Source organism: Lissotriton helveticus, chromosome 1_1 (genome assembly GCF_964261635.1).
Source record: "Lissotriton helveticus chromosome 1_1, aLisHel1.1, whole genome shotgun sequence".
NCBI classification, from domain to species: domain Eukaryota; kingdom Metazoa; phylum Chordata; class Amphibia; order Caudata; family Salamandridae; genus Lissotriton; species Lissotriton helveticus.
This window is the reverse complement of record NC_136057.1, coordinates 235,035,943-235,180,121: the sequence shown is the minus strand read 5'-3', so window position 1 is coordinate 235,180,121 and position 144,179 is coordinate 235,035,943. Positions and strand designations below refer to the sequence as shown.

The following is a 144,179-nucleotide window of genomic DNA, read 5'->3' as shown; positions in this document are numbered from 1 at the left end:
TTTTAAAAGCATTTCCAGACCTACCCCAGTCAAAGTGCCCAAGTCATTTCCTCCACAGTGCACAATTAACAGGTTAGGTTTTGGCAAATGCAAAAAGGTTTTCACCAATGGTATCAATTGGTGACATCTTAATCCTCTGTTGCCAATCCACTTGATTTCCACGTTTTGTAAATTGAGGTTAGGTAAATTTCTGTTATCAGCATACCTTTGAGCCCAGTGAATGTAACTATGTCCAACAATCCAGACAGAAAACATGGTGAGAGGAGGTTCTGCTGCAGTCAGATGAAGTGTGGTAATGAAATGGCAGTTCAAACAGTAGGAGTTTGTAATGAACAAAACTGTGGAGTTTCTGTGCTAATGATTCAGTAGCAGTGATTGGTGGATTTTGATTGCTGAAAACAGAAAGTTAGGGTGCATGGATGAGTTCTTTGAAAGATGTAATTTGAATGGTGAAGAAAAAATCATTTTATGAAAGATTGCACTGGATACGCAGGTGTACTGAGAGTTCAGAGTTCAATTGAAACATTGTTGTGTGAACTTGCAAACATCAGAGGTCTTTCAGGAGGTGGTTGCTATGGAAAAAGGCAGAAAGGGCAGAAGGGGGAAGGGTGTTGATTTGAAAAAAGTGAGGGAAGAGTTTTGATTGGGTGACATTAGAGATATGTGTGATGAATTACAGCATTTCTGTGCTTTTTTTGGCTGCAGCCTCTGGAGTGCATACCCTTTGTTCTGCTGAAGACAAATCGGTGTGTGTCTGAGACTGTTTTCAAACTCAAAAAGTATTTGCTAAGGTGAGAAAAGATTCATTTAATTTAAATAGAGAATAGTATGCTTTAGGGAGAAAATTAATAAGAAAGTTGTGTATTTAAAATGTTGCTTTGTGTCAAGTGTTTTACAAATAGATTTGGTTTCTTTGAGTTACATAGCCATGTTAAAAGTGACGCAAAAGTGGTGGAAGGGCCTTAAAAATACGCTTTCATGTGTGTTAGGGCATTTTAAGTCACTTCCCCATGAATGTGGGTAAATAAGTGATTTACTTGATGTGTTTAAAAACGTTTTTTGAAATCAATTAGGTTTCTTGATATGTACTGCTAGAGTTTGATAGGTTGCTTGGGGCATATTTACAAGGTCTTTGAGTCCCTTTGATGTTATTTTTCCCATTTTAATTTTAGACATTTCCCCGTGGTGCAAGGTCCTTGTAAATACGCCCCCATGTGTGCTTGGCAAATTTAGATTTTGATTGTTTGAGTTACATAGCCATGTTAAAAGTGATGGAAAAAAAGGTGCAAGGGCCTTAAAAAAACGCTTTCTTGTGTGTTAGGGAATTTTAAGTCACGTCCCCATGAATGTAGGTATATAATTGTTTTACATGATAGGTTTAAAAACGTTTTTTGAAATCAATTAGGTTTCTTGATATGTACTGCTAGAGTTTGATAGGTTGCTTGGGGCATATTTACAAGGTCTTTGAGTCCCTTTGATGTTATTTTTCCCATTTTAATTTTAGACATTTCCCCGTGGTGCAAGGTCCTTGTAAATACGCCCCCATGTGTGCTTGGCTAATTTAGATTTTGATTCTTTGAGTTACATAGCCATGTTAAAAGTGATGGAAAAAAGGTGCAAGGGCCTTAAAAAAAGCTTTCATGTGTGTTATGGCATTTTAAGTCACTTCCCCATGCATGTAGGTATATAATTGTTTTTCAATTATATCACCTGTGTTTCCTAACATTACGAATCACATTGTGCAGATGAGGTTTAGGCGTGTTCAGGGAGATAGAGGAGGTCTGGCCTTTGTTCAAGAGTGCAGTGGACATGATTCACTTCATTGGTAGGCCTGCACATGTATTATCTCCTATGTACTCTTCAACAAGCCTAAATTTCATCTGCAACCCTGAGTAGGCCTCACCTCAAACAAACCTCTAGATAGTCCACAGCTTATCGTCATCCTGAATCAATCATTTAAAGTGTTAGGGGCAGATTTATGATGGCCGTGCGCCTCTTTTGTGCTGCTGGTACGTCACTTTTATAATGCAGCAGTGATTTACAAGATGTACCGTGTTGCAAGATAGGCCTCACTTCATTGGTAGGCCTGCACATGTATTATATCCTCTATATTCTTCAACAAGCCTAAATATCATCAGCAACCCTGAATAGACCTCACCTCAAACTTTTGTGACGCAGCGGCGGAGCAAAAGATGCGCTATGTTGTGACATATTTACAACTTGAAGCATCAAGGAAGATGTGTCATGCTGTAAAGTCCTGCCCCACATGAAACGTGCGTCAGGTTTCATGTGGGCGTTTTGTTGCAGGGTGGGCAGTCATTTGCATGAAAGCCCTGTAAAACTAACACAGTAAAATTAAGAAGATTTCACTGAGTCAATTTTATGGCATTGCTGAATCAAATCCTTACGCCTGTTTGAAACAGGCATAAGGAGAGATGCACCATGCAATGTGTGGCTTGCCCCTGTGCATTGCAGTAGATATGTCGCGTTTATGACGTGATTCCTGCAATGCGCCATTTTTGTGGAACAGATGCGTGATGCATCTGTGCTGTTTTTGCTCAATGGTGCTCTGCATTGTAAATGCGGCACATCATGGGTGGCAGAGCAGTGGCGCACGTTAACTGGTGCATCCCTGGGGATGCGCCAGTTAACATAAATCTGCTCCTTTAAATTTAAGTATTAGCAGGGGACACAGTGTTGGTGAGGTTATCCAAGGTTAAGAAGAGATGAGTCCTGTTCACTGAAAAGTTGGATATAGGCCTCACCTCCTCAGCATCGCTGGACATGGTTAAATAATATCTGCAAAATGTTACTCTTGTTAAACAATTTTACTATTATAGTCTCTGAGATTTGTCTCTTACTCTGCAACATCTCATTGTTGTTCTCTTTCTTTAAAGATAACGAGAACATCAACCATGAGTGATAATGAGCAATCTGTTGATCTCGATCTTATCATTGAACTTGTCATTGAAACGTCAGTGGAAGTAGATCCCTTGGATGATTTATATCCTGTGGATGATGAAGTAGTTGATGAGGATGCTGATTTGTCAGAATTGTATGACATAGGGTGGGCATCTGACCTGCTCGAGCCTATTAACCTATAAAGACTTTTAAAAATAAATTTAAGTTACTCGAAATGAAAAGTAACCATGTAAACCGTTTTATTTAAAATTAAATACAACTTCAAAAACAAATTGTGTGAAGTGTCTTTAATGAAATAGTAAAATATACTAATAAAATTAGTTCAGATTCACATATAAAAGAGCACAGGTCAAATGTAGAAGCATTCCATTTCTTTGCAACTATTTGTGAGTTTTAAATTTCATAATGCACTAAAAATTATTGTATGTAGATTGACAACTAGTATGTTAATTTTTTGTTGACTGTTATTGATTTATTGTTTGGTAATAGTGGTTAATAACATTTTTTATTATATTTTACCACAGATTCAACTGCAGATCATTTCGCAATTAGAGAATGCCGTCTAAGGATAGAATCCGAAAGGCTACAAAACGTCAAATACAGCAGATTAATAAATGCTTGCAGCAGTCCTCTACAATAAAATCTCGTCAAGTCACCAAGAAAGCTCCGGGTAAGAGAACGAAATCATTCCTTAGAAACATTTGTAGAAACAAAAGTATAACTACAGAACAAGTTTTAGTCCAGAAAAAGAGAGCCAATTTAAACGGAAAGGAAAGGCCAATCAAAAATGTTACTGGTAGAGCAGGAGATAACTCTGTGCATGGTAGTAGAAGGAAAAGTCAGTTTAGGGACATTCGTAGACGAATGTTCCGCAACAGGATAATTGGTAATTTGTTAAAAAATATTAAGAAAGGTCAACAGAAAGTGGTTTTTTATAAGAGAAAAAAAAAGTTGAGAAAATTATTGATCAGGCATTCAAAATTAAGCGAAAGTTATTTATTTTGATAATCAAAAGAATTAGGAAACTAAACAAGTTAATTTATGATTTCAAAACAAATAGTAGATGGAAGAGAACAGTTAATCGTAGTAATTTTTGTGAAGTTTTTTCAGGAGAATGGATGCATAGTTCAAGTTCTGAGGCATTTTTTAATGAGGAGAGTTACTTTCAGGATAATGATTTGGTGCATGCAGTTGACACCAGTGGTCGAGCATATGAGGTGAAAGATGGATGTGTGGTTGAAAAAGAAAAACTTGTGACAACAGAGGCAGAAGAGGTGTTAGGTAATGAGGTTTTAGGAAGACGTCCTAAGGGACCTGTGTACACCTGGAAGCGTAGCAGTATTTGCAGTGTGCGACAGGATTCCATCAATTTGCTTTGTGATTTTGTACGGACATTTAATAAGAAAAGTTTGAAGCAGAAAATGATGTTGTTGCAAGAATTAGATCCTTGCAGAGTGAGAGAAGTGACAGGTTTGCATGGTCATTCACTGGCTTGTCTTTCCAGGAGAGTATACAATACAATAAGAAGACCCACTCCAATGGCGTACGTCTGTATCAGTGACTCAAGGGGGGGTGTTCAGAAGTCCCACTCCCCCACACTCTCTTATCCACTTTATAAGAAAAACGATGCACTGTCCTCCGCCAACGTTTAAAAACCCGTTCTCCCGGGCAACACCCCAGAACACCCACTTACGGTGCACCAGAATATCAATGGTCACACACAAGTCCACACCCAACGTTGGACACTGCTCTTAGTAGAGCAAAAAATGTGAGAGACGCAAATGACACCTCACGGAAACACCACCATCGGGGTAACTGGTATATAATTTCCAGACAGGCCCCTGTCTCATCATCGGTAGTCACTTGCGTCTCAAAGAAAAATAAGTGGAAAGGAAAGAGGTGTCCAAAACAAACAACATATAAAGTGACGAATTGGTGAAGGTGCAGAAATATCTGCTAGTGACCAACACATACACAAATAATAACGGAGTGCATAAAAACACACAAGGATCCGTCCCTTACCCAATTTTATTCATAGGGCGGTGATTGTGTGCCGTTTAAAAAGGCTGGTAGTTATTCATGCCTACCACAACCTGCTGCCAGTGCCGACATGTTTCACTGCTATGTTGCATTAAAGAAGTTTCATCAGGGCTGCACTCGAGAGCTGCCACTTCACTATTTTGGACACTAGTTCTATAGCATTCTGCCAAGAGAGAACAGGTAAAGGAACAAATTAAAACCATGTAGACCTGCGAACGACAAGAAACGTATACTAGGTGCACTGAGTGAGGTAAACTGTGAGATGTAAAGTATTACCAGGGGGCAGCCAAGCCACTCGTACCGGCCGCTCCTGTTTCTTCAAAGGCAACAGACACTTCCAACGTAAGTATGTCACTTGTTGCTTCAGTAAAGAATCAATATCTGCAAAGAGCGATGGAGTACATGGATTTGTATAATGTGCTGACTAGGGCATTATTTTACTGCCTTTCAGTTTGCCCCGAATCACACCACTACTCGCTGCACTGGTGCCCTATCCAGGGCAAGCCTTTGTCTGATGTTACAGCTCCGCCATCACATATATATAGAATCCCTCGTGTGGCAATCTGAAAACGCTATCCCCTGTATAGGTGAAAAAGCCCTCACGCTGTAAATTCAAGAAACCACTGCACCAACGCTACATACCGTGCCCTCTGTTTCCTTGAAGATGACAACAGCGCATTGCTACCACTCTAGAATCTGCTGTCACACGCACCGCTTCAAAACAATGTGATAATTCACAGCGTTAGCGTCATCTATGACCCACACACCACGCACTCCTCATAGCCATGTTACTTCCCTGTCGGGTTCGCTCGCGGGCCTCCTCTCACCGTGACGTGCCAGGAAGACGCCTTTCCTCAGCCGTCCGGAAGGTCCAACCATAGAGCCTACAAATACACGGTGCCGGCGGGACCCCGCCCCTAAGGACGTACCATGTAAACCCAGCATTAAGTGCGGCGGCCATCTTAGCCTAGTCAACACTAGCGGACTTAACTGTGTACCTGCATGTATTAGGATCGGCTGCGCCCTCACAGGAATTTCAAAGTGCCCCATCATTGATAGCTCAATATACAAAACCCCTAGAAGGTAGATGCAGTAAAATCCAATGTTTAGAAAAATATTCAAAAAGAATTATGGTTCCATAATCAGTTCAGCAATTGTAACTCCACACAAGTTGTATATAGGTTAACATGCCAGTGTGGTTTACAATATATCGGTCTCACCTCTCGCAAAATTAAAGTGCGTATACAAGAACATTTGAGTACCATCAGGGCTGGCAAACTAACAACGAGATTGGCCGAACACTGTTCTTCTATGAAACACACTTTCCAGTGGACAGTTCTTGAGAAGATTAGGGGTTCCCCTCAAAATATCGAGGAGATTCTATTAGCCAAGGAAGCACGCTGGATTTATAATGAGAAAACAGATAGGATGGGCCTCAACGAGATTATATAATGGAACCGCATCAAACTGTAAGCTAGACTTTAGCCTTCAGAGTTTTTTGATCTGTATAACACAATACATGTTATATCTATTGATAACCGGTGAGGTTGAGTATAGTGGTAGGATGACACCAGATAAGCTCTGTCTTACATCCCCTATCGGACGCATGGTAGCCACTAGGTTCATGGTGAGATGGGGGGTGGCATTCCTCTCCTTACAGTGTTGAGACATGGAGGGTAGCGCATGCGCCTGGACATGGCTGAGCAGGGAACATTGTCCCCTGAAATATTATTTAAATCCATTCATTTAGAATTTTCTTCGCAAGGATTCTTTTTAAATAATTCTTTTTGAATATTTTTCTAAACATTGGATTTTACTGCATCTACCTTCTAGGGGTTTTGTATATTGAGCTATCAATGATGGGGCACTTTGAAATTCCTGTGAGGGTGCAGCCGATCCTAATACATGCAGGTACACAGTTAAGTCCGCTAGTGTTGACTAGGCTAAGATGGCCGCCGCACTTAATGCTGGGTTTACATGGTACGTCCTTAGGGGCGGGGTCCCGCCGGCACCGTGTATTTGTAGGCTCTATGGTTGGACCTTCCGGACGGCTGAGGAAAGGCGTCTTCCTGGCACGTCACGGTGAGAGGAGGCCCGCGAGCGAACCCGACAGGGAAGTAACATGGCTATGAGGAGTGCGTGGTGTGTGGGTCATAGATGACGCTAACGCTGTGAATTATCACATTGTTTTGAAGCGGTGCGTGTGACAGCAGATTCTAGAGTGGTAGCAATGCGCTGTTGTCATCTTCAAGGAAACAGAGGGCACGGTATGTAGCGTTGGTGCAGTGGTTTCTTGTATTTACAGCGTGAGGGCTTTTTCACCTATACAGGGGATAGCGTTATCAGATTGCCACACGAGGGATTCTATATATATGTGATGGCGGAGCTGTAACATCAGACAAAGGCTTGCCCTGGATAGGGCACCAGTGCAGCGAGTAAATGTAAATGTAAATGTAGGTGTACTTATATAGCGCAAACCTGTCACCCAAAGGGCATCCTGGCGCTTGCTTAGGGAACCCGTCCTGGTATTCCCCTGTGAGAAACCGCGGCAGGGTGTCCACAAGGTGAAAGTCAGGCATCCCGCTGCGAGGGGGCGTTGTGGAGATTAAGCAAGCTATTGCCCAGAGTCGCAGAGTGTGAACCCGTGAGTCGAGGAGGCACCGGGGCTAGAATTATCGAGTCCGTGGAATTTTTAGCCCAAGACCCGCCGAGGCGGGGAATTGAACCCTGGTCCAGGACCGATCTCAGCTTCCGGGTCTGCTGCCTCTAACCCCTGAGCCACACTTCTCCTGGTGTGATTCGGGGCAAACTGAAAGGCAGTAAAATAATGCCCTAGTCAGCACATTATACAAATCCATGTACTCCATCGCTCTTTGCAGATATCGATTCTTTACTGAAGCAACAAGTGACATACTTACGTTGGAAGTGTCTGTTGCCTTTGAAGAAACAGGAGCGGCCGGTACGAGTGGCTTGGCTGCCCCCTGGTAATACTTTACATCTCACAGTTTACCTCACTCAGTGCACCTAGTATACGTTTCTTGTCGTTCGCAGGTCTACATGGTTTTAATTTGTTCCTTTACCTGTTCTCTCTTGGCAGCACGCTATAGAACTAGTGTCCAAAATAGTGAAGTGGCAGCTCTCGAGTGCAGCCCTGATGAAACTGCTTTAATGCAACATAGCAGTGAAACATGTCGGCACTGGCAGCAGGTTGTGGTAGGCATGAATAACTACCAGCCTTTTTAAACGGCACACAATCACCGCCCTATGAATAAAATTGGGTAAGGGACGGATCCTTGTGTGTTTTTATGCACTCTGTTATTATTTGTGTATGTGTTGGTCACTAGCAGATATTTCTGCACCTTCACCAATTCGTCACTTTATATGTTGTTTGTTTTGGACACCTCTTTCCTTTCCACTTATTTTTCTTTGAGACGCAAGTGACTACCGATGATGAGACAGGGGCCTGTCTGGAAATTATATACCAGTTACCCCGATGGTGGTGTTTCCGTGAGGTGTCATTTGCGTCTCTCACATTTTTTGCTCTACTAAGAGCAGTGTCCAACGTTGGGTGTGGACTTGTGTGTGACCATTGATAATCTGGTGCACCGTAAGTGGGTGTTCTGGGGTGTTGCCCGGGAGAACAGGTTTTTAAACGTTGGCGGAGGACAGTGCATCGTTTTTCTTATAAAGTGGATAAGAGAGTGTGGGGGAGTGGGACTTCTGAACACCCCCCTTGAGTCACTGATATAGACGTACGCCATTGGAGTGGGTCTTCTTATTGTATTGTATATTTTGAGTGGAGGGCGACCCTCTCCGTAATCCCTCTATGCTCCTATATTGTTTGAATTTCCAGGAGAGTATGCCAGAGTGTTTTTCATCATTTCAGGATGCTAGCAGTGCATCATAATAAAGTGAGGAAATTAGTTAGAATGTTGTATTATGCTAAGAGTCCAGCAATGATGCTTAAACAATTATGCACTGCTCTTTGCATGGTTCTGAAGTAGATGTGAAGAATATTTGTGAAGAAATTGAGTTTTGTTACTTTGCAAGTAAAGAGGAGAATGTTGAAATTGACCCAGAAGAAGAGGGTAATGTGGAAGACAGTGTACAGGTTTCCAGTACAGATAATTTTCAGAAGGAAATTGCCACGTTTCAGGTGAAATCAAGTGAGAGGCCTAATTTCACTCGTGTGTGTTGTCGACGTACTTATTATAAGAATCAGACTAAGTTAGTGGATTTATATGCGAAAAGTGAAAGGGAAAATATTAGTGAATGGAAGGATTTTGCAACATACTTGATGGTAGAAAATTGTTTTGATTTGGGATTGGATCAACGTGTGTGTACTTATTGTTGCAACAAATTAAATCAAAACCGGATGCCTGCTAGAGCGGTTCATAATAATCTGGAATTGGTTGAGATTCCTTCTGAATTGAAGGATTTAAATACTTATGAATCTATTTTGATTCAAAGTATTCATCCCTTTCAGGCTATTGTAAGAATGGAGCCAAAGACAGGGAAATTGCCTCCATCAGATTTACAGAGAGGATTAAAGGGAAGAGTTGTTTATTTGCCTCTAGATTTGAAGAAAAACATTCATACAATTGGAGTAGAGAAAGTGGAAGAGGAACCTCTGGTTATCTTAGTTAATGGGGTTCCGACAAAGAGTAAGAAAATATGGCAAGATTTAGTGGATGTTAGGAAAGTCAAAAAGGCAACATTGTATTTGAAGAACAACAATAAGTACTACAAGAATGTATATGTTGCAGAAGAGGAAGTAAGTGAAGAAGAGGATAGCGATTTGTGTGCTGGTCAAATTGAGAAAGTAGAACCCTCTAAAAATGAAGAAATATATGAACATTATAGTGTTCATCCTTTGCATTCCAAGGAAGTCATGGGGAATGCTATTGAGTTGTTTCAAATGAAACAAGCCAAAGGAAGTCCCATTAGTGTTTGGGAGGAAAGTTTGGAAGCTCGGTGTTTCCCACAGCTATTTCCAACAGGTCAAGGAGGAAGATATGATGAGCGACCTGATCAAATTCCTGCTTCTGAATACCGGACTTTACGATTGTATGCAGAAGATCCTAGGTTTCGTCAATGCATTCCCTATTTGTTTCATCTACTGTTTGAAAGCGATCTGTCTGGACTGTCATATGCAGTGAACCACATCTTGAAAAGTGGTGTACAGATGCAAAACATCTCGGCAAGTGACTTTATGGATAAAGTCAATGTGCAAGACAGTATTTTGGATTCTCACCTGATTAATCTCATGGCGTGTCAGCGTGGTACTAATGTGTACTGGTACCGTCGTCTTAGTGATTTAAAATGTATGCTGAGGAACTTAGGAACTCCCTCATGGTTCCTCACTCTCAGCTGTGCCGAGTATGGCTGGGAAGACTTGCTTGAATTTCTACGAGAGGCAAATGGAAACATTGAAAATATCGAATTCAAGACACCCGGAGAACTGTGCTCTTTGGATCCAGTGAATGTATGCAGGTACTTCAATCATAGATTTGAAGCTATGATGTCTTTCATCATGAACAAGAAAAAATCCACCTCTTGGAGAGGTGTTGGATTTCTTCTGGAGAAAGGAGTACCAAGCAAGAGGTGCTCCTCATATACATATGCTGCTGTGGATCAAGGATGCACCTAAATTTGGAACAGATCCAGATGACTTAGTGATGAGTTTCATAGAACAGTATTCTACATGTGCTGTTCCAAACGCAAAGGAAGACAAAAGCCTAAGAGAACAAGTTTTACGCTTCCAAAGCCATCGTTGTGGAAAGTACTGTCGTCGTAAATTCAGAAACAAGGACAAGTTCTACACCAAATGTCGTTTCGCCTTTCCACGACCGGTGATTTCTGAAGGAAGAGTGAACAGTTTGATGTCTTCGCTACGACATAATGTGATGAAGAAATCACCTAAAAACACATACAATTTGAAAAGGAACGAAGAGTCCAAGTACATCAACGACTACAACCCAGTGATTTTGTCCATGTGGAATGCTAACATGGATATACAGTTTGTGGCTGATAACTGTATGGCTGTGGCTCGGTATTTGACATCTTACATCACCAAAAAAGAAAAGACAGAATTGAAGGATATGTGGGAGGACATTTCCCATGAAAAGAGCCTCAGTAAGAAGTTGTACAGTTTCAGTCTGAAGATGTTGTCACATCGAGAAATCGGAGCTTACGAATGTTCTGACCGGTTGTCTTCAGCAAGTCTCTATGCCAAATCCAGGAGTATCGTTTGGGCGAGTCTTGGTCTTGCTGCAACGCGTAATCGAGTTCTGAAACCTGTGCGGGAAATTGAGTATTTGGCGGAAAAGGAGCCAAACAGTACCGATATTTTGAAGACCAACATGTTGGATACATATTATCCAAATAGAAGCAGTCACCTCGAAAATGTTTGTCTGTATGAGGTTCTACAAAATTACATATTCAAGAGGAACATCAAAGAAGATATTGATAAAGGAGTGTATGCTGTAATTGGAAGTGAGGGATGTCTGGTCAAGCAAAGAAAATGCCACTTGGTAAACCAGCGAAAATTGAGTGGCGAATCTCCTGAAAGAAAAGAGTTTTTCTATTTAGCACTTTTGCAACTTTTCAAGCCTTGGCGTGCAGAAGAGGAACTGCTTGGAGATTTCCTCTGTTACAAAGACTCTTTCAATGCCGCCAAGGAGACCATAGAATGTCCTGTTTTTCCCAAATATCTAGAAATGTTGAATGCGGAAATCGAGCAGGAAGCAACGATTGCAGCCGAGATTGCTAGAGACAGTTCTCAGGACAGTCAGAGTTCTGTTTCATTGAGTCAGGATCCACTAGGAGGACCAGTTATCGAAAATGAAGCTGCCACTGCTATGCTTGAAGTGGAAAGAGCCATGGCACATGCTCAAGAGGATGCGGTTAACTTAGAAGACTTGGAAAGACAACTCAACGTTGAGCAGAGGAAAATATATGACGAAGTTACCAACCAAATTGATCATGGATTAAGTCATGAGAAGAAAGAGTGCTCATGTACGTCGTTGAAGCCTGTCCGACTGTACGTGAGTGGAGAAGCGGGAACTGGAAAAAGTTTCCTCATTAAAGCAATTTCATGTTATTTGCAGAAAAGAACTGAGTCATCGCTGTCTTGTGTTGTCACCGCTCCAACTGGACTGGCAGCCATAACATTAAAGGTATTACTTTGCATCGTCTACTGATGCTGCCAGTGGAGCATGATAACAAATTACAATACCACAAGTTATCTGGAGATGCTTGTTGTGAAGTTTCAAGAGTCTTGAGGAAAATGAAACTTCTTATCATTGACGAAGTAAGCATGGTTTCCAATGTCATGCTTGCCTTTGTGCATTTGACAATGCAAGAAGTTCTCAACACAGAGTATGATGTGTTATTTGGTGGCAAACACATCATTGTTTTCGGTGATCTTCTGCAGCTGACACCAGTGAAAGGACAACCTGTGTTCAAAATGCTCACGCATGAAGAAACCAGGAAGTGCCTAGGGAGCATTGGCAACGTCAATATATGGTTAAACTTCAATTATGCTGAACTGCGTGAAAATATGCGTCAGGCGAAGGATGAAGATTACAAGAATGTTCTACAAGATGTTAGAATCGGAAAAGTGACCGAGCATGGGAAAGAAGCTTTACATGCACGATTACTGTCAAATTTGTATCCAGAACAAGACGTTGTGCCTGAGAATATTTTTCAGAAAATTACTGAGAAGAAATCTGGAATATGTTTGATGCCAACTCTTGCAGAATGGGCCATCTTCAACAAGAAAATGTTGCATTTAGAAAACCAAGAGATTGTGAAACTGGAAGCTATTGACAGAGTAGAGCATATGGGATCAACAATTATTTTGTCTGAGAATTTGAAGTCAAAATTGGATTCATTAGAGAAGACTATATCTAAAACTGCAGGTTTTGAAAAGACTCTGAATGTGTGCTTAAATTGCCGTATAATTTTAAGAAGGAATTTACATGTTGAAAGAGGTCTGGTAAATGGATCAATGGGTAATGTTGTTGATTTTGTGAAATACAGAAATAGAGATGGAATTGAATTTTTAAAAATTAAATTTGATGGTATTGAGGAAGTTCAGCTAATTGGTCGTTGCTCTGCTAGGTTTTTGCTTGTAAAAGACTTATATGTTCGCCGTAAGCAGTTTCCTGTTTGCTTGGCATATGCGGTGACAATCCATAAATCGCAAGGTTTAAGTGTAGACAGTGCATTGGTGAATATTGGCAGTTCTGTGTTCAAGGAGGGTATGGCATATGTGGCATTGTCACGAGTCAGAACTTTATCGGGATTGTACTTGATTGAGTGTGATGTCACAAACATTTGTGCGGACCTAGATTGTGTTAAGGAATACAATAGGTTAAGAAGAGAGTATGCGCCACATTTGCCTCAATATCCTTTGTTTGAGAAACGTGTGGTAGGCCGGAAACGAAGAAATGTGACCAATAGTAGGGAGGTTGTAGCAAAAAGACGAAAAGTCGATGAACCTGAAATTATAAGCAGAAAGAAAAAGGATTCTGTTGAAGATGTTGTTGGTTTTCAATTTGAAAATAGTTCTGGTGTCAACTGCTTTGCTAATGTAGTGGTTAATGTTGTCTTTTCTCTAGAAACTTTAAAACAACAGATTGTGATCAATTCGGATCAAAGTTTTTGCTGCTTGCTGAATTCTGTGTTAGAGAAATGTAGCACTGATAGAACAAAAATAGAAAGTGTGTCTGAAATTCGAAATCTGTTAGACAAGTGTTCAGGTCAAACGCAATTCTCTCAAAATATTCAGCAAGATTGTCAGGAGTTTTTAATGTATATGTTTGATGTATTGCAAGATGAAGGTGTAGATGTAGATTACCTGTTTGGCCTTTCTTATCAATGGCAGCATGACTGCGAGAACTGTAGGGTATCAAGTACTACTAGTGTAGACTCAGAAAGATTTATATATTTAACTTTGCAGACAGTAAATCAGTGTCCTTTAATAAGCAAGTAAAATCAGCCGATCACAACATGGAGTGTAGCCAATGTAAGTCAGCAATGCTGTCCACATTATTTATACGAACATATGGCCAGTATGTCATTTTAATGTTCCAACGATGTAGGCCTGATGGAACAAAATTGACAACTTTAATTAAAAATGTTGTGGCTTCGCAGTTGTCAGTATCAGGAAGGACGTTTTTATCTGCAGCAATTATATATCATGACGGTCCTTCAACAACATCAGGACATTACACAGCTTATTTAAAGTCTAGAAACGGCTGGTCATTCTGCAATGATTCTGTTTTAACTTAAAAAAAAAATTGCATTTTGACCTTAAAAATTCTTACCTGGTGTTTTTAAAACCAAAATTTTAGGGAAAGAATCTCGGGATCTGCTCTGAGGAATTTCAAGAGGTTCTAATGGCTCCTACACTATTTGGCCTTGAGGATAAGTGTGGTACAGAGTCAAAAGTTACATGTGGAAATGTGGAACATGAGTGAGCAAGAAGGGTGAGATATTACTAGTACAGGATTGTGCAAGTGATCTTGAACGTTTTCTTTCTGAAAGTTGCGGAAAAAGAAAATGACGGGATTTGCATAGAAGAATTTGAAGAGTTAGAAATGGCTCTTACACGATGTGGCCTTGAGGAAATGTGCGGTAGAGAGTGAGAAGTCATTTATTGTATGTAACATATTTGTCAAAACGATGGAGCTTTTCTTTCAGAAAGTGGCGGGCTGAAAATAATAGCAGCACAACAGAGTATAAGCTGTTCATAGGACATCCTTTGACGTCATGGAAAGTAAGTTACTTTTAAGGAGTTCTGATTTCTGATTGGTTATGTTATATGGGTTTTTTAAACACAATCATTTTGATTGTGGTTTTTTTCCCCGCTGTTATATGATGAATACCTTCAACTCACTGTTTTTAGTGAAATTTGATACATTCTGAGAACAGCAAAAATAAACCATTTAACATGTTTAATTAATTCTGTACTTTTTGTATTTATGATATACATTGAGAACTGTGCAGGAGGCATGGAGAAACTGAGGCTTCTGTAAGTGTCCACGTAGGTGAGTAATGTACATTGCTCTGTTGCATACAGTCCTCACCTTCTCCGTACTCTTGGATATGCTAGACTACATCTGCAAAATGAGATACCTAAGCTGAGGGAATACAGGTGATGTGATTGTGGAATGAGCAAAAAAAATTGCACGTTTTTCAATTACACTACCTGTGTTTCCTAACATTACGAATCACATTGTGCAGATGAGGTTTAGGCTTGTCCAGGGACACAGAAGAGGTCTGGCCTTTGTTCAAGAGTGCAGTGGACATGACTCACTTCATTGGTAGGTCTGCACATGTATTATCTCCTCTGTACTCTTCAACAAGCCTAAATTTCATCTGCAACCCTGAGTAGGCCTCACCTCAAAAAAACTTCTGGATAAGCCACACCTTATCATCATCCTGAATCAATCATTTAAAATGTTAGGAGCAGATTTATGATGGCCGTGCACCTCTTTTGCGCCACCGTTGCGTCACTTTTGTGACGTAGCAGCAGTGCAAAAGATGCATCATGTTGCACCATGGGCTTCACATCATCTGCAACAAGATACCGTCAGTTTAAAATGTATATATTTAGGACTGTGTAGGGGGCATGGAGAAGCTGAGGCTTCTGTAAGTGTCAAAGTTGTTGCATATAGTGCTCACCTTTTGCGTAGACTACATCTCTACAATGACATACCTAAGCAAAGGAAACACAAGTGATGTGATTGTGGAATGAGCAAAATAAATTGCACGTTTTTCAATTACGTTACCTGTGTTTCATAACATTACGAATCACATTGTGTAGATGAGGTTTAGGCCTGTTCAAGGAGATAGAGGAGGTCTGACGTTTGTCCAAGAGTGCAGTGGACATGACTCACTTCGTTGGTAGGCCTGCTCATGCATTATCTCCTCTGTACTCTTCAATAACTTAAATTTCATCTGTAACTCTGAGTAGGACTCACCTGAAACAAATCTGTGGATAGGCCACACCTTATCAGATCTAGAAACAATCATTTAAAATGTTAGGGTTAGATTTATGATGGCCGTGCGCCTCTTTTGCGCCGCTGTTCCATCACTTTTGTGACGCAGCAGCAGTGCAAAAGATGCATCATGTTGCAAGATAGGCCTCACTTCATCTTCAACAAGATACCGTCAGTTTAAAATGTATATATTTAGGACTGTGTAGGGGGCATGGAGAAGCAGAGGCCTCTAACTTTATTTCTTTGTAAAATTGGATGATTGTCAATCTTTTCCCTTGTCTTTTCTAACTTTTAAATACATGTTTTAATATTTTACAAATTTTTGTTCTTTCTTTCACAGATTGAAAGTATAAAAATAACAAGTGACTAAGTTAACGACAATTATAAGGTAAATGTTTTGTACTCTTTTCGTTACATTTCTATCACATTTAACTTCTATTAGTTTCACTGCTTCATTTCTTTAACCCTCAGTTTCCTGCCTTTGCTACTTCCCTCATTCCTTTTTCTATTACTTACTTACTCTACTCCTTCCACTCCTTTTCTCAGTCCCTCTATTCTCATAGTTCCTCACTCCTGTTCACTCACTCCGTCTCTATTACTCTCACTATCTCTGACTCATCACTCTTTCACTACTTGTTCATTATGCTTTCTCCCTGTAGTTCAAACACACTAAGGGGCATATTATCAACACAGGTGATAAAATTGTTGCTGCTTTTATCGGCAGAAAACTGCTGCAAAAGCGGCTTTAGCGGCAGTATCCTGCCGCAAAAGCGGCTTTATCGGTAGTTTTCTGCCGATAAAAGCAGCGATAATTTTATCGCCTGTGTTGATAATATGCCCCTATGTTATTTACATTTCTTTGCTGTTTCAATCATTCCTTTTCTGTCACTTCTTCTTTTCTGCTTTCTGTTTTTTCTCTCTGTTATTCCACATGTTTTAACCTTAGTCACTATCATACATCTTGTTTTATTCCTATTTACTTTTGCTCACTTTTTTCTTAACACTTTCCCTCAGGATTGTTCTTTTAGTCCGGTTCTACCCCTACCTCTCTTTCCACATCCTTTACTGTTTTTCTTCTTAATTTGAACATTCACTCACATTCTCTAAGAAACTCTTGTTTATTATTCTTCTACTCTCCTTTTTTTCTTTCACTTCCTTATCTATTTTGTTTTTCACAATTATACCCACTTACATCTTTTCTTCGGTAAATAGATCTATTAAACAGTATCTCTGTGTTACTCCCTCTAGCTGTCTTTCTTTTAACATTACTCTCTGTTACCTTCTCTTATACTTTCTTTTTAAATTTTTTTCTGGTTCGCTTCCGGTTCGCGTACCGGCACGCTAACCGGGAAGCGAACCAAAAGAAATAGAGGTTGCTAGAGTGCTAAACATTCTAGCAATTTTTTATAAAGGGGAGGTAGTTCTGAAAAGAACTTTTTTTTATTGTTTTTGTTGTTTTATATTTTTTTTTATTTTTCTGAACATTTTAGTTACTTTTTTTGAATTTTTTGAATGGTTTTATATTTTTTTGTTTTTTTGGGGGGGGAGAAACGAAAATGATTCATTGTAAAGGGCTCAACAGGAGCAACAAAAAAAAAAGATAATTTAATTTCTGGGACGTTTTGAACAATTATGATTCTCAATAGCTAAATTGATTAAATTAATGCTACTTTCTCTGTAGCAAATTATTTGGCCGCAATATACACACACTTGCTTTATTTCCCCAAAGTTCATCTGTATATTTGGGACCGTCTCCCTCGCCTCTGGTCCCGTCACTGCCTGTACATTTGATCTTCTGGCCACAGGAGGAGGGTTATCGTGTAGGTCACGTACTTGCGCAGCACTGTAGTTGATAGGGTGCTTCCTCTCCATATGGCGATGCATCGTATAATTTCCATAACTATACTTTTTATCTGTCCCTCTGGACAGATCATTTTTACATATCAGGCAAGTTACGTACCAGGCATTCACTTTTTTTTGGCCCCGGGGATATTTTAAAAATTGCCAAATAAAATTCTCTTTCACTCGGGACCTCCTAGGTTCTTCTGGCAAAAAGTGCCTCTCTTCTTCCTCTTCCTCTTGTTCCTCTTCTTCCACCTCTTGCTCAACCACCACCTGAGGAGGTGGTCCTCTCTTCCTAGGAGGTGGTGGTGGTGGGGATGCACCAGCTGCAGCTACTAATGAAGCCATTTCTTATTAAGTAAAATAGGTCTTCCTCTCACAAAGTTGAAAGTCAGAGTGAGAAAAAAGGAAGGGGGCTTTCATCATTTGGGAAAAAAAATTGTTCTAAACCAATGAAAAGTGTTATTTTTAGGTCACATGACCTAGCCTTACATCATTAGGAAACCAAAAGTGAAATGAACCAATGAAAAGTTTTATTAACAAGTCACATGACCTGTTATGCTTACGTTACGCGCTCCGCGCCGCGCCCCGGATCGCTTCCGGGAAGCTGCGCTTCGCGCCTCGCTTCGCGCACCGGAGCACTTCCGGGTGCGCTAACGCGGCGCGTCATATGACGCATTACGCGACAACGCGATACGTCGCGGTTACGCGACGCGTCACGATGTTGTTTTCTAACACGGCAGTTGCGCAAACAGAACGTTTACTGGTTCGCGGAGCGAGTCGCGGCACCAAATTGAGGTAACGGGAAGCTACCCGGTTCGCGGACCGGGAGCCAAACAATAAAAAATACATAAAAAAATTCTATTGAAAACATATAAAATTTCGATTAAAAGAAGAATACATTTTAAAGCTTTTGATATTTGCTATTAAAAAACCATTGAAATTCACTGAAAAAACCATAGGTTATAGACCATATATAGTTAGGAATTAGCATTTACAAAACCTTGAAAATTCACTGAAAAAACCATAGGTTATAGACCATATATAGTTAGGAATTAGCATTTACAAAACCTTGAAAATTCACTGAAAAAACCATAGGTTATAGACCATATATAGTTAGGAATTAGCATTTAAAAAACCTATTTTTACTCACACAAAACCATTGAAATTCCATATATAGTTAGTTGCACTAACTATATATCGCGCACCCGCAATCCACTGCTGATCATGTCACATATTACATCATTCATGACATGGTCAGTGACATCACTGATGACATCACTGATGACATCTCAAATGACATCACTGATGACATCACTGATGACATCTCAAATGACATCACTGATGACATCACTGATGACATCTCAGTTGACATTACTGATCACATTACTGATGACATCATTCATGTGATAATACGATGAACCTCTTCAGACTCTAATATAACCTTAGATACACTCAGTGTAAACAGACACTCACAGACTGTCACTCATCCATGAAGTTACACACACCTACTCAGTCATGCAAAGAATCAATCACACCTCCATTTTCTCAACTATACAACTATACACACCTTACTTATTCAAACATATACTAACACATATTTACTCTCTTATACAATCCCGGATACAAGTTCACAATGATCCATACAGCCACTCACACATTCACTGGCTCTTATGCATAGTTATTTATATATGTCAACTCTCACATGTACTGTGTTTTACATATGTACTTACTTTGACATGTAGCACTGAGATATCCATTCACTCACCAATACACTCATGCACACAGTCAACCGCCCATACAGCTGTTTCCACATGCACTTTTGAACCAATACATCTAGTGAATCAACTGCTCACACATCTATGCACAGAGTCATACACCTCCCAGCCACCCACACACACACTCAGTCTCCCATACAAATACTTGAGCAACCAATCAATAACCCATATAGTTACTCATATAGCTACTGATCAACACATGCAGCAGTTTACAGAACAACAGACATAATGATGCACAAATTAAGACAGTTTAGTCGCTAACCCATGCACTCAGTGAGACACATTTAATCACTCACTCATACAGTCAGTCACGCACCTACTAAATCCTTCGTCCAGACACTTATACAACCACTCATTCTTCAATATGTAAGACATATTTTAACTTTACAGAAACATACAGTCACTGGATGTTGTCATCAGTGATGTCATCAGTGATGTCATTTGAGATGTCATCAGTGATGTCATCAGTGATGTCATTTGAGATGTCATCAGTGATGTCACTGACCATGTCATGAATGATGTAATATGTGACATGATCAGCAGTGGATTGCGGGTGCGCGATATATAGTTAGTGCAACTAACTATATATGGAATTTCAATGGTTTTGTGTGAGTAAAAATAGGTTTTTAAAATGCTAATTGCTAACTATATATGGTCTATAACCTATGGTTTTTTCAGTGAATTTTCAAGGTTTTGTAAATGCTAATTCCTAACTATATATGGTCTATAACCTATGGTTTTTTCAGTGAATTTTCAAGGTTTTGTAAATGCTAATTCCTAACTATATATGGTCTATAACCTATGGTTTTTTCAGTGAATATATATATATATATATATATATATATATATATATATATATATTACCTACTGGCGGTCGCCAGTAGGTAGTTATAGTTAGGATTGTTTTCCATAGGGAAATCGCAACATTCTATTGGGAATAACTTTGGCGCCAGTTGAGGAATCTGCCTGAAGTTTTCCTCAAATTTGCCTCGCGGCGCTCCGCTCCTTCCCTGAAAGTTTGGGGGGTATTCGTCAAGCGGGGGCGGAGATAAAAGGGGGGTCCCAAAATGTGTTTTCCCCATGTTAATTTCCATAGTGCGGTTGGACTCACTTTTAGCTCGAACGGCTGAATGGATTTTCACCAAACTTGGCAAAATTGTAGGGACTGGTAGCCCGATGTGCCTTTGCTATGTCTCAAGATATGTGCTCCAGTGGATTTTGAGTAATTTAGGTTAAAAAAAATATATATATCTATAAGCGCGCCCCGGTACGCGCACCAGGCGTGTACCGCGAGTTCGCGCGCAGAAAGCTGATTGGCACTCGGGTGTCTGTCAACATTCCAAACAGTCCGGAGCGGCCACCATCTTGTGTCTCGGTAGGATCGAGACACAAGAGGTGGCAAAAACAAAGGTGGAAATGACCATAAGGGGGCAGGGTAGACCCCTCCTGACCCCCTAGGTTTGATGTGGGGGCCATAAAAGGTCCCCGCGAAGCAAAAAATAATAAATCGATTTTCGCGGGGGGAGCGCCCGGTAGGCGCACCGGGGAGCGTACCAGGGAGCGTACTTTGGTGAAAAATAGTGAAAAAAGTTAGTGTAAAATAATCGTTTTGAGTGATCAGAGGTAGGTAGGGTAGCTGAGAAAAGAGCTTTTGGGTTCTGTGGCTGATTTAGGTACCTACAAGTACTTCCCACACACATTCACACGCACACACCCCACACACACACCCACACACACCTCACACACCCACACCTCCACCCACACCCAAACACCCCACACACCCACACCCACACACACACCTTACACACCCACACCCCCACCCACACCCACACACCCCACACACCCACACCCACACACACACCTCACCCCCCCACACACAAACACACACAACTCACAGACACAGCCCACACATCCCCCACACACACCTCCCCCCCCACACATGGGGAAAACTCAGTGAAACAGTAAAATAATAATTTAAAGTGCTTAGAGGTAGGGTAGCTCTGAATAGAGTTCTTGTCTTGTGTGGGTGATTTAAGTACCAGCATGTAGGTACCAATACGGAGTCTTAAATTCAATGTACACCGTCTCCTCTGTAGATATCTTGCATGTTGTTACAGAAGTTATTGTGGTATATGTAATCTATACCATAGTCTCTCAGGAAAGCAGAAACAACATGGAGGCAGGAGATGAAAAAGAGATGTCAAAAACACATTGGAGATAATATAGTGGGAGAAAGGAAGTAACTATGAGCAAAATTACTATGTAACACAAAAAAGTTGCACAGTATACTATAAGTCTCACTTTATATTATATTCATTTTGGTACTATTTAATGAATTACATATAAAAAAGAATAATGTCTGGAACAATTTTTAATTATTAAATAAAAATGTATTGGTCTGATTTTTCAAAATTTAATAACACTTCGAACATTACATCGTCAGGAATGTCCTCATTTGGATTCCCTGATTCAATTTCTTCCACACATTTAAGAAACTCTTGATCAAGAGACTGATCCAAAAAGTCTAAATCATCAATCTCTTCCTCTGGGTTGTTCTGGAGAACAATTTCGAATGAAATATTAAATTTCTTTTGTTCTTCCATTTTCTTGCTGTAAATTGCATAAAAAATAAATATATCAGTAGAGATAGGGCACTGTTAGGTTTAAGTTCAGACAGGTACTTCTGAGTTTTTAACAGTGAAGTTATCTTTGGGCAGTGTATGGTATCAGGCAGGAAGTAGAACTATTAAAAAGTGCATGTGATGAAGCCTAAGTAAAATCATAATTATACTAGAGAAGCTTAACTTAATCCATAAATATAATAGAGAAGCGTATCTCAAGCTATAACTATAACAGAGGGACAATAAATAACTATTCCAACAAAGTGATCAGGTGAGTGAGGGTAATTTGCGCTGAGAGGAATTATCAATTAGTAGGATCCAATATTAGATAAGCTCAAAGGATAAGATTTCGGACACCCAACCAAAATCAGACACTGGGACTCAGTCGAGCCACAATTGTACAATTATAAAACACACGTTATATCCTGAGCTAAACAAAGCAACAAAATTAGAGTCCAAATATCATATTCCAAAGTCTCAATGTTTTCTCAAAATCCTTCATTTAATTTCATATGTGATGGAGTCCAATCTTCACCCAAGTAGATAGAAGCTAACCACTGCCAACACGTGTTTCGTCTAGGTCGACAAGACCAAAGACTTCATCAGGGCTGTAAATATCACAATACACAAAGTCATAATTCCATTCCATTATAAAGGTGGGTATCTCAACTTAGTGACTGTTGAAACAATCCTAACATAGTGCAAAAGTGGCCTTGAAATAACATTCTAAATAAATGAACCCAAGTTCATAAAAAGAATCCTTTTATATACTAGACAAGGGCCCACCCCATTGGCATCCAAATTTGCATTCACATAAACAAAAATGCTTCTCTTATTAACTAAAGTGTATGGTTAGGTTATACCACCAATTGAAACCACATATGCCTAAAGTGATGAAAGATGGAGAGTAAAAGAAAACCATGAGCAGAGAGAGAGGAGAGAAAGGAAACAAAGAAAGAAGCCCCAAAACAAAAAAGAAAAGAAAAACCATACTTGTGCATTAACCAACCAATCATAGTGTACTAAGCTATACCAAAAGTAAGATAAGTTAGAAACCGAAAGAAATATATAAGGGCAATAGTAATATTACGGAACACGGAGGACCAGATGGTCAGTAATCCAAGAAAATATGAAATCGAAAATCCCAAGGAAACATACGTAATCCTCCTTTCCCAATCCAAAAAACCATGTTAATCCAACACGTAATCATGCGAGTCCAAGTGTGTCCACACCATTAAATTCACATGAATAGTGGATTGAAAATATTGCTCACCATATCAGTTATCAGTTGCACATAACTGAGTAAAGAACGTGTGCTGTTCCCAAATCCAAGGAACCTCGTGTGCTGAAAATAAAATCATAAAGAATGCAGTTCCTCATATAACTGATGTAGATATACATGAAACACCCAAATGAGAAATGTACCAAAATCCATAGCCAAAATCAGGCCACATACATAAATTACACTCACTAGGGTAGTAAGGTCCTCCAAGTCAGTAAAATATCGATGATCTCCAATTATTGTTGGTTAATGTCCCGATTATCCAGGAGCAGTATTTAGAGTATATCTATAGTATAAGTTCCTCAAGTAAAAGGATTCTGTCCTAAAGAAACAAAATAGAAATATCTATTAAGTCTATCTCCCTCAAACGAGTCTGGGGATTGTTATGTAAAAGCTAAAAAAGGTTCAATACTAAAAACCCACAGTAAAGTCCTCTATTACATTTCTTATAACGAAGCCAGCCGGTAACGTAGCTCCAACAATTCCAATAACGTGCACCACAAAAAGCCCCATCCTATATAAAATTATGGTTCCCCTTTAAGTTGATAAAATTATTGGGTTCTAGCGAAATCTTAATCGTGATAATATATGAACCGTCACATACCTCCGAGTACAGAGAGATTCCAGTTATCAGGCGGCGTGCTGCAACCGCGCCATGTTGTCAACCTCCTTATCAGTCAGTCGTATATTAAGCATAATAGAAAAGGGACTGAGGTGCGCCAAGGCTAGTTCCGAGTGAGATAAGCCGGCGCCATCTTATAGTGGTGATAAACTCCGTGGTAAAATTCACAAAGAGGAGATTGAAGTGTGTTATATCTAACTAGCTCAGGATATAACAATAAATAACTATCAGAAAACGTTTTTACTAATTAATTTAAAGTGCTCCTTACAAATTAACAACTTACTTTTGAGAGAGGTGAAGAAGAAAAAATGTGAAAATCCTTTCAAGATGTACCTCAGGTAGTTGTAGTCAAAATGGCTGTGTTTGCCTCTTTTTTCTTTTATATTCATGTACATAACCAATCAAATGTCAGGAAATAATACTAGAAATTGAAAGTAACATTTTAATTGGTTGTAAATTCTAACACTTCAGATGTGTTTTTGTCACGTAATTTACCTCAGGATTTTTAGACAGGGCTACTGCCCAAATGGCTCAATGGAATTCCACCAAATTTGGGAAAATGGTAGGGACTGGTATGTAGTATGGCCTATTCTATATTTGGTGAACATCTCTACAGAGGTTTTTATGTAAATTAACTTTTAAAAAATGTTGGGAGCGCTTACCAGTGCGCGCCCCGGTACGCGTACCGGCAGCGCTACGGGAGTCCTCCATCTTGTGTTTCGGTAGATTTGAGATACAAGATGGAGGACAAACAACGTTGGGAATGGGTAAAAGGGGGCACGGTAGACACTCCCTGACCCCCTAGGTTTTCTGAGGGGGGCTTAGGAGGCCCATATAAGCCCAAAAAATAGCAATTTTTTTTAATTTTCGCGGGGGGAGCGCCCGGTACGCGTACCGGGGAGCGTACTTTAGTGAAAAACAGTGAAAAAAGTTAGAGAAAAATAATCATTTTGAGTGATCAGAGGTAGGGTAGCCCTGAAAAGAGCTTTTGGGTTCTGTGGCTGATTTAGGTACCTACAAGTAGGTTCCAATGCACAGTCTTATATTCAGGAGGAATATTCTATTCCCCTCATCTGAGAAGTGCACACCATCTCCTCTGTAGATATCTTGCATGTTGTAACGCAAGTTATTGTTGTATATTGAGCCCATTCCATAGTCTCTCATGTAAGCAGAAACAGATTTATTCACATGTTTCCGTGCTTTCTCAAATTGTGGACAAAATTGGTTGGACCACTTCCATTTCTGTCTTTGGCATATATTGGAAAATACCAAGGCAGTTTGAGGAAAAAGTGCCATCAATTGTGCAAAGGTGTCCTTTAAAAGCATTTTCAGACCTACCCCAGTCAAAGTGCCTAAGTCATTTCCACCACAGTGCAGAATTATGAGGTGAGGGTGTGGCAGATGCAAAAAGGTTTTCACCAATGGTATCAATTGATGACATCTCAATCCTCTCTGGCCAATCCATTTAATGTTCACATTTGGTAAATCAAGGTTGTGAAAAATTCTGGTTGCTGCATACCTTTGAGCCCAGTGGATGTAGGTATGTCCAATAATCCAGACAGAATACATGGTAAGAGGAGGTTCTGGTGCAGTCAGATGAAGTGTGGGAATGAAATGGCAGTTGGAACAGTAGGAGTTTGCAACAAAAAAAAACGTGGAGTTTCAGTGCTCTTAAATCACAAGCAATGTTAGGTTGATTCAGATAGTTGAAAACTGAAAGTTAGGGTGCATGGTTCTGTTTTGTGAAAGAAGCAATTTGAATGGTTAAGAAAAAGTCATTTAAACAAACATTGCACTGGATAAGCTGGTGTATTGAGAGGTCAAACATCCTTGCTAAGTTCAATTGCAACATTGTAGAATAAACTTTTAAACCTGAGAGCTCAGTGAGGAGGGAGTTGCTATGGTAACAGGTAGAAAGGGCTGAGGGGGGAAGGGTGTTGAAATGAAAATAGAGAGGAAAGAGTTTTGATTGGTTACCATGAGGAATATGTGTGTAGAATTAGAGGTTCTATGTGCCATTCATGGTTGCAGTGTCTGGAGTACATACCTTTTGCTCTGCTAAAGAAATATTGGTGTGTGTGTCTGACACTGTTCTCAATCTCCTAAAGCATTTGTAAAGGTGAGTAATGATTCATTTAATATAGATAGAGAGTTGTATACTGTATGGAGAATATTTGGAAGCATATTATGGTTTTTAAATGTTGCTTTGTGTCATGCTTTTTGATAATGCTTGGTAAAAAGTTTGTACTGCATAGAGGAATTGTATTTTGTAAAATTGTGAAGTTTCAGTAGTGACATGGAATGCTTGTACATAGGACCTGTGCTGTGTTTCTTAAATGTGATGTCAAAAACGATTTTGGGGAAAATTAATGGCTTTTACATTTTTTAGAAGGAATAAATAATGTGTGCATGCTTAAAGAAATAAATTTGACTCTTTCATAATGATGTTACCTGTGTTAACTCAGTGTAGGAAGCACATTGAGTTTCTTTGCATAGAGGAATTGTATTTTGTAAAAATGTGAAGTTTCAGTAGTGACATGGAATGCTTGTACATAGGACCTGTGCTGCGTTTCTTAAATGCGATGTCAAAAACGATTTTGGGGAAAATGAATGGCTTTTACATTTTTTAGAAGGAATAAATAATGTGTGCATGCTTAAAGAAATAAATTTGACCCTTTCACAATGATGTTACCTGTGTTAACTCAGTGTAGGAAGCACATTGAGTTTCTTTGCATAGAGGAATTGTATTTTGTAAAATTGTGAAGTTTCAGTAGTGACATGGAATGCTTGTACATAGGACCTGTGCTGTGTTTCTTAAATGTGATGTCAAAAACGATTTTGGGGGAAATTAATGGCTTTTACATTTTTGAGAAGGAATAAATAATGTGTGCATGCTTAAAGAAATACATTTGACCCTTTCACAATGATGTTACCTGTGTTAACTCAGTGTAGGAAGCACATTGAGTTTTTTTGCATAGAGGAATTGTATTTTGTAAAATTGTGAAGTTTCAGTAGTGACATGGAATGCTTGTACATAGACCTGTGCTGTGTTTCTTAAATGTGATGTCAAAAACGATTTTGGGGAAAATGAATGGCTTTTACATTTTTGAGAAGGAATAAATAGTGTCTGCATGCTGAAAGAAAGAAATGTAATCTTTTCACAATGATGTTACCTGTGTTAACTCAGTGTAGGAAGCACATTGAGTTTTTTTGCATAGAGGAATTGTATTTTGTAAAATTGTGAAGTTTTAGTAGTGACATGGAATGCTTGTACATAGGACCTGTGCTGTGTTTTTTAAATGTGATGTCAAAAACGATTTTGGGGAAAATGAATGGCTTTTACATTTTTGAGAAGGAATAAATAGTGTCTGCATGCTTAAAGAAATACATGTGACCCTTTCACAATGATGTTACTTGTGTTAACTCAGAGTAGGAAGCACATTGAGTTTCTTTGTTGGTGGTTTGTGTCATGTTTTTTGAGGATGGTTGAATTTCAGTAGTGAAATTGAATGCTTGTACATAGGACCTGTGCTGTGTTTCTTAAATGTGATGTGAAAAACGATTTTGGGGAAAATGAATGGCTTTTACATTTTTGAGAAGGAATAAATAGTGTCTGCATGATTAAAGAAATACATTTGAACCTTTTACAATGATCATTTTTTGATCACTTTTTCCGTACCTGCCATTGCTCCGATTCGGGGGAGAGAATTAATTGAGACCACGCGAACCTCACGCCCTTTCCATCTGCTTTCGGTGGATATGTTATCAGAGGCCCTTACCATCTGTCCATGTCCTCTTTTGGGCAACTTGGAAGATAACCTTAGCCTCTTTCACGATTGGCTGGTAGCCAGACTTGAGATCTTAATCCCCGAAAAAAAGCTTAAATCAGGTGAACGTAGAGCGTCGGCCCCTTGGTTCACCCCCCAATTAAGAGAGCAGCGGCAGGGCTGTAAAAGGGCTGAGAGAGTCTGGAGACGGGCCTATGACCCGACCGAGAAAATGAAGCTTCGAGTAATAACTAAAGCCTATCACCAGTCAATCTGGAGTGAAAAAAGGCTTATTTCGAGCGTCGTATCGATGAGGCAGAAAATGGATGCACGGAAATTTTTAAAGTTGTTCTGGATTTCACCTCTCCAGCCACTTGTACACCAGCTCATACTCATTCAGAAGTATGGATAAAACAGCTTGCAAATTTTTTTGTAAATAAAATCACTACCATCCAAGCCTCTCTTTTCCATCCTAGCTCTCGGTCGGTTGTTGATCCTTCATCCCCCCCCCCCGTTTAGGGAGGATCCTGGCCCTTCTCTTGTACAGTTTCCATATCGATGCCTTGACACATCCTTAGAGCTTTTGTCAGGCCTGAAATCAGGCTCTCCACTTGACCCGTGCCCGGCTAAACATCTGGGGAAGGTGGCACCTGCCCTAAATGCTTTGTTGAACCCTCTTCTAAATTCTTCATTGTCAACTGGAGTGGTTCCGGTGGCATGGAAACATGCCTTGATCCTGCCATTGATTAAAAAGCCCACCTTGGACCCCCTTATCCATGCCAACTACAGGCCTATTTCCCTTCTCCCTGCTCTGGCGAAAGTGGCCGAGAGATTTGCATATCGAACGATTTCCAATTTCATCGAAGGAAATGACCTGTTGCATGATACGCAATCTGGGTTTCGTGCAAACTTTAGCACGGAGTCGGCTCTTCTCGAGGTCACAGATGCCATCAGGGAAAGACTCGACTCTGGGGGAAGGGCCATGTTGGTCATGTTGGATCTGTCGGTGGCTTTCGACACCGTTCCTCATGATCGCCTCCTCATAAGACTCTGGGAGAGCGGCATTTGGGGAACGGTGTGGAAATGGCTTAAATCCTTTCTGGCCGACCGCCGGCAAACGATCTGGGCGCCACCATTTTCTGCTGATATGGCTCCGCTAGAGGTAGGGGTTCCGCAAGGTTCCATTCTTAGCCCCATGCTATTTAACATCTTTATGGCACCTCTGGGGGGAGTCGCGGAATCCTTTGGCGCCCAGATCGTATCCTACGCCGACGACACCCAGCTCCTTTTCACTTGTGATAGGGGTGGGGCATTCGACGGCGTAAAGATCAGGGACTGCCTTAGTGCGGTCTTTGAGTGGTTCAGGTGCAATGGTTTAAAGTGCAACTCCGACAAATCGGAGCTGCTCTTCTTTGGATGCTCCTGTGAACCAGATTGGAAGGCTTGGTGGCCACAAGATCTGTTCCCTCCTGACAATGTGTCTCTCAAGGCAAAAAATCTGGGAGTGATCGTGGACAGTGAACTGTTCTTTGGGCCACATATCTCGTGTCTCTCAGGCAAATGCTTTGGCATTTTGCGAATGCTGAGGAAGTTTCTTCCTCTGGTGTCTCACCAGCACAGGAAGATTATTGTTCAGGCCTTGATCGGATCTCGACTGGACTACGCAAACGTTCTTTTCTTGGGTTTACCAAAATATCTTCTGAACCGTTTGCAAGTAGTCCAGAACTCCGCAGCTCGTGCTATCTATGGACTGCCGATAAGAGCAGGAGCTACGATTTTACTGAATTCTTTACATTGGCTACCGATCGCCAAAAGAATTCTTTTCAAGTGTCTGACTTTTGCTTTTAAAGCTCTACATGGAACTTGTCCTAAGTACATAGGGAAACGCCTCTCCCGCTATGTACCTAGTCGATCTCTGAGATCATCTTGCTTATCTAAAATGACAGTCCCAGTAATCAGGCGTGCAAGGATTGGTGGTCGATCCTTTCGCTATTTAGCCCCGAAGGAGTGGAATGAACTACCACTCTCTCTCAGACAGACTCCCAATCTTCTTACTTTTAGAAGAGAGTTAAAAACGTGGCTGTTCACGAAACAAATGTGATTCCTCTCTTGTGTCTGCTTTTAAGTTGTTGTGTTGTTGTTTACTAGCTGCTCTTTCTTCACCAAAGCGCCGGGATGCTCCTCGGAGTCGCCGAGCGCTATAGAAGAAATAAAATAACATAACATAACATAACATAACATGTCACCTGTATTACCTCATACTAGGAAGCACATTGAGCTTCTTTGCTGTTGGTTTGTGTCATGTTTTTTTGATAATTCTTGGTATGAATATTTGCAAGATAGGGGATTTGTATTTTGTGAAATTGTGAAGTTTCAGTAGTGACATGGAATGCTTGTACATAGGACCTGTGCTGTGTTTCTTAAATTTGATGTGAAAAATGATTTTGGGGGAAATGAATGGCTTTTACATTTTTGAGAAGGAATAAATAGTGTCTGCATGATTAAATAAATATATTTCAACCTTTCACAATAATGTCACCTGTGTTACCTTAGATTAGGAAGTAGATTGTGCAGATGAGGTGAGGCATGTCCAGAGGGACAGAGGAGGTGAGGCCTGTGTTCAAGACTGTAGTGGGAGAGAGGCCTTTCCTGGGGAGCGTAGGTGGTGAGGTCTGTGTCTAAGAGGGCAGTGGACTAGGCTTCATGAAGCCTATCCCCCACTGCACTCTTAGACACAGGTCTCACCTTCTTTGTACCCGTAGACAGACCTCTCTTCCACTACACTCTTTAATACAGGCCACACCTCTTCTGCACCCCTAGACAATCCTTACCTCATCTGCAACCCTGAATAGACCTCAACTAATTTGCATACTTAGACAGGCCTCAGCTTATTTACACCCTTGGACATGCGTCACCTCATCTGCACCCAGTTACCATCAATTATACTGAATACATTGAGGCCTGTCCAGAGGACACAGATGAGGTAAGGCTTGTCCAAGGGTGAGAGGAGGTCAGTCCTCTCGACTGTACTCATGGACACTGAATGCGTGTACATAGGACCTGCACTGTGTGTCTAAAATGTTATTTAAAAAACGATTTTGGTGCAAATCAATGACTTTTAGATTTTTGAGAAGGAATAAATAGTGTCTGCATGATTAAATAAATATATTTCATCCTTTCACAATAATGTCACCTGTGTTACCTTAGATTAGGAAGTAGATTGTGCAGATGAGGTGAGGCATGTCCAGAGGAACAGAGGAGGTGAGGCCTGTGTTCAAGACTGTATTGGGAGAGAGGCCTTTCCTGGGGAGCGTAGGTGGTGAGGCCTGTGTCTAAGAGTGCAGTGGACTAGGCTTCATGAAGCCTATCCCCCACTGCACTCTTAGACCCAGGTCTCACCTTCTTTGTACCCGTGGACAGACCTCTCTTCCACTACACTCTTTAATACAGGCCACACCTCTTCTGCACCCCTAGACAATCCTTACCTCATCTGCAACCCTGAATAGACTTCAACTAATTTGCATACTTAGACAGGCCTCAGCTTATTTGCACCCTTGGACATGCGTCACCTCATCTGCACCCAGTTACCATCAATTATACTCAATACATTGAGACCTGTCCAGAGGACACAGATGAGGTAAGGCTTGTCCAAGGGTCAGAGGAGGTCAGTCCTCTCCACTGTACTAATGGACACTGAATGCTTGTACATAGGACCTGCACTGTGTGTCTAAAATGTTATTTAAAAACGATTTTGGTGCAAATCAATGACTTTTAGATTTTTGAGAAGGAATAAATAGTGTCTGCATGATTAAATAAATATATTTCAACCTTTCACAATAATGTCACCTGTGTTACCTCAGATTAGGAAGTAGATTGTGCAGATGAGGTGAGGCATGTCCAGAGGGACAGAGGAGGTGAGGCCTGTGTTCAAGACTGTAGTGGGAGAGAGGCCTTTCCTGGGGAGCGTAGGTGGTGAGGCCTGTGTCTAAGAGTGCAGTGGACTAGGCTTCATGAAGCCTATCCGCCACTGCACTCTTAGACACAGGTCTCACCTTCTTTGTACCCGTAGACAGACCTCTCTTCCACTACACTCTTTAATACAGGCCACACCTCTTCTGCACCCCTAGACAATCCTTACCTCATCTGCAACCCTGAATAGACTTCAACTAATTTGCATACTTAGACAGGCCTCAGCTTATTTACACCCTTGGACATGCGTCACCTCATCTGCACCCAGTTACCATCAATTATACTGAATACATTGAGGCCTGTCCAGAGGACACAGATGAGGTAAGGCTTGTCCAAGGGTGAGAGGAGGTCAGTCCTCTCCACTGTACTCATGGACACTGAATGCGTGTACATAGGACCTGCACTGTGTGTCTAAAATGTTATTTAAAAAACGATTTTGGTGCAAATCAATGACTTTTAGATTTTTGAGAAGGAATAAATAGTGTCTGCATGATTAAATAAATATATTTCATCCTTTCACAATAATGTCACCTGTGTTACCTTAGATTAGGAAGTAGATTGTGCAGATGAGGTGAGGCATGTCCAGAGGAACAGAGGAGGTGAGGCCTGTGTTCAAGACTGTATTGGGAGAGAGGCCTTTCCTGGGGAGCATAGGTGGTGAGGCCTGTGTCTAAGAGTGCAGTGGACTAGGCTTCATGAAGCCTATCCCCCACTGCACTCTTAGACCCAGGTCTCACCTTCTTTGTACCCGTGGACAGACCTCTCTTCCACTACACTGTTTAATACAGGCCACACCTCTTCTGCACCCCTAGACAATCCTTACCTCATCTGCAACCCTGAATAGACTTCAACTAATTTGCATACTTAGACAGGCCTCAGCTTATTTACACCCTTGGACATGCGTCACCTCATCTGCACCCAGTTACCATCAATTATACTCAATACATTGAGGCCTGTCCAGAGGACACAGATGAGGTAAGGCTTGTCCAAGGGTCAGAGGAGGTCAGTCCTCTCCACTGTACTAATGGACACTGAATGCTTGTACATAGGACCTGCACTGTGTGTCTAAAATGTTATTTAAAAACGATTTTGGTGCAAATCAATGACTTTTAGATTTTTGAGAAGGAATAAATAGTGTCTGCATGATTAAATAAATATATTTCAACCTTTCACAATAATGTCACCTGTGTTACCTCAGATTAGGAAGTAGATTGTGCAGATGAGGTGAGGCATGTACAGAGGGACAGAGGAGGTGAGGTCTGTGTTCAAGACTGTAGTGGGAGAGAGGCCTTTCCTGGGGAGAATAGGTGGTGAGGCCTGTGTCTAAGAGTGCAGTGGACTAGACTTCATGAAGCCTATCCCCCACTGCACTCTTAGACACAGGCCTCACCTTCTTTGTACCCCTGGACAGACCTCTCTTCCACTACACTCTTCAATTCAGGCCTCACCTCCTCTGCACCCCTGGACAATCCTCACCTCATCTGCAACCCTGAATAGACTTCAACTAATCTGCATCCTTAGACAAGCCTCAGCTTATTTACACCCTTGGACATGCGTCACCTCATCTGCACCCAGTTACCATCAATTATACTCAATACATTGAGGCCTGTCCAGAGGACACAGATGAGGTAAGCCTTGTCCAAGGGTCAGAGGAGGTCAGTCCTCTCCACTGTAGTCATGGACACTGAATGCTTGTACATTGGACCTGCACTGTGTGTCTAAAATTTTATTTAAAAAACGATGTTGGGGCAAATCAATAACTTTTAGATTTTTGAGAAGGAATAAATAGTGTCTGCATGATTAAATAAATATATTTAAACTTTTAACAATGATGTCACCTGTGTTATGTCAGATTAGGAAGTAGATTGTGCAGATGAGGTGAGGCATGTCCAGAGGTACAGAGGAGGTGAGGCCTATGTTCAAGACTGTAGTGGGAGAGAGGCCTTTCCTGGGAAGCATACGGTGGTGAAGCCTGTGTGTAAGAGTGCAGTGGACTAGACTTCATGAAGCCTATCCCCTACTGCACTCTTAGACACAGGTCTCACATTCTTTGTACCTGTGGACAGACCTCTCTTCCACTACACTCTTCAATACAGGCCTCACCTCTTCTGCACCCCTGGAGAATCCTCACCTGATCTATAACCCTGAAGAGACCGTTTGCTTTTTGTCATTGCTTTATTGTTTGGTAATAGTGGTCTATAATGTGCTATTTTTTTCTTTAACACAGATTGAAATCAAGATTTCAAGAGTAAGGAAATATGCCCTCAAGGCAAAGGAGAAGGAAAGATGATAAGCGGAAAAAATCAAAAACAGCAACGGAATTACAGCACTCCTCTACAACAAATACTTCAAAAAACAGGAAAAAAGCTCCTGGTAAGACAACTAAGTCTTTCTTACGGAACATATGTAGATAAAAAAAAAATGTTGCACAGAATGTAGAAAAAGAGAAGGAGAGAGCAAATTTGAAAAGGAAGTAGAGGCCCTCAAAAAATGTTACTACTGGAGCAGGAGAGAATAATATGTATAGGAATAGAAGGCAGAATCAGTTTAGAGACATTCGTAAACGAATGTTTCGCAATAGGGTGGTTTTAAATTTGTTAAAAAACATTAGGAAAGGTAAACAGAGAGTTGCTTTTTATGAGAAAAAGAAAAGTGTAGAGAAGATTGTTGATCAGGCTTTTGAAGTTAAGAAAAAAATATTTATTTTAATAATCAATAGAATTAGGACACTTAACAAGACAATTGATGTTTTCAAATCAAACAGTAGATGGAAAAGAGTAATTAATCGGACTAATTTTTGTAAAGTTTTTTCAGGAGAATGGATGCACAGTTCAAGTTGTGAGCCATTTTTTAATGAGGAGAGTTACTTCCAGGAGAATGATTTAGTGCATGCAGTTGACACCAGTGGTCGAGCATATGAGGTGAAAGACGGTTGTCCGATTGAAAAAGAGAAACTTGTGCCTAGAGAACCAGAAGAGGTGTTAACTGATGAAGTTTTAGGGAGACGTACTAAGGGTCCAGTGTACACTTGGAAGTGTAGTAGTATTTGTAGTGTGCGACAGGAATCAATTGATTTGTTTTGCAATTTCTTACGTACATATAGTAAGAAAAGTCTAAAACAGAAAATTAAGATGTTGCAAGACATAGATCCTTGCAGAGTGAGAGAAAACACAGGTTTGCAAGGGCATTCACTGGCTTGTCTTTCTAGAAAAGTCTGTCAGAGTGTTTTTCATCATTTTAGGATGTTAGCAGTGCATCATACTAAAATGAGGAAATTAGTGAGAATGTTGTATTATGCAAAAAGTCCAGCACTTAAGCTTAAACAATTAAACAGTGCTCTTTTGCATGGAACTGAATTAGATGTGAAGAAGATTTGTGAAGAAATTGAGATTTGTTATTTTGGTGAAAAAGAGGACAGTGCAGAAATGGACACAGAAATTCAAGGTAATGTGGAAGACAATGTACAGATTTCAATTACAGAAAAGTTTGACCAGGAAATTACCAGGTTTAAGGTGAAATCAAGTGAAAGGCAGAAATTTACTTGTGTGTGTTGTCGACGAACTCATTATAAGCATCAAACTAGATTAGTTGATTTATACGTAAAAAGTGAAAAGATAAATAATTATGAGCGGAAGGATTTTGCAACTTATTTGTGGGTGGAGAATTGTTTTGATTTGAGTTCTGATCAGCGTATTTGTAAATATTGTTATGATAAATTAAATCAAAACAGAATGCCTGCTAGAGCTGTTCATAATAATCTGGAGTTGGTAGACATTCCTCCTGAATTGATGGATTTAAATACATATGAGTCTATTTTGATTCAATGTGTCCATCCTTTTCAGGCTATTGTTCGCATGGAGCCTAAGATAGGGAAATTGCCTCCTTCAGATTTACAGAGAGGATTAAAGGGAAGAGTTGTTTATTTGCCTCTAGATTTCAAGAAAAATATTGATACCATTGGTGTAGAGAAAGTGGAAGAGGAACCTGTGGTTATTCTAGTTAATGGGGTTCCGACAAAGAGTAGGAAAATCTGGCAAAATTTAGTGGATGTTAGGAAAGTCAAAAAGGCAACGTTGTATTTGGTCAAAAACAATGAGTACTACAAACATGTATGTGTTGAAGCAGAGGAAACAGCTGCAGATGAAGACAGTGATTGTTCAGCTGGCCAAATTGAAAAAGTTGATGTGTCTAGAAGTGAAGAAATATATGAACATTATACTGTTCATCCTTTGCATTCCAAAGAAGTGATGGGGAATGCAATTGACTTGTTTCAAATGAAAGCAGCAAAAGGAAGTCCCGTTAGTGTATGGGAAGAAAGTTTGGAAGCTCGTTGTTTTCCACATTTATTTCCAACAGGTCGAGGTGGACGATATGACGATCGACCACTTCAAATTCCTGCATCTGAATATCGAACTGTAAGATTATATGCTGAAGATCCAAGGTTTCGTCAATGCATTCCCTATTTGTTTCATCTACTGTATGAAAGTGACTTGTCTGGGCTTTCTTATGCAGTAAACCATATACTGAAAAGTGGAGCACATCTGCAAAATGTTTCGGCGAGGGACTTTATGGAGAAAGTGAATCTGCAAGATAATATTTTGGAATCTCATTTAATCAATCTCATGGCATGTCAGCGTGGTACAAATGAGTATTGGTACCGTCGTCATGGGGAATTGAAATGTATGCTAAGAAACTTAGGAACTCCTACATGGTTCCTCACTCTTAGCTGTGCCGAGTATGCATGGGACGACTTACTTCAATTTCTACGAGAGGCAAATGCAAATATACAAAATATAGAATTCAAAACTGCTGGACAACTGTGTTCTCTCACACATACTCACACATGCAAATAAACTATTGAACATCCATTTATTTGCATATACAGCTATACACACACTACCACCTTACTTCTAAGGAACCTTATACATACTTACTCTCTTAAACAATCACTTATAGAAGCACATACTTACTTAAACAGGAACTCTTACAATCCCTTACTCTCACATATACTCACTTATATACATCAATATTCACATATACTACATTAAAACATATGTAGTTACTGATAAAGACACTAGTGAGACAGTCATTCAGTCAGTAACACACACATATACACACTCATCCACCCATACAGTCCTGCACATATGCTGTCTTCAAAACACATACAAACAGAGAGTCAGTCACTCATGCATCTATGTTCTAAGTAATAACCCCACCAAACATATAGACACTCATATTGATATTAAAAAAAACATCTAATAACCCATATACATACATATGTAGCTACTCACCAACCCATGCAGCCACTTATACACAAAGTGAAACACTAATCCTTATATTTAAATATTTAAACATTACTCACTAATATATGTATACACTAAGAAACACTTAATAAGCCAGTGAACCAATCAATTTTTTTTTAAAAAAACATCCCTTTAGACACTTATTTAAACATGTATTCTTCCATCAACTTTTACATATACATATATAAAACATAATTATTTTTTAAAAATACACACATTCACTGGATGGTGTCATCAGTGATGTCATGAGTGATGTCACTGACCATGTCATGAGTGATGTAATATGTGACGTCATCAGCAGTGCATTGCACGCGCAAGTTATAGTGAGTCCAACTAACTATAACGTGGGAATTTCAATGGTTTTATGCGAGTAAAATTTCCAGCTAACTATAACTGGTGTGAAACCTATGGTTTTTTCAGTGTATATATATATATATATTCACTAAAAAAAACATAGGTTTCACACCAGTTATAGTTAGCTGAACATTTTTCTCATACAAAACCATTGAAATTCCCCCGTTATAGTTAGTTCAGCTAACTATAACTAGCGCGCGCGCAATGCACTGCTGATGACGTCACATATTACATCACTCATGACATGGTCAGTGACATCACTCATGACATCATTGATGACATCTCAAATGACATCACTGATGACATCACTGATGACATCATCCAGTGAATATGTGTCTTTATGAAAAATTTATATTTTTATATATGTATGTCCAAAGGTTGATGGAAGAATAAATGGGTAAATACATGTCTAAATGGATCTTTTTTTTAAAAAAATGATTGCATAACTGACTTATTAAGTGTATCTTAGTGAATACATGTATTAGCGAGTAATTTTTAAATATGTAAGTATCTGTATCAGTGTCTCACTTCGTCTATAAGTGGCTGCATGGGTTAGTGAGTAGCTACATGCGTGTCTATCTGAGTTATTAGTTGGCTTTTTGAGTATCAGTACGAGTGTCTGTATGGTTCGGTGGGGAGTATTACTTAGCGCATAGTTGCATGAATGAGTGACTCACTGTTTGTATGTGTTTTGAAGACAGCATGTGTCCAAGACTATATGGGTGGATGAGTGGGTGGATGAGTGTGGATGAGTGTGTATGGGTGTGTTAGTGAGTGAATGACTGTCTCAATAGTATCTTTATGAGTAACTACAAATGTGATTATGTGTGAGAGTGTGAGAGATTGGAAGAGTTCCTGTATAAATAAGTATGTGTTTCTATAAGTGATTGTTTAAGAGAGTAAGTATATGTATGTTTCTGTAAAAGTAAGTGTAGTGGTTTGTGTATAGCTGTATATGCAAGTAAATGGATGTTTGATACTTTATTTGCATGTCTGAGTAACTCTATGGATCAGTGTCGGTGTGTAACAGCATGTATAGGTGAATGAGTACATATGATGAGTCATTACATGTATTAGTGACTATATAGAAATGTTGGTGAATGAGTGGATGTGTATGTAGATGGTGGAATTACTGTAATTACTGTAGAGGATGTTGTAAGTGGTATTTGTATCTCAATTTTTTTGAAAATTTTAGTTTCTATTTTTGAATGTGTGTTTCAATGATTATATTACACTGACAGCAGGTCTGTCACTCTGTCACAAGGATGATGTCATCAGTGATGGCATTTGAGATGTCATCAATGATGTCAACAGTGATGTCACTGACCATGTCATGAGTGATGTAATATGTGACGTCATCAGCAGCGCATTGCGCGCGCGCTAGTTATAGTTAGCTGAACTAACTATAACTGGGGAATTTCAATGGTTTTGTATGAGTGAAATGTTCAGCTAACTATAACATGTGTGAAACCTATGGTTTTTTCAGTGAATATATATAGGAATTCCGGAACACTGATTCCGCAATCTCAGGCCTGGCTGAATGAGGACTGTACGGTTGAGGCGTCTAGGGGGCTCAGGTGTTGTGTTGGTTTGTTTCAGCCACTGTGACTTGCCAGAGCACTCGCACCACGTTCTTACTCACAGCCAGGACCCAAGAAGGGATATATGGTGCCGTGAAAGAGATCCCGACCCAGTTTTCCCGTGAGAGGGGCATTCTGGGAACTGTGGTCCTCCGATGATAACCACAGCCATGATGGTGACTCTGAGCCGGCCCACCTGACTACGTCATTAAAGACAGAACGGATGGAGTATTTGCGAGTGGCAGGCGTGCAGGCATGGTGTTAGCGGGCATCTGAGGAAGACATTTACGTCGAAACGCGTCATGCCATTGCTGTAACCATTAAACGCTTCACCTGAATTCCCCGTTTGGTTCCTCCTTTCTTCTTGCAGTTGAAGAATTTTCGTCATTTACAGCGTGCAGTGTCCGGAGCACGCTAGGAGGGTACCCGCCCCACCAAGTGGTTTGAGCTACAAGGACAAGCTTCGGCAACTTCGCTACATCCAAGGTATTGGATTGCTCAATACCCACCGTATCTCCTTCCAGGGACAGCGCCGCTGCAGCCAGCAGTCCATGACTACATGGAGGAATTCCGGAACACTGATTCCGCAATCTCAGGCCTGGCTGAATGAGGACTGTACGGTTGAGGCGTCTAGGGGGCTCAGGTGTTGTGTTTGTTTGTTTCAGCCACTGTGACTTGCCAGAGCACTCGCACCACATTCTTACTCACAGCCAGGACCCAAGAAGGGATATATGGTGCCGTGAAAGAGATCCCGACCCAGTTTTCCCGTGAGAGGGGCATTCTGGGAACTGTGGTCCTCCGATGATAACCACAGCCATGATGGTGACTCTGAGCCGGCCCACCTGACTACGTCATTAAAGACAGAACGGATGGAGTATTTGCGAGTGGCAGGCGTGCAGGCATGGTGTTAGCGGGCATCTGAGGAAGACATTTACGTCGAAACGCGTCATGCCATTGCTGTAACCATTAAACGCTTCACCTGAATTCCCCGTTTGGTTCCTCCTTTCTTCTTGCAGTTGAAGAATTTTTGTCATTTACAGCGTGCAGTGTCCGGAGCACGCTAGGAGGGTACCCGCCCCACCAAGTGGTTTGAGCTACAAGGACAAGCTTCGGCAACTTCGCTACATCCAAGGTATTGGATTGCTCAATACCCACCGTATCTCCTTCCAGGGACAGCGCCGCTGCAGCCAGCAGTCCATGACTACATGGAGGAATTCCGGAACACTGATTCCGCAATCTCAGGCCTGGCTGAATGAGGACTGTACGGTTGAGGCGTCTAGGGGGCTCAGGTGTTGTGTTTGTTTGTTTCAGCCACTGTGACTTGCCAGAGCACTCGCACCACGTTCTTACTCACAGCCAGGACCCAAGAAGGGATATATGGTGCCGTGAAAGAGATCCCGACCCAGTTTTCCCGTGAGAGGGGCATTCTGGGAACTGTGGTCCTCCGATGATAACCACAGCCATGATGGTGACTCTGAGCCGGCCCACCTGACTACGTCATTAAAGACAGAACGGATGGAGTATTTGCGAGTGGTAGGCGTGCAGGCATGGTGTTAGCGGGCATCTGAGGAAGACATTTACGTCGAAACGCGTCATGCCATTGCTGTAACCATTAAACGCTTCACCTGAATTCCCCGTTTGGTTCCTCCTTTCTTCTTGCAGTTGAAGAATTTTCGTCATTTACAGCGTGCAGTGTCCGGAGCACGCTAGGAGGGTACCCGCCCCACCAAGTGGTTTGAGCTACAAGGACAAGCTTCGGCAACTTCGCTACATCCAAGGTATTGGATTGCTCAATACCCACCGTATCTCCTTCCAGGGACAGCGCCGCTGCAGCCAGCAGTCCATGACTACATGGAGGAATTCCGGAACACTGATTCCGCAATCTCAGGCCTGGCTGAATGAGGACTGTACGGTTGAGGCGTCTAGGGGGCTCAGGTGTTGTGTTTGTTTGTTTCAGCCACTGTGACTTGCCAGAGCACTCACACCACGTTCTTACTCACAGCCAGGACCCAAGAAGGGATATATGGTGCCGTGAAAGAGATCCCGACCCAGTTTTCCCGTGAGAGGGGCATTCTGGGAACTGTGGTCCTCCGATGATAACCACAGCCATGATGGTGACTCTGAGCCGGCCCACCTGACTACGTCATTAAAGACAGAACGGATGGAGTATTTGCGAGTGGCAGGCGTGCAGGCATGGTGTTAGCGGGCATCTGAGGAAGACATTTACGTCGAAACGCGTCATGCCATTGCTGTAACCATTAAACGCTTCACCTGAATTCCCCGTTTGGTTCCTCCTTTCTTCTTGCAGTTGAAGAATTTTCGTCATATATATATATATATATATATATATAAATATTTATATTTACATGGCAATTTTTGGGTAACATTGCCCAGCGCATAAGTCTCAGTTACTGGTCCCCACCAGTGTTATAAATAAAATACATAAAGAAATGTACTGAGAAATAACCAACAATAAACAGTAGCCATTTGTGTATTGTTTCTTTATATATTTCTTTATTATTACGATGAATCAGTTAATACAGCAATCCACTGAACACGTGTCTCACACACATTTTGCTCATCTTCAGGGCTCTTTGATACATAAATCAATATTTATCATATGCAAATTCAAAGGCAAGCCCTTCACAAGGCTATCCCAACCTAGAAAATACAGTAGTGTTTAACATAAACATAGATTCCAAAACATGATCTGTGCAATCACACAAAAACATTTTAATAAGCTTAGAAAGTTCATTTGAGTAACCGCGTGGGTCCGTTGTTTCTTGTTCAAGGGAGATGTTAAGATATATTCATAAGTAGCAAGTGCAACACGCAGCGTTTCAATGTAAGATTCAAATTCAAAAAGGAATTGTATAAGGAACAACTAAGGTTGTGTGTTCACTTCATAAAGTTAGTATGAATATGCCTTAGCGAAATCTCCTTGAGAACCAGACAATGTGAACTATTACGAAGCTTCTGAACTATTTAATGAACTAGATTGGAATATTTGAATGTGAAAGAAATAAAACAAAGGTATCCCACGCTATACAATTTAGGAACGAGCAATTATTACTTAACTATTAAAAGAATGATAACTCTGTGTGTATAAATAACTATCCAAGTGAGACAGAGCATCATATCCATCCTATTTACAGTGACCTGTGCCAGAGGGATTTCAAAAGTATCATACAAACATGATTTGTGGCTTTTTGAAAAGTGACGTGTAGCAATTCATTACAGGTGAGAATCAAATTAAAGAACATTAAGGATACTAAGTAATAGGAGAGATATTTTTCTCAAAGCTACTATAAAGTATCCCTTTGTGGATCATGTTGAGGGTGCATTTTAGGTACACGTGGAAGATCTGTTGGACTACTGTGTTATTATTGTAAGTATGGATTGTAAGTATGGATCTAAACACAGAAAGGCCAATAAAGCCAATAAGAAAACATCTTTGATTATATGGAACTAAAAGTTACATTGTCCATTGTCCTCCATCCATTACAGTGAGTGTCAATGTTGCAGATACAGCAGATTGAAGATAAGACTAACATGACAAGACTGATCAGGTTGAACTACGGCAATTAACTTGAGAGGTGAATTATTTACCTCTCAACAATTTCAATTCTATAGAAAGGAATATTAACAACTTGTGATTATTATACACCCACACAGACCCCTGGGCTATAAGCTCACATAATGAATATTGTTGAAATTTTATTTTAAATTATATGCAATATAGTGCAATTTCAACTTGTTATTTTTAGAGAAGAATTTGTTCCAGTGAGAAATGTATACACAGATATACAAAGGAATATATATATGTTCTAGGTCACAAATTTGTATACATGCAGTATATTATGTTTTTTTGGTGTGTGTATAGATCATGATTTTGGTATCTATGTTTATGTTAAACACTTTTGTAATTTCTGGGTTGGGATGACCATGTGTAGTACTTGCTTTGAATTTGTGTATGTTAAGTATTGGTTTATGATTTCTGTGCCTAACAGCCCTGAGGTAGTGAACCATAGAAGAAAAAGGTTCCTTCTTATATATATATATATATATATATATATATATATATATATATATATATATATTAATTACCTACTGGCGGTTGCCAGTAGGTATACATAGTTAGGACCTAGTTACCATAGAAAATTCCGAACATTCTATTGGGAATAACTTTAGCGCCGATTGAGGGATCTGCCTGTAATTTTGCTTAAATTTGCCTCGCTGCGCTCCGCTCCTTCTCTAAAAGTTTCGGGGGGATTCGTTGAGCGGGGGCCGAGAAAAAAGGGGGGTCCCGAAACGTGTTTTCCCCATGTTAATTTCCATAGGGACATTCTGACAAGGCTACAGCTCGAACGGCTGAACGGAATTACACCAGATTTGGCAAAATGGTAGGGACTGGTATGCAGCAGTGCCTTTTGTATGTTTGGTGTAAATCCCTCCAGTAGTTTTTGAGAAAAGTGAATGTGAAATTGAGTCCAATGCAAATTTCCATAGGACCTTTAGACACGGCTACAGCCCGAACGGCTGAATGGAACTACACCAAACTTGGCAAAATGGTAGAGCCTGGTATGCAGAAGTGCCTTTTGTATATTTGGTGAAAATCCCTCCAGTAGTTGTTGAGAAAATCGAATTTGTTCAAATTATATATCTATACGTGGCACACTGTAAGCTTACTGTACTCTGTACCTTCCAGAGTACGAGCTGCATGCTGATTGGCTGCTACTGTCGGTGAACATTCCAAAACAGAAATTGTTGGCAGCCATCTTGTGCCTCGGTAGACTGAGGCACAGGAAAACAGAAAAACAAACTTGGAGAACTCAAAAAGGGGGCAGGGTAGAAGCACCCCCTAGGCCTGCTCAAGGGTGTCCCACAAGGCCCCCCCAGGCCCCAAAAAAAAATATTTTTAGGGGGAAAATCACGGGGATACAGAGTACAGTAAGCTTACAGTAAGCTTACCAAAAGCTAACTGTACTCTGTACGGTGCGTGTACCCTAGCGATTTTTCGAGAAAAAAATAATTTTTTTTGGGCCTGGGGGGGCCTTGTGGGGCCCCCTGAGCAGGCCTAGGGGTCAGGGTGCTTCTACCCTGCCCCCTTTGCGTGTTTTGCACCTTTGTTTCACTGCTTTCTTGTGCCTTGGTTCTACCGAGGCACAAGATGGCTGCCAACACTTGCTGGTTTGGAGTGTTTACAGACAGTGGCAGCCAATCAGCATGCATTTCACAGGAAAGCAGCATGCTCATTGGCTGTCAACACTTCAAACCAGGAAATGTTGGCATTCATCTTGTGCTAGGTAGACCGAGACACAAAAGAAGCAGAGCTCACAACCCACACAGCTCTCACAGCCCATACAGCTCTCACAGCCCACACAGCTCTCACAGCCAACACAGCTCTCACAGCCCACACAGCTCTCACAGCCCTCACAGCCCTCTCAGCCCTCAAATCCCACACAGCCCTCACAGCCCTCACAGCTCTCACAGCTCTCACAGCCCACACAGCCCACATAGCCCACATAGCTCTCACAGCCAAAACAGCTCTCACAGCTCACACAGCCCTCACAGCCCACACAGCTCTCACAGCCCACACATCTCTCACAGCCCACACAGCCCTCACAGCCCACACAGCTCTCACAACCCTCACATCCCACACAGCCCTCACAGCCCACACAGCTTTCCCAGCCCACACAGCTCTCACAGCCCACACAGCCCTCACAGCTCACACAGCCCTCACAGCCCACACAGCTCACATCCCACAGAGCTCTCACAGCTCTCACAGCCCATACAGCTCTCACAGCCCACACAGCTCTCACAGCACATTCAGCTCTCACAGCCCACACAGCTCTCACGTGCCTCACAGCCCTCACAACCCACACAGCCCTCACAGCCCTCACAGGCCTCACAGCCTACACAGCTCTCACAGCCCACACAGCTCTCACAGCCCACACAGCCCACACAGCTCTCACAGCCCACACAGCTCTCACAGCCCACACAGCTCTCACAGCTCTCACAGCCCACACAACCCACACTCTCACAGCTCACACAGCTCTCACAGCCCGCACAGCTCTCACAGCCCACACAGCTCTCACAGCTCTCACAGCCCACACAGCCCACACAGCTCTCACAGCCCACACAGCTCTCACAGCTCACACAGTCCTCACAGCCCACACAGCTCACATCCCACACAGCTCTCACAGCTCTCACAGCCCATACAGCTCTCACAGCCCACACAGCTTTCACAGCCCACACAGCTCTCACAGCCCACAAAGCTCTCACAGCCCACACTGCTCTCACAGGCCTCACAGCCCTCACATCCCACACAGCTCTCACAGCCCACACAGCTCTCACAGCCCACACAGCCCACACAGCTCTCACAGCCCACACAGCTCTCACAGCCCACACAGCTCTCACAGCTCTCACAGCCCACACAGCTCTCACAGCCCACACAGCTCTCACAGCCCACACAGCTCTCACAGCTCACACAGCTCTCACAGCCCACACAGCTCTCACATCCCACACAGCTCTCACAGGCCTCACAGCCCTCAAAGCCCACACAGCCCTCACAGCCCTCACAGCCCACACTGCTCTCACAGCCCGCACAGCTCTCACAGACCACACAGCCCACACAGCTCTCACAGCCCACACAGCTCTCACAGCTCTCACAGCCCACATAGCTCTCACAGCCCACACAACTCTCACAGCTCACACAGCCCTCACAGCCCACACAGCTCACATCCCACACAACTCTCACAGCTCTCACAGCCCACACAGCTCTCACAGCCCACACAGCTCTCACAGCCCACATAGCTCTCACAGCTCTCACAGCCAACACAGCTCTCACAGCCCACACAGCTCTCACAGCCCACACAGCTCTCACAGCTCACACAGCTCTCACAGCCCACAAAGCTCTCACAGCCCACACAGCTCTCACAGGCCTCACAGCCCTCACAGCCCACACAGCCCTCACAGCCCTCACAGCCCACACAGCTCTCACAGCCCACACAGCTCTCACAGCTCTCACAGCCCACACACCTCTCACAGCCCACATAGCTCTCACAGCTCACACATCCCTCACAGCCCACACAGCTCACATCCCACACAGCTCTCACAGCCCTCACAGCCCTCACAGCCCACACTGCTCTCACAGCCCGCACAGCTCTCACAGCCCACACAGCTCTCACAGCCCACACAGCTCTCACAGCTCTCACAGCCCACACAGCTCTCACAGCCCACACAACTCTCACAGCTCACACAGCCCTCACAGCCCACACAGCTCACATCCCACACAGCTCTCACAGCTCTGACAGCCCACCCAGCTCTCACAGCCCACACAGCTCTCACAGCCCACACAGCTCTCACAGCTCTCACAGCCCACACAGCTCTCACAGCCCACACAGCTCTCACAGCCCACACAGCTCTCACAGCTCACACACCTCTCACAGCCCACAAAGCTCTCACAGCCCACACAGCTCTCACAGGCCTCACAGCCCTCACAGCCCACACAGCCCTCACAGCCCTCACAGCCCACACAGCTCTCACAGCCCACACAGCTCTCACAGCTCTCACAGCCCACACACCTCTCACAGCCCACATAGCTCACACAGCTCACACATCCCTCACAGCCCACACAGCTCACATCCCACACAGCTCTCACAGCCCATACAGCTCTCACAGCCCACACAGCTCTCACAGCCCACACAGCTCTCACAGCCCACACAGCTCTCACAGGCCTCACAGCCCTCACTGCCAACACAGCTCTCACAGCCCACACAGCTCTCACAGCCCACACAGCTCTCACAGCCCACACAGCCCACACAGCTCCCACAGCCCACTCAGCTCTCACAGCCCACACAGCTCTCACAGCTCTCACAGCCCACACAGCTCTCACAGCGCACACAGCTCTCACAGCCCACACAGCTCTCACAACTCACACAGCTCTCACAGCCCACAAAGCTCTCACAGCCCACACAGCTCTCACAGGCCTCACAGCCCTCACAGCCCACACAGCCCTCACAGCCCTCACAGCCCACACAGCTCTCACAGCCCACACAGCTATCACAGCTCCCACAGCCCACACACCTCTCACAGCCCACACAGCTATCACAGCTCACACAGCCCACACAGCTCACATCCCACACAGCTCTCACAGCTTTCACAGCCCACACAGCTCTCACATCCCACACAGCTCTCACAGCCCACACAGCTCACACAGCTCTCACAGCCCACACAGCTCTCACAGCCCACACAGCTCTCACAGCTCTCACAGCCCACACAGCCCACACTCTCACAGCCCACACATCTCTCACAGCCCGCGCAGCTCTCACAGCCCACACAGCTCTCACAGCTCTCACAGCCCACATAGCTCTCACAGCCCACATAGCTCTCACAGCACATACAGGTCTCAAAGCCCACACAGCTCTCACAGCCCACACAGCTCTCACAGCCCACACAGCTCTGACAGCCCACACAGCTCTCACAGCTCACACAGCTCTCACAGCCCACAAAGCTCTCACAGCCCAAACAGCTCTCACAGGCCTCACAGCCCTCACAGCCCTCACAGCCCACACAGCTCTCACAGCCCACACAGCTCTCACAGCTCTCACAGCCCACACACCTCTCACAGCCCACATAGTTCTCACAGCTCACACATCCCTCACAGCCCACACAGCTCACATCCCACACAGCTCTCACAGCCCATACAGCTCTCACAGCCCACACAGCTCTCACAGCCCACACAGCTCTCACAGCCCACACAGGTCTCACAGGCCTCACAGCCCTCACTGCCCACACAGCTCTCACAGCCCACACAGCTCTCACAGCCCACACAACCCACACAGCTCCCACAGCCCACTCAGCTCTCACAGCCCACACAGCTCTCACAGCTCTCACAGCCCACACAGCTCTCACAGCGCACACAGCTCTCACAGCCCACACAGCTCTCACAGCTCACACAGCTCTCACAGCCCACAAAGCTCTCACAGCCCACACAGCACTCACAGGCCTCACAGCCCTCACAGCCCACACAGCCCTCACAGCCCTCACAGCCCACACAGCTCTCACAGCCCACACAGCTCTCACAGCTCTCACAGCCCACACACCTCTCACAGCCCACACAGCTCTCACAGCTCACACAGCCCACACAGCTCACATCCCACACAGCTCTCACAGCTGTCACAGCCCACACAGCTCACACATCCCACACAGCTCTCACAGCCCACACAGCTCACACAGCTCTCACAGCCCACACAGCTCTCACAGCCCACACAGCTCTCACAGCCCACACAGCTCTCACAGCTCTCACAACCCACACTCTCACAGCCCACACATCTCTCACAGCCCGCACAGCTCTCACAGCCCACACAGCTCTCACAGCTCTCACAGCCCACACAGCTCTCACAGCCCACATAACTCTCACAGCACATACAGGTCTCAAAGCCCACACAGCTCTCACAGCCCACACAGCTCTCACGGCCTAACAGCTCTCACAGGCCTAACAGCCCTCACAGCCCACACAGCTCTCACAGCCCACACAGCTCTCACAGCCCACACTACTCTCACCGACCACACAGCCCACACAGCGCTCACAGCCCACACAGGTCTCACAGCTCTCACAGCCCACACAGCTCTCACAGCCCACACAGCTCTCACAGCCCACACAGCTCTCACAGCCCTCACAGCCCTCACAGCCCACACAGGTATCACAGCCCACACAGCTCTCACAGCCCTCACAGCCCACACAGCCCTCACAGCCCTCACAGCCCACACAGCTCTCACAGCCCACACAGCTCTCACAGCCCTCACAACCCACACAGCTCACATCCCACACAGCTCTCACAGCTCTCTCACAGCCCACACAGCCCACACAGCTCTCACAGGCCACACAGCTCTCACAGCTCACACAGCCCTCACAGCCCACACAGCTCTCACAGCCCACACAGCTCTCACAGCTCTCACAGCTCTCACAGCCCACACAGCCCACATAGCTCTCACATCCAAAACAGCTCTCACAGCTCACACAGCCCTCACAGCCCACACAGCTCTCACAGCCCACACATCTCTCACAGCCCACACAGCCCTCACAGCCCACACAGCTCTCACAACCCTCACAGCCCACACAGCCCTCACAGCCCACATAGCTCTCACAGCCCACACATCTCTCACAGCCCACACAGCCCTCACAGCTCACACAGCCCTCACAGCCCACACAGCTCACATCCCACAGAGCTCTCACAGCTCTCACAGCCTATACAGCTCTCAAAGCCCACACAGCTCTCACAGCACATTCAGCTCTCACAGCCCACACAGCTCTCACGGGCCTCACAGCCCTCACAGCCCACACAGCCCTCACAGCCCTCACAGGCCTCACAGCCTACACAGCTCTCACAGCCCACACAGCTCTCACAGCCCACACAGCCAACACAGCTCTCACAGCCCACACAGCTCTCACAGCCCACACAGCTCTCACAGCTCTCACAGCCCACACAACCCACACTCTCACAGCTCACACAGCTCTCACAGCCCGCACAGCTCTCACAGCCCACACAGCTCTCACAGCCCACACAGCCCACACAGCTCTCACAGCCCACACAGCTCTCACAGCTCACACAGTCCTCACAGCCCACACAGCTCACATCCCACACAGCTCTCACAGCCCATACAGCTCTCACAGCCCACACAGCTTTCACAGCCCACACAGCTCTCACAGCCCACACAGCTCTCACAGCCCACACTGCTCTCACAGGCCTCACAGCCCTCACATCCCACACAGCTCTCACAGCCCACACAGCCCACACAGCTCTCAAAGCCCACACAGCTCTCACAGCCCACACAGCTCTCACAGCTCTCACAGCCCACACAGCTCTCACAGCCCACACAGCTCTCACAGCCCACACAGCTCTCACAGCTCACACAGCTCTCACAGCCCACACAGCTCTCACATCCCACACAGCTCTCACAGGCCTCACAGCCCTCACAGCCCACACAGCCCTCACAGCCCTCACAGCCCACACTGCTCTCACAGCCCGCACAGCTCTCACAGCCCACACAGCCCACACAGCTCTCACAGCCCACACAGCTCTCACAGCTCTCACATCCCACACAGCTCTCACAGCCCACACAACTCTCACAGCTCACACAGCCCTCACAGCCCACACAGCTCACATCCCACACAGCTCTCACAGCTCTCACAGCCCACACAGTTCTCACAGCCCACACAGCTCTCACAGCCCATACAGCTCACACAGCTCTCACAGCCCACACAGCTCTCACAGCCCACACAGCTCTCACAGCTCTCACAGCCCACACAGCCCACGCTCTCACGGCCCACACAGCTCTCACAGCCCGCACAGCTCTCACAGCCCACACAGCTCTCACAGCTCTCACAGCTCTCACATCCCACACAGCCCACACATCTCTCACAGCCCACATAGCTCTCACAGCTCACACATCCCTCACAGCCCACACATCTCTCACAGCCCATACAGCTCTCACAGCCCACACAGCTCTCTAAGCCCACACAGCTCTCACAGCCCACACAGCTCTCACAGGCCTCACAGCCCACACAGCTCTCACAGCTCACACAGCCCTCACAGCCCACACAGCTCTCACAGCTCACACAGATCTCACAGCCCACACAGCCCTCACAGCCCACACAGCTCTCACAGCCCACATAGCTCTCACAGCCCACACAGCCCTCACAGCTCACACAGCCCTCACAGCCCACACAGCTCCCATCCCACACAGCTCTCACAGCTCTCACAGCCCATACAGCTCTCACAACCCACACACAGCTCTCACAACTCTCACAGCCCACACAGCTCTCACAGGCCTCACAGCCATCACAGCTCTCACAGCCCACACAGCTCTCACAGCCCACACAGCCCACACAGCTCACACAGCTCTCACAGCCCACACAGCTCTCACAGCCCACACAGCTCTCACAGCTCTCACAGCCCACACAACCCACACTCTCACAGCCCACACAGCTCTCACAGCCCGTACAGCTCTCACAGCCCACACAGCTCTCACAGCTCTCACAACCCACACAGCCCACACAGGTCTCACAGCCCACACAGCTCTCACAGCCCACACAGGCCACACAGCTCTCACAGCCCACACAACCCACACTCTCACAGCCCACACAGCTCTCACAGCCCACACAGCCCTCACAGCCCTCACAGCCATCACAGCTCTCACAGCCCACACAGCTCTCACAGCCCACACAGCCCACACAGCTCACACAGCTCTCACAGCCCACACAGCTCTCACAGCCCACACAGCTCTCACAGCTCTCACAGCCCACACAACCCACACTCTCACAGCCCACACAGCTCTCACAGCCCGTACAGCTCTCACAGCCCACACAGCTCTCACAGCTCTCACAACCCTCACAGCCCACACAGCTCTCACAGCCCACACAGCTCTCACAGCTCACACAGCCCTCACAGCCCACACAGCTCACATCCCACACAGCTCTCACAGCTCTCACAGCCTATACAGCTCTCACAGCCCACACAGCTCTCACAGCCCACCCAGCTCTCACAGTCCACACGGCTCTCACAGGCCTCACAGCCCTCACAGCCCACACAGCTCTCACAGCCCACACAGCTCTCACAGCCCACACAGCCCAAACAGCTCTCACAGCCCACACAGCTCTCACAGCTTACACAGCTCTCACAGCTCTCACAGCCCACACAGCTCTCACAGCCCACACAGCTCTCACAGCCCACACAGCTCTCACAGCTCACACAGCTCTCACAGCCCACACAGCTCTCAAAGCCCACACAGCTCTCACATGCCTCACAGCCCTCACAGCCCACACATCCCTCACAGCCCTCACAGCCCACACAGCTCTCACAGCCCACACAGCTCTCACAGCCCACACAGCTCTCACAGCCCACACAGCTCTCACAGGCCTCACAGCCCTCACTGCCAACACAGCTCTCACAGCCCACACAGCTCTCACAGCCCACACAGCTCTCACAGCCCACACAGCCCACACAGCTCCCACAGCCCACTCAGCTCTCACAGCCCACACAGCTCTCACAGCTCTCACAGCCCACACAGCTCTCACAGCGCACACAGCTCTCACAGCCCACACAGCTCTCACAACTCACACAGCTCTCACAGCCCACAAAGCTCTCACAGCCCACACAGCTCTCACAGGCCTCACAGCCCTCACAGCCCACACAGCCCTCACAGCCCTCACAGCCCACACAGCTCTCACAGCCCACACAGCTATCACAGCTCCCACAGCCCACACACCTCTCAGAGCCCACACAGCTCTCACAGCTCACACAGCCCACACAGCTCACATCCCACACAGCTTTCACAGCTTTCACAGCCCACACAGCTCTCACATCCCACACAGCTCTCACAGGCCACACAGCTCACACAGCTCTCACAGCCCACACAGCTCTCACAGCCCACACAGCTCTCACAGCTCTCACAGCCCACACAGCCCACACTCTCACAGCCCACACATCTCTCACAGCCCGCGCAGCTCTCACAGCCCACACAGCTCTCACAGCTCTCACAGCCCACATAGCTCTCACAGCCCACATAGCTCTCACAGCACATACAGGTCTCAAAGCCCACACAGCTCTCACAGCCCACACAGCTCTCACAGCCCACACAGCTCTGACAGCCCACACAGCTCTCACAGCTCACACAGCTCTCACAGCCCACAAAGCTCTCACAGCCCACACAGCTCTCACAGGCCTCACAGCCCTCACAGCCCTCACAGCCCACACAGCTCTCACAGCCCACACAGCTCTCACAGCTCTCACAGCCCACACACCTCTCACAGCCCACATAGTTCTCACAGCTCACACATCCCTCACAGCCCACACAGCTCACATCCCACACAGCTCTCACAGCCCATACAGCTCTCACAGCCCACACAGCTCTCACAGCCCACACAGCTCTCACAGCCCACACAGGTCTCACAGGCCTCACAGCCCTCACTGCCCACACAGCTCTCACAGCCCACACAGCTCTCACAGCCCACACAACCCACACAGCTCCCAAAGCCCACTCAGCTCTCACAGCCCACACAGCTCTCACAGCTCTCACAGCCCACACAGCTCTCACAGCGCACACAGCTCTCACAGCCCACACAGCTCTCACAGCTCACACAGCTCTCACAGCCCACAAAGCTCTCACAGCCCACACAGCACTCACAGGCCTCACAGCCCTCACAGCCCACACAGCCCTCACAGCCCTCACAGCCCACACAGCTCTCACAGCCCACACAGCTCTCACAGCTCTCACAGCCCACACACCTCTCACAGCCCACACAGCTCTCACAGCTCACACAGCCCACACAGCTCACATCCCACACAGCTCTCACAGCTGTCACAGCCCACACAGCTCTCACATCCCACACAGCTCTCACAGCCCACACAGCTCACACAGCTTTCACAGCCCACACAGCTCTCACAGCTCACACAGCTCTCACAGCTCTCACAGCCCACACAGTCCACACTCTCACAGCCCACACATCTCTCACAGCCCGCACAGCTCTCACAGCCCACACAGCTCTCACAGCTCTCACAGCCCACACAGCTCTCACAGCCCACATAACTCTCACAGCACATACAGGTCTCAAAGCCCACACAGCTCTCACAGCCCACACAGCTCTCACAGCCCACACAGCTCTCACAGGCCTAACAGCCCTCACAGCCCACACAGCTCTCACAGCCCACACAGCTCTCACAGCCCACACTACTCTCACTGACCACACAGCCCACACAGCGCTCACAGCCCACACAGGTCTCACAGCTCTCACAGCCCACACAGCTCTCACAGCCCACACAGCTCTCACAGCCCACACAGCTCTCACAGCCCTCACAGCCCTCACAGCCCACACAGCTCTCACAGCCCACACAGCTCTCACAGGCCTCACAGCCCTCACAGCCCACACAGCCCTCACAGCCCTCACAGCCCACACAGCTCTCACAGCCCACACAGCTCTCACAGCCCTCACAACCCACACAGCTCACATCCCACACAGCTCTCACAGCTCTCTCACAGCCCACACAGCCCACACAGCTCTCACAGGCCACACAGCTCTCATAGCTCACACAGCCCTCACAGCCCACACAGCTCTCACAGCCCACACAGCTCTCACAGCTCTCACAGCTCTCACAGCCCACACAGCCCACATAGCTCTCACATCCAAAACAGCCCACACAGCTCTCACAGCTCTCACAGCCCACACAACCCACACTCTCACAGCTCACACAGCTCTCACAGCCCGCACAGCTCTCACAGCCCACACAGCTCTCACAGCCCACACAGCCCACACAGCTCTCACAGCCCACACAGCTCTCACAGCTCACACAGTCCTCACAGCCCACACAGCTCACATCCCACACAGCTCTCACAGCTCTCACAGCCCATACAGCTCTCACAGCCCACACAGCTTTCACAGCCCACACAGCTCTCACAGCCCACACAGCTCTCACAGCCCACACTGCTCTCACAGGCCTCACAGCCCTCACATCCCACACAGCTCTCACAGCCCACACAGCTCTCACAGCCCACACAGCCCACACAGCTCTCAAAGCCCACACAGCTCTCACAGCCCACACAGCTCTCACAGCTCTCACAGCCCACACAGCTCTCACAGCCCACACAGCTCTCACAGCTCACACAGCTCTCACAGCCCACACAGCTCTCACATCCCACACAGCTCTCACAGGCCTCTCAGCCCTCACAGCCCACACAGCCCTCACAGCCCTCACAGCCCACACTGCTCTCACAGCCCGCACAGCTCTCACAGCCCACACAGCCCACACAGCTCTCACAGCCCACACAGCTCTCACAGCTCTCACAGCCCACACAGCTCTCACAGCCCACACAACTCTCACAGCTCACACAGCCCTCACAGCCCACACAGCTCACATCCCACACAGCTCTCACAGCTCTCACAGCCCACACAGTTCTCACAGCCCACACAGCTCTCACAGCCCATACAGCTCACACAGCTCTCACAGCCCACACAGCTCTCACAGCCCACACAGCTCTCACAGCTCACACAGCTCTCACAGCCCACACAGCTCTCACATCCCACACAGCTCTCACAGGCCTCTCAGCCCTCACAGCCCACACAGCCCTCACAGCCCTCACAGCCCACACTGCTCTCACAGCCCGCACAGCTCTCACAGCCCACACAGCCCACACAGCTCTCACAGCCCACACAGCTCTCACAGCTCTCACAGCCCACACAGCTCTCACAGCCCACACAACTCTCACAGCTCACACAGCCCTCACAGCCCACACAGCTCACATCCCACACAGCTCTCACAGCTCTCACAGCCCACACAGTTCTCACAGCCCACACAGCTCTCACAGCCCATACAGCTCACACAGCTCTCACAGCCCACACAGCTCTCACAGCCCACACAGCTCTCACAGCTCTCACAGCCCACACAGCCCACGCTCTCACGGCCCACACAGCTCTCACAGCCCGCACAGCTCTCACAGCCCACACAGTTCTCACAGCTCTCACAGCTCTCACATCCCACACAGCCCACACATCTCTCACAGCCCACATAGCTCTCACAGCTCACACATCCCTCACAGCCCACACATCTCTCACAGCCCATACAGCTCTCACAGCCCACACAGCTCTCTAAGCCCACACAGCTCTCACAGCCCACACAGCTCTCACAGGCCTCACAGCCCACACAGCTCTCACAGCACACACAGCCCTCACAGCCCACACAGCTCTCACAGCTCACACAGCTCTCACAGCCCACACAGCCCTCACAGCCCACACAGCTCTCACAGCCCACATAGCTCTCACAGCCCACACAGCCCTCACAGCTCACACAGCCCTCACAGCCCACACAGCTCCCATCCCACACAGCTCTCACAGCTCTCACAGCCCATACAGCTCTCACAACCCACACACAGCTCTCACAACTCTCACAGCCCACACAGCTCTCACAGGCCTCACAGCCATCACAGCTCTCACAGCCCACACAGCTCTCACAGCCCACACAGCCCACACAGCTCACACAGCTCTCACAGCCCACACAGCTCTCACAGCCCACACAGCTCTCACAGCTCTCACAGCCCACACAACCCACACTCTCACAGCCCACACAGCTCTCACAGCCCGTACAGCTCTCACAGCCCACACAGCTCTCACAGCTCTCACAACCCACACAGCCCACACAGGTCTCACAGCCCACACAGCTCTCACAGCCCACACAGCTCTCACAGCTCTCACAGCCCACACAACCCACACTCTCACAGCCCACACAGCTCTCACAGCCCACACAGCCCTCACAGCCCTCACAGCCATCACAGCTCTCACAGCCAACACAGCTCTCACAGCCCACACAGCCCACACAGCTCACACAGCTCTCACAGCCCACACAGCTCTCACAGCCCACACAGCTCTCACAGCTCTCACAGCCCACACAACCCACACTCTCACAGCCCACACAGCTCTCACAGCCCGTACAGCTCTCACAGCCCACACAGCTCTCACTGCTCTCACAACCCACACAGCCCACACAGCTCTCACAGCCCACACAGCTCTCACAGCTCACACAGCCCTCACAGCCCACACAGCTCACATCCCACACAGCTCTCACAGCTCTCACAGCCTATACAGCTCTCACAGCCCACACAGCTCTCACAGCCCACCCAGCTCTCACAGTCCACACAGCTCTCACAGGCCTCACAGCCCTCACAGCCCACACAGCTCTCACAGCCCACACAGCTCTCACAGCCCACACAGCCCAAACAGCTCTCACAGCCCACACAGCTCTCACAGATTACACAGCTCTCACAGCTCTCACAGCCCACACAGCTCTCACAGCCCACACAGCTCTCACAGCCCACACAGCTCTCACAGCTCACACAGCTCTCACAGCCCACACAGCTCTCAAAGCCCACACAGCTCTCACATGCCTCACAGCCCTCACAGCCCACACAGCCCTCACAGCCCTCACAGCCCACACAGCTCTCACAGCCCACACAGCTCTCACAGCCCACACAGCTCTCACAGCCCACACAGCTCTCACAGGCCTCACAGCCCTCACAGCCCACACAGCTCTCACAGCCCACACAGCTCTCACAGCCCACACAGCCCACACAGCTCTAACATCCCACACAGCTCTCACAGTCCACACAGCTCTCACAGCTCTCACAGCCCACACAGCTCTCACAGCCCACACAGCTCTCACAGCTCACACAGCTCTCACAGCCCACACAGCTCTCACAGCCCACACAGCTATCACAGGCCTCACAGCCCTCACAGCCCACACAGCCCTCACAGCCCACACAGCCCTCACAGCCCTCACAGCCCACACAGCCCTCACAGCCCACACTGCTCACCTCCCACACAGCTCTCACAGCCCACACAGCTCTCACAGCTCTCACAGCCCACACAGCCCACACAGCTCTCACAGCCCACACAGCTCTCACAGCTCACACAGCCCTCACAGCCCACACAGCTCTCTCAGCCCACTTAGCTCTCACAGCCCGCACAGCTCTCACAGCCCTCACAGCTCTCACAGCCCTCACAGCTCTCACAGCCCACACAGCCCACCCAGCTCACACAGCTCTCACAGCCCACACAGCTCTCACAGCCCACACAGCTCTCACAGCTCTCACAGCCCACACAACCCACACTCTCATAGCCCACACAGCTCTCACAGCCCGTACAGCTCTCACAGCCCACACAGCTCTCACAGCTCTCACAACCCACACAGCCCACACAGCTCTCACAGCCCACACAGCTCTCACAGCTCACACAGCCCTCACAGCCCACACAGCTCACATCCCACACAGCTCTCACAGCCTATACAGCTCTCACAGCCCACACAGCTCTCGCAGCACACACAGCTCTCACAGTCCACACAGCTCTCACAGGCCTCACAGCCCACACAACTCTCACAGCCCACACAGCTCTCAAAGCCCACACAGCCCAAACAGCTCTCACAGCCCACACAGCTCTCACAGCTTACACAGCTCTCACAGCTCTCACAGCCCACACAGCTCTCACCGCCCACACAGCTCTCACAGCCCACACAGCTCTCACAGCTCACACAGCTATCACAGCCCACACAGCTCTCACAGCCCACACAGCTCTCACAGGCCTCACAGCCCTCACAGCCCACACAGCCCTCACAGCTCTCACATCCCACGCAGCTCTCACAGTCCACACAGCCCACACAGCTCTCACAGCCCACACAGCTCTCACAGCCCACACAGCTCTCAAAGGCCCCACAGCCCTCACAGCCCACACAGCCCTCACAGCCCACACAGCCCTCACAGCCCTCACAGCCCACACAGCCCTCACAGCCCACACTGCTCACATCCCACACAGCTCTCACAGCCCACACAGCTCTCACAGCTCTCACAGCCCACACAGCCGACACAGCTCTCACAGCCCACACAGCTCTCACAGCTCACACAGCCCTCACAGCCCACACAGCTCTCACAGCCCACACAGCTCTCACAGCCCGCACAGCTCTCACAGCCCACACAGCTCTCACAGCTCTCACAGCCCACACAGCCCACACAGCTCTCACAGCCCACAGAGCTCGCACAGCTCACACAGCCCTCACGGCCCACACAGCTCACATCCCACACAGCTCTCACAGCCCACACAGCTCTCACTGCTCTCACAGCCCACACAGCCCACACAGCTCTCACAGCCCACACAGCTTTCGCAGCTCACACAGCCCTCACAGCCCACACAGCTCTCACAGCCCACACAGCTCTCACAGCCCACACAGCCCTCACAGCCCACACAGCTCTCACAGCCCACACAACTCTCACAGCCCACACAGCCCTCACAGCTCACACAGCCCTCACAGCCCAGACAGCTCACATCCCACACAGCTCTCACAGCCCACACAGCTCTCACAGCTCACACAGCCCTCACAGCCCACACAGCTCTCACAGCCCACACAGCTCTCACAGCCCGCACAGCTCTCACAGCCCACACAGCTCTCACAGCTCTCACAGCCCACACAGCTCTCACAGCTCACACAGCCCTCACGGCCCACACAGCTCACATCCCACACAGCTCTCACAGCCCACACAGCTCTCACTGCTCTCACAGCCCACACAGCCCACACAGCTCTCACAGCCCACACAGCTTTCGCAGCTCACACAGCCCTCACAGCCCACACAGCTCTCACAGCCCACACAGCTCTCACAGCCCACGCAGCCCTCACAACCCACACAGCCCACACAGCCCAAACAGCTCTCACAGCCCACACAGCTCTCACAGCTTACACAGCTCTCACAGCTCTCACAGCCCACACAGCTCTCACAGCCCACACAGCTCTCACAGCCCACACAGCTCTCACAGCTCACACAGCTCTCACAGCCCACACAGCTCTCACAGCCCACACAGCTCTCACAGGCCTCACAGCCCTCACAGCCCACACAGCCCTCACTGCTCTCACATCCCACACAGCTCTCACAGTCCACACAGCTCTCACAGCCCACACAGCTCTCACTGCCCACACAGCTCTCACAGCCCACACAGCTCTCACAGGCCCCACAGCCCTCACAGCCCACACAGCCCTCACAGCCCACACAGCCCTCACAGCCCTCACAGCCCACACAGCCCTCACAGCCCACACTGCTCACATCCCACACAGCTCTCACAGCCCACACAGCTCTCACAGCTCTCACAGCCCACACAGCCGACACAGCTCTCACAGCCCACACAGCTCTCACAGCTCACACAGCCCTCACAGCCCACACAGCTCTCACAGCCCACACAGCTCTCACAGCCCGCACAGCTCTCACAGCCCACACAGCTCTCACAGCTCTCACAGCCCACACAGCCCACACAGCTCTCACAGCCCACACAGCTCTCACAGCTCACACAGCCCTCACGGCCCACACAGCTCACATCCCACACAGCTCTCACAGCCCACACAGCTCTCACTGCTCTCACAGCCCACACAGCCCACACAGCTCTCACAGCCCACACAGCTTTCGCAGCTCACACAGCCCTCACAGCCCACACAGCTCTCACAGCCCACACAGCTCTCACAGCCCACACAGCCCTCACAGCCCACACAGCTGTCACAGCCCACACAGCTCTCACAGCCCACACAGCCCTCACAGCTCACACAGCCCTCACAGCCCAGACAGCTCACATCCCACACAGCTCTCACAGCCCCACACAGCTCTCACAGCTCACACAGCCCTCACAGCCCACACAGCTCACAGCCCACACAGCTCTCACAGCCCGCACAGCTCTCACAGCCCACACAGCTCTCACAGCTCTCACAGCCCACACAGCCCACACAGCTCTCACAGCCCACACAGCTCTCACAGCTCACACAGCCCTCACGGCCCACACAGCTCACATCCCACACAGCTCTCACAGCCCACACAGCTCTCACTGCTCTCACAGCCCACACAGCCCACACAGCTCTCACAGCCCACACAGATTTCGCAGCTCACACAGCCCTCACAGCCCACACAGCTCTCACAGCCCACACAGCTCTCACAGCCCACGCAGCCCTCACAGCCCACACAGCCCTCACAGCCCACACAGCCCTCACAGCCCTCACAGCCCACACAGCCCTCACAGCCCACACTGCTCACATCCCACACAGCTCTCACAGCCCACACAGCTCTCACTGCTCACACAGCCCTCACAGCCCACACAGCTCACATCCCACACAGCTCTCACAGCTCTCACAGCCTATACAGCTCTCACAGCCCACACAGCTCTCACAGCCCAAACAGCTCTCACAGCCCACACAGCTCTCACAGGCCTCACAGCCCTCACAGCCCACACAGCTCTCACAGCCCACACAGCTCTCACAGCCCACACAGCCCAAACAGCTCTCACAGCCCACACAGCTCTCACAGCTTACACAGCTCTCACAGCTCTCACAGCCCACACATCTCTAACAGCCCACACAGCTCTCACAGCCCACACAGCTCTCACTGCTCACACAGCCCTCACGGCCCACACAGCTCACATCCCACACAGCTCTCACAGCCCACACAGCTCTCACTGCTCTCACAGCCCACACAGCCCACACAGCTCTCACAGCCCACACAGATTTCGCAGCTCACACAGCCCTCACAGCCCACACAGCTCTCACAGCCCACGCAGCTCTCACAGCACACGCAGCCCTCACAGCCCACACAGCCCTCACAGCCCACACAGCCCTCACAGCCCTCACAGCCCACACAGCCCTCACAGCCCACACTGCTCACATCCCACACAGCTCTCACAGCCCACACAGCTCTCACAGCTCTCACAGCTCTCACAGCTCACACAGCCCTCACAGCCCACACAGCTCACATCCCACACAGCTCTCACAGCTCTCACAGCCTATACAGCTCTCACAGCCCACACAGCTCTCACAGCCCACACAGCTCTCACAGCCCACACAGCTCTCACAGGCCTCACAGCTCTCACAGGCCTCACAGCCCTCACAGCCCACACAGCTCTCACAGCCCACACAGCTCTCACAGCCCACACAGCCCAAACAGCTCTCACAGCCCACACAGCTCTCACAGCTTACACAGCTCTCACAGCTCTCACTGCCCACACAGCTCTCACAGCCCACACAGCTCTCACAGGCCCCACAGCCCTCACAGCCCACACAGCCCTCACAGCCCACACAGCCCTCACAGCCCTCACAGCCCACACAGCCCTCACAGCCCACACTGCTCACATCCCACACAGCTCTCACAGCCCACACAGCTCTCACAGCTCTCACAGCTCTCACAGCTCTCACAGCCCACACAGCCGACACAGCTCTCACAGCCCACACAGCTCTCACAGCTCACACAGCCCTCACAGCCCACACAGCTCTCACAGCCCACACAGCTCTCACAGCCCGCACAGCTCTCACAGCCCACACAGCTCTCACAGCTCTCACAGCCCACACAGCCCACACAGCTCTCACAGCCCACACAGCTCTCACAGCTCACACAGCCCTCACGGCCCACACAGCTCACATCCCACACAGCTCTCACAGCCCACACAGCTCTCACTGCTCTCACAGCCCACACAGCCCACACAGCTCTCACAGCCCACACAGCTTTCGCAGCTCACACAGCCCTCACAGCCCACACAGCTCTCACAGCCCACATAGCTCTCACAGCCCACACAGCCCTCACAGCCCACACAGCTGTCACAGCCCACACAGCTCTCACATCCCACACAGCTCTCACAGCCCGCACAGCTCTCACAGCTCGCACAGCCCTCATAGCCCACACAGCTCTCACAGCCCACACAGCTCTCACAGCCCGCACAGCTCTCACAGCCCACACAGCTCTCACAGCTCTCACAGCCCACACAGCCCACACAGCTCTCACAGCCCACACAGCTCTCACAGCTCACACAGCCCTCACGGCCCACACAGCTCAAATCCCACACAGCTCTCACAGCCCACACAGCTCTCACTGCTCTCACAGCCCACACAGCCCACACAGCTCTCACAGCCTACACAGATTTCGCAGCTCACACAGCCCTCACAGCCCACACAGCTCTCACAGCCCACACAGCTCTCACAGCCCACGCAGCCCTCACAGCCCACACAGCCCTCACAGCCCACACAGCCCTCACAGCCCTCACAGCCCACACAGCCCTCACAGCCCACACTGCTCACATCCCACACAGCTCTCACAGCCCACACAGCTCTCACAGCTCTCACAGCTCTCACAGCTCACACAGCCCTCACAGCCCACACAGCTCACATCCCACACAGCTCTCACACCTGTCACAGCCTATACAGCTCTCACAGCCCACACAGCTCTCACAGCCCACACAGCTCTCACAGCCCACACAGCTCTCACAGGCCTCACAGCCCTCACAGCCCACACAGCTCTCACAGCCCACACAGCTCTCACAGCCCACACAGCCCAAACAGCTCTCACAGCCCACACAGCTCTCACAGCTTACACAGCTCTCACAGCTCTCACAGCCCACACATCTCTAACAGCCCACACAGCTCTCACAGCCCACACAGCTCTCACAGCTCACACAGCTCTCACAGCCCACACAGCTCTCAAAGCCCACACAGCTCTCACAGGCCTCACAGCCCTCACAGCCCACTCAGCCCTCACAGCCCTCACAGCCTACACATCTCTAACAGCCCACACAGCTCTCACAGCCCACACAGCTCTCACAGCTCACACATCCCTCACGGCCCACACAGCTCACATCCCACACAGCTCTCACAGCCCACACAGCTCTCACTGCTCTCACAGCCCACACAGCCCACACAGCTCTCACAGCCCACACAGATTTCACAGCTCACACAGCCCTCACAGCCCACACAGCTCTCACAGCCCACACAGCTCTCACAGCCCACGCAGCCCTCACAGCCCACACAGCCCTCACAGCCCACACAGCCCTCACAGCCCTCACAGCCCACACAGCCCTCACAGCCCACACTGCTCACATCCCACACAGCTCTCACAGCCCACACAGCTCTCACAGCTCTCACAGCTCACACAGCCCTCACAGCCCACACAGCTCACATCCCACACAGCTCTCACAGCTCTCACAGCCTATACAGCTCTCACAGCCCACACAGCTCTCACAGCCCACACAGCTCTCACAGCCCACACAGCTCTCACAGGCCTCACAGCCCTCACAGCCCACACAGCTCTCACAGCCCACACAGCTCTCACAGCCCACACAGCCCAAACAGCTCTCACAGCCCACACAGCTCTCACAGCTTACACAGCTCTCACAGCTCTCACTGCCCACACAGCTCTCACAGCCCACACAGCTCTCACAGGCCCCACAGCCCTCACAGCCCACACAGCCCTCACAGCCCACACAGCCCTCACAGCCCTCACAGCCCACACAGCCCTCACAGCCCACACTGCTCACATCCCACACAGCTCTAACAGCCCACACAGCTCTCACAGCTCTAACAGCTCTCACAGCCCACACAGCCGACACAGCTCTCACAGCCCACACAGCTCTCACAGCTCACACAGCCCTCACAGCCCACACAGCTCTCACAGCCCACACAGCTCTCACAGCCCGCACAGCTCTCACTGCCCACACAGCTCTCACAGCTCTCACAGCCCACACAGCCCACACAGCTCTCACAGCCCACACAGCTCTCACAGCTCACACAGCCCTCACGGCCCACACAGCTCACATCCCACACAGCTCTCACAGCCCACACAGCTCTCACTGCTCTCACAGCCCACACAGCCCACACAGCTCTCACAGCCCACACAGCTTTCGCAGCTCACACAGCCCTCACAGCCCACACAGCTCTCACAGCCCACACAGCTCTCACAGCCCACACAGCCCTCACAGCCCACACAGCTGTCACAGCCCACACAGCTCTCACAGCCCACACAGCCCTCACAGCTCACACAGCCCTCACAGCCCAGACAGCTCACATCCCACACAGCTCTCACAGCCCGCACAGCTCTCACAGCTCACACAGCCCTCACAGCCCACACAGCTCTCACAGCCCACACAGCTCTCATAGCCCGCACAGCTCTCACAGCCCACACAGCTCTCACAGCTCTCACAGCCCACACAGCCCACACAGCTCTCACAGCCCACACAGCTCTCACAGCTCACACAGCCCTCACGGCCCACACAGCTCACATCCCACACAGCTCTCACAGCCCACACAGCTCTCACTGCTCTCACAGCCCACACAGCCCACACAGCTCTCACAGCCCACACAGATTTTGCAGCTCACACAGCCCTCACAGCCCACACAGCTCTCACAGCCCACACAGCTCTCACAGCCCACGCAGCCCTCACAGCCCACACAGCCCTCACAGCCCACACAGCCCTCACAGCCCTCACAGCCCACACAGCCCTCACAGCCCACACTGCTCACATCCCACACAGCTCTCACAGCCCACACAGCTCTCACAGCTCTCACAGCTCTCACAGCTCACACAGCCCTCACAGCCCACACAGCTCACATCCCACACAGCTCTCACAGCCTATACAGCTCTCACAGCCCACACAGCTCTCACAGCCCACACAGCTCTCACAGCCCACACAGCTCTCACAGCCCACACAGCTCTCACAGGCCTCACAGCCCTCACAGCCCACACAGCTCTCACAGCCCACACAGCTCTCACAGCCCACACAGCCCAAACAGCTCTCACAGCCCACACAGCTCTCACAGCTTACACAGCTCTCACAGCTCTCACAGCCCACACATCTCTAACAGCCCACACAGCTCTCACAGCCCACGCAGCTCTCACAGCTCACACAGCTCTAACAGCCCACACAGCTCTCAAAGCCCACACAGCTCTCACAGGCCTCACAGCCCTCACAGCCCACTCAGCCCTCACAGCCCTCACAGCCTACACAGCTCTCACAGCCCACACAGCTCTCACAGCCCACACAGCTCTCAAAGCCCACACAGCTCTCACAGGCCTCACAGCCCTCACAGCCCACACAGCTCATACAGCTCTCACAGCCCACACAGCTCTCACAGCCCACACAGCTCTCACAGGCCTCACAGCCCTCACAGCCCACACAGCCCTCACAGCTCTCACTGCCCACACAGCTCTCACAGCCCACACAGCTCTCACAGGCCCCACAGCCCTCACAGCCCACACAGCCCTCACAGCCCACACAGCCCTCACAGCCCTCACAGCCCACACAGCCCTCACAGCCCACACTGCTCACATCCCACACAGCTCTCACAGCCCACACAGCTCTCACAGCTCTCACAGCTCTCACAGCCCACACAGCCGACACAGCTCTCACAGCCCACACAGCTCTCACAGCTCACACAGCCCTCACAGCCCACACAGCTCTCACAGCCCACACAGCTCTCACAGCCCGCACAGCTCTCACAGCCCACAGAGCTCTCACAGCTCTCACAGCCCACACAGCCCACACAGCTCTCACAGCCCACACAGCTCTCACAGCTCACACAGCCCTCACGGCCCACACAGCTCACATCCCACACAGCTCTCACAGCCCACACAGCTCTCACTGCTCTCACAGCCCACACAGCCCACACAGCTCTCACAGCCCACACTGCTCACATCCCACACAGCTCTCACAGCCCACACAGCTCTCACAGCTCTCACAGCTCTCACAGCCCACACAGCCGACACAGCTCTCACAGCCCACACAGCTCTCACAGCTCACACAGCCCTCACAGCCCACACAGCTCTCACATCCCACACAGCTCTCACAGCCCACACAGCTCTCACTGCTCTCACAGCCCACACAGCCCACACAGCCCTCACAGCCCACACTGCTCACATCCCACACAGCTCTCACAGCCCACACAGCTCTCACAGCTCTCACAGCTCTCACAGCCCACACAGCCGACACAGCTCTCACAGCCCACACAGCTCTCACAGCTCACACAGCCCTCACAGCCCACACAGCTCTCACAGCCCACACAGCTCTCACAGCCCGCACAGCTCTCACAGCCCACAGAGCTCTCACAGCTCTCACAGCCCACACAGCCCACACAGCTCTCACAGCCCACACAGCTCTCACAGCTCACACAGCCCTCACGGCCCACACAGCTCACATCCCACACAGCTCTCACAGCCCACACAGCTCTCACTGCCCTCACAGCCCACACAGCCCACACAGCTCTCACAGCCTACACAGCTTTCGCAGCTCACACAGCCCTCACAGCCCATACAGCTCTCACAGCCCACACAGCTCTCACAGCCCACACAGCCCTCACAGCCCACACAGCTGTCACAGCCCACACAGCTCTCACAGCCCACACAGCCCTCACAGCTCACACAGCCCTCACAGCCCAGACAGCTCACATCCCACACAGCTCTCACAGCCCACACAGCTCTCACAGCTCACACAGCCCTCACAGCCCACACAGCTCTCACAGCCCACACAGCTCTCACAGCCCGCACAGCTCTCACAGCCCACACAGCTCTCACAGCTCTCACAGCCCACACAGCCCACACAGCTCTCACAGCCCACACAGCTCTCACAGCTCACACAGCCCTCACGGCCCACACAGCTCACATCCCACACAGCTCTCACAGCCCACACAGCTCTCACTGCTCTCACAGCCCACACAGCCCACACAGCTCTCACAGCCCACACAGCTTTCGCAGCTCACACAGCCCTCACAGCCCACACAGCTCTCACAGCCCACACAGCTCTCACAGCCCACACAGCCCTCACAGCCCACACAGCCCTCACAGCCCACACAGCCCTCACAGCCCTCACAGCCCACACAGCCCTCACAGCCCACACTGCTCACATCCCACACAGCTCTCACAGCCCACACAGCTCTCACAGCTCTCACAGCTCTCACAGCCCACACAGCTCTCACAGCCCACACAGCTCTCACAGCTCACACAGCCCTCACAGCCCACACAGCTCTCACAGCCCACACAGCTCTCACAGCCCACACAGCTCTCACAGCCCACACAGCTCTCACAGCTCTCACAGCCCACACAGCCCACACAGCTCTCACAGCCCACACAGCTCTCACAGCTCACACAGCCCTCACGGCCCACACAGCTCACATCCCACACAGCTCTCACAGCCCACACAGCTCTCACTGCTCTCACAGCCCACACAGCCCACACAGCTCTCACAGCCCACACAGCTTTCGCAGCTCACACAGCCCTCACAGCCCACACAGCTCTCACAGCCCACACAGCTCTCACAGGCCTCACAGCCCTCACAGCCCACACAGCTCTGACAGCCCACACAGCTCTCACAGCCCACACAGCCCAAACAGCTCTCACAGCCCACACAGCTCTCACAGCTTACACAGCTCTCACAGCTCTCACAGCCCACACAGCTCTCACAGCCCACACAGCTCTCACAGCCCACACAGCTCTCACAGCTCACACAGCTCTCACAGCCCACACAGCTCTCACAGCCCACACAGCTCTCACAGGCCTCACAGCCCTCACAGCCCTCACAGCTCTCACATCCCACACAGCTCTCACAGTCCACACAGCTCTCACAGCCCACACAGCTCTCACAGCCCACAAAGCTCTCACAGCTCACACAGCTCTCACAGCCCACACAGCTCTCACAGCCCACACAGCTCTCACAGGCCCCACATTCCTCACAGCCCACACAGCCCTCACAGCCCACACAGCCCTCACAGCCCTCACAGCCCACACAGCCCTCACAGCCCACACTGCTCACATCCCACACAGCTCTCACAGCCCACACAGCTCTCACAGCTCTCACTGCTCTTACAGCCCACACAGCCGACACAGCTCTCACAGCCCACAAAGCTCTCACAGCTCACACAGCCCTCACAGCCCACACAGCTCTCACAGCCCACACAGCTCTCACAGCCCTCACAGCTCTCACAGCCCACACAGCTCTCACAGCTCTCACAGCCCACACAGCCCACACAGCTCTCACAGCCCACACAGCTCGCACAGCCCTCACGGCCCACACAGCTCACATCCCACACAGCTCTCACAGCCCACACAGCTCTCACTGCTCTCACAGCCCACACAGCCCACACAGCTCTCACATCCCACACAGCTTTCGCAGCTCACACAGCCCTCACAGCCCACACAGGTCTCACGGCCCACACAGCTCTCACAGCCCACACAGCCCTCACAGCCCACACAGCTCTCACAGCCCACACAGCTCTCACAGCCCACACAGCCCTCACAGCTCACACAGCCCTCACAGCCCAGACAGCTCACATCCCACAGAGCTCTCACAGCTCTCACAGCCCATACAGCTCTCACAGCCCACACAGCTCTCACAGCACACACAGCTCTCACAGCCCACACAGCTCTCACAAGCCTCACAGCCCTCACAGCCCACACAGCCCTCACAGCCCTCACAGCCCACACAGCTCTCACAGCCCACACAGCTCTCACAGCCCACACAGACCACACAGCTCACACAGCTCTCTCAGCCCACACAGCTCTCACAGCCCACACAGCTCTCACAGCCCACACATCCCATACTCTCACAGCCCACACAGCTCTCACAGCCCGTACAGCTCTCACAGCCCACACAGATCTCACAGCTCTCACAGCCCACACAGCCCACACAGCTCTCACAGCCCACACAGCTCTCACAGCTCACACAGCCCTCACAGCCCACACAGCTCACATCCCACACAGCTCTCACAGCTCTCACAGCCTATACAGCTCTCACAGCCCACACAGCTCTCACAGCCCACACAGCTCTCACAGCCCACACAGCTCTCACAGCCCACACAGCTCTCACAGGCCTCACAGCCCTCACAGCCCACACAGCTCTCACAGCTCTCACAGCCCAAACAGCTCTCACAGCCCACACAGCTCTCACAGCTCACACAGCTCTCACAGCTCTCACAGCCCACACAGCTCTCACAGCCCACACAGCTCTCACAGGCCTCGCAGCCCTCAGAGCCCACACAGCCCTCACAGCCCTCACAGCCCACACAGCTCTCACAGCCCACACAGCTCTCACAGCCCACACAGCTCTCACAGCCCACACAGCTCACACAGCTCTCACAGCCCACACAGCTCTCACAGCCCACACAGCTCTCACAGCTCTCACAGCCCACACAGCCCACACTCTCACAGCCCACACAGCTCTCACAGCCCGCACAGCTCTCACAGCCCACACAGCTCTCACAGCTCTCACAGCCCACACAGCCCACACAGCTCTCATAGCCCACACAGCTCTCACAGCTCACACATCCCTCACAGCCCACACAGCTCACATCCCACACAGCTCTCACAGCCCATACATCTCTCACAGCCCACACAGCTCTCACAGCCAACACAGCTTCCACAGCCCACACAGCTCTCACAGGCCTCAAATCCCTCACAGCCCACACATCTCTCACAGCCCACACAGCTCTCACAGCCCACACAGCCCACACAGCTCTCACAGCCCACACAGCTCTCACAGTCCACACAGCTCTCACAGCTCTCACAGCTCACACAGCTCTCACAGCCCACACAGCTCTCACAGCCCACACAGCTCTCACAGGCCTCACAGCCCTCACAGCCCACACAGCCCTCACAGCCCACACAGCTCTCACAGCCACACAGCTCTCAAAGCCCACACAGCCCACACAGCTCTCACAGCCCACACAGCTCTCACAGCCCACACAGCTCTCACAGCCCACACAGCTCTCACAGCTCACACAGCCCTCAAAGCCCACACAGCTCACATCCCACACAGCTCTCACAGCCCATACAGCTCTCACAGCCCTCACAGCTCTCACAGCCCACACAGCTCTCACAGCTCTCACAGCCCACACAGCCCACACAGCTCTCACAGCCCACACAGCTCTCACAGCTCACACAGCCCTCACAGCCAACACAGCTCACATCCCACACAGCTCTCACAGCCCATACAGCTCTCACAGCCCACACAGCTCTAACAGCCCACACAGCTCTCACATCCCACACAGCTCTCACAGGCCTCACAGCCCTCACAGCCCTCATAGCCCTCATAGCCCAAACAGCCCTCACAGCCCTCACAGCCCACACAGCTCTCACAGCCCACACAGCTCTCACAGCCCACACAGCCCACACAGCTCTCACAGCCCACACAGCTCTCACAGCCCACACAGCTCTCACAGCTCTCACAGCCCACACAGCTCTTACTCTCACAGCCCACACAGCTCTCACAGCCCACACAGCTCTCACAGCCCACACAGCTCTCACAGCTCACACAGCTCTCACAGCCCACACAGCCCACACAGCTCCTGCAAAGATAATACCTGCAGTGAACAAGCACTGGCAAAGACAATAACGGCAGCAAACAAACACTGGCAAAGACAATAACGGCAGCAAAGAAACAGTGGCAAAGACAATAACGGCAGCAAAGAAACACAGGCAAAGGCAATACCAGCAGTGAACAAACACTGGCAAAGATAATACAATCAGGGGGGCAGGGGCACGAAAAACGGCACAATCAGGGGACAGAAGGCCCGACAAACGGCACAATCAGGGGGCAGAAGGCAAGAAAAAACGGCACAATTAGTGGGCAGAAGGTAACAAATAAGGCACAATCAGGAGCAGAAGGCAAGAAATACGGCACAATCAGGGTGCAGAAGGCAAGAAATATGACACAATCAGGGTGCAGAAGGCAAGAAATATGGCACAATCAGGGGGGCAGAAGCCAAGAAATATGGCACAATCATTGGGTCAGAAGCAAGAAATACGGCACAATCAGGGGGGCAGAAGGCAAGAAATACGGCACAATCAGAGAGCATCTTGCTCCGGTCCAAAAATCGGATCCCTAGGGCTGCTCAGGTGGTCCCACAAGGATATTAACATATTTAAACGTTATCCGCTAATAGAATTAGCATTTTAAAAACCTTGCAAATTCACTGAAAAAACCATAGGTTTCAGGCCTTATTTAGTTAGGAATTAGCATTTAAAAAACCTTGAAAATTCACTGAATAAACCATAGGTTTCAGGCCTTATATAGTTAGGAATTAGCATTTAAAAATCCTTTGAAATTCACTGAAAAAACCATAGGTTTCAGGTCTTATATAGTTAGGTATTAGCATTTAAAAAACCTTGCAAATTCACTGAAAAAACCATAGGTTTCAGGCCTTATATAGTTAGGAATTACCATTTAAAAAACCTTTGAAATTCACTGAAAAAACCATAGGTTTCAGTCCTTATATAGTTAGAAATTAGCATTTAAAAAACCTTGCAAATTCACTGAAAAAACCATAGGTTTCAGGTCATATATAGTTAGGAATTAGCATTTAAAAAACCATTGAAATTGCTCCTATATAGTTAGTTGTACTAACTATATTTCGCGCACCCGCAATCCACTGCTGATGATGTCACATATTACATCATTCATGACATGGTCAGTGACATTACTGATGACATCACTGATAACATCTCAAATGACATCACTGATGACATCACTGATGACATCGTCCAGTGACTGTGTGTTTCTGTAAAGTTTAAATATGTTTTACATATTGAAGAATGAGTGGATGTATAAGTGTCTGGATGAAAGATTTAGTAGGTACATGACTGAATGTATGAGGGAGTGATTAAATGTGTCTTACTGAATGCATGGGTTAGTGACTAAACTGTCTGAATGTGTGCATCAGTATGTCTGTTGTTGTGTAAGCAACTGCATGTGTTGATCAGTAGCTATATAAGTGGCTATATGTGTTATTGATTGTTTGCCCAAGTATTTGTATGGGAGACTGAGTGTGTGTGTGGGTAGCTGGCATATATAAATGACTATACATAAGAGCCACTGATTGTGCGAGTGGCTGTATGGATCATTGTGTACTTGTATCAGTAATTGTATAACAAAGTAAGTATGTGTTAGTATATGTTTGAATAAGTAAGGTGTTGTGTGTATAACTGTATAGTTAAGGAAATGAAAGTGTGATTGATTCTTTGCATGACTGACTAGATGTGTGAGTAACTCCATGGATGAGTGGCAGAGTGTGAGTGTCTGTATAGGTGTTTGAGTGCAGATGATAGTGTTGTATTGATGAGTGACTGTATGTATGAGTGATTCTATGGGTAAATGATTGGATGTGTGTATATACCTAGCAATCAGTGTGTGCATATGTAGTAACTGGTATTAGTGTGTCAATGGTTTCAAGAATGGTAGTCTGTGTTTAACACTGGGTGTATCAAAGGTTATATTAGAGTGTGAAGAAGTGCATCGTATTATCACATGAATGATATCATCAGTGATGTGATCAGTGATGTCAATTGAGATGTCATCAGTTATGTCATCAGTGATGTCATTTGAGATGTCATCAGGGATGTCATCAGTGATGTCACTGACCATGTCATGAATGATGTAATATGTGACATCATCAGCAGTGGATTGTGGGTGCGCGAAATATAGTTAGTACAACTAACTATATAGGAGATATTTCAATGGTTTTTTAAATGCTAATTCCTAACTATATATGATCTGAAACCTATGGTTTTTTCAGTGAATTTGCAAGGTTTTTTAAATGCTAGTTCCTAACTATATAAGGACTGAAACCTATGGGTTTTGCAGTGAATATATATACATATATATATATATCAAAACAAGCGTTTCTATCTATTCAAGTGTAGAATCCTGGTGATGCTGGACCTAGGATAAAGCGTCGACGTTTCTACCCTATTGTGCCCCAATGGGTGGTCACGGCTAGTCTTTCTCAAGACAGGTGGGGTACTAGTTGTTTGGAAGACAGTCCTATTGATGGCCGGCTATCTCAGCCTGGAAAGTAGACAAAGAGGTTCAATAGTCCAATATCTTGAAATACATGATAATTCAGGATTCTCTGAAACAACTAGTCCCCACCTGTCTTGCACAGTATATATTGTTCACCACTTAAGCACCAAGCACACTTGTCACCGCCGCTTTTTGTATTGATCTTGACAGTCTACATTATTATATTGTATATATCATAGAATGAAGTAATTCTGATATAAATCTCTTTGTCCAAGCGTTTGGTTGCCTAATGCCTTATTCATTAAGTATTAAGGAACTCATGTTATTGATGTGTGTTAGAGTACTTAATTTACAGAGAGCATTAAAAGCATCTTTCACTCATGTTTGCTCTACCCAACAGAACCATCCTTGTTTAACTATAATATTTTTGCTACACTATTTCATAATAGTATGGCAACAATATTCCAGTAGATTACCTTGTTGAAAAGAAAATGTCCAAATCTAAACGGGGTGTTGACTAATGTGTGACACATGAGATATTAATGTGTTCATGAAAACTCGTTTCTTAATATTTGTTAGCTATTATTGTTAAACTCTATTCATAATTAAATCTAATTTTGATTGAAAGTATTCAAGGTTGTGTGCTGGCACCTACAGTTTCTAATAATGATTATAATGATTCACGATGTTTTTACCATGTATTAATTTTGATTTTATCCACTCAGCAAATTGCATATTTTGAAATGATGAATGCAAGAAATTGGACCTCAGTGACAGAGTTTCTCCTCTTCGGCCTTACTGAAGACCCCAAGCTTCAGATCCCTCTCTTTGTGATCTTCCTTATCGTATATGCTCTCACCCTGATTGGCAATCTTGGAATCATCACCCTGGTGTGGGTGGATCCTCATCTTCACACTCCAATGTACTATTTTCTCAGTAATCTGTCCTTCTCAGACCTTTGCTACTCATCAGTTATAACACCAAAGATGTTGGTCAACTTTCTTACTGAGAGAAAGTCCATCTCTTTTTATGGGTGTGCTATTCAGCTATACTTCTTTGGTCTGTTTGTGGGTACAGAATGTTTCCTTGTAACGGTGATGGCATATGATCGCTACGTGGCAATATGCAAACCTTTGCTGTACTCTGTTATAGTCAACAAAGAGGCCAGAGTACTATTGGTGGCTGCAGCATACTCTGGGGGTGTCCTGACATCAGCGATACATACAAGCTTCACTTTTCGTCTACCATTTTGCGATTCCAATGAGATTCTTCACTTCTTCTGTGATATCCCTCCGCTTCTAAAACTCTCTTGTGCTGATACATATATAAGCGAAGTTGTCATGTTCCTTCTTTCAAGTTCCCTTGGTTCAGTATCTGTAGTAGTGATTATAATCTCTTATACATATATTCTGTCAGCAATTCTAAAGATCCAGTCCGGAACAGGCAGAAGCAAAGCATTCTCCACTTGTGCTTCACACCTTGCTGTGGTCTTTCTTTTCTTTGGCACAGCCATCTTCATGTATGTACGACCCATCTCTAGTTATTCGGTGGACCAGGACAAGGTGGTGTCAGTGTTCTATACAGTGATTATCCCCATGCTAAATCCTCTTATCTACAGTCTAAGGAACAAGGAAGTCAAGGATGCTTTAGCAAGATCACTTATACAAAAGAACACTCATTACTGATGCTGGTTAGGAGACACTGAATTTCTTGACTGCAAGATTGAATGTTTGGATGTTATGAAGGAGCCAGTCATATCCACCATATAGAAATACTCTTACCACAGTATTTTCCTTATTCAATTTTCATCATATGTCAAGGACACTAAGGGACTAATTACGAGTACAGTGGCCAATATGAGTGCCATACCACAACAAGACCTGTGCATCTGCTGGGGATCCAGGATCCCGTGGTGGTAGTCCCCTCGTCAGGAGCACTAATATGCTGCATCACGCTGAGCATATTAGGAGTTGCCTGTCCACCTTCCTTTACATGGTGGTGAGTCTGCCATGAAAAGGGTAGCAGAGAGGCAAAGCAAATAGCCCTAATAGGACCCCATGGTGCTCCTGGGCCTGGGGGTGCATGCCCCTCCCAGAATTGCACCCCAGAATTGCACACTGTGGCATGAATGTGCTTCAGGCACTGTCATGGCATTGATCTGCAAGTTAGACTCTCCTATGAGCCTACCAGACCACCACCATGAGACCGCAGCAGCGCCGCCCCCCGCTCTGGATTATACATGCAATCCGGCAGGCAGGTGCACTACTGGCTTGGTGGTCCTTTAGTCCGTGCGGCAGTACAGCCTGACAGGAGGACCCTCAAACTTGATCAGACCGCAATTTTAAGTAAATTAATGCTTTCTTTCTTAATATCCAATTTAGTGGCTGGGAATGATAACTCTACTAGGAATGTCATAATAGAGGAAATCAGGTGGAAAAATATTGTAAAAAATAAAAGGTGAGTGTAGGGAGTAACATTTATGCATAAAACAATTCTACTCAAGTGGGCTGTTAGAGCATAAGAAAATGACCCAAAGGAACAAAGAGCAGAAATGAGGCATAAGGTATTGTAAATGGTCCAGCATTGTCTTTCTTTTATCTGCCAATCATCTGCTGAATGCAATTAAGACTACAACAATATCCAGGAGAAACTAGGTGTTCTGTTAGTAATACATTCTAACTGGATTCAAATATTTATATAGCGCATACTTACATAAAGAAGTAAAAAACAAGGAAAGTGGTCTTCTATCATTTTGTTTTCTAAGGTAGGTATGTATTTACAGATAAAGACTATCTGTATTTTAACATAGTATGGTAGTAAGAGGAGTGGAAAAGAAATGTCATTTGGAATTTGTTATTAAAATGTTATTCTGAGACCCACACTATTTTGTGACATGTAATTGTGATCTCATATTGTTTAAGACTATTTCTGACTATTTAAGTACAAAATGGAAAATGAGGCACCAATGTTTATTTTATCAATTGTATGACAGTGCATATGATTATCATTAGTGTGTTTTTCAATTTGTTTTAATCTATGAAGGTCCTGCAGCAGCACATGCAGGTAAGAGAGGTGGGGCACTTGGGCCAGGTTGGGGGGATTCGACAGACGACTACATTGGAAAAAATAAATAAATAATACATTTTCCCTCGTCGTCTGTTATAATTCCCCCCCGCCCCCACTTGGCCTCACCACTCTTACCTGCATGGGACGATACTGTGAAGGTCAACTTAGTAGCATTTTGCCCAATTGTTTTATTTGCCTGAATTGTTTTATGTGTATGTTTAAATAGACTTAGAAAACAGTTATCCTCAAAATACATAGGGTACTGTAGCAGCTGTACAAATATTTTTAAAAGATAGAAAATTATTCAAGCATGTGAACAATTAAAATAAACATGCATGAATTTTATATTTTACAAAATGTATAGTGTTGCAACTGCTTTTCTTCAAGCTTTCTGTGTCTCTTTTTGGTAGCTAGACCTTATCAGAGCTGGGACAATGCAGTCGAAGACGTCGTGCATAAATAGTTTTTTTTATTTTTATAATTTCTTGATAGCCTTGTCACCTATTCCAGTGTAAGCAACTCCACTCTGCACCACTCTGCTCTATGTCACTCTACTACATGACTCTCCACTGGATGTATGACATTACAACGCATGCTTTTACCACGCATGCTGTTACAACGCAGTTTTTACAATGCATGCTGTTACAACGCATAGCGCTTTGGGTGCTGGATAGTGAATAGTTTAATTTACTATTCCAACTCCAGTCCCCGTGGATAGTAGGGAAGGTGTTGGATAGTAAATTAACACTATTCCCTATCCTAGAGCGCCCCCCACTGCAATGCGTTGTAATGGTTTTCGTAGTAAAACCTGCGTTGTAAAAGCACTGCGTTGTAAAAGTTTTGTTGTAAAGGATGTTTCACTTCTCCACTCTATGACAATCCACTTTACCACACTTTACTCTACGTCACTACAACCTACGCTACTACCCTCGATCCTATGCCATGGTATTGCAACTTCACTCTACTACACTCTACTACACTCTACCCAATCCACTTTATAACACTCAACTCTACACCACTCCAGTGTATGCCAGTCCACTCTAAATCATGCCAGTCTATGCTATTCCCTTGTACTCTGCTACACAGTACCTCACTCCACTCTCCGCCACCCCACTCTATGCTACTCTAGTGTATGCAACTCTGCACTTTTGCATTCCACTCTGTCACTCCATTCTACCCCATTCTACCCCACTTCAGTGTATGCTATTCGACTACATGTCATTCCACTGTATGCTATTCATATCAACGCCACTGCTCTATACACTTTTTGACTGAACTTCACAGCACTGTACCTCACCCCACTCTATGCCAATTCAAAGGCACCTGTCCTAAACCCGATTCATTTACACTCCACTCCACTCTATATTACACTCTATGCCACTCCATTCTTTCCCACACAATCACACGTCACTCCACATTTCGATTAAAAAAGAAAATAGTTAAAGCTAAGGTATATTCAGGAAAACGTTATTCTTTAAATGCAAACCCTACTTAAACTAGACAAACTGGAGAAAATATAAAGCTATAGTTCTTAAATTTCCAATTTATGCACCACTTGTTAGAACTTACATTCATTATTCACACACCTACTCAAAGTTTCTTTTCATCGCACACCTATGTACACATTCTTCTTGCAACAATTACCGCATTACATGTGTAATTTTTTTAAGTATCGTGGTACTCCCTAGGCATTACCCGGTATTGCGTACATAATTTTTTTAATATATGGAAACGTATAAATAGGTTTCCCTACCAAAACAGCAAACCTAATACTTAACTATATTTGAAGGCATAATGTAGAACACAGCCAAAGTGTACCTCAAAAGAACAAACCTGCCTCCAACTTTTGTAAAGGGAGTTATTAGCCAATCACAGAATGACGTGTCATCACTATGTACCATGGTACCTCCATAAACGACCACAACATTTCTCCAAAGTAAAGCAACAACATCTATTATCAAGTTAAATGTCTCATAACTTAATACGTACTTACCCTACTTACATGTGAACCATATTTTGTAATCTTGCCAAATTTAATTGAAATCCATCCAACTGTTTTCATGTTAAACATGAGTACAAAGTCTATGGGAAATTAATTGGTGCCCAAAACCTTTTGGAGCCATCCCTTTTTTCTAAGCACACCATTGACAATCCTTTGCATGCTCTGCTGTTGAAATTGCCCTATCTGCTGGTTCGCCCTCAAATGTTTTGTCTTTTCATTCCACTTTGTTGCTGAAATAATTTTGGTTAGCCTTCCATAAGAGGCCACTGGAGTCTTCAAAATAAGGTTTGAGGTCAGGATATCAAATATGTGATAACCATTTGGTGGAATACTGTTTGTAATGTCTCATTAGGCTACTAGCAGCGGATAGGCTGGGTGTTATTTAGATGTTTAGAAATGACAAGAAATGTATTGTTAAATATCCTTTTAACCCCTTTGCTGCTAGGCCTCCCCCTGTGCTAAGCCTTTTTTTTGGCTATTTGGGGTAGGTCTATTTTAGGCGCTTGTAACTTTTTGACCACATGAGGTATTCACGCCAAATTTGCATCCTTTTCATCCAACATCATGGAGCTTTAAAAGGTACCCAGAAATTAGCCAGAATACAGATATATATATATAAATATATATATAAATATATATATATATATATATATATATGTATATATATATATATATATATATATATATATACATATATATATATTACCTACTGGCGGTCGCCAGTAGGTATATATAGTTAGGATTTTTTCTCTATGGGTTTTTTGAAAATTCTATGTCTAATAACTTTGGCGTTTGTGGACGGAATTGGCTGAAATTTTCAGGAAAATGGCACATTTTGTTTCTGAGCAGCCCTTGAAAATTTGGGGGGGGTTCGTCAAGGGGGGGCCGAGAAAAAAGGGGGGTCCCAAAACGTGTTTTTAACATTGAGTTTTCCATAGGGCGGTTGGCCTCACTTTTAGCCCGAACGGCTGAATGGATTTGCACGAAACTTGGCAAAATTGTAGGGACTGGTAGCCCGATGTGCCTTTTGTAGGTCTCAATATATGTGCTCCAGTGGATTTTGAGAAATTAACGTTTAAAAAAAGATATATACCTGTAACAGCGGACCTGGCAGCGTCCCAGGACGCGTACTTTACGCGCAACGGAGCTTTGTGAAGCGAAGCTGATTGGTTCTCCGGCGTCTGTCAACATTCCAAACAGTCCGTAGCGGCCGCCATCTTGTCTCTCGGTAGGATCGAGAGACAAGAGGAGGCCAAAGCGAAGGGGCAAATGACCATAAGGGGGCATAGTACATTGTCGCTCACCCCCTAGGTTTGATGTGGAGGTTTTAAAAGGGCCCCGCGGGGCAAAAAAAAATAAAAATAATAATAATCGAACAGCTGAATGGATTTGCACGAAACTTGGCAAAATTGTAGGGACTGGTAGCCCGATGTGCCTTTGCTAGATCTCAATATATGTGCTCCAGTGGATTTTGAGAAATTAACGTTCAAAACAAGATATATATCTGTAACAGCGCACCGCTTCGCGTACTTTTCGCGTTACGGAGCTTTGCGAAGCGAAGCTGATTGGCTCTCCGGTGTCTGTAAACATTCCAAACAGTCCGTAGCGGCCGCCATCTTGTCTCTCGGTAGGATCGAACAGCTGAATGGATTTGCACGAAACTTGGCAAAATTGTAGGGACTGGTAGCCCGATGTGCCTTTGCTAGGTCTCAATATATGTGCTTCAGTGCATTTTGAGAAATTAACGTTCAGAAACAAGATATATATCTGTAACAGCGCTCCGCTTCGCGGAGATAAAATTATATGTGTATTACCTAGCTGTTGCTAACACCAGTTAGCGACGGCTAGTAGAATATAGCGACCATCTTGGGCCCCACTTTGCATGTGAGTGATATTTATCACTAATGACATGCAAAGTGGGCATGCCAAGATGTTAGCGACTGGAAACAGTCGCTAACATCGCTATCTCCTATTATCAACTTTTGGAAATATTCGAGATAAGCGCGAATATCTCCAAAAGCTACCACCTGCCCTGAGCAGTTCTTAGCCATGTTATCCAATGGGAGGTGGATAACATGGCTAAGAGCATTAGCTCGGTAATGCATGAATATCGCTGAGTTTTCAGCGATATTAATGCATTGCGGTCGTTTTTTATCGTATTTCCGATAAACCTTGATAATAGCAAGGTTTATCTGCGATAATTTCTGACGGTAAAAAAATCGTTGCTAAGCATCGTTAGGGATAAATATCGCTTAACTTTGGTAATATGCCCCAACGTCTGTTAACGTTCGATTCGAAGGAAATCAGGAAGTGTTGAAAAACATTGTCTGCGCCATCTTGTCTTTTTTCAAATGCCACACTTTTGTCGTGCACGGCAGCCATTTTAGATGCCTTGACCAGACCCACTCTGTGCACGCTGTCGATCCTTAGCATGGCTCCCCACCCTCGCAAGCATCTCCCCCAGGCAGTGGTCACCCCCGCTCTCTGTCTTATGCATGGGTAATAAACCTCCCCCAATCTGCGCTGCTCTTCCCTGAGAATCACACCATGTGCCCGCCCGACACCTCCCTTTCGCCCTATTCACTACCGCACCCTCTGACACTCCTTTTCCTCTGTGTCCGATTGTCCAGGCTGGTCCTAGGGTATCAGCTAGCCCTGCAGATGTAGTTTATGGCCACAGCTGTAAAGAATCACCCCTCTTCAAAGGAGTTATAGTAGATCAAGGCCCACACTCGATGAGATCCGTCACAGCAGAAGCGTTGCTATTATCTGAAAACCATCCTGTATTGTGATTGGGGAGGGGACCGAGCCTGAAGCGGAAGATTCCAGGGATGACTCTTTGTACATCAAAGTTTTTACAATTATGTGTCACATTAAAAATATATAGCACTCCGACAAAGTAGTAAGATTATAAAACTTTAATAATTTATAAATATATACAAGAAAACAAAAATAGTAATAACATATAAACATTTTTAGGGAAAAACAACGAAGTAGCGGTCGGCTGTGCGAATAGTCCCAACGCAGCACAATGTCCAGATTTCCGGCGTGGGGCGTCGCGGGGGGTGGGTCATCAGTAGCAAACTGTTGTGCGAATAGTTCCAAGGCAGCAGAACGCGCTGAAATCTAGATGACACTAAAGTGATGTCTAGTAAGTTGCCACCCAGCAAATAACGGCATGGGGCGTCGCGGGGGGTGGGTCATCAGTAGCAAACTGTTGCGCGAATAGTTCCAAGGCAGCAGAACGATGGCACCAAGGTGATGTCCAGTAAGTTGCCGCACTGGTTTTGGTATCCTACAATGCTGCTCCGAATAACGGCGCGGGGCGCCCCGGGGGAGGCGGTGAACGGGCCTCTCCAGGTGGAGTGTCATCTGTTGTAGTGGGGCGCCCCTTTACCGTTTCAGTTGCCATTCCGTCCGTTTTTGGTCCACTGTGTCAAAAGCCGCAATTCAGCTGAGTTGCGCCCACTCTTGCGGTGCAGCGATAGGCGGCTGTCACAGGACTCTCAAAATGGCGGCAGGCTGTTTCCTTTTTGGGCCTGGTCCACTGAAATGGCCCTGGGACACCTTGGAAATCGGACGCTTGTCTGCTAGGTCTTGGACCCCATTCTCGAAAGCGTCCCCTCCGCCTTGAGAATTCATCAAAAGTTTTGGGGGCTCCGACTCCTGCAGGCTTCTGGTGGGGAGCGGCTGCCATGATTGCTCGCGGAATGACCACGACTGAGCTACGAGATGGTGGTGCTCTCATGCTGACGCCAGCTTCAGTCTGAAACATCCAGAAACAAGGTGGGGCTTTCATCGTTTGGGAAAAAAAAAAGTTTTCATCCAATGAAAAGTGTTGTTTTTAGGTCACATGATCAAGCCTTCCATCATTAGGAAACCAAAAGTAAAATGAACCAATGAAAAGTTTTATAAACAAGTCACATGACCTGTTATGCGGCATAGGGTGTAAAATGCGGAGAAAATACGTTGGCACGTGAGGCGGCGTCAGTAGCGGACCGATGTGCGAATAGGCCGAAGGCAACACAACGCGCCAAGATCCGGATGGCACCGAGGTGGTGTCCAGCAAGTTGCAGCACTGGTGTGGCCATCCTACAATGCTGAAAGTCGGCGTGGGCCGCCCCGTTGGCACGTGAGGCGGCGTCAGTAGCGGACCGATGTGCGAATAGGCCGAAGGCAACACAACGCGCCAAGATCCGGATGGCACCGAGGTGGTGTCCAGCAAGTTGCAGCACTGGTGTGGCCATCCTACAATGCTGAAAGTCGGCGTGGGGCGCCCCGTTGGCACGTGAGGTGGCGTCAGTAGTGGACCGATGTGCGAATAGGCCGAAGGCAACACAACGCGCCAAGATCCGGATGGCACCGAGGTGGTGTCCAGCAAGTTGCAGCACTGGTGTGGCCATCCTACAATGCTGAAAGTCGGCGTGGGGCGCCCCGTTGGCACGTGAGGCGGCGTCAGTAGCGGACCGATGTGCGAATAGGCCGAAGGCAACACAATGCGCCAAGATCCGGATGGCACCGAGGTGGTGTCCAGCAAGTTGCAGCACTGGTGTGGCCATCCTACAATGCTGAAAGTCGGCGTGGGGCGCCCCGTTGGCCTGTGAGTTTGCGTCAGTAGCGGACCGATGTGCGAATAGGCCGAAGGCAGCACAACGCGCCAAGATCCGGATGGCACCGAGGTGGTGTCTAGTAAGTTGCCGCACTGGTGTGGCCATCCAACAATGCTGAAAGTCGGCGTGGGGCGCCCCGTTGGCCTGTGAGTTTGCGTCAGTAGCGGACCGATGTGCGAATAGGCCGAAGGCAGCACAACGCGCCAAGATCCGGATGGCACCGAGGTGGTGTCTAGTAAGTTGCCGCACTGGTGTGGCCATCCAACAATGCTGAAAGTCGGTGTGGGGCGCCCCGTTGGCCTGTGAGTTTGCGTCAGTAGCGGACCGATGTGCGAATAGGCCGAAGGCAGCACAACGCGCCAAGATCCGGATGGCACCGAGGTGGTGTCTAGTAAGTTGCCGCACTGGTGTGGCCATCCTACAATGCTGAAAGTCGGCGTGGGGCGCCCCGTTGGACTGTGAGATGGTGTCAGTAGCGGATCGATGTGTGAATGGGGCCGAAGGCAGCGCAACAATATTTTCGGAATAGAAGACTCCACTAGGCGCTGAGATTCCAAGATCCGGATGGCACCGAGGTGGTGTGTAGCAAGTTGCCGCACTGGTGTGGCCATCCTACAATGCTGAAAGTCGGCGTGGGGCGCCCCGTTGGCCTGTGAGTTTGCGTCAGTAGCGGACCGATGTGCGAATAGGCCGAAGGCAGCACAACGCGCCAAGATCCGGATGGCACCGAGGTGGTGTCTAGTAAGTTGTCGCACTTCTGTGGCCATCCTACAATGTTGAAAGTCGGCGTGGGGCGCCCCGTTGGCCTGTGAGATGGTGTCAGTAGCGGACCGATGTGCAAATGGGGCCAAAGGCAGCGCAACAATATTTTCTGATTTGAAGACACCACAAGGCGCTGAGATGCCAAGATCCGGATGGCACCGAGGTGGTGTCTAGCAAGTTGTGGCACTGGTGTGGCCATCGTACAATGGTAAAAGTCGGCGTGGGGCGCCCTGTTGGCCTGTGAGATGGTGTCAGTAGCGGACTGATGTGTGAATGGGGCCAAAGGCAGCGCAACAATATTTTCTACAATATTTTCGGAGTAGAAGACACCACAAGGCGCTGAGATGCCAAGATCCGGATGGCACCGAGGTGATGTCTAAGTTGCGGACCGATGTGCGAATGGGGCCAAAGGTAGCGTAACAAGATTTTCTGTATGGAAGATACCACTAGGCGTTGAGATGCCAAGATTCGGATGGCACCGAGGTGATGTCTAGCAAGTTATGCCACTGGTGTGGCCATCGTACAATGGTAAAAGTCGGCGTGGGGCGCCCTATTGGCCTGTGAGATGGTGTCAGTAGCGGACTGATGTGCGAATGGGGCCAAAGGCAGCGCAACAATATTTTCTGACTGACACCACAAGGCGCTGAGATGCCAAGATCCGGATGGCACCGAGGTGATGTCTAAGTTGCGGACTGATGTGCGAATGGGGCCAAAGGCAGCGTAACAATATTTTCTGTATGGAAGATACCACTAGGCGTTGAGATGCCAAGATTCGGATGGCACCGAGGTGATGTCTAGCAAGTTGGTGTGGTCATCCTACAATGCTGAAACTCGGCGTGGGTCACCCCATTAGCTTGTGAGATGGCGTCAGTAGCGGACCGATGTGCGAATAGGCCGAAGGCAGCACAACGCGCCAAGATCCGGATGTCACCGTGGTGGTTTCATAGTTGAGAGGCTCTTCATCTGCAGTGGGGCGCCGAGATCCGGATGGCACCGAGGTGATGTCTAGCAAGTTGCTGTACTGGTGTGGTCATCCTACAATGCTGAAATGTAGTGGGGCGCCCATTTACCGTTTCAGTTGCCATTCAGCTGAGTTTCGGCTGCTCTTGATGCTACAGCGACAGGCGGCTGCAAGAGGACTCTCAAAATGGCGGCCTGTTCTTTGGATTTGGGCCTGGTCCACTAAAATGGCCCTGGGACACCTTAGAACTTGGACGCTCGATTTTTTTTTCCTTTCCTGTACATGCAAAAAAAGGTAAATGCCCGGTACGTTACACGCTTCATCTGCCACGATGAACTCTCCAGAGGAACCGAAAAAAAATATAGTTGTGGTAACTATACCATGCATCGTCATATGGAGAGGTGGCACCAATTAATTATAGTGCTGCATAAAAGAGAGATTTGGAGGAGAACCCCTGACCTGCTAGTACATTCATCAAAGAAGTGGCACTGAGAGCTTCAGAGGCAAGGGAAACGGTCCCAAATATTTAGAAGAACTTTGGAAAGATTAAAATGACATGTTTAGATTGTGGTAAATTAATTTCATGTGGACAGATGAGTGTTACTCTAATAAATACAGCATATGAACATCATCATAGTCGATGGTTGGTAGAGACATTTTGACTATATCCTGGACCTGCCCGTCCTCGCCCAAAATGGCGCCGGAATAAATGGGACTCGTAACTCCTTGTTGTGTACTGGTTGCAGAACCTTGAAATCACGAGATACGTATGCAGTTTTGAAGCACATGGCGGGCGGGGACAAAAATTGATTGAATATTTCGACATCCCTATTGATATTAAGTTCTGATGTGTTATTGATTACTGTACTGTTGAAAGTTCGAATTAACGTCACCCATGGTACTTGCCCGCAAATGTATATCTAGATAATTTTATTGTAACTGGCCCTGTCGTATTTTAATTATAAAATGTACGTCCACCGATTCCGTAACTGTTAGACACCTTAGTTCTTGCAACCTAATGGCCCGCCCGTTACGTTCCTCTACAGTGTAAATGTCTATTCATCATATACGATTACAGTTTGCTCCGTGGCAGGCCCACGTGGTTATAGGCTCGTATTTGTATAATGAAATTTTCACAATAAAGGTTTTTAAAAGAAAACATGGTAGTAGTATATACATTGGTAAAGTTTTTAATAATAGTCACTGTTTTAGAATCATTAAAAGGCAAGTGAAATAAAGCAGACCAATTACATGAAGGGTAAAAGGTATAATACGAAGGAACGCAGTAAAGATAAATGGTCAAGGGCTGTTGTGTTTTCTATTCCTGCAACATAAAGTGATCGATAAGAATCTCATATTCAGGCGTATCGGCGACTAAGACAGCAGGTCGACCCTCTTTTGCTCAACGGCTCCGTCATGGGACGAAGAAACGCTCTTTTTCTCGAAAAAAGAATATATTTTACTTGCAGGACAGTTGTAAAATTTCCGGGAAAGTACATTAGCCTGGAACATTATAACATATATTTAAGAAAAAATAATGTTCGGAAGTAATTAAAAGCGTAATTTTTAGGTGATATGACCAAGGCTTTCATCATTAGAATAAGAAAAGTAAAATGAACCAATGAAAAGTTTTATTAACAAGTCACATGACTTGTTATGCTTACGTTACGCGCTGCGCGCCCGGATGACTTCCGGATGCGCTAACGCGGCGCGTCATATGACGCATTACGCGACAACGCAGGTCCAGAATATAGTCAAAATGTCTCCACCAACCAGCGGTCGAAACACAACCCCTTTCAGCAGGCTAAATAGTTCTGTTAAATGACAACAGAAGGGACAGGCAACAAGAACCATCAGTCAAAGAGGGGAGGGCTAGTTCTTCTCTACCGGGTTACATTGGGGCGCTACCGGAACTGATCGAATTGGTAGTCTACAGTGTTTCTGGATGTTTCAGACTGAAGCTGGGGTTAGCATGAGAGCAGCACCATTTCGTAGCTCCGTCGTGGCCATTCCGCAACCAATCATGGCAGCCGCTCTTTATCGTTATTTTGGGCGGGGTGGGTGGCGGAGCCGAGCTGTTTTGCAGCCATCATTGTGTGGAGTTCAGTTCATCTCACTAGTTTTGTATTTGTCATGAGGGGTTGTTCCTAATGTTTCTATTTTAGCGAGGTCAAAAAGAGATCCCATTAGTGGCCTACTGATTTTGCTCGATTCCTTTTCTTTTTTTTTACACGATTTTTCGTTATCTGCAAAGACTAAACAGAGTATTGCGACTCTGTGTTTGTTTGTAAATAGAGAATGAACCTAAGAGAACTAATTCTAAAATAGTAAATACTTGGATAACAATCAATCAAATGGAGAGAGAAGCAGGCACGACGGATTACAACGGGGGCAAAGGCCTGCGTTAACTACCTTTCACTATCTGCAAAGAGAGAGTACTCCTAATAGAAATGAGGGGGGGGGGCACCATTCAAAGCAGATCAGTGTGCATAAACACGAAAATGTTTTCACTTACCACGCACTTGACATTCGACAGCTTATGATATTTGCTATTAAAAAACCATTGAAATTCACTGAAAAAACCATAGGTTATAGACCATATATAGTTAGGAATTCGCATTTACAAAACCTTGAAAATTCACTGAAAAAACCATAGGTTATAGACCATATATAGTTAGGAATTAGCATTTAAAAAACCTTATTTTACTCACACAAAACCATTGAAATTCCATATATAGTTAGTTGCACTAACTATATATCGCGCACCCGCAATCCACTGCTGATCATGTCACATATTACATCATTCATGACATGGTCAGTGACATCACTGATGACATCACTGATGACATCTCAAATGACATCACTGATGACATCACTGATGACATCTCATTTGACATCATTCTTGTGCTAATACGATAAACCTCTTCAGACTCTAATATAACCTTAGATACACTCAGTGTATACAGACACTCACACACTGCCACTCATCCATGGAGTTACTCACACACCCAGTCAGTCATGCAAAGAAACAATCTCACCTCCATTTCTTCAACTATACAGTTAAACACACCTTACTTATTGAAACATATACTAACACATATTTACTCTCTTATACAATCCCTGATACAAGTTCACAATGATCGATACAACCACTCACTCATTCAGTGGCTCTCATGCACAGTTATTTATATATGCCAACTCTCACATGTACTGTGTTTAACATATGTACTTACTATGACATGTAGCATTGAGATATCCATTCACTCATCAATACACTCATGCACACAGTCAACTGCCCATGTAGCTGTTTCCACATGCAGTCTTGAACTCATACACCTAGTGAATAAACTGCTCACACATCTATGCATAGAGTCACACACCTTCCAGCCACCCCCACACAAACTCAATCTGCCATAGAAATACTTGGGCAACCAATTAATAACACATATAGCCTCTCGTATAGCTAATGATCAACACATGCAGCAGTTTACAGAACAACAGACATAATGATGCACAAATTAAGACAGTTTAGTCACTAACCCATGCACTCAGTGAGACACATTTAATCACTCACTCATACATTCAGTCATGCACCTACTAAATCCTTCGTCCAGACACTTATACATCTACTCATTCTTCAATATGTAAAACATATTTAAACTTCACAGAAACACACAGTCACTGGATGACGTCATCAGTGATCTCATCAGTGATGTCATTTGAGATGTCATCAGTGATGTCATCAGTGATGTCACTGACCATGTCATGAATGATGTAATATGTGACATGATCAGCAGTGGATTGCGGGTGCGCGATATATAGTTAGTGCAACTAACTATATATGGAATTTCAATGGTTTTGTGTGAGTAAAATAAGGTTTTTTAAATGCTAATTCCTAACTATATATGGTCTATAACCTATGGTTTTTTCAGTGAATTTTCAAGGTTTTGTAAATGCTAATTCCTAACTATATGGTCTATAACCTATGGTTTTTTCAGTGAATATATATATATATATATATATATATATATATATATATATATATATATATATATATATATATATATATATAAATATTACCTACTGGCGGTAGCCAGTAGGTATATATAGTTAGGATTTTTTCTCTATGGGATTTTTGAAAATTCTATGTCTAATAACTTTGGCGTTTGTGGACGGAATTGGCTGAAATTTTCAGGAAAATGGCACATTTTGTTTCTGAGCAGCCCTTGAAAATTTGGGGGGGGTCGTCAAGGGGGGGCCGAGAAAAAAGGGGGGTCCCAAAACGTGTTTTTAACATTGAGTTTTCCATAGGGCGGTTGGCCTCACTTTTAGCCCGAACGGCTGAATGGATTTGCACGAAACTTGGCAAAATTGTAGGGACTGGTAGCCCGATGTGCCTTTGCTAGGTCTCAATATATGTGCTCCAGTGGATTTTGAGAAATTAACGTTCAAAAAAAGATATATATCTGTAACAGCGGACCGGGCAGCGCTCCGGTTCGCGGACTTTTCGCGGTACGGAGCTTTGTGAAGCGAAGCTGATTGGTTCTCCGGCGTCTGTGAACATTCCAAACAGTCCGTAGCGGCCGCCATCTTGTCTCTCGGTAGGATCGAGAGACAAGAGGAGGCCAAAGCGAAGGGGCAAATGACCATAATGGGGCATAGTAGATCCTCCTTGACCTCTTAGGTTTGATGTGGAGGTTTTAAAAGGGCCCCGCGGGGCAAAAAAAATAATAATAATAATAATCGAACGGCTGAATGGATTTGCACGAAACTTGGCAAAATTGTAGGGACTGTTAGCTCGATGTGCCTTTGCTAGGTCTCAATATATGTGCTTCAGTGGATTTTGAGAAATTAACGTTCAAAAACAAGATATATATCTGTAACAGCGCTCCGCTTCGCAGAGATAAAATTATATCTGTATTACCTAGCTGTTGCTAACACCAGTTAGCGACGGCTAGTAGGAGATAGCGACCATCTTGGGCCCCACTTTGCATGTGAGTGATATTTATCACTAATGACATGCAAAGTGGGCATGCCAAGATGTTAGCGACTGGAAACAGTCGCTAACATCGCTATCTCCTATTATCAACTTTTGGAAATATTCGCGATGAGCGCGAATATCTCCAAAAGCTAGCACCTGCCCTGAGCAGTTCTTAGCCATGTTATCCAATGGGAGGTGGATAACATGGCTAAGAGCATTAGCTCGGTAATGCATGAATATCGCTGAGTTTTCAGCGATATTAATGCATTGCGGTCGTTTTTTATCGTATTTGCGATAAACCTTGATAATAGTAAGGTTTATCTGCGATAATTTCTGACGATGCTTAGCGGTAAAAAAATCGTTGCTAAGCATCGTTAGGGATAAATATCGCTTAACTTTGGTAATATGCCCCAACGTCTGTTAACGTTCGATTCGAAGGAAATCAGGAAGTGTTGAAAAACATTGTCTGCGCCATCTTGCCTTTTTTCAAATGCCACACTTTTGTCGTGCACGGCAGTCATTTTAGATGCCTTGACCAGACCCACTCTGTGCACGCTGTCGATCCTTAGCATGGCTCCCCACCCTCGCAAGCATCTCCCCCAGGCAGTGGTCACCCCCGCTCTCTGTCTTATGCATGGGTAATAAACCATCCCCCATCTGCGCTGCTCTTCCCTGAGAATCACACCCTGTGCCCGCCCGACACCTCCCTTTCGCCCTATTCACTACCGCACCCTCTGACACTCCTTTTCCTCTGTGTCCGATTGTCCAGGCCGGTCCTAGGGTATCAGCTAGCCCTGCAGATGTAGTTTATGGCCCCAGCTGTAAAGAATCACCCCTCTTCAAAGGAGTTATAGTAGATCAAGGCCCACACTCGATGAGATCCGTCACAGCAGACGCGTTCCTATTATCTGAAAACCATCCTGTATTGTGATTGGGGAGGGGACCGAGCCTGAAGCGGAAGATTCCAGGGATGACTCTTTGTACATCAAAGTTTTTACAATTATGTGTCACATTAAAAATATATAGCACTCCAACAAAGTAGTAAGATTATAAAACTTTAATAACTTATAAATATATACAAGAAAACAAAAACAGTAATAACATATAAACATTTTTAGGGAAAAACAACGAAGTAGCGGTCGGCTGTGCGAATAGTCCCAACGCAGCACAACGTCCAGATTTCTGGCGTGGGGCGTCGCGGGGGGTGGGTCATCAGTAGCAAACTGTTGTGCGAATAGTTCCAAGGCAGCAGAACGATGGCACCAAGGTGATGTCCAGTAAGTTGCCGCACTGGTTTTGGTATCCTACAATGCTGCTCCGAATAACGGCGTGGGGCGCCCCCCCGGGGGAGGCGGCGTGAACGGGCCTCTCCAGGTGGAGTCTCGTCTGTTGTAGTGGGGCGCCCCTTTACCGTTTCAGTTGCCATTCCGTCCGCTTTTGGTCCACTGTGTCAAAAGCCGCAATTCAGCGGAGTTGCGCCCACTCTTGCGGTGCAGCGATAGGCGGCTGTCACTGGACTCTCAAAATGGCGGCAGGCTGTTTCCTTTTTGGGCCTGGTCCACTGAAATGGCCCTGGGACACCTTGGAAATCGGACGCTTGTCTGCTAGGTCTTGGACCCCATTCTCGAAAGCGTCCCCTCCGCCTTGAGGATTCATCAAAAGTTTTGGGGGCCCCCGACTCCTGTAGGCTTCTGGTGGGGAGCGGCTGCCATGATTGCTCGCGGAATGACCACGACGGAGCCACGAGATGGTGGTGCTCTCATGCTGACGCCAGCTTCAGTCTGAAACATCCAGAAACAAGGTGGGGCTTTCATCGTTTGGGAAAAAAAAAAAAGTTTTCATCCAATGAAAGTGTTGTTTTTAGGTCATATGATCAAGCCTTCCATCATTAGGAAACCAAAAGTAAAATGAACCAATGAAAAGTTTTATAAACAAGTCACATGACCTGTTATGCGGCATAGGGTATAAAATGCAGAGAAAATACGTTGGCACGTGAGGCGGCGTCAGTAGCGGACCGATGTGCGAATAGGCCGAAGGCAACACAACGCGCCAAGATCCGGATGGCACCGAGGTGGTGTCCAGCAAGTTGCAGCACTGGTGTGGCCATCCTACAATGCTGAAAGTCAGCGTGGGGCGCCCCGTTGGCCTGTGAGTTTGCGTCAGTAGCGGACCGATGTGCGAATAGGCCGAAGGCAGCACAACGCGCCAAGATCCGGATGGCACCGAGGTGGTGTCTAGTAAGTTGCCGCACTGGTGTGGCCATCCTACAATGTTGAAAGTCGGCGTGGGGCGCCCCGTTGGCCTGTGAGATGGCGTCAGTAGCGGACCGATGTGCGAATGGGGCCAAAGGCAGCGCAACAATATTTTCTGTATGGAAGATACCACTAGGCGTTGAGATGCCAAGATCCGGATGGCACCGAGGTGATGTCTAGCAAGTTGCTGTACTGGTGTGGTCATCCTACAATGCTGAAACTCGGCGTGGGGCGCCCCATTAGCCTGTGAGATGGCGTCAGTAGCGGACCGATGTGTGAATAGGCCGGAACCAGCACAAGGCGCCAAGATCCGGATGTCACCGTGGTGGTTTCATAGTTGAGAGGCACTTCATCTGCAGTGGGGCGCCGAGATCCGGATGGCACCGAGGTGATGTCTAGCAAGTTGCTGTACTGGTGTGGTCATCCTACAATGCTGAAACTCGGCGTGGGGCGCCCATTAGCCTGTGAGATGGCGTCAGTAGCGGACCGATGTGTGAATGGGGCAAAGGTAGCGCAAGAATATTTTCTGAATAGAAGACACCACAAGGCGCTGAGATGCCAAGATCCGGATGGCACCGAGGTGGTGTCTAGCAAGTTGTGGCACTGGTGTGGCCATCCAACAATGGTAAAAGTCGGCGTGGGGCGCCCTGTTGGCCTGTCAGATGGTGTCAGTAGCGGACCGATGTGCGAATGGGGCCAAAGGCAGCGCAACAATATTTTCTGACTAGAAGACACCACAAGGCGCTGAGATTCCAAGATCCGGATGGCACCGAGGTGGTGTCTAGTAAGGTGCACTGGTGTGGCCATCCTACAATGCTGAAAGTCGGCGTGGGCGCCCCGTTGGCCTGTGAGATGGCGGCAGTAGCGGACCGATGTGCGAATGGGGCCAAAGGCAGCGCAACAATATTTTTGGAATAGAAGAGACCACAAGGCGCTGAGATTCGGTTAGCACCGAGGTGGTGTCTAGCAAGCTATGCAGCTGAGTTGCGTGCGCACTTGCGGCGAATAGGTCGAAGGCAGCACAACAATTTTTTCTGAATAGAAGACACCACAAGGCGCTGAGATTCGGTTACCACCGAGGTGATGTCTAGCAAGTTGCCGCACTGGTGTGGCCATCCGACAATACTGCTCCGAATAACGGCGTGGGGTGCCCGAAGGGGGGGGGGAGGCGGCGTGAACGGGCCTTCCTAGGTGGAGGCTCGTCTGCTGTAGTGGGGCGCCCCTTTACCGTTTCAGTTGCCATTCAGCTGAGTTTCGGCTGCTCTTGATGCTACAGCGACAGGCGGCTGCAACAGGACTCTCAAAATGGCGGCCTGTTCTTTGGATTTGGGCCTGGTCCACTAAAATGGCCCTGGGGCACCTTAGAACTCGGACGCTCGATTTTTTTTTCCGTTCCTGTACATGCAAAAAAAGGTAAATGCCCGGTACGTTACACGCTTCATCTGCCACGATGAACTCTCCAGAGGAACCGAAAAAATATATAGTTATGGTAACTATACCATGCATCGTCATATGGAGAGGTGGCACCAATTAATTATAGGGCTGCATAAAAGAGAGATTTGGAGGAGAACCCCTGACCTGCTAGTACATTCATCAAAGAAGTGGCACTGACAGCATCAGAGGCAAGGGAAACGGTCCCAAATATTTAGAAGAACTTTGGAAAGATTAAAATGACATGTTTAGATTGTGGCAAATTAATTTCATGTGGACAGATGAGTGTTACTCTAATAAATACAGCATATGAACATCATCATAGTCGATGGTTGGTAGAGACATTTTGACTATATCCTGGACCTGCCCGTCCTCGCCCAAAATGGCGCCGGAATAAATGGGACTCGTAACTCCTTGTTGTGTACTGGTTGCAGAACCTTGAAATCATGAGATACGTATGCAGTTTTGAAGCACATGGCGGGCGGGGACGAGAATTGATTGAATATTTCGACATCCCTATTGATATTAAGTTCTGATGTGTTATTGATTACTGTACTATTGAAAGTTCGAATTAACGTCACCCATGGTACTTGCCCGCAAATGTATATCTAGATAATTTTATTGTAACTGGCCCTGTCGTATTTTAATCATAAAATGTACGTCCACCTATTCCGTAACTGTTAGACACCTTAGTTCTTGCAACCTAATGGCCCGCCCGTTACGTTCCTCTACAGTGTAAATGTCTACTCATCATATACGATTACAGTTTGCTCCGTGGCCGGCCCACGTGGTTATAGGCTCGTATTTGTATAATGAAATTTTCACAATAAAGGTTTTTAAAAGAAAACATGGTAGTAGTATATACATTGGTAAAGTTTTTAATAATAGTCACTGTTTTAGAATCATTAAAAGGCAAGTGAAATAAAGCAGACCAATTACATGAAGGGTAAAAGGTATAATACGAAGGAACGCAGTGAAGATAAATGGTCAAGGGGTGTTGTGTTTTCTACTCCTGCAACATAAAGTGATCGATAAGAATCTCATATTCAGGCGTATCGGCGACTAAGACAGCAGGTCGACCCTCTTTTGCTCAACGGCTCCGTCATGGGACGAAGAAACGCTCTTTTTCTCGAAAAAAGAATATATTTTACTTGCAGGACAGTTGTAAATTTTCCGGGAAAGTACATTAGCCTGGAACATTATAACATATATTTAAGAAAAAATAATGTTCGGAAGTAATAAAAAGCGTAATTTTTAGGTCATATGACCAAGCCTTTCATCATTAGAATAAGAAAAGTAAAATGAACCAATGAAAAGTTTTATTAACAAGTCACATGACTTGTTATGCTTACGTTACGCGCTGCGCGCCCCGGATGACTTCCGGATGCGCTAACGCGGCGCGTCATATGACGCATTACGCGACAACGCAGGTCCAGAATATAGTCAAAATGTCTCCACCAACCAGCGGTCGGAACACAACCCCTTTCAGCAGGCTAAATAGTTCTGTTAAATGACAACAGAAGGGACAGGCAACAAGAACCATCAGTCAAAGAGGGGAGGGCTAGTTCTTCTCTACCGGGTTACATTGGGGCGCTACCGGAACTGATCGAATTGGTAGTCTACAGTGTTTCTGGATGTTTCAGACTGAAGCTGGGGTTAGCATGAGAGCAGCACCATTTCGTAGCTCCGTCGTGGCAATTCCGCAACCAATCATGGCAGCCGCTCTTTATCGTTATTTTGGGCGGGGTGGGTGGCGGAGCTGAGCTGTTTTGCAGCCATCATTGTGTGGAGTTCAGTTCATCTCACTAGTTTTGTATTTGTCATGAGGGGTTGTTCCTAATGTTTCTATTTTAGCAAGGTCAAAAAGAGATCCCATTAGTGGCCTACTGATTTTGCTCGATTCCTTTTCTTTTTTTTTTACACGATTTTTCGTTATCTGCAAAGACTAAACAGAGTATTGCGACTCTGTGTTTGTTTGTAAATAGAGAATGAACCAAAGAGAACCAATTCTAAAACAGTAAATACTTGGATAACAATCAATCAAATGGAGAGAGAAGCAGGCACGACATATTACAATGGGGGCAAAGGCCTGCGTTAACTACCCTTCACTATGTGCAAAGAGAGAGTACTCCTAATAGAAATGAGGGGGGGGGGGCAGGATCACATGCCGGAATCTGTCAATGCACGCAGCACAATCAGGCTGGAAGGCAGGGTATGGAGTGTGCCCTCTCAATGCTTAGGGCATTTTGCTTCAAAATATATATATATATATATATATATATATATATATATATATATATATATATATATATTACCTACTGGCGGTCGCCAGTAGGTATATATAGTTAGGATTTTTTCTCTATGGGCTTTTTGAAAATTCTATGTCTAATAACTTTGGCGTTTGTGGACGGAATTGGCTGAAATTTTCAGGAAAATTGCACATTTTGTTTCTGAGCAGCCCTTGAAAATTTGGGGGGGGTTCGTCAAGGGGGGGCCGAGAAAAAAGGGGGGTCCCAAAACGTGTTTTTAACATTGAGTTTTCCATAGGGCGGTTGGCCTCACTTTTAGCCCGAACGAATGAATGGATTTGCACGAAACTTGGCAAAATTGTAGGGACTGGTAGCCCGATGTGCCTTTTGTAGGTCTCAATATATGTGCTCCAGTGGATTTTGAGAAATTAACGTTTAAAAAAAGATATATATCTGTAACAGCGGACCTGGCAGCGTCCCAGGACGCGTACTTTTCGCGCAACGGAGCTTTGTGAAGCGAAGCTGATTGGTTCTCCGGCGTCTGTCAACATTCCAAAAAGTCCGTAGCGGCCGCCATCTTGTCTCTCGGTAGGATCGAGAGACAAGAGGAGGTCAAAACAAAGGGGGAAATAACTATAAGGGGGCATAGTAGATCCTCGCTGACCCCCTAGGTTTGATGTGGAGGTTTTAAAAGGGCCCCGCGGGGCAAAAAAAAATAATAATAATAATAATCGAACGGCTGAATGGATTTGCACGAAACTTGGCAAAATATTAGGGACTGGTAGCCCGATGTGCCTTTGCTAGGTCTCAATATATGTGCTCCAGTGGATTTTGAGAAATTAACGTTCAAAAAAAGATATATATCTGTAACAGCGCTCCGCTTCGCGTAACGGAGGTTTGCGAAGCTGATTGGTCATTCTGTCACTGGGCTATAGTTGGGCTACATCTGGCTGATATTTGGGCTACATTTGTTTTTTTGTGTGTCTGGCGGCCATCTTTGGGCTACATTGGGCTACATTGGGCTTCATTGGGCTACATTGGGCTACATTTGGGCTCCAACATATATATAGGCCAATGTAGCCCAATATATATTTTTCAAAGTTAATTTTCGTAAAAACCACTGGAGCATATATCTTGAGACATAGCAAAGGCACATCGGGCTACCAGTCCCTACAATTTTGCCAAGTTTCGTGGAAATCCATTCAGCCGTTCGAGCTAAAAGTGAGTCCAACCGCCCTATGGAAATGAAGGAAATGAATGGGTAATTTGTAATTAGCAAATAGCTAATCGCAAACTAGGAATGGTAAAGAATCGCTATTTATTCCTTAAAGTTCGCTATTTAGGAAATGCAAAAAACTTTGATGATACATATGGCGGTTCATCTCTAACAAGATAAGAAGCATAGGGATACATTTATGATGACTGGCGCATCACCAGGGATGTGTTAGTCATTCTGTGCCGCTGTTCCGTCACCTATGGTGTGCTGCATTTACAATGCGGCGCATCATGGGGCAAAAACAGCACAGATGCGTGATGTATCTGTGCCGTAAAGGTGGCGCATTGCTGGAGTTGTATCGCAAGTGTGATGAAGCTCCAGCAAGGGTCAGGGGTGCCCCTGTCGCAGGGTTTCTGTTCTCACACAGAACTGTGGACAGAGGATTGGAACCTCGGCGAATTAGGGTGTCCCAAAACTCACGTTAGTAATCAAAAACTCCTTAGCAAGCTAGGTACAGTGTCACATTGGATATAACAAACTCTCAATGTTTAGACAATCCAGAATATGAACTTATAGTACCTCAGGATACGTGGAACTCATGAACAGTCGGTCGTTATATATTTCTTAGAAACCAGAACATGGAGTTAAGAAGAACACATGTGTATTTGAAATGTTTATTTACTAATGCCGTCTTCTCAGGCGTAGTATCTTAGATAATACAAGTACACATATTATCAGTAGCAAAATTACCAGCATAGTTACTAGTACATAAAAAGCGAATGGTGATAGTATGTTAACATGCTGTAAATGAATAAGAGTTAGCAACACTTATAAGCAGCCGCGGGCCGTGGAGGGAGTTACGGTGAGGCAGGGAGGCGGGGAGGGGGAGAAGCAGGGTGGAGAATACAAGTACACATATTATCAGTAGCAAAATTACCAGCATAGTTACTAGTACATAAAAAGCGAATGGTGACAGTATGTTAACATGCTGTAAATGAATAAGAGTTAGCAACACTTATAAGCAGCCGCGGGCCGTGGAGGGAGTTACGGTGGGGCAGGGAGGCGGGGAGGGGGAGGGGCAAGGTAGAGAGGGCTCCACCCTGCTTCTCCCCCTCCCCGCCTCCCTGCCTCACCGTAACTCCCTCCACGGCCCGCGGCTGCTTATATCTCACCCTCCCTAATACACATATTATATTATTTGCTAAGAAGGTCTCTTTGTGTTGGTTTAGGGCGTGCCCATACTTTAGTGTCTTAGATTTGAAGGAATCACATCAGCATACACCAGCTCTCTCTTCATGTGAACCGCATCAACTGTTGTGTATGTGTGTTCGGCAAAGCAATATAAAACCCGCCTCATGCCCAGAATTGGCAGAAGTTGCACTTATGTTATGAGTATGAAGTCGTGGAGATCAGACCTCATAACAATTCTGTATCGTGTTGTTCTTGAAACTTTAGCACTCGCTGTACAGATATAGTTTAACAAGCAAAGCAGATAGTAGAGCAATAACATATTATTCTCATGTAAACCACGATGAACTACTAGGTGGAAAGCTAAAGCAACAACTAAGTGTCGTGTGCAGAAGTTGCAAAAAAGGAAAAATGGCGTTTAAACCGGTAATGAGCCCATGCTAACTTAACACGGTGTAAAGATATCCAGGACCTAGATGACACCTCCCCATGATCCGGAAACGAACTGAATAAGATAATAGAAGTGCCATCTCATGAGAGCAGATTGCAAGTTTATATGTGGACGGTCCGCAAGGTAAAGCATTAAAAACTAGGAAAATTTAATGCTAAAGAAAAATAAAACAGCCAAGTACTTTATCGAGTCTTAAGCCAATAGGCAAGGTAAATAATAAAAACTTGACAAATAAGTCAATGAATTGTCAATGAAATGCTAGTACTCAGCATATCAAACATGAAAAAGGTCTATGACATAACTGTGTATGCAAAGTAAGCTGCAACAGCCTCCAATAGGAAGTCACCGTCTTCATCCGAAAACAGTTCAGCCATCCAATTTAAAAGCGGAAAAGAACATACGTGCTCTCCCAGCACCGGATCCTCTATCACCATCAGAGGACAGCTCGGTGGGTTTTCAAGAAAGCTTTGTTCCAAGAAAGACTGTGCTGCCGCCAGTAAATTCCAGGGACCAAGTAGTCCATGCATCAATGCCACAGCCATAATCCTTTCGCCAGGACAAACCAACTCGTGAGTAATGATAGGAGTCATCAGCTGATTAAAGTCGACGTCAGGAGAAACCGGTCCGCAGAGACACAAATCAATGGCCCAATCGAAATCACAGGTCAGGCAGTGAAATACAGGCTGGACACAGGTGAAGTAGGAGAATCGAAAAGATAATCCATATGCCGTGCTTAATATCGCCAACGGCATTGTGCCATAATATTCTAGCATGCGATTGCGGAACAGTGTCAGCAGCTGCAGGGTGGGAGGTTGCATAGGAGGGACATCCATATTTAAAAATGTAAAAAAGCACAAGAGCGTCCGCTGGTAATGCAAGTAAAAATGCCAATCCACGAAGCAGAGTGGAGAAAATTGAATGAAAGGAAGCAGGGATGACTCCAAAGATTTTCTCAAATGAAGTCACGAGACCACTGGTAACAACTTTAAAAAAGTGCGCCAGGGCCTTTGTGGAGGATGCGTTAAAGATAGTCGGAACCATCTTGCTGAAATTGAAAGGCAAATCTGAATTGAAAAGGGTCTGCACCTCTGTACGGGTGTTCGCTATGTGAAGCACGAAAGTTTCACGGGCCGAACTCAAGGCCACCTCTCTCTGAGACAAAAGAGCTCTTATTCTTGCCATGCCGTTGAAATCTGTCCCAAGGTTGGTATTTGTGGCCAGATTGAAAACTCCCTATGTTCATGTGTGGGAGGAAATAGAACATTTCTGCAGCAAATAACCCGTTCACTTACTGTTACGATAAAAGGAATACTTTTAATTAACTCAGAACAATCTTCATTATTGAGCATCAAATAACTACCATTTTCCAACAACTTGAACGTGGGGATGATAGCAGGAACTGGCGTGCCTTGCAACACGCAAGCCATATTTGGTCGGTGTTTGTTGCATGAACCGTGTAACTGTATGTGCCTACACATTAGTGAATGATCTGGCGTCTCAGTGCATTCCTCTCCATTCAGATAAACTTCTTGATCATCTTTGAAACATCTGTATGTGTATGGAAGCGACCAGACCTCATGAAGAAAAGCACTACCTAAAGGTTCATAACGACCTATTGGTATATATTTCATACAATTTGAAAACTTATATAAAGCAAAAGGCAGCGTTATTAAACCGTGGATAAGGCACGTTGCCAAAAAACCCGCAATCCTCTGCTGATGATGTCACTGAGCATGTCATGAATGATGTAATATGTGACATCATCAGCAGTGGATTACGGGTAATAGTATCTCTAGTTTACTCCCCTATAGCTGTCTTTCTTTTAACATAAGTGTCTGTTTCCTTCCCTTATACTTACTGTTTTTGGTTCGCTTCCGGTTCGCGTACCGGCGAGCGAACTGGGAAGCGAACTAAGAGAAATAGAGGTTGGCACAGTTCCAAATATTGTACCAATTTTTTAATAACGGGGAGGTAGTTCTGAAAAGAACTTTTTTTTTAATTGTTTTTGTTGTTTTATATTTTTTTTATTATTTTTCGGAACATTTTTTTACTTTTTTTGAATTTTTCTGAACAGTTTTATATTTTTTTGGGTTTTTCTTGGAGGGGGCAATGAAAACGATTCATTGTAAAGGGCTCAACAGGAGCAACAAAACAAAAAAAGAAGTATTTATTATTTTGGGCGTTTCGTACAAACTTGCATATGATAGTCAATAGCTCTGTTGATCAGAGTGATGCTTCTTTCTCCGTAGGAAATGAATCCATCGCAAAATACGCAGATGTGTTTTACTTCACCAAATTTCATTTGTATATTTGGCACCATCTCCCTGCCCTCTGGTCCCATTACTTCCGGTACAACAGATCTTCTGGCCATAATAGGGAGATTATCTAGGTCGTTCCGAAACTGTGCAGCACTGTAGTTGTTAGGATGACACCTAGTCATATGACGATGCATTGTGTAGTTTCCGAAACTGTATTTTTTCTCGGTTCCTCTGGACAGTCTATCTTGACATATAAGGCAAGTTACGTATCTTGCATTTACTTTTTTCTGACCTTTGGGAATTTAAAAAAATTGCCAAATTAAGTTTTCTTTCCGGTGAGACGTCCTGGGCTGCTCAGGCAAAAACTGCCTCTCTTCGTGCTCGTCGTCCTGTTCCTCTTCTTCCTCTTCTTGTTGAATTATAACTTGAGCAGGTGGTCCACTCTTCCTTGGATGTGGTGGAGGTGGTGGGGAAGCACCAGCTGAAGCTACTAAAGAAGCCATTGCTCAGTGATCACAAAGGGTCTTTCTCTCACAATGATGAAAGTCAGAGTGAGGAAAGAAGGAGGGCTTTTCATCATTTGGGAAAAACAAGAGTTCTCAACCAATCAAAAGTGTTCATTTTAGATTATATGACCTAGTCTTACATCATTAGGAAACCAAAAGTGAAATGAACCAATGAAAAGTGTTATTACCAAGTCACATGACTTGCTGTGTTTACGTTAAGCGCTTTGCAGGGCCTCCCGGTTTGCTTCCAGAAACCTGCGCTTTGCGACTCGCTTCGCGTACCAGTTCGCTAACGTAGCACGTCATATGACGTATCACGCGACAACGTGAAACGTCATGCGGACGGGAGGCGTCACGATGTTGTTTTCTAACGCGGCACTTGCGGTAAAGAAACGTTTACCGGCTCGCGGTCTATTTCGCGGCATCAAGGTCAGATAACGGGAAGCTTCCCGATTCGCGAAGCGGGAACGAAGAAAAAAAAATATTTAAAAAAAAAATTATTCATAAACATATAAAATATATTTTTGGATTTAAAGAAGAATACATTTTACAGCTACAGATATTAGCTGTTAAAAAACCAATGAAATTCACAGAAAAAACCATAGGTTATAGACCATATATAGTTAGGAATTAGCATTTACAAAACCTTGAAAATTCACTGAAAAAACCATAGGTTATACCACCATATATAGTTAGGAATTAGCATTTAGAAAACCTTATTTTACTCACTCATCAGTGATGTCATTTGAGATGTCATCAGTGATGTCATCAGTGATGTCACTGACCATGTCATGAATGATGTAATATGTGACATCATCAGCAGTGGATTGCGGGTGCGCGATATATAGTTAGTGCAACTAACTATATATGGAATTTCAATGGTTTTGTGTGAGTAAAATAAGGTTTTCTAAATGCTAATTCCTAACTATATATGGTCTATAACCTATGGTTTTTTCAGTGAATTTTCAAGGTTTTGTAAATGCTAATTCCTAACTATATATGGTCTATAACCTATGTTTTTTTCTGTGAATATATATATATATATATATATATATATATATATATATATATATATATCCAAACACTGGTCGAAATTAGCCCGTGCCACTTTGCACTGGCGGGCCTCAGCGGGGTTTCGCTCACCCCAATAAATCCAACAAAACGTCGTCCTGATATCTTTCCAAAAGACAACAAGCTGAGGCCCAGATGCATTCAAGGTGAATATTTATTAGCGATCACACCCTTTTTTATTTTATTTTTTGCATTCCAGATGAATTCAGGGTGTGATCGCTAATAAATATTCACCTTGAATGCATCTGGGCCTCAGCTTGTTGTCTTTTGGAAAGATATCAGGGCGACGTTTTTGTTGGATATATATATATATAGGTGTGAACGCGTCATCTGAAAAGGTCGTAAATAAAATTTTAACATCCTGCCTGAAAACGTGGGGTCTGCTCTCTTCTTTCGCTGCGCTGCTGGCGTGGAGGTTCGAGGATTTGCTGTGCATATATATATATATATATATATTCACAGAAAAAACCATAGGTTATAGACCATATATAGTTAGGAATTAGCATTTACAAAACCTTGAAAATTCACTGAAAAAACCATAGGTTATAGACCATATATAGTTAGGAATTAGCATTTAGAAAACCTTATTTCACTCACACAAAACCATTGAAATTCCATATATAGTTAGTTGCACTAACTATATATCGCGCACCCGCAATCCACTGCTGATGATGTCACATATTACATCATTCATGACATGGTCAGTGACATCACTGATGACATCACTGATGACATCTCAAATGACATCACTGATGATATCTCTTTTGACATCAATGGTCACATCAATGATGATATCATTAATGTGACAATACAATGCATCTCCTCAACTTTAATATAACCTCTGTTACACCCAGTGTTAAATACAGAGTATAATTTTTGAAACCATTGACACACCAATACTAGTTACTACATACGCATTCACTGATTCCTACGTCTACACACACATTCACTCATTCACCCATACAATCATTCATACATACAATCACTCATCTTTACAACACTATCATATGCACTCATACACCTATACAGACACTCACACTCTGCCACTCATCCATGGAGTTACTCACACACCTAGTCAGTCCTGTAAAGAATCAATCACACTTCCATTTTCTAATCTACACAGTTAAACATAGAGTACCTTACATTTTCAAACATATACTAACACATACTTACTCTCTTATAGAATCACTGATACAAGTACACATTGATCTGCACAGAGTCACACACCTCCCAGCCAGCCATACACACACTCAGTCTCCCATACAAATACTTGTGCAACCAATCAATAACCCATATAGCTACTTATATAGCTACTGATCAACACATGCAGCAGCTTGCACAACAACAGACATACTGATGCACACTTTCAGACAGTTTAGTCACTAACCCGTGCATTTAGTAAGACGCATTTAATCACTCACTCATACAGTCAATCACGCACCTACTAAAACCTTCATTCAGACACTTATACATCCACTCATTCTTCAATATGTAAAACATATTTAAACTTTACAGAAACACATAATCACTGGATGTTGTCATCAGTGATGTCATCAGTGATGTCACTGACCATGTCATGAATGATGTAATATGTGACATCATCAGCAGTGGATTGCGGGTGCGCGATATATAGTTAGTGCAACTAACTATATATGGAATTTCAATGGTTTTGTGTGAGTGAAATAAGGTTTTCTAAATGCTAATTCCTAACTATATATGGTCTATAACCTATGGTTTTTTCAGTGAATTTTCAAGGTTTTGTAAATGCTAATTCCTAACTATATATGGTCTATAACCTATGGTTTTTTCTGTGAATTTCATTGTTTTTTTAACAGCTAATATCTGTAGCTGTAAAATGTATTCTTCTTTAAATCCAAAAATATATTTTATATGTTTATGAATAATTTTTTTTTAAAATATTTTTTTTTCTTCGTTCCCGCTTCGCGAATCGGGAAGCTTCCCGTTAGCTGACCTTGATGCCGCGAAATAGACCGCGAGCCGGTAAACGTTTCTTTACCGCAAGTGCCGCGTTAGAAAACAACATCGTGACGCCTCCCGTCCGCATGACGTTCCACGTTGTCGCGTGATACGTCATATGACGTGCTACGTTAGCGAACTGGTACGCGAAGCGAGTGCCAAAGCGCAGGTTTCTGGAAGCAAACCGGGAGGCCCTGCAAAGCGCTTAACGTAAACACAGCAAGTCATGTGACTTGGTAATAACACTTTTCATTGGTTCATTTCACTTTTGGTTTCCTAATGATGTAAGACTAGGTCATATAATCTAAAATGAACACTTTTGATTGGTTGAGAACTCTTGTTTTTCCCAAATGATGAAAATCCCTCCTTCTTTCCTCACTCTGACTTTCATCATTGTGAGAGAAAGACCCTTTGTGATCACTGAGCAATGGCTTCTTTAGTAGCTTCAGCTGGTGCTTCCCCACCACCTCCACCACATCCAAGGAAGAGTGGACCACCTGCTCAAGTTGTAATTCAACAAGAAGAAGAAGAAGAGGAACAGGAGGACGAGCACGAAGAGAGGCAGTTTTTGCCTGAGCAGCCCAAGACGTCTCACCGGAAAGAAAACTTCATTTGGCAATTTTTTAAAATTCCCAAAGGTCAGAAAAAAGTAAATGCAAGATACGTAACTTGCCTTATATGTCAAGATAGACTGTCCAGAGGGACCGACAAAAAATACAGTTTCGGAAACTACACAATGCATCGCCATATGACTAGGTGGCATCCTAACAACTACAGTGCTGCACAGTTTCGGAACGACCTAGATAATCTCCCTATTATGGCCAGAAGATCTGTTGTACCGGAAGTAACGGGACCAGAGGGCAGGGAGATGGTGCCAAATATACAAATGAGATTTGGTGAAGTAAAACACACCTGCGTATTTTGCGATGGATTCATTTCCTACGGAGAAAGAAGCATCACTCTGATCAACAGAGCTATTGACTATCATATGCAAGTTTGTCCGAAACGCCCAAAATAATAAATACTTCTTTTTTTTGTTTTGTTGCTCCTGTTGAGCCCTTTACAATGAATCGTTTTCATTGCCCCCTCCAAGAAAAACCCAAAAAAATATAAAACTGTTCCGAAAAATTCAAAAACATTAAAAAAATGTTCAGAAAAATAAAAAAAAAAGTTCTTTTCAGAACTACCTCCCCGTTATTAAAAAATTGGTACAATATTTGGAACTGTGCCAACCTCTATTTCTCTTAGTTCGCTTCCTAGTTCGCTCGCTGGTACGCGAACTGGAAGCGAACCAAAAACAGTAAGTATAAGGGAAGGAAACACACACTTATGTTAAAAGAAAGACAGCTATAGGGGAGTAAACTAGAGATACTATTACCCATAATCCACTACTGATGATGTCACATATTACATCATTCATGACATGCTCAGTGACATCATCAGCAGAGGATTGCGGGTTTTTTGGCAACATGCCTTATCCACGGTTTAATAACGCTGCCTTTTGCTTTATATAAGTTTTCAAATTGTATGAAATATATTCCAATAGGTCTTTATGAACCTTTAGGTAGTGCTTTTGTTCATGAGGTCTGGTCGCTTCCATACACATACAGATGTTTCAAAGATGATCAAGAAGTTTATCTGAATGGAGAGGAATGCACTGAGACGCCAGATCATTCACTAATGTGTAGGCACATACAGTTACACGATTCATGCAACAAACACCGACCAAATATGGCTTGCGTGTTGCAAGGCACGCCAGTTCCTGCTATCATCCCCACGTTCAAGTTGTTGGAAAATGGTAGTTATTTGATGCTCAATAATGAAGATTGTTCTGAGTTAATTAAAAGTATTCCTTTTATCGTAACAGTAAGTGAACGGGTTATTTGCTGCAGAAATGTTCTATTTCCTCCCACACATGAACATAGGGAGTTTTCAATCTGGCCACAAATACCAACCTTGGGACACGTTTCAACGGCATGACAAGAATAAGAGCTCTTTTGTCTCAGAGAGAGGTGGCCTTGAGTTCGGCCCGTGAAACTTTCGTACTTCACATAGCGAACACCCGTACACAGGTTTGCCTTTCAATTTCAGCAACATGTTTCCGACTATCTTTAACGCATCCTCCACAAAATCCCTGGCACACTTTTTTAAAGTTGTTACCAGTGGTCTCGTGACTTCATTTGAGAAAATCTTTGGAGTCATCCCTGCTCCCTTTCATTCCATTTTCTCCACTCTGGTTCGTGGATTGCATTTTTACTTGCATTACCAGCGGACGCTCTTGTGCTTTTTTACATTTTTAAATATGGATGTCCCTCCTATGCAACCTCCGACCCTGCAGCTGCTGACACTGTTCCGCAATCGCATGCTAGAATATTATGGCACAATGCCGTTGGCGATATTAAGCACGGCATATGGATTATCTTTTCGGTTCTCCTACTTCACCTGTGTCCAGCCTGTATTTCACTGCCTGACCTGTGATTTCGATTGGGCCATTGATTTGTGTCTCTGCGGACCGGTTTCTCCTGACGTCGACTTTAATCAGCTGATGACTCCTATCATTACTCACGAGTTGATTTGTCCTGGCGAAAGGATTATGGCTGTGGCATTGATGCATGGACTACTTGGTCCCTGGAATTTACTGGCGGCAGCACAGTCTTTCTTGGAACACAGCTTTCTTGAAAACCCACCGAGCTGTCCTCTGATGGTGATAGAGGATCCGGTGCTGGGAGAGCACGTATGTTCTTTTCCGCTTTTAAATTGGATGGCTGAACTGTTTTCGGATGAAGACGGTGACTTCCTGTTGGAGGCTGTTGCAGCTTATTTTGCATACACAGTTATGTCATAGACCTTTTTCATGTTTCATATGCTGAGTACTAGCATTTCATTGACAATTCATTGACTTAATTGTCAAGTTTTTATTATTTACCTTGCCTATTGGCTTAAGACTCGATAAAGTACTTGGCTGTTTTATTTTTCTTTAGCATTGAATTTTCCTAGTTTTTAATGCTTTACCTTGCGGACCGTCCACATATAAACTTGCAATCTGCTCTCATGAGATGGCACTTCTATTATCTTATTCAGTTCGTTTCCGGATCATGAGGAGGTGTCATCTAGGTCCTGGATATCTTTACACCGTGTTAAGTTAGCATGGGCTCATTACCGGTTTAAACGCCATTTTTCCTTTTTTGCAACTTCTGCACACGACATTTAGTTGTTGCTTTAGCTTTCCACCTAGTAGTTCATCGTGGTTTACATGAGAATAATATGTTATTGGTCTACTATCTGCTTTACTTGTTAAACTATATCTGTACAGCGAGTGCTAAAGTTTCAAGAACAACACGATACAGAATTGTTATGAGGTCTGATCTCCACGACTTCATACTCATAACATAAGTGCAACTTCTGCCAATTCTGGGCATGAGGCGGGTTTTATATTGCTTTGCCGAACACACATACACAACAGTTGATGCGGTTCACATGAAGAGAGAGCTGGTGTATGCTGATGTGATTCCTTCAAATCTAAGACACTAAAGTATGGGCACGCCCTAAACCAACACAAAGAGACCTTCTTAGCAAATAATATAATATGTGTATTAGGGAGGGTGAGATATAAGCAGCCGCGGGCCGTGGAGGGAGTTACGGTGAGGCAGGGAGGCGGGGAGGGGGAGAAGCAGGGTGGAGCCCTCTCTACCCTGCCCCTCCCCCTCCCCGCCTCCCTGCCCCACCGTAACTCCCTCCACGGCCCGCGGCTGCTTATAAGTGTTGCTAACTCTTATTCATTTACAGCATGTTAACATACTGTCACCATTCACTTTTTATGTACTAGTAACTATGCTGGTAATTTTGCTACTGATAATATGTGTACTTTTATTATCTAAGGTACTACGCCTGAGAAGACGGCATTAGTAAATAAACATTTCAAATACACATGTGTTCTTCTTAACTCCATGTTCTGGTTTCTAAGAAATATATTTTAAGACCGACTGTTCATGAGTTCCACGTATCCTGAGGTACTATAAGTTCATATTATGGATTGTCTAAACATTGAGAGTTTGTTATATCCAATGTGACACTGTACCTAGCTTGCTAAATAGTTTTTGATTACTAACGTGAGTTTTGGGACACCCTAATTCGCCGAGGTTCCAATCCTCTGTCCACAGTTCTGTGTGAGAACAGAAACCCTGCGACAGGGGCACCCCCGACCCTTGCTGGACCTTCATCACACTTGCGATACAACTCCAGCAATGCGCCACCTTTACGGCACAGATACATCACGCATCTGTGCTGTTTTTGCCCCGTGATGCGCCGCATTGTAAATGCAGCACACCATAGGTGACGGAACAGCGGCACAGAATGACTAACACATCCCTGGTGATGCGCCAGTCATCATAAATCTATCCCTATGCTTCTTATCTTGTTAGAGATGAACCGCCATATGTATCATCAAAGTTATTTGCATTTCCTAAATAGCGAACTTTAAGGAATAAATAGCGATTCTTTACCATTCCTAGTTTGCGATGAGCTATTTGCTAATTAGCCGAATGTAGCCCAATGAAGCCCAATGTAGCCCAATGTAGCCCAAAGATGGCCGCCAGACACACAAAAAAACAAATGTAGCCCAAATATCAGCCAGATGTAGCCCAACTATAGCCCAGTGACAGAATGACCAATCAGCTTCGCAAACCTCCGTTACGCGAAGCGGAGCGCTGTTACAGATATATATCTTTTTTTGAACGTTAATTTCTCAAAATCCACTGGAGCACATATATTGAGACCTAGCAAAGGCACATCGGGCTACCAGTCCCTAATATTTTGCCAAGTTTCGTGCAAATCCATTCAGCCGTTCAATTATTATTTTTATTATTTTTTTTTGCCCCGCGGGGCCCTTTTAAAACCTCCACATCAAACCTAGGGGGTCAGCGAGGATCTACTATGCCCCCTTATAGTTATTTCCCCCTTTGTTTTGACCTCCTCTTGTCTCTCGATCCTACCGAGAGACAAGATGGCGGCCGCTACGGACTGTTTGGAATGTTGACAGACGCCGGAGAACCAATCAGCTTCGCTTCACAAAGCTCCGTTGCGCGAAAAGTCCGCGAACCAGAGCGCTAACCGGTCCGCTGTTACAGATATATATCTTTTTTTAAACGTTAATTTCTCAAAATCCACTGGAGCACATATATTGAGACCTACAAAAGGCACATCGGGCTACCAGTCCCTACAATTTTGCCAAGTTTCGTGCAAATCCATTCAGCCGTTCGGGCTAAAAGTGAGGCCAACCGCCCTATGGAAAACTCAATGTTAAAAACACGTTTTGGGACCCCCCTTTTTTCTCGGCCCCCACTGGACGAACCCCCCCCAAATTTTCAAGGGCTGCTCAGAAACAAAATGTGCCATTTTCCTGAAAATTTCAGCCAATTCCGTCCACAAACGCCAAAGTTATTAGACATAGAATTTTCAAAAAACCCATAGAGAAAAAATCCTAACTATATATACCTACTGGCGACCGCCAGTAGGTAATATATATATATATATATATATATATATATATATATATATATATATATATATATATATATTACCTACTGGCGGTCGCCAGTAGGTATATATAGTTAGGATTTTTTCTCTATGGGATTTTTGAAAATTCTATGTCTAATAACTTTGGCGTTTGTGGACGGAATTGGCTGAAATTTTCAGGAAAATGGAACATTTTGTTTCTGAGCAGCCCCTGAAAATTGGGGGGGGGTTCGTCCAGGGGGGGTCGAGAAAAAAGGGGGGTCCCAAAACGTGTTTTTAACATTGAGTTTTCCATAGGGCGGTTGGCCTCACTTTTAGCCCGAACGGCTGAATGGATTTGCACGAAACTTGGCAAAATTGTAGGGACTGTTAGCCCGATGTGCCTTTTGTAGGTCTCAATATATGTGCTCCAGTGGATTTTGAGTAATTTAGGTTCAAAAAAAGATATATATCTGGGCGGAGCCTAACCACACATCTGATCTGATTGGCTGTCAGCACTTCATCCAAGAAGTGTTGGCAGCCATCTTGGGACCAATATACATGATAGCACCTCATTAAAAAGCATTGTAGTTAATAGAGGGTTTTAGGACTTTAGTTACATTATAAATCATTTGTTGATGGTACCATACTCGTTTTAGGAATTGTGGTGGGTTCTAAGGTGATTTTACCATGTGAAAAAACCTTCTGCTGTGATATCATGAATATTGTTTGAAAGAAAACTAATATCTCATGATTTTCCCACAGTGGTTTGGAAGGGGATCTATAAGCTAAACTGAAAGCATATTTTCTGTAAATTCACATTATCTTTCTCAGTCATGTGAAAATGAAGTCTGACATTCTCAGTAAAACATGTACATCCAACAAGGACAGAGACTGTCAGTTGATTCCTTTGTGTTCTACTGCAGCCTCCTAGAGTGTTCTAAAGAACAACTAGAGCGCTAACAGTCCTACTTATTACAAAGGTATGGCACACCTGGAGCCATCGTGATGGGAATAAAGTGGTAACTCTTAAAACATTTAATTTAAAAAGGAACAAAATGAGGGGGTATATTATGCAATAGAAGGTATTATTAGTGCTGCAGAAAGAAAAATTAGGGCACATTTTGAGTGACTTTTCAAATCCTCTTCTATTTCATTAAAAAATTCTGACATGCAGTCTCCCAAAATGGCCACCAGAGACAAAAGAGCCCAAATGTAGCCCAAATATCACCCAGATGTAGCCCAAGTATAGCCCAATGACAGAATGTCCCAGAGAGTTCTAAAGAACAACTAGAGCGCTAACAGTCCTACTTATTACAAAGGTATGGCACACCTGAAGCCATCTTGATTGGAATAAAGTGGTAACTCTTAAAACATTTAATTTAAAAAGGAACAAAATGAGGGGGTATATTTTGCCATATGAATTATGATTAGTGCTGCAGAAAGAAAAATTAGGGCACATTTTGAGTGACTTCTCAAACCCTCTTCAATTTCATTAAAAAAATTCTGACATGCAGACTGAAACATGCACTTTGAATACCAGCAGCAGACGTCCCTGGTGAGCAGTAGCTTTACTACAGTGATCTAATGTGCAACTAGAGTGCTAACATTCAGAATTTATGGCAAATGTGTGACACATCTGAATGCCTTCTTGATGGAACCAAAGTAAACAAGCATTGAAAATGCAATAGATCTCGCCCTCGTTTAAGTTAAAGCCATTCTGTTTGTAATGAGGTGGCTTTTTAGCTTTGCTTTTATTAGTGTTTTTTCAACTTTCATGTAAATAACATGCATCTGTATGCATATAAGTATATGTATGCATGCATTTATGTTTGTATTTATATAGATATACAGATGATATATGTTTATATATGTATGTATATATATATATTCACTGAAAAAACCATAGGTTATAGACCATATATAGTTAGGAATTAGCATTTACAAAACCTTGAAAATTCACTGAAAAAAACCATAGGTTATAGACCATATATAGTTAGGAATTAGCATTTACAAAACCTTGAAAATTCACTGAAAAAACCATAGGTTATAGACCATATATAGTTAGGAATTTGCATTTACAAAACCTTATTTTACTCACACAAAACCATTGAAATTCCATATATAGTTAGTTGCACTAACTATATATCGCGCACCCGCAATCCACTGCTGATGATGTCACATATTACATCATTCATGACATGGTCAGTGACATCACTGATGACATCACTGATGACATCTCAAATGACATCACTGATGACATCTCAAATGACATCACTGATGACATCTCATTTGACATTACTGATCACATCACTGATGATATCATTCATGTGATAATACGATGAACCTCTTCAGACTCTAATATAACCTTAGATACAATCAGTGTAAACAGACACTCACAGACTGTCACTCATCCATGGAGTTACTCACACACCTAGTCAGTCATGCAAAGAATCAATCACACCTCCATTTCCTCAACTATACAGTTATACAAACTTTACTTATTCAAACATATACTAACACATATTTACTCTCTTATACAATCCCTGATACAAGTTCACAATGATCCATACCGCCACTCACACATTCACTGGCTCTTATGCACAGTTATTTATATATGTCAACTCTCACATGTACTGTGTTTTACATATGTACTTACTTTGACATGTAGCACTGAGATATCCATTCACTCACCAATACACTCATGCACACAGTCAACCGCCCATACAGCTGTTTCCACATGCACTTTTGAAACCATACATCTAGTGAATCAACTGCTCACACATCTATGCACAGAGTCATACACCTCCCAGCCACCCACACACACACTCAGTCTCCCATACAAATACTTGGGCAACCAATCAATAACCCATATAGTTACTCATATAGCTACTTATCAACACATGCAACAGTTTACAGAACAACAGACATAATGATGCACAAATTAAGACAGTTTATTCACTAACTCATGCACTCAGTGAGACACATTTAATCACTCACTCATACAGTCAGTCATGCACCTACTAAATCCTTCATCCAGACACTTATACATCCACTCATTCTTCAATATGTAAGACATATTTTAACTTTACAGAAACATACAGTCACTGGATGTTGTCATCAGTGATGTCATCAGTGATGTCATTTGAGATGTCATCAGTGATGTCATCAGTGATGTCACTGACCATGTCATGAATGATGTAATATGTGACATCATCAGCAGTGGATTGCGGGTGCGCGATATATAGTTAGTGCAACTAACTATATATGGAATTTCAATGGTTTTGTGTGAGTAAAATAAGGTTTTGTAAATGCAAATTCCTAACTATATATGGTCTATAACCTATGGTTTTTTCAGTGAATATATATATATATATATATATTACCTACTGGCAGTCACCAGTAGGTAGTTATAGTTAGGACCTAGTTTCCATAGGAAATCCACAACATTCTATTTGGAATAATTTTGAAATCGGTGGACGAATCTTCACGAATTTCACCAAGAAAATGGCCTGCTCAGTTTCGCTCCTTCTCTGAAAGTTTGGGGGTGATTCGTCAAGTGGGGGCCGAAAAAAAAGGGGGGTCCCAAAACGTGTTTTCTCCATGCAATTTTCCATAGGGACCTTTAGCCAGGGCTACAGCCCGAACGGCTGAACGGAATTACACCAAATTTGGCAGAGAGCTAGAGTTCGGTTGTCAGATACTGTTAAATGGTGTAAATCCGTTCAGTAGTTTTTGAGAAAATGACAAGTAAAATCATAGCGATATCTAGAGACAGATTTCTACACGCGTACAGCAACAGGATGGAGTATGAACATGCAGTTAGATCATCTGGTATACAGTTACTTGAGTGGAAAAGATTGGGGCCGATTGAGGACAGTGAATGTAATTTTTTAGAGTGTAAATTCCCTAAGCTTCCAGCACTATACCTACTACCCAAAATACATAAAGAGCCACTTAAGCCACCAGGGAGACCAATCGTGTCATCGAGAGGGAGTTTTTTGGAAAACATGTCTAGATATGTAGATTTTTTCCTTCAGGGTTGGGTCCAAAAACTCCCCTCATTTGTGAAGGACACTGGGGATTTTCTGCGTAAATTAGAGAAAACAGTATGGTATGACGAATATTCCCTGTTGACTATGGACGTGTCTAGCCTGTACACATGTATACCTCAAGACAAAGGAGTAGAAGCGTGCAGACATTTTTTGGAGAATAGGTCAGCCTCCTACACTGCCCACACAAAAATGCTGTTGGAAATGATAGCTGTTTGTCTCAAACAGAACTACTTCCTCTTCGATAATAAAATCTATCACCAAATCCTTGGAACCTCTATGGGGACCTGCTTTGCGCCATCCTTTGCAGGTCTCTATATGGGGTTATGGGAAGAGGAAGTAGTCAGTCAACTCACACCTTTCAATGAAAAAGTTCAGATGTACATTAGGTATATAGATGATATCTTTTGTATATGGAATGGGACAGAAGAAGAAGCCAAAGAGTTTGTGCAAACATTGAACACAAACAATTTTAATCTACACTTGACCCACAACAGGTCCAAAACCACTATTGAATTTCTGGATCTTAAAGTATTCATAGAAAATGGCAGAATTGAGAGCAGTCTCTTTAGGAAGAGTACCGCAGACAACAGTTTGCTGTGTGCTGACAGCTGCCATTCTAATGCGCTCATCCAGAGTATTCCGCTGGGTGAGCTCCTGAGAGCGAAGCGTAACTGCAGCACAAAGGTCAAATTCGAAAAACAATGCGAAGCTATGACTGAACGTTTTTTACAATGTGGTTATACTCGCAAAACCATCAATAAAGCCTTGAAAGAAGCAGCATCACGTTCCAGAGAATCGTTGCTGATTGAGAAGATCTCAGCAAGCGATGAACATAAAAACAGGGACAATCAGAGTTTGCGATTTATAACAACATTCAGCAAACAAAGTCATTCGGTACGAAAATGCTTGATCAAATTGTGGCCGGTCCTTAGAACGGACAAGGATTTGATTGACTGTATAGGACAGAATCCACAGATGACATGCAAGAGAGCTAGATCTCTGAGAGATACTCTCTGTAGAGCAGTAGAAACCAACAAAACAGGGATCCCAGGAGTACAAGGTTTCTACACCTGCAGAAGCTGTAAAGCCTGCAAAAACAGCAGGAACAAGAAGGAATGTATCCTTTCATCAGTGAGTAGTCCATACATCATCAAAAAACACACCACATGCAATACAGAGTATGCGGTGTATGCATTGTTCTGCCCTTGTGGTCTGGCCTACATAGGCAGTACTATTCACAAGGCCAAAATACGGATCCTAGAACACTTACGTGCAATAAAGAACTTAGATAAAGCATACCCCATAGCTCGCCACTTTCACAGCCATCATGAACAAAACACCAACCTTCTCAGTTTTGCTGTCTTAGATTGTGTCAAGGCTGACGTAAGAGGAGGTAACAGACTGAAAGAACTCCGCAGACTGGAGTCTAAGCTGATTATACAGTATAGGACGCTTACCCCGCTAGGCCACAACCATGATGAGGAGCTAGCAGTACATCTTGGGTAGTAGCAGTACCTTATGATTATACATTAACAAGCCTTCCGTAGTTGTACCAGAATTGTAAATGAGGCCGCAGAGCTAATGTTTGTTTTTAATCTTTTTTGATTTTGCTGTATTTTATTTTGATGATTCTCGGATAGAGAGATGACACGTTGTTATTATTTTTTGTTTTTTAGATGCGAACCGCCTTACGCTGAAGACACGAACAGAGTGTATTCCGCCATGCACGCTGCTATAGTCCTATTATAGCCCTAGATGATTTTCGTGCATAATGCCCACTTGGGCTGTATTTGTGAATTACCATTTAATTATTCAATAATTAATTTTCTGTACTGAGAGGGGAACTGTTTTGTCACATGCCCACTAGGGCTTTAAACTATGATTCAGTGATTAATTTCACATATGAGATGTTAAGTAACTCGACATTCTTCAGTTTTACCGTGTTTTACAGTGGCTCCCTTCAGTCTAACTTTTGACAATCGCATTAGGCTAATCAGCACGAACGAATCTCATTTTTCATTTTTTATTTATGAATATGTCTACACAAGTGTAAATAACAGCAAGTAGATTGTTAATGCGGTTCTTGTATGTCTACACTATTGCACTGATTATTTACGTGTTCTATCATTTATTGTATTTAATAGATGTTTAGTTTCACGTAGACACTTTGTATCAACTAGCTGTTGAGTCTGTTTTCACTTACACTTTATGTCATGTGTTATTTAAAAACCTATGCAGCATGAGATCAAACACTCATGACTAAGGTGCGTCTGCACTGAAACGCGTCGGGTGTATTCTTGCGTGTAAGACCATGATTTAATAAATCTTCGTCTGCTGCTCAAAGAACCCGGGTTCGTGTCCGTTTCTGCTGTGTTGTCGGCAAGCTGGAGAAGCACGGCTTGGGCGTGTTATGGTGAGGCTGCCTGCCTCGTAACGGACCGCTTTCGTCAAAGCGGCTGGGAAAGGGCGTTGCGAGCGTTGCTCGCTTTTGTGACTTTGATATATATATATATATATATATACATATATATATATATATATATATATCCAAACACTTGGCGAAATTAGCCCGTGCCACTTTGCACTGGCGGGCCTCAGCGGGGTTTCGCCTCACCCCAATAAATCCAACAAAACGTCGTCCTGATATCTTTCCAAAAGACAACAAGCTGAGGCCCAGATGCATTCAAGGTGAATATTTATTAGCAATCACACCCTTTTTTATTTTCTTTTTTGCATTCCAGGTGAATTCAGGGTGTGATCGCTAATAAATATTCACCTTGAATGCATCTGGGCCTCAGCTTGTTGTCTTTTGGAAAGATATCAGGACGACGTTTTGTTGGATATATATATATATAGGTGTGAACAAGAGTACATGGTACTCGAAACGCGTCATCTGAAAAGGTCGTAAATAAAATTTTAACATCCTGCCTGAAAACGTGGGGTCTGCTCTCTTCTTTTGCTGCGCTGCTGGCGTGGAGGTTCGAGGATTTGCTGTGCATATATATATATATATATATATATTACCTACTGGCAGTCGCCAGTAGGTAGTTATAGTTAGGACCTAGTTTCCATAGGAAATCCACAACATTCTATTTGGAATAATTTTGAAATCGGTGGACGAATCTTCACGAATTTCACCAAGAAAATGGCCTGCTCAGTTTCGCTCCTTCTCTGAAAGTTTGGGGGTGATTCGTCAAGTGGGGGCCGAAAAAAAAGGGGGGTCCCAAAACGTGTTTTCTCCATGCAATTTTCCATAGGGACCTTTAGCCAGGGCTACAGCCCGAACGGCTGAACGGAATTACACCAAATTTGGCAGAGAGCTAGAGTTTGGTTCTCAGATTGTGCCTTTTGTTAAATGGTGTAAATCCGTTCAGTAGTTTTTGAGAAAATTACAAGTAAAATCATAGCGATATCTAGAGACAGATTTCTACACGCGTACGGTGATCCGTTCAATTACGAGCGCGAGCTACATGCTGATTGGCTGTTAACTGTCTGTCAACACTCGAAACCAGGAAGTCTTGGTGGCCATCTTGTGTCTCGGTAGAACCGAGTCACAAGAAAATAGGAAAACAAAGTTGAGAAATAAGGAAAGGGGGCAGGGTATAAACATTCTGACCGTATAGGCTTGCTCAGGGGGTCGTACATGGATGTTTAGGATCTACTTTAAAGAAAAATCACGGGGTACGTGTACGGAAATCCATACAATTACGAGCACGAGCTGCATGTTGATTGGCTGTCAACACTCCAAACCAGGAAGTGCTGGCAGCCATCTTGTTTGTCGCTAGAACCGAGTCACAAGAAAATAGTAAAACAAAGTTGAGAAATTAGGAAAGGGGGCAGGGGGGAAACATCCTGACCCTCTAGGCTTTCTCAGGGTGTTGTACAGGGATGTTTAGGCTGAAACCAGGAAGTGTTGGTGGCCCTCTTGTGCCTCGGTAGAACCGAGTCACAAGAAAACAGTAAAATAAAGTTGAGATATAATGAAAAGGGGCAGGGTAGAAACATTCTGACCCTATAGGCTTGCTCAGGGGGTGGTGCATGGGTCTTTAGGCTCAATTTTTATTATTTTTTTAAATAAAAAATTGCGGGGTACTCGTGTGTTACTTGTACGCGGTGGAAAAGGTGAAAAAAAAATAGAAGTCTGTTTTATTAATTAGGTCCCGGGGGGGCAAATTACAGGGTCAATTTCTTTCAATAATGGGGGCTTGTAAGTTGCCCCGAGCACTGGGGAACGCCACTCCTCTGGTTTTATTTTGAAGTATGCGGGGGGGTTATGGTCCTCCTCCCCGCAGTCTTGGGGAGCGGCACCCCTCGGCGCTTTATTTAAAAATATATTTTTTTTTAAAATATGTTTTGAGCTCTCCCTCCCTCTCTCCCCGTACATGTCGAGGGGAACGCCACCTTTCTGGGGCAGTAATATGTAAAATGACATTCCAGCCCCGGGTACCTGCACTCTCTGGGGTTTTTTAATGTTGGGAGGACGTCGCGCGGCCCCTTTACTGGAACTCTTGATGGTCCTGGGGACCACTATCTCCTAGGGCCGGCTCCTGCAGTGTGTCGGAGGTGCGTACTCCCGGGACACTGCTGTTTGCTCTGGTAGGGCAGTACCGTCGCCGCTCCCACTTTACCATAGCAAACCGTTTTTCTATTTGAAAGAGAGAGCAAGTTAATCTGCTCTCTCTTTCAAGTAGGAAAGCAGATTGGAAGGACGCGGGGTGCCATCTGGGATCGTGGCGGCATTGGGGATAAAAAAATTTAAAAAGAGTTCTTTTTGAGAACTAACTTTACTGGTCGAAAAAAGAGCTATATTTCTATGATAGTATGTAAAACTTTCCGTTTTGTTTTTGTGCAGCAGTTGTACACTCTACGCATGCGCAGCCTCGTTTCCAAGCACACGTTTTTTTTCTTTTTCTCCAAGTTCACCAAGCAAACCTCTCCTCATATCAGGTATTAAATTTGCCGCTTACTTTTCCCGGGTTGTGTGTGTCATCCGCTGCTGTACTTTTGTAATATATTAATAATCATATTCTATCTACATTTATTTGAAATGTAGTGTCGAGGTGCCAAACGTTGATTACGTACTCGTCCACCGCCATTTTAGCAGTTTTCCTCCGTTATTTTTATTATATCTGTTACTTTCATTTTACCCTCTGCTTAACTTCTCTGTGATCGATGAGATTTCCTGCCACAGACACCACGGTGTTTGTCCTTGGCCTCTGATGTAATCAGACTTGGTCACATGTATACCTACAAACTAATTTGAAGCACGTAAGCCACAGCCATTAGAACGCGTGCTCATCAGCAGAAAGACATTATTATGGTTATGCCTTTATCATGCGTGGTAAATGTATACTAGTTGTAAAAGCATGCGTGATAAAGGCATGCGTGGTAAAGCTATATGCGTGCTAATGGCTTCGTGGTGACGATCACCCTTACTTATGACTGCGTTGTAATGGCTGTTTCCTCCTGATGGACAGTGCAGCAACTGGGTCTGGGCGTCGTGGACTGCAAATCAGTTTGCGGTGGGCCACGCATCCCCTCATACAATATAGAAATCTTTGTGGGTTTGAGGGGTGTGATTGAGGTCCACACATTTAATTTTGTAGGGGGGGTAGGTTTGCACGGGAAAATGTCGCATGAGGTTTGTAAATGTGGTACACATTGTTTCGTATTATTTTGATTTCTTTTCTAAGTTGTAGTCTAACAAGAGGGAATATAACTCAGTACTTTTCAATCCTAGTCTTGAACATCTTACTATAGTATTTCAACATTATAAATATTATTTTTATTGTGGACCGTCATACCCCCCCCACAAAATAAAAGGAGTATGTAGTTTTTTAATTAACTTTTATTAAAACAATAACTGTAAACGAAACATAATTATAACTATATTATAAGCAACTAGAAAAATAACTTTAAAAATCAATATTATAAACAAATTGTGAAATGGACTCCAAAAGATGTACGATTGGTAATCTGCAAAACAAAAAAGAAAATTAGAGTTTAGAATTATGTAGCTGTGAGTAAATGAGCTGAAGCATTACAAGTCAAGGTAACTCTAAGGTTTTACGTGTGCAGTGTGCCTGGTAAATTTCACTTCTGTTGTAGTGCCACGTTCAAGTGGTGTCTATATGGAAGTGGCTACTGCGTTACTGACACAACAGTGGCACAACGGGATTGTAAATATGCTGACTTATTTCTAATGCATTGCAATGAAGGCTTTGTATATCTAGGCCTCAGTGCTTAACGTTGTATGAACACTGCGGCCGAACACTTCGGCCAGTGGAATTCACAACTTCTTTTCAGCAATTCTTCTACACGTCCAAGCAGACAGCAACTGTCTATAAGTTTAAGAGAGAAAGAGAAATGATGTCACAGAGAGTGAGAGAGAGAAAGAGAGAGACAAGAACATTAAAACTGTCTTGCAGAGTTTGGAGTTGAGATTTTTCCTTGAAAAGTCAGACGTAGATTTACAAGCTCCTTGCGTCACTTTCCCCATGTTAAAAGTGACAGAAAAGTGGCGTAATAAGCTTGTAGATCTGTTTGTTAGACTGTTGTAACCTATCTGTTGTCACTGATCGAAGGTAATTATACATTTTACTTAGAGAAGCTGCTGTACACTACGCACTCTCGCCATTCGCAAATAAAGGTAACAGTACGGTTTTACTTGTGCAGTGTGCCTGGTACATTTCACTTTTGTTATAGTGCCGCGTTCAAGTGGTGTCTATATGGAAGTGCCTACTGCGTTACTGACACAAAAGTGGCACAACTGGATTGTAAATATACCAACTATTTTCTAATGCATTGCAATGAAGGCTTTGTATATCTAGGCCTCTGTGCTTACCGTTGCATAAACACTGCGGCCAAACACTTCGGCCAGTGGAATTCACAACTTCTTTTGAGCAATTCTTCTACACGTCCAAGCAGACCGCAGTGTCTATAAGTTTAAGAGAGAAAGAGAAATGATGTCACAGAGAGTGAGAGAGAGAAAGAGAGAGAATAGAACATTAAAACTTTCTCGCAGAGTCTGAAGTTGAGATTTTTTCTTGAAAATTCAGACATAGATTTAGAAGCTCCTTGCGTCACTTCCCCCACGTTAAAAGTGACAGAAAAGTGGCATAAAAAATTGTAGATCTGTTTGTCAGACTGTTGTAACCTATCTGTTGTGACTGCTCGGAGGTAATTATACATTTTACACAGAGAAGCTGCTGTACACTACGCATTCTCTGCTTTCACAAATAATGGTAACACTACGGTTTTACGTGTGCAGTGTTCCTAGTACATTTCACTTCTGTTATAGTCCTGCTTTTAAGTGGTGTCTATATGGAAGTGCCTACTGCGTTACTAACACAAAAGTGGCACAATGGGATTGTAAATACGCCATCTTATTTCTAATTCATAGCAATGGAGGCATTGTAAATGTAGGCCGCTGTGCTTACCTTGCATAAACAGTGCAGCCACCGGAGTTCACAACTTGAAATTAACTCTGCTTCTATACGTCAAAGTAAATTGAATACGTTGCAGACAATTCAATTGCTGTTGCTCGATAGGCCGTGATTGCTTCTGAAGGATGTTTGGTGAAGGAAACAAAAGGACATTTTGATTAATCATCGTAAACTGAGTTACGAAACTACTGTCAAAAGTGAATTTTAATGTGGGTTCTTAATATTCCGTACTTAGACTGTTGCAGCCCATTGAGTCACAGAGTTTGGAGTTGAGAGTTTTTCCTGAAAAGTCAGACGAAGATTTACAAGCTCCTTGCGTCACTTTTCCTATGTTTAAAGTGACACAAAAGTGGCGCAATAAGCTTGTAGATCTGTTTGTCAGACTGTTGTAACCTATCTGTTGTCACTGCTTGGAGGTAATTATACATTTCTACACAGTGAAGCTGCAGCACACTACTTAGTCTCTCCTTTCACAAATGATTTGTTGTTGTTTCAGAAACAAAATTCTTTGTCACCTACTTCCATTGGGGTGATTGAAAGATGGTGCTCTACGTGTGGAAGAAACCTTCACTGTAATCAAGACAGTTAACTACTTCAATTCAGATAAAGTTGTGTACAGCAGAGTGGGGATAGTAGCGTCCAAAACTTTAAAAAAGAAAGAGAAACGATGTGAGAGAGTAAAAAAGAGAAAGAGAAAAAAGGACATTAAAACGTGGGAGACACACACGACAGGGGGGTACCTGAAGCCAGAGGCGCAACCACAGTCAAAATTTTCGGGGGGGAGGCTTAAGTTCAAGCAACAGAAGAGTGGAGCTGCAGGTGCTGTAAGCGGGGGGGGACATCAAAGCCTCATTAACAAGCAAAATGTATTTAAAAGACCTGTGACGTCCTCGGGTGCGACTGTGGGTGGGCGCAGGAAGGTATGTCATCCTAGCTGAAGCCTCGTTAGCCCAATGTGTGTTTTGTGCGCCTGCTGCATACTATAGATTCTCTCCTTTTACAGATAACTTGTTGTTGTTTCAGAAACAAGCTTCTTTGCTCACCTTGTGCTATTGCCGTCATCCTTGATACATAATCCATCATGAAGTTGTACATCTAAAAGAAATTAAAAGAAATATGTTATGATTGGTAATTGTTGCTATATTAATTTGGAGGTAGATAACATCGCACTTTTATAGACGATCATTGTCATATTTCTACAAACGGTTTGTATTGTGAATATATTCCGGACATTTCAGCGATTAAAAAAACGTGTAATTTAATACATTATATAGAAGTGCGTTCGTCTAAAATATTAAGTCACATTTTTGTATGTAGTCAGCTGCAACCCTTTGACTCCTTCCGATGCATACTCACTGCTCACCTTTTGTGGAAATGACACCTTCTTCATGATGTGGTCATGATCTCCAACAAAGAAGTCTCATATAGGGTGCCGAGTCTTGATATCACTATGGCTAACGACAAACTCATGCTCCCATCATCATCATATTCGCAGGTTCTGCACCCACTCAGTGCTTCGGGCACCACTGAATGAATGAATGAATGAATGAATGAATGAAATGAAATTTATATCGCGCAACTAAGCCCGTAGGCATCAAGGCGCCTAACAAAATAAGATCAAAAAAGGCAGAAACCAAGCTAAGGATATGCACTGGCAAAAAGCCATGTCTTGAGTGCCTTTCTAAAGGCCTGCTTTGAAGGAAGGGTTTTAATGTCAGATGGCAGAGAGTTCCACAGCCTTGGGGCCAGGGTTGAGAAGGCTCTGCCACCCCACCTAGCTCTACGGACACGGGGGATAGATAGCAGGGCTTTATTGGCCGAGCGCAGGGATCTAGAGGGGGTATACATTTTTAGCAGATCCCTTATGCCTCCTGACCTATTCGTGGCCAGGGCCCCATAGATCAAGCAGAGGGACTTGAACGAGATCCTGGCATCTATTGGGAGCCAATGCAGTACTTTTCCAGCAGCCGTAGCAGAGGCCCGCCTGGGCAGATCTAATACAAACTTTGCGGCCGCATTCTGCACCATTTGGAGTCGCGTAATGTGACTTTTGTTAATGCCAAGGTATAGGGCATTGCAGTAATCTAGTCTTGAGCCTATCAATGCAAGTACTACTTGCTTTCTTGCTGGGGGGGACAGATAATGTTTTATTTTCCTCAAGATGTTTATTATGCCCCAGCAAGTGGAGATGGTCCTGCTTACTTGCTGTCCCAGCCCCAGATGAGGGTCAATCATAACTCCTAGGTTCCTAGCCAGGACGGTGGGTGTAGGGCACACTCCCAGAGATGAAGGCCACCATTCCGCTGACCAAAAGTCCTCCTTGCCTCCGAACACCAGAATTTCGGTCTTCTCGCCATTAAGCTTCAATGAATTGCAGATCATCCATTGAGCCACTGCCTCCATACAGTGTCTAAAATTGGAGGCAGCCGAGATGACCGGATGGGCGAGAGACATCATTATCTGTGTGTCGTCGGCATAGGAGACTACCTCCATCCCAAAAGATCTGATAAGCCTGGCGAGTGGGGTCACATAGATGTTAAAGAGGGTCGGACTTAATGCCGACCCCTGTGGGACCCCACAACGCACAGGGAGGGGTGGAGATAGAAACTCCCCCAGCTTGATTCTCTGTTCCCTCTGGCCAAGAAAGGAGGAAAGCAGACTAAGTGCCGGCCCCTCAACCCCTATCTCCCTCAGCCGTGATGTTAACACTGAGGGAGACAGGGTATCAAACGCAGCCGTAAGATCCAATAGGATGAGGAGAGTGGTCATGCCCTTATCCACCCTGGTACGGATGTTATCAAGCACCGTGGTAAGGGCTGACTCAGTGCTGTGCTCTCTCCGAAATCCATGCTGCGAGTGATCTAAAAGGCCAGAGGTTTCCAGGAAGGCAGCCAGATGCTGGTTCAGATGGGTTTCCAACATCTTTGCTGGGGCTGGGAGCAGTGAAATGGGGCGGAAGTTTTTAAGGACACCCGGGTCCAAGGTAGGCTTTTTTAACAGTGGTTTAACCACCGCTTTTTTCCATTGTAGTGGAAAGATCCCCTCTCTCATTGCCCTATTCATAATCTCTAACAGCCAGGGCAGAAGAGTCTCCTTACATTGTTTAAGAAGTTTTAAAGGGCAAGGGTCCAGAGGAGACCCCGACCTAGTCTTCAAAAGGAGAGCTTCCAGGTCCACCATGGCGAGAGGGGGAAAGCTGGAAAAACACCCTAACGGTAACTCCTCCGAGGATGTTAGTGGAGGGACCCGGACGCTCTGAGAAGGAGATAATGCCGACCTCTGAGATTCTAAGGCGAATAGATGTCCACAATTTTTGATTGAAAAAATTGTGCAACATCATCACAGAGCCGCTGAGAACTGACCACGGGGTCCGGTATTTTCAAAGAGGTAAGCGTGTCAGCGATCTTAAACAGCTCTTTGGGCGAGGAGAGCGAGGAGGTCAACAAGGTAAAATACTCTTGTTTAGTCCTTATAACCTCAGTTTTATACTCTTTAAGGAGGGATTTATGATTATCCCTCTCTCGCGGATCCCAGCTAGTCCTCCACAGGCGTTCCTGCTTTCGAACTCCCTGTCTAAGGAGTCTTAATGATTCGGAAAACCACGGCGCCGAAGGGCTTTTCCTCGCGGAATAGCAGAGTGAGGCAGGGGCCAGATCATCAATGGCCGTTGTAATAGCAGTATCAAATCTATCTACTGCTTTCCCTACATCTTCCTCAGTGGAAATCAGTCTACTTGGTAATCTAAGGGCAAGCATTTCATTAGAAATGTTTTTGAGATTACGTCTCAGTTCCAATTTGCTTGGCTGATTTCCCTTAATCTTGACAGTCGGGGAAGTTAGTTCTAAAGGGATCGCAAAATGATCCGACCAGGAAAGAGGGATGGGAATCCCAGTGATAAGCCGGGGGTCGTTAGAAAAGACCCCATCAAGCACATGACCTGCTTGATGGGTGGGATCATTCACTAGTTGTTTCATCCCACAACAGGAGAAAATGTCCAATAGGGATATAGTATCCTTTGACTCCAGATTTTCCAAATGGAAATTCATATCCCCCAGGACAGTAAAATGCTCGCAGCCAAAGTGTGGCTCTAACAAGTTGAGCATGTGTTGGCTGAAGACTGTCCTGGTACCCGGTGGCCTGTAAATGAGAAGGCCAGTGAACGGTACTGCATAGGGTCCACTGATAGAGAACTGGAGGGCCTGGGCGGAGCTTAGCGGTATAGTGAGAGGGATGGTGTGGCAGGAAAAGCAGTCTCTGTAGAGAATGCCCAGCCCACCCCCAACACGTCCCACTCTGTCCTCTCTTGCCAACAGGTAGCCATCAGGTACTGCCTCGACCAGATCCGGTCCCGAGGAGTCCTTGGCCCACGTTTCTGTAATAAAGACCCATGCGGGTTGTCTAAACAGAACGAAATCCTTAAAAGCAAGGTTATTTTTAATCAAGGACCTCGCATTTATGAGGAACCCCTGATCGTTCCTCATCTGGATTCCAGAATCAGTACTCTTTACTAGCGGTATGTGAGCCGCCGGAGGAGCCGGCCCCAAATGGATATGCCGGAAGCAATGGCAACCCACGGGGTCTGAAATGACTCTGGGGCATACCTATAGTGACAGGGCCGCATGGGTGGCTTAAGAGTTTGCATTTCCTGCCAGGTATAGCAGTAATCCGTACACTCACAGTTGGTACGTCCAGTCTCCCCGTCGTCCAGCTCGTCCTCAGCGTGGACGGGCGCAGACGGGCTGGACTCTGGCGTGACTCCGGCATTACTGCGGCACACACGCCGCGCGCACACGCTGCGCGCTTGCATGATGCGTCTAAATAGGCCTCTACCCGGTCAGCCTGACCGCTAGAGCGCTCCCTGAACTGGCGATCCTTCCTACCCCCAAGATGGCGCCTATACTAGTGGAGAGCGCGAAATCACCTCGGACAGACCCGCTGAAGCCGCGGTTGATGGCACAATTATAGTGCAAGTAAGTGGAAGGGCTAAAAACAGGGGCAAAGTGCTTTTAAATTAATTTAAACAAAAAGACATAAAAAGGGATATTTAAAATATACAATGCGCCTAGTTGCCACAGCGCAGCGCGAAGCGAGGAAAGCCTTAACAGGCCAACCTACCTTCAACTGACCCTTTTATAGGGTGTAGTTCGCAATGCCTCCACCCGGTCAGCCTGACCGCTAGAGCGCTCCCTGAACTGGCGATCCTTCCTACCCCCAAGATGGCGCCTATACTAGTGGAGAGCGCGAAATCACCTCGGACAGACCCGCTGAAGCCGCGGTTGATGGCACAATTATAGTGCAAGTAAGTGGAAGGGCTAAAAACAGGGGCAAAGTGCTTTTAAATTAATTTAAACAAAAAGACATAAAAAGGGATATTTAAAATATACAATGCGCCTAGTTGCCACAGCGCAGCGCGAAGCGAGGAAAGCCTTAACCACTAACTCAGTGACCAAAGAGGCCACACATATAGTAGTGGGCCCCTTGTTCTGTGCTTTGGGAACAACTCTAAAATGGCGTACAACATGTGCGCTCCGTCTTTTTTGTAGGTAGGGTCATGTGTGTAGTGACGAATGTGCTGGATGGGTGTGGTGTGTGTGTATACCAGCCATGAGGGAGTGTGTGTGCCGATCTGACAACTAGAGCTGCAACTAAGAAATCCCTACAATGAAAATGTGGGCCATATACTGTTGTTGTGTTTTCCTGGTAGCGTAAGAGTGTCTTTCTTTTTTCTATGTGACGTTACAATAGAGTCACCATGTATGTAGCCTATTTTGTGACGCATTTCATTGTACAATGCATTTCAAAAACTAGTTGTGGTAGGGTGCTTATAAATTAAACTGTGTACTCTGCTTACGAGTTGAGTGTAGAAGTATATATATTTTTTTCTATTTTCTATTCTATCATAATTGTGCTGACTTTTTTGCTTTAGTGTGCAGTACTATATTATTTTATAAAATGTATAACTGTTAAAATCATGTTTGAAAGTAGAATGGAAGCATGTAAGCTGCTCTCTGTGACGAATAGCAATGCTGGCTCCCGCAGGTATTGGGAAGCCGGCTAGGACCGTGGAGGCCTTGGGGCTCTTCCCACGGTCCGCAACGTTACATTTGAGCCTCGGGTGATGGGGTCCTCGGGGATTATAGAAAACTAGTGATAAAGGCTATTTTTTTATGGTAGCTTTATCGTACGCGTACCAAGCACGTATGGACGACGTACAGTGCGAAGATTGAAAGTCGTCCCATAAGCGTACCTAAGCAAGAAAAATAAAAATAATTTTAGACATTTATGAAGTGTATGTGTTTATGTGTTGTGTGGCTCTAAAAAGAGCCTTTGTGTTTATTGGGTGATTTTAGTATCTACAAGTAACTACCGATGCAGAATCTTAAGTTTATGAGGAAGACTCTGTTCCCCTCATTTGTAAAATGTACACCATCTCTCCTATAGATGCCATGCATATTGAAACACAGATTGTTGTTGTAAATGGACCCCATTCTATAGTCTCGGAGAAAAGCAGAAACAGATTTATTCACAGGTTTCCTAGCTTTTTCAATCTGTTGACAATAGTGGTTGGACCAGTTCCATTTCTGCCTTTGGCATATATTAGAATAGACAAAGGCAGTTTGGGGGAAAAGTGCCATCAATTCTCTAAAGGTGTCCTTCATAAGCATTTCCAGACCTACCCCTGTCAAAGTGCGTAGGTCATTGCCACCACAGTGCACAATTATGAGGTCAGGGTGTTGGAGATGTAAAAAGGATTTCATCAATGGCATCAATTTCTGCCACTTTAATCCTCTCTGTCCAATCCATTTAATGTCTACATTTGGTAAATGTAGCATTCTCATTGCTTTCCTATATTACAGTTCCAATAGAATTGTTATTGTATGTTCTTCCTTCAACATTCTGTATGTGTCTCTAGGAACAGTTGTATTCAGACTTGGATTGAAGGTGGTTGTTTAAGCTGTCTCTTACCAATAAATTACTTATAATCAACTCCTCTTCTTGGCTGGTTTACTACATAATTTGGCGACGATCGGCATACCTAAGAAGTCAGAGAAAAGAAGAATCCACAATTTTTTTTTCTCTTCGAGGAGTGAGTTTGGAGAGACAGCGTTCACCGTTCAAGAAAAAGGGAAAAGAAAGAAGAAGGTATTCATTTATATTACGTGACACTGTGATTGCAACAGCGGCTGTTTTTAAATTGTAGTGCCCTGATTGCGCCAGTGGGAGCGAAATTCCTCTTCTTTTTCTTTCGTATTTTTTTTATTTATTTAGCGTGTCCAAGTGTTTGAAGACACGTACATTGGGACCTTGGAATGTGCCAGAGTTGTTAGACTGTGAGTTTCCTTCGTTTTTTCACGTTATTGTGAATGTTCATTTTGCTCATACTTTCATCGCATTTTTTAAAAGAAAAAGGAAAAGAAACTCACCCAGTCCGTTAGAACGCACTCTCTGTGTTCGGCGTCTCGGACATTCTTCTCCAGTATGCAGACAGTAGCGTCACCACGCATTGGCATAGCTACATTTCCTGCAATTGCGTGTACTACGAATCACGTAGTGACGTTCATGACGTATCCGGCGGCCATTTTTAATCCCCAAGACGAGCATTTCCATGGCAATTAATGCCATTTCCTTCGACAATTACAGTAAGACTGTTTCTTTTCACCGTTAATTCCACACTAAGTAACTTGTGACTTACAGGAGATAACAGCGTTTTCACTATTTCCTGCATCTTGACATCTATCAACTATCGATGTTATTTACATCATAGACTACGGTGACAACTTTTATTGTTTTAGATTGTTATTTTAATTGGCTCATTGTGAATACTGTTTTTCATATCAATTACTCATATCTCAACATTTCTGTAAACTTTGCTTTTAGGTGTTTTTGAGTTATTAGAATGTCGAATAATATTAATTCACCTGCACATTTTTTACCAATAGCTGGCGATCCCAAGATGGAGTGGAATCTGTGGTATCCTACGTTTTTAGCTTATGTAGATGTAGTAGAAGAAGATGGATGTTCGCCAAAAAGGAAACTAGCATTATTAAAGAACTGTTTGGGTGGTGCAGGACTTAAAGAACTAGAAAATGTACCTCCTGTTGAAAACATAGGTGCTGGAGATTTGAATATTTTTGAAATTGTTATAAAACAACTAAGTGTTGGATTTGGTAGGAAAATTAATACAGTCATGGAAAGATTTAAATTTTATTCCAGAGTTCAAAAAGAAGATGAGTCTATCGAAAATTACGTAGCTGCATTACGCACTTTAGCTGGTTCCTGTTCTTTTGAGACAATAAATTTCGAACAAGTCTTAAGGGATCAGATTATGATGCGTACCAAAAGTAAAAAGATTCAAGAACGTCTTTGGATGGGCACCGAGTCTTCTCTCAGTGCAGTGTTAAACATAGCTAAGGGCATTGAACAATCTGAATTATTTGTGAGCGAAATTAGAGGTCAGGAAGTTAAAAGTAAGGTAGTAGCAATTCCTGAAGTTTCTTTGGTAAAGAATTATTCCAATTATAAGAAACCTTCTTTTCCTCTTGTTAAGAAAGAGATTTTCAACAAAGAAAATAAAACTTTCACGAGAAAATCTCAAATTATATGTTACAGATGTGGAGCAAATGATCACGTAGGAAACTATAGAGGTTGTCCAGCTTGGAACAAAGTATGTATAAAGTGTAAAAGGCCAGGTCATTTCAACAAAATGTGTAAGTCATCACAAAAAGTTAATTTATTGTCATACGAGGAGTGTGAAAATTTAGAACAGCCTTCTGAAATCAACACTATGTTATGTGTTGGAGATACGGAATGCAAAGGTTTTCCTACTGATATTATTTCTATTAATGTAAAAGAAATTTCTATGCTCATTGATTCATGTGCCTGGTACACTATTATTGGTAAAAGTATTTATAACAAACATTGGGGCACAACCAAGTTGTTACCACCTGATGTTCATCCTGGTGGATATTCAGGAAAAAAAATTGATCTGGAAGGGTACATGTGGGCTGATATCAAATTTAAGGACAGGGTGACCAGAGGCAAAGTATATATTGCCACTAAGGGGGCATCTATTCTTTGTTGACCTCATCAACATGATTTAGGGATTAAACTTGACCCTAATGCTTCACCTCCTGTGTATGTTGTTTCACCTGACAATAATTTTATAGTTCAAATGAAGAACAAATTTCCATCTATTTTTACTGATGATTTGGGAGTTTTTGTTAATTTTAAACACCGCATTATTCTAAAAGAATCAGCGATCCCTGTTCGACATAAAGTCAGGAATGTGCCTCTGGCTTACCGTGACAAATTGAAGGTGATATTGTCTGACCTTGTTGCTAAAAACATTATTGAACCTACCGAATCTTCACCATGGGTTTCGCCAGTAGTTTTATCCCTTAAAAGCAATGGCGAACTTCGTCTATGTGTAGATCTTCGTAGCTTGAACAAGGAGATCTGGATCGATAGACACCCCTTACCCCATATTCATGAGCTTATATCCACGCTGTCTGGTGCTTGCGTTTTTTCAACACTAGATCTGGCTAGTGCTTATCATCAGGTTGTTTTACATGAGGAGTCAAACTTTTTAACCACTTTTATTACACCTGAGGGTTTGTTCCAGTTTTGTCGAATGCCTTTTGGCCTAGCTAGCGCAGCGTCTGTATTTCAAAGACTCATGAAAGAAGTCTTGGAAGGTTGTGAAGGAGCGATTGCTTTTCAAGACAACATTTTAATTCATGGCAAGAATTTTGAGGACCATGACAAAAATCTAAAAAGAGTTTTAGAATGTGTACAAAAGAAGGGTTTGACGTTAAAATTGTCCAAATATAAGTTTAGACAGAGCAAGGTTGAATATCTTGGCCATGAGATTTCTTCTCAGTTTAATCACATTCAGAGCATATCAAAGGCACCAGCACCTTCGAGTAAGGAACAATTAGTGTCATTTTTGGGTCTCACTGAGTTTTACAGTAAGTTTGTTCAAGATTATGCTTCAAAAGTTCATCCTTTAAGAAGTTTGTTAAAAAAAAAGATGTACAATTTGTATGGAATGTTGAACAGCAATCTGCATTTGATTTATTGAAACAAGAAGTCATTAATGCTCCTTTTTTAAGACCTTTTGAATTGGGTAAAGAATGCATAGTATGTGTGGATGCAAGCAACGTCGGTCTGGGTTCTGTACTAATGCAGAAGGACAAGGGCGATGAATATGTAGTATCTTATGCTTCTCGGACTTTGCGGGGAGCTGAATACAATTATTCTACCATAGAGAAGGAATTATTAGCGTGTACCTGGGCATCTGAACATTTTAGACAATTTATTTGGGGAACGAAGTTTCGATTGAGGACGGATCATAAGCCTTTGATTAACATGTTGGCAGCTGGTGGTGGTAGGACCTTAACTGCGCGCTTAGCACGTTTAGCTGCAAAACTTCAAGAATTACAATGCATGGTGGAGTATGTTCCTGGTCGTTTGAATGTTCATGCCGACTGCATGTCCAGGTTGCCTTTAATCAATTCTATTGGTATTGATTGTTCAAGAGATGATTCTGATGTTGTTTTTAACATTGATGATGTTAATGGTTATTGTTTTGGAGAGTTATAGGATGGTATCTCTGAGATTGAATGGAGAGAAGCAATGAGCATTGATACTGATTTATCTTGTGTGGCTAATTATTTACAACATGGTTGGCCCCAAGAAAGAAATTTATCAGGCGACATTTGTCTTTCTTTAAAGTGAAAGATGAACTGATGTTTGATCAGGGTTTCATAATCAGAGGTGACTAAATTGTCCCACCGGTGAGGTTGAGAGATAACATCACTTCTATGGCTCATGAAGGTCATTTGGGAATGTCTAGCACAAAAAGACGTATTCGTGAGTTTTATTGGTGGCCTAGCGTGGATAAACTGGTTGATAAATGGGTCAGTTTGTGTTCTCCTTGTGCTAAAAGTGACAAAACTGCTAAACCTTTGTCCATGGGTGTGTCTCCTATTGAATTTGTCACATGCCCTTGAAAGAAGTTAGGGATTGATAATATTGGTCCTTTTGATTTGTCTACTCACAAGAAGGTATTTGCATTAGTTTTGATCGATTACTTTTCAAAATGGCCTGAGCTTAAGATTGTTGACAACATTGGTTCCACTCAAGTAATTCAATTTTTAGATGAGGTTTTCTGCAGGGAAGGCATTCCAGCTGAAATAGTATCGGACAACGGTCCGCAATTTATCAGTAAGGAATTTGTGTATTTTCTAGAAAGATGTGGGATAGTGCACAAAAGGGTGTCAAATTACAACCCCCAGGCTAATGGTCAGACCGAGCGCTTTAACAGGGTTGTTAAAGAATCCATACAATTAGCTGTTAAGAGTAACTTGGACTGGAAGAAGTCGTTGCGTGCCACATTGTTATCATATAGAATTTCCCCTAATTCTGTTACAGGTTTGTCTCCATTTGAAATGCTTAGAGGTAGGAAGCCTGGTTCAAAGCTTCTTCCCTGGTGGATGAAAGTTAAAATTCCCTGTGAGTCTTCTTTTGACTCTTCCTCAGTTAGGGTAAAGGGTTTTGAAATATCAAGAAAAGATGAAAAATAATTATTTGTCATTGAACAACCGTTGTAGAAAGATCAAAGTTGGAGATTTTGTGCGCGTTAAGTTTGGTAGAGTTATTGGTAACAAATGGAATAAAGGGTCTGATCCCTGTAGGGTCAGAGAATTATTTTCCAAAGCAGTTAGAGTTGAAGGGGGTAAAGTGTGGAATTTTAGAAGGATTTCTTTATGTAAAGGCTTGAATGTGGACGCAGACCTACACACAGATTCTTCTACTACTAATTTTGATTCTATGGGAGGTCATTCTGAAGACAAATTAATAAGAGTTGACAGGAAAGATGATACATCGTACTCAGCTATGGTTGATACTTTTGGGTGTGATGGTCAAGGTTTGGACTGTCCCATTCCTGTGGTTAATAATCGCACTCCAGTTATTGACATAAGAATTTGCGACAATGAAAATGTTGATAACATTGATGTACAGAATACTGACGTTTCTGGTTCAGTTTTAAGGAAAAGTTCACGTATCAAACATGTTCCTGCAAAGCTGCAAGATTATTTTCATTAATTCCTTTTGTTTTTTTAAAAAAAAATTGTTGTTTTTTTGTTTTTTTAAAGGGGGAAGGTGTGTAGCATTCTCATTGCTTTCCTATATTACAGTTCCAATAGAATTGTTATTGTATGTTCTTCCTTCAACATTCTGTATGTGTCTCTAGGAACAGTTGTATTCAGACTTGGATTGAAGGTGGTTGTTTAAGCTGTCTCTTACCAATAAATTACTTATAATCAACTCCTCTTCTGGACTGGTTTACTACAGTACACCTAGGTCTTTGTGAATTCTTTTCTTTTGTGCGTACCGTTGGCTCCATAAAATATAGCTGTGTCCCACAATCAACAATGTAAGCATCTTGAAGAGAGGTCTGGATGCACTCTGAAAATGAAATGGCAGTTTGAAAAGTAAGATTTTTCTAAAATGGTGGACAATATGCAGTTTTGAAAAAAGAAAAGAAATGATTGGTTGTTTGACAACATTCTACAGAAATCTAGGCTGCATATTTTTGTTTTTTAAAAGCCTTATTTTTATTGGTTAAGAAAAACTGATAGAATAGAACGTTACATAAGATAAGCTGGTATATTCTCAAGCCAAGCAAACTTGCTGTTTTAATTTGCAACAATGTATGATGAAGTTTTCACCTGTGTGCTCAGTTAGGTGTTCCCTGAAGTGTTTCTATGGTAACTGGCAGATTGTGGAATGGGGGAAGGGTTGAAAGTTTTGTCAGTTGGAAAGGTTGCAAAAGTTCAAGCAATATAAAAGTGTGTTTCATTTTGATTTAAAGTGGGAATAAATGTGATTTTTTATTTATTTGTATATGTGTGTAGATTGAGTGTGTAGATTGATTGAAAAAGTTTGCTATTTGCTATTGGACTTCCTGACTCCAAAGGATTGCTTAGGAGGGTCTACAATGATCCCTAAGGTCAAAATCTTTGATGGCCTTTGTTGAGCTTTTGATGGCCCTGGGGAGCACCACCTCCGAGGGCCAGATCCCGTAGTGTTACAGGGTGCCTATCCCTGGGACACTGCTGTTTGCTATGGTTGGGCGAGAGTTCTCTTTGAAGTAGGAAAGCAGATTGTTTTTCGTCTTAGGGAGCAGTATGTAAGCTGGTTTCTCTGACAAAAACCAATGCCGGCTCCCAAAGGACGCAGGGAGCCGGCTCGGACCGTGGGGGTTTTGGGGCTCCCCCCACAGTCTTGTACGTTATATTTGAGCCCCGGTGGATTGGGTCCCGGGGATTGTAAAAAATTTGTGATAGATGCAATTTGTTTTTTTTTACGGTATAATTAGTGTGCCTGTACCGTGCGAATTCTGAAAGTCGTTCCGTAAGCGTACGTAAGCGAGAAAAAATCTATTAAAAATAAATATTTTACAGATATCTATCAAGTTTATGTGGCCATGTTCTGGGGTTAACATGGGCTTCTATGGGAATTAACAAGGGCGTATTATGGAGCCCATTATCGCAGTTTTATCAGCATTTTCCTGCCGATAAAACGGCGATAATTTTAACACCGATCCTTGATAATATGCCCCTATATTTGTCCCTTTTTCAATAATTTGTAGCCTCTGTTTTTATACTCCCCTCTCTCTCATCTTACTCCTTTCTCTCTCTCGGTACTAATGTCTTTTTCTTATATTGTCCTCTGTGCTAATATTGCCGTTCTTTGTCTTTATATTTTCTTGTCTCTCCTCTTATTGTCTCTCCTCTTATTCCTTCTGTCTCCTCATTTTCTTCCCTCTCTCTTCATATTTCATTTTTTTCTTGATACTCCCTGTTCTGTCCTCTTTCTCGTTTCTCTCCCTCTGTATATAGTCTGGGCAGATTTACAATCCCCTTGTGCGTCTTTGTTGTTTTATTGTGTTAGTTTTTTTGATGTAATAGTGGCAGAAATAATGTGAGTTGTAGTCATACACTTTTCACTCTTTATAATCCTCCATCTCTTTATACTCCTTCTTTTCAGACTGTATCCTTTGTTCTTGTTTACCCCTTTTTTCCTTTTGCTCCACTTTTCCTCACATTCTTCGTGCTTTCTTCTGGTACTGTTCTCTTTGTCCTTATACACACTGGGGCATATTATCAAGGGGGTTTATCTCCGCTTTTTTGGCTTTAAAAGCCAAGAAAGCGGAGATAAAATTATCTCCCTATTACCTAGCTGTCGCTAACACCAGTTAGCGACAGCTAGTAGGAGATAGCGACCATCTTGGGCCCCACTTTGCATGTCAGTGATATTTATCACTAATGACATGCAAAGTGGGCGTGCCAAGATGTTAGCGACTGTAAACAGTCGCTAACATCGCTATCTCCTATTACCAACTTTTGGAGATATTCGCGCTAAGCGCGAATATCTCCAAAAACTAACACCTGCCCTGAGCAGTTCTTAGCCATGTTATCCAATGGGAGGTGGATAACATGGCTAAGAGCATTAGCTCGGTAATGCATGAATATCGCTGACTTTTCAGCGATATTCATGCATTGCGGCCGTTTTTTATCGCATTTGCGATAAACCTTGATAATAGCAAGGTTTATCTGCGATAATTTCTGACGATGCTTAGCGTTAAAAAATTTGTTGCTAAGCATCGTTAGCGATAAATATCGCTTAACGTTGGTAATATGCCCCACTGTCCTTTGCTAGTATTCCTTTTTTGTTCTTATAGTTGCGTATCTTTTCACATATTCCTTCTTTTTTCTTTAGAGTCTTTCTCTCTCTTCTTATAGTGCCATCTTTCTCTTCATACTCTCCCTTACCTATTCATACTTTCCATTTTATTCATACTTCCTTTATTTTATTATATTGCAGTGTCTGTTTATACTCCCGTTTTTTGTTATATTTTCCCTTGTTTTATACTCCTTCCTCTCTTGTTGTAAGTCCTTTTATTTTTATAGTCCCACGTTTGTCTTCATAATCCTCCCTCTGTTCTTATAAGTAATATAATAGAATATTTGATATATTTATTTTTGTAATGTTATATATATTTTTTTATATAGATTCTGTTTATCGATACTGAAAAAACTGTATGATGCCTACTAAATTTCAAATGCAAAAAAACGAAAGAAAGGTGTTTATTTGAAGAGAAGTCATCCACAAGAGAACATAAAGAACAATGTGTTAACAAAAAGAAAAAAAGTCCTGGTAAGAGAAGGAACAGTTTTCTGAATAAAATATTAAAGAATTAGAGTAGTGTGCACAAAGTTAAAAATGGTGTTACTGTATCTGCAACGAAAAAGAAAAAGAAGAATAAAGAGAACAATCATGGAATCTCAACTGATGAAAAAATAGTGTACAGTGAAAGGAGGAAAAAACTATTTATGGAAATTAGGAAACAAATGTTTTATAATAAAGTTGTTTCAAATTTAATTAAAGAAATTAAGGGATGTAAAAAAAAGCATTTTATAAGAAGAAGAAAGGTATAGAAAATGTAGATGAGAAAGATTTTGAATTGAAAACAAAATTGTTTATTTTAGTAATCAATAGAATATGATCACTAGATAAGCCAACCCATTTAAGGAAGGCCACAATTAAGTGGAGAAGAGTAATTAACAGAAGTAATTTTTGTGAGTTTCTTTGGGTGAATGGAAACATAGATCAAGTTCTGAGCCTTTTTTTAATGAAGAAAGTTATCTTCAGAGTAATGAGTTGTTGAATGCAGTTGACACTAGTGGTCGTGCTTAGGAGGTAAGAAATGGTTGTCCTATTGAGAAAGAGAAAATTGTTCCTAGAAGTGCAGAAGAGGTGTTAGCTGATGAAGTTTTAGGGAAACGTCCTAAAGCTCCAGTGTACACTTGGAATTGTAGTAGTATTTGCAGTGTACGGCAAGAATCTATTGATTTTTTACGCAGTTTCTTACGTAACTATACTAAGAAAAGTGTTAAACAAAAGATTAAGATTGCAGAGTGAGAGAAAATACTTGTTTGCAAGGTCATTCTCTGGCTTGTCTTTCTAAAAAAGTATGTTGAAGTGTTTTTCACCATTTGAGGATGTTAGCAGTATATTATTCTGAAATGAGGAAATTAGTCAAAATATTGTATTATGCAAAAAGTCCAGCCCTACTGTTAAAAAAGTTGAACAGTGCTCTTTTGCATGGATCTTATCAAGTGTAAAGAACGTTTGTGATGAAATTGAGGTTAGTTATTTTGGTCCTGAGGAAGACAGTGCAGAAATTGAGATATTAATGGAAGGAAATGTAGAAGAGAATGTTCAACATTATAGTACAGAAAATTTTGAGCAAGAAATTATAAATGTAAATGTGGGATACTTGTAAAGCGCACTGTTACTCTACCCGAGTGTCCTGGCGCTGTAGACCGCTGGGGAACCGGTCCTGGTTTTCCCTGTGAGATGCTCCCTTTCTGGGTATCTCCAGGGTGAAACCAGGCATCCCCAGCGTCTGTGGGGGGCCGTTGTAGAGATGAGGCAAGCTTAATGCCCAGAGTTACCGAGTGTGTTCCCTGGTTAGAGTAGGCACTGAGGCGAGAATTATCGAGTCCGTTGACCCTGGTCCAAGACCCTGCCGCGTCGGGAATTGAACCCTGGTCCCGGGCCGTTCTCTGCTTACAGGTCTGCCGCCTCTAACCAGTGAGCCACACCTCTCCACATAACATAAAGGTTAAGGTGATTTCAGGTGAAAGGCCTAATTATTGGTGTGTGTGTTGCTGTCGAACTCATTATAAAAATCAGACCAGGACTGTTGATCTGTATTTAAAAAGTAAAAAGGAAAATAACAATGAGTGGAAGGATTTTGCAACTTATTTGTTGGTTGAGAATTGTTTTGATTTGGGTTCTGATCAGTGTATTTGTAAATATCGTTATAACAAATTAGACGAGAACAAAATGGCTGCTTAATCTGTGCATAATAATCTTGAGTTGGTAAATATTACTTCTGAACTGATGGATTTAAATACCTATGAGTCTATTCTTATTCAATGTGTGCATCCATTTCTGGCTATTGTTCGTATGGAGCCTAAGACAGGGAAATTGCCTTCTTCAGATTTACAGAGAGGATTAAAGGGGAGAGTTGTGTATTTGACTTTAGATTTAAAGAAAATTATTGAAACAATCGGTGTAGACAATGTAGAGGATGAACCTTTAGTTATTCTTGTTAATGGCGTTCCTACTAAGAGTAAGAAAATCTGGCAAGAATTAGTGGATGTTAGGAAAGTGAAAAAGGCAACGTTGTATCTGGTAAAAAATAATCAATATTACAGAAATATGTATGTGAGAGAAGAAGAAATAACTGTAGAAGAAGATAGTGACTTGCCATCTGGACAAATTGAAAAAGTGGATGTGTCCAGAACTGAAGAAATCTACAAACATTACAGTGTTCATCCACTGCGTTCTAAAGAAGCGATGGGGAATACTATAGAGTTATTCCAAATGAAAGAAGCAAAAGGAAGTCCCATTAGTGCATGGTAAAAAAGCTTGGAAGATCGTTGTTTCCCTCAATTGTTTCCCACAGGAAAAGGAGGACGATATGATGACCGACCTGTGCACATTCCTGGATCTGAATACCGGACATCAAGATTATATGCAGAAGATCCAAGATTTTGACAATGTATTCCGTATTTGTTTCATCATTTGTTTGAGAGTGATTTGTCTGGACTTTCTTATGCAGTAAACCATATATTGAAAACAGGTGTACATTTGCAAAATGTTTCGGCAAAGGAATTTATGGATAAAGTACTGCAGAAAGATAATGTTTTGGAATCTCAGCTAATTAATCTCATAAAATGTCAGCGTGATACTAATGAGTACTGCTACCATCGTCATGGAGAACTGAAATGTATGCTAAGGAACTTAGGAACTCCTACATGGTTCCTTACTCTAAGCTGTGCTGAATATGCTTGGGATGATTTACTTCAATTTCTTCGAGGCAAATCCAAATATACTAAATATTGAATACAAGACACTTGGAGAAGTGTGCTCTTTTGATCCAGTTAATGTATGCAGGTATTTCAATCATAGGTTTGAAGCTATGATGCCTTTTATCACCAATAAAAAAAATCCTTCTCTTGGAGAAATTCTGGACTTCTTTTGGAGAAAGGAGTATCAAGCAAGTGGTGCTTCTCACATACGTATGCTGATGTGGATCAAAGATGCTCCCAAATTTGGAACAGACTCAGATGATACTGTGTTGTCTTTTATTAAAGAATATGCTACATGTGATATACCCAAAAGTACACAAGATAAGGACTTAAGACAACAAGTCTTATGATTCCAAAGCCATCATTGTGGGAAATACTGTCATCGAAAGGACAAATCTAAGGACAAATTCTACACCAAATGCCATTTTGGATTTCCACGTCCAGTAATATCGAAAGGAAGGGTGAACTGTTTTATGTCATCTTTGCGACATACTATCACAAGAAAGTCTCCCAAAAATACCTACAACTTAAGAAGAAATGAAGAGTCAAAATACATAAATGACTATAACCCAGTTATTTTGTCCATGTGGAATGCTAATATGGATATTCAATATGTTGCAGACAATTCCATTACTGTTGCTCGATATGTAACATTGTACATAACAAAGTCAGAAAAGACAGAATTAAAGGAAATGTGGAAAGAGATTTCCCACGAGAAGAGTCTAAGTAAGAAATTATATACTTCCGCGCCAGGCCGGGCCCAGGGGCCAGGGACGCTGGTCAACTCCTCTCATACTCAGCAAACTCCCTCAGACAGCTACAAACCTCGCATTTGCAGCTCTCCCTTGGTGCAGCGAGGCGGATTAACTCCGCTGGTATCGCTCGGAGGGCCTCTAGCACTCCTGAGAGCCGTAAGTATGATGTGGAGCCTGAAAGGAATGAGACATTTGTTCGTGTAATGTATTTGAACACACGCTCTTTGGTAAAACACCATCTAAACATCTTCATCCTCCTCATCACTGAAAAACCTGATATATTATTAATCACAGAGACATGGCTTACTACTGACTCTCTACCCGATATCTTGGGGGCCCTTCCCCCACATTATTACATCCTCCATGCTGACCGCCCCTCTGGTCGCACTGAGGGCGGGATGGCAGCCATTATACTAAAACAATTCAAATTCATTTCCTCTGCTTCTCTTGCCATTTCTGAGGTGGACAATCTGGTCATCAGTCTTGAAACAGAGGCTGGTGCCCTTACAATTGTACTCCTATATCGGCCTCCCCATCCCATGCCTCTGTTTCCTATTTCCCTGAGTGAACAGTTGGCAAATTTAATGACAGATCACGCCAGAATCGCCCTCTTTGGCGACTTCAACTATTGGTTCAATGACGAGAAAGCTGGCCTTCATGCCACGGAACTGTTCGAAGCTCTAACCAGCCTCAATCTCGTTCAACAAATTTCCGTGCCTACTCACATCAAGGGTCACATTCTCGACCATATCTGGACCCATGAGTTAGCTTCATCTTGCCCAGCCATCTCTCCCTGCATCTGGTCAGATCACCATCTAATCGCCACCACCATTACTGTCAGTGGTAGGGTCAAGGCCCCCATCCTGGCAGGTGGGTCATCACGTAAATGGAGTTCTTATGACTCCCAAGGCTTTCTCGCTGCCCTGGCCAAGACTCGACCTGCCACAGACATTGATGCCAGTGTCGAGGCGATGGAAGGTGATATCTGCACCTGGCTTAAAACGGCCAGTGACCAGTTCGCTCCTCTCACCAAATTCCCACGCACTAGACACACTAACTCACACAGATGGTTTTCTAGTGCCCTCAAAGAACAGAAATTGAAGGTGCATCAGCTAGAGCGGATCTGGAGACGCAACTACTCCAACTCCGACAGACTGCTCTTTGTGGCGGCCCGCAAAGACTACAAAGGTGCAATTTCCCTGGCCAAATCCACACACATTTCTGACAGGATTCTTTCTGCCCATAATAAACCCAAAGAAATCTTTAAAATCAGGAATTAGCTCACCACGGATGACAGAACCCCCCTCACTCAGGTTCCAACCCAAGACACCTGTGATGCTCTGAACTCTTTTTTCATTGAAAAAATAGTCAACATTAAGAATTCCATTCCTCCCTTTACCTCCTCGGGTTTACCGAACACTTCTCCCACTAATCACTTGCTCTTCACTCAGTTTCCTATCCTTAACCCCAACTCCCTGGCAGAGCATGTGACCCGTGTTAAATCAGGGTCTCCTAACAACTGTTGCCCTCCTCCTGTCCTTCGGGACATCTGTCTCACTCTACCGGACTGCATATTGCCCTTGTTCAATGCTTCCCTCAATACCGGCACAGTCCCCAGCTGCTTTAAGGAGGTGGTCCTAGTGCGCCTTTTGAAGAAACCAGGTGCGGATCCTGCCGATCCCTCCAATTATCGTCCCATCTCCCTCCTGCCCTATCTATCCAAGCTCCTTGAGGCTCATGTTACTCGATGCCTCTCCAATTTCATCGAGAATTCCTGCTATCTTGAACCTAATCAAGCCGGCTTTAGGCCGGCCCACTCCACCGAGGCCGTCATCTTGGCAGTTCTGGACGCCTTGAGGGGGAATGCTGACAAAGGGTTACCTCAGGCCCTGGTGCTACTAGATCTGTCGGCTGCTTTCGACACGGTGGACCATAACATTCTTCTCCACCGTGTCGGACAGGCCGGCATCCAGGGCCCTGCTCCTAATTGGATCAAGTCCTTTCTTGCGGGCAGAGCTCAAGCTGTTTGCCTGGGCCCCTTCACGGCAGCCAGGGTACCCACGACCTGCGGAGTCCCTCAGGGCTCCTCTCTTCCCCCCTTCTGTTTAACTTATACCTCCGGCCACTGATCCACTCGCTCAAGAGGTGGGACATCACAGTGTTCAACTATGCTGATGATTTGAAGATCATCTTTCCTCTTGACTCCCCCGATGCTGCCAAAAGTTTTTAAGCAGTGATGACCCATATACAGTCATGGATGAACCACAAAAAATTAAAATTAAATCCAGGGAAAACGGAGCCCATCCTCCCTGGTAACAGTCCAGCATACTGGGGTCCCCAGTTCTGGCCCAAGGAACTGGGCTCCCCCCCCACCACCCCGGCAAGCTCAGTGAAGAGCCTGGGGGTAGTTATTGATGTGGAGCTCTCTCTCAAGGCTCAAGTAGGTGCTGTGATTTCTTCCAGTATGTTTCAACTACGTAAAATCCGTAAAATAGCCCACCTACTACCGCATGCGGCATTGGTCCAGGTTGTGATCTCTCTGGTACTATCCCGCCTCGACTTCTCGAACTCTCTATACCATGGACTCCCACAATCATTGCTACGCCGTCTCCAAATTGTACAAAACCAGGCAGCCAGACTCATCCATAAAACTCCAAAGTGGCAATCAGCAAAGCCACTACTGCGCAAACTGCACTGGTTGCCAGTTGAGCAAAGGGCGGCCTTCAAGATCGGCTGCCTAACTTTCAAGGCTCTTCATTGCACTAGCCCTGAGTTCCTCAAAACACTGATCATGCTGCACCATCCGGTGCGCAACCTTCGTTCGGCTCATCTTCACCTGTTGGTCGCCCCTACAGTTAAACGTAAAAAATGTGGCGGCCGCAGGTTCGACCACCTGGCCCCCAAATTAGGGAATCCTCTTCCCTTGTCAGTTAAGTCAAGCTGCTCCCTACTGAATTTCAGGAAATTTTTGAAGACCCAGCTTTTCATTTTAACTGGTTAGTCCGCCCCAGCAATTTCTGCACTCTCTCTTTCAGTGCCAGGAAACTTATGGTGTCAGTGTGCTTTACAAATATCACTTAAGATAAGATACTTACAGTTTGAAGATGTTATCTCATCGAGAAATTGGAGCGTATGAATGCTCGGATCGCTTATCATCTGCAAGTCTATACTCCAAATCTAGAAGAATCATTTGGGTGAGTCTAGGTCTTGCTGCAACACAAGACCGAGTACTTAAATCTGTAAATTGAATATTTAGCTGAAAAAGAGCCAGAAAGTACAGATATTGTGAAATCAGCAACTTGAGAACATTTGTCCCTATGAAGTGCTGCAAAACTATATTTATATATATATTACAGAAAACATCAATAATGGTATATATGCCGTGATTGGTTCTGAAGGATGTCTGATGAAAGAAAGAAAAGGACATTTGATTAATCACCCTAAACTGAGTTGCGAAACACCTGAGAAAAGGGAATTTTACTATTTAGCTCTTTTTGCAACTTTTCAAGCCATGGCGTTCAGAATTGGAATTCCTTGGAGATTTTGAGAGCTATGAAGATTCCTTCAATGCAACTAAAGATACTATAGAATGTCCTGTTTTTCTAATTATGTGAAAATGTTGAACAACGAAATTGAGCAAGAAGCTTCAATTGCAGCTGAAATTGCTATAGATAGTTCTCAAGACAGTCAAACTTCTGCTTCGTTGAGTCAGGACCCACTAGGAGAACCAATTGTTCAAAATGAAGCAGCAACTGCTATGGAAGAGGTGGAAACACCAATGTATCAAGCTCAAGAAGATGTAACAAACTTAGGAAACTTGGAAGAACAACTAAATCTTGAGCAGAAAGAAATATAGGAGCAAGTGAGAGAACAGATTCAGCATGGATTACTTCATGAGAAGAAAGAGTGCTCCTGCTCATCATTTGAACCTATCTGTATGTATGTGAGTGGACAAGCTGGAACAGGAAAACGTTTTTTAATAAAGTTATCACAAGTTTTCTACAGAAAACAACTGAGTCGCATTTGTCTTGTGTTGTCACTGCTCCAACAGGATTAGCAGCCCGCAATATTAAAGGAATTACTTTACATTGTTTATTAATGCTACCAGTAGAGCATGAAAACAAATTAGAATACCACAAGCTGTCTGGAGAAGCTTCTTCTGAAGTTTCAAGAGTCTTGAGGAAAATGAAACTTCTGATTATTGATGAGGTAAGCATGGTATCAAACTTAATGCTTGCCTTTGTGCATTTAAGAATGCAGCAAATTCTTAAAACAGAGTATGACGTATTATTCGGAGGA

At 44.9% G+C, this 144,179-nt stretch overlaps 1 protein-coding gene across 1 annotated transcript; it reads left to right on the top strand.

Annotated features, from left to right (window-relative positions):
• The first annotated feature begins 73,943 nt into the window (after nt 1–73,943).
• Nucleotides 73,944–74,885, top strand: LOC144761202 (olfactory receptor 5AP2-like). The gene has a single exon (XM_078646697.1). It carries the CDS (start codon nt 73,944–73,946, stop codon nt 74,883–74,885), a length of 942 nt encoding a protein of 313 aa, XP_078502823.1.
• Nucleotides 74,886–144,179: the final 69,294 nt, after the last annotated feature.

Coding starts and splice junctions, on each gene's coding strand:
- LOC144761202 (XM_078646697.1), top strand. CDS start 73,944: ATGATGAATGCAAGAAATTGGACCTCAGTGACAGAGTTTCTCCTCTTC.